We start from the raw sequence: 124,885 nt of genomic DNA, 5'->3' as shown, positions 1-124,885 counted from the left end.
GGGATGAAAACAAAGTGCAGAGCAGAACTGAGCTTTAAATCCCCTTTTACCTTCTGATGTGCTAAAATGCTGAGGGATATGAACTGTAAGCAAAACACTGATTTAAAAGAGTATTCCATATTAATGTAACTCAAGCTGGAAATTCCACGTAGTGCATTCCTGGCTGGGCAGAACTCTGGGGTAAATAGAGTGATGGGAATTTAATTGAAGATACTCACTGTAGCATCTCCACGCTGGAATAATCTGTGTTTCCACTAGAGGCACATCCCTGCACGCTGATGGATGTGTTGTTGGGCTTTGAAGGAAGATTTGTATTCAGAATAGGGGCTTAAAACTTCCCTGTGTGAGTGGAAAGCAGAGGAATGATTGACTTAGCACTGAGCTGATGCAGGTGGCTGAAGCAGGGAAGCAGCAGCGACTTCAGGGAGCCGAAATCCAGGGATGTGACTGCTGCTGCCATGGATACAGCCCTGCTTCCTGGAATTGGAGCTGTCAGAGCTGCTAATCATAACACAGCTGGCACTCGGCCCCACCTGAGGAGTGGAGAGGGGATGAATGATTTAATTCTCTTACCTCTAAACCGGGGTAATTTTAGTCCTCGGGACGAAATGTTATTTTTTTTTTTTTCCTCCGCAAAGATGAAGAGCCAGAACAATGCTCATTCTGTGAAGTGCTTTAGAATTAATGTGAGTTTATTATTAGCAAACCCTTAAGCCACGGGTCTGAAGTGGGATGTGAAGCCTCCCTGCTAATGAGTCCTGCAGCAGCATCACACTGGGTGTGTCAGTGGGACATTGGGCCCTTGGTCAGTCAGATCCAATTCCCCCCCTCCTGCAAATGCCTGGGTTGAAGTTGTTCTTGGAGGGTGTAGAGAGAGGATAAAACTGCTGAGCTTTCTGTGTTGGAGGCAGATCAGGATGTGGGACAGTGGCAGAAATGGGTTTTCTCTATAGCCAGGGTAAGGTTGGTTTGCATTTCACTTCTTCCCCTGTCCTACCTGACAACTGGTTCTCCCTGGGAAAATCCTGCAGTGAGTTTGGGCTTGAGGTGTCCAAGTTGCTTGGTTTTCTGGGTGCAAAATGCTCCCCAACTCTGACTGAGAACAAATCTTCACCTCTTAATTGTCACAGTGCAGAAATAATGTGACCTGAGGATGTTTCTGCTGCTTTGTTCTGATTGCACTAAGTGTGACTCCAGCTGTGCTCTGCCAGGAATGGAATCCTTAGGAGTTCTCCTGTAGCTTGATTATTGTTTTTTGTCTGTTTTTATTATGCCAAAAATCCGGTGCTAATGCATCTTTGTAATTCATTGAACAAAGTCCGAAGCCTTATTTTAAAATTATGGGGGTTTTTTATAAGCATCCTTGCAACAGGCAGAGTACAGAATGTCAGGCACGAGGAAACAGGGATAAAATCTCCTGAGATACTGCACTGAATAGGAACCTTCTCTTTTTCTCCTTTTAAAACATTCCCTGGTACAATCCCAGGCAGGTGATGTTCTTAACATGACCTGAGCCAGAGCACTGGGAGTCCCAGCGCTGTGTCTCTGCCCTGCTCTGCCTGCAGCCACCTTAGGCTGAGCTTAAGTGCTTAGATCTGCTTCAAAGGGGGGATTAATTTTGCCAAATCAAGTTGATCTGCTGATCTTTAAGCTTCTGTTTGAGCTGAGCCTCTTCCAGCCCTTCCTCTCCCTTCACCCGCCCGTGACTCTGAGACCTCCCAAACCAGATTTATCCTCAACCCCCTCCCCACCTCAGATTCTCTGGTTATTTTTGCAGCTTTAAGTGTTTTCTTCTGTCAAGATTTGATGTAAAATTTTTAACTGAGCAAAATATATAGTTAGGGCTTGGTCCTACGGGGTAATTCCAAAAGCAATGTGATTAATTTTTTGTCACAGTGATCACACTTCCTGTTTTCTTCTAAAACAACAGCAGAAAAATTGAAGTGTTAATATAGGAAGCAGGAAATGCTGAGACTCTCCAAAGGGACTTAATTCTTGTGAAATGTTTCTTCCAATGTTGTCAAGCAAAGGGACATAAAACACAGGCTTTTGGCAGTTAATTAAAGCCATTTTTGTTTGTTGTGTCAGTGCACAGCACGGCTGGAGACCCCTCAGGGGAAACTTCGTTAGTTCCTGGAAGGTTTTCCCTTACCCTCAGTACTGCCACGGTGTATATATATATATTTCTTTATTTATTTATGTATATATTTCTTCTTGATCCTTTACATCCTGCACAGAGACTGCTGTTGTGACCTACAAAGGACAAGCAGGGGCCAGGCACTCTCATGGCTAAAAATACTCTTTTTTACCTTAAATATTTGCAGTCTAATTTGGCAATCCTAGTCCAGAACTGGGAGAAAGTGGAGAGAATTGGGAAGAGCCAATGGAAGTGTCCAGGGCCAGGTTGGACAGGGATTGCAACAACTTGGTCTAGTGGAAGGTGTCCCTGCCCATGGCAGGGGGTGGAACTGGGTGATCTTTAAAGTCCCTTCCAGCCCAAACCATTTGAGGATTTAATGATAAGAAGGAGAACATTTCATTATTAAATGACAATCCTCTCTTTGTGTTGATTTTGCTGGCTGAATTTTTAAAATATCACGGAATGGTTTTAGAATCCCGTGATTCTAAAGAATGGCCTGTGATATTGGAAGAATTATGTGCTATTTGTGTTTTTTCTCAGTGTATATATGTCCCGGTTCCAACATGGACAGCTACTGTATTTTATGTGCTGCAGCTCAGTGAAGATAAATAAAAACTGCTCTGAACTGCAAAAATAAGAGATGAAAGACCTGCGAAAAACCAGCATTTGCAGAGCTGTGAAAAATCAGGAAGCAGTGGGAAAAAAAAACCCTGTGTGATTGTATAATATTTCACCAAGAGAGTAGATCTGAACTTAAATAATACCTTTATTTGTTTTGTCCCGTGGCCCCCCTGCAACCCTGTGCATCATCCAGGGTGGAGGCAGCCCCAGCATTTGACAAGTAAAGTGGGGTGAGGGAGGTTAAGTGAGAGAATAAGCACAGTAGCAGCCTTTTAGTTGGTTAGAACAGATTGCTCATTCAGCTGCATTTCCATTCCCCCCCTGGCTGCAGAGGGATGGGTGACAGCTCCTCTGATGGCTTCAAACATGCCAAACATTCAGCTGATTCCACGGGGGAACAATGGGAATTGCGCTGCAGACAGAGGATCACACAGGCGTTAAGGTTGGGAAAAAAAGACCTCCAAGATCAAGTCCAGCCTTTGTTGGACTGGAAAGATGGATGGGCTGAACTTCAGACTTGCCCAGAGAGATAAACCAGGACTTAACTCGTCCTTTAACTGTGAATTTCAGTGTCAACTTGTGTTCAGAATCAAGGGACATGAAGGTGCAATAAAAAAGATGTGAATTGTCTACTCATGATCCTTTTTTTTTCCCCCCCACCTTCCCAGAAAATGAAGGAGTACCTGGAAGGCAGGAACCTGATAACGAAGCTCCAAGCCAAGCATGACCTTCTCCAGAAGACCCTGGGAGAAAGTGAGTCTGGGACCCCCCTCCCTGCTCCCAGCCAGGCTGTTGCACTTATTGCATTAGTCAGCTGAGTGTGCCAGCCCTGGGTTAGTGCTGCAAAGTGGCCACACTCATGTTTTATGAATTTATTTCCCCTGATCTGTGTGATGGAGCAGCCCAGTGACCTGCGTGGCTGCTTGATTAATGGTGAACGCAAGGTGCTTAATGAATCACTAAAGTGCCTCACTGATGGTTGCAGCCAAGCGTGTGCCCCCTCCTCCATTCTCTCCCCATTCACACACCTCCTGCTCATCACTTAATGATCTGCACCGGGGCAAACCTTGGGATTTACAGTTTGCTGATGAAGTTGAGAAGTACTGACAGCCTGGTCTGAAGTTTCACTTCCGTGGTGGTTTTGCTGCTTCTCACCTCTGGGAGTTCAAACCAAACCCCAGTGTACGTGAGCCTGGGCTCTTATTGGGAGAATAACAAGCAAATTTCAGAGCATTTAAAATATGTTGCCTGTCAAGGGGCAGCAGCCAGAACTGAATATGCATTTGCTGTTGGTGTCAGAACAAAGGAAGATTTCTTTCCCTTCATGGTATGGGCAAATCCCGTTGGCCAAAAACACTTAAACTATGCATCCAAGTTTCCATAGAAACCTGACTGCCTTGTGTTTGCAGAGGAGAAGGTTTTAACAGTCTAAATGTCAGGTCAAAAAAAAAAATGGCTCAGCTCGTTGCTGGGTTCGTGTGCTGGAGCAGGGCTGGTGTTGTGATGTGTAACTGAGCTGGGCTCCCCACAGTTTATGGTGTGCAAATCTTGTGGATGAAAACTCAACCAGCATGTGGGCTTTGAAGTGCTTTGCTTTCAGTTTAAAAATGCACTATAAAACTAAAATACTTACTGCCACGGTAATTAAAGAGTTTCGTGTTTATCAGACCCAAACCACTGGAAGGCAAGAGAAGGATGTGCATTGGTTTGAGCTTTGCTGGTTGAAGTTGTTCATCTCTTCAGCTGTCCCAGAGAAGGGGTGGGTGAAGCCAAAGTTCTGTGTCCTTAGGGTATTTTTTTTCTGCCTCTAAATATCTCCAAGGGACACCCGTGCTGCCCCTGTGACTAATCACATTCCTGGATCATAGCTGACCTCTGCATTCCAAGACCTCTTTCCTCTTAACCTGCCTGCCCCCTGAACCCAGCTCAAGCTGTGGTGGGAGGGAAAAGGAGAGGAAATTAAATGTGATTTCTGTATTGCTACGTAGATTTAAAGGCTGCTTCTGTTTTCTTCATTTGCTTTGCAAACCAGAACTTTCTTAGTGTCTCTGTGAAGGGACCCAAAGAGTGTCAGGGGGAGATCCAGCAGCCCCTGAAAAAAAATCCTTCTGTCATCTGTGAGATCAAAAGGAGCTGAGAAAGGGAGGTGCATCTCATGTCCAAAACCACATGAGCAGGTTAATGGGACAAACTGGGGACTGTGCCTAGACTTACCCATAAAATGTCACTTAATTGGGAAATGGGCAAATAAAAATCCCTTTCACACGTCCCCAGAGCACGTTTAGAAGCTTTACTGAAAAAAAAATGTTCCTCCAGCTGCGTGTCTTCAGTGCCTGGAAAATTCAGGGGTTTGTTGTAATTTTTATTCTTCTTTGCCCCCATCCTCAGGTGACATTTATTAGTTGTCGTGCAAATTGCCTTAATCTAAAGATGACAAGTTCCAGCAATAAAAATAGCAGCAGTTTTCCTATCTCCAAGTAATTATGTCCCTGCCTACTGTACACATTTGTCACCCTAATGCAGGAGCCCCTTGATGTTGCCACAGCCGTGTAATTTCTATATATATGAATATTCTATGATGAAAACGGGACAGATGGCTGGAAATTCTGCTTCAGAATAACATTTTCATGTAAATTATGCACTGTTTTGGCTTTAAGTGGGGAGAGAGAAGTGGCTATCAAGATGTGTTCAGCTAATTGTCAGCCATCAGCAATTAGCTGTTTCCCTCCTTGGTTCTTCCATCTCCCCAGGAGCAGGAAGACAACTGGAGGGAAGGTGGATTTTCAGCTGTTGGGAATCAGTGTGGTTTCACTGCTGATAATCTAGACCAGCAAAGGATCTGGCCTGTGCAATTCCCAGCAGCACATCTTCGTTTTCCTCCTTGTTGTGATGTTTTAGATGATGCTGCATTAGCAAGTCCTGAGCCTTGGCTGCTTCCTTGCAAACTCACTGCAAGTTAATGGAATGTTTTTATAAATATGTTTGTGGAAAATACCATTAAACTGTCTGTCTCTCAAAATAGCTTAATGCCAGCACGTTCAGTCTGTGGACTAACAAATCTGGGAATGTTTTCAGTCTTCCTGAGGGGCTTTGTAAAGCAGGATCTCTTGCCCCACCAATTCCCCCTGGGAAGTGGGAGGGAGGGAGAGGTTGACAAGCCCAGTTTTTTGGGCAGAAATCAACAATTAGAATGCACAGGGAGCTGGTTTTCAAGAAGAATCCTTTGCAGAGACAGAGTCACTGGACAGCTGTGTCTCCTGGCCAGAGCTGTGCCAGCAGGGATGGGCTTTGGTGGTGTCCCCAGCAATGCTCCTGGGGGAGATCAGCCACTGTCCAGCTCCCAGAGCTGCCCCCTCTGTCACCAGTGGTTCCTCTCCTCCATCTCCTTCCCAAACTGGCTTTGCAGAGGTATTGAAAGCATTTTCTCATTCCTCTCTCCTAATGCTGGATTTCTTTGTCTTCCTCACAGGTCAGCGGACTGACTGCGCCCTAGCCAGGTAGGTGTGGCTCAGGGAATTATATTTTTAAGGAAAATCTGATGCAAATTGATCATTCTAGTTCAGTGACCAGCCCAGGATGTGCATCTGGTAGAAAATTATATCATACAGTCGAATCCCAGGACGGTTTGTGTTGGAAGGGACCTTAAAGATCATCTCATTCCATGTCCTGCCATGGGCAAGGACACCTCCTACTATCCCAGGTTACTCCAAGCCCTCTCCAGCCTTGAACAATTCCAGGGATGGGACATGGATTGAGCCAGCACAGAAGCAAATTCCTCTTCTTGCCCCGGTGCATTTAGTGCAGAACAATTGTGAGAACCCAGAGAATATTTTTGAGACGAAGATTTTTACAACCAAATTTCTGTTTCTTTAAGAGAGTTGGGCCCAGGGAGTCTTCAGGGGTTTATCCACATGGTTGGTGCCTGGAGTTGAGTAACATAAATTGGGAAACCCTTTATCCCCTTGACACTCTGCTGTGCCACGGAGCTGAATCCAACAGCACGGAGATGGTGGAGAATTAACTTTTCATTTGTAATTAGGACCAATTGCAGAACCATAACCAAGCTTCTGATGGGCTTTTTGTAAAACATAACAAATCTCCATCCCCAAATTGATGGATTCAGGGGGCTCTGCTGGGCATGAGGAGCTGGAGCAGGGGCTGTGCATCATCCTGCCTCGTTAACAAAAGGAAGGTGATTACTACCAGTGTGGAGCCATTACTACTGTTCACATTCCTCACAGCAAAGCAAAGCTGACAGGTCCTAATTAGACCCTGACATCTGTAATAATAAAATATTATTCATCATGAAACAATTTTAAATATCAAAGAACCATTCCTGCTAATAGTTTCAAATGGGCCTTGTTGTCTGTGACAGCCCGTGGAATCTGATTTTTATTTTTTTTTTTATTTTTCGTTCAGTGTTTTTGATTCTTTTATAGAAGGAATTTCCCTCAAATTAACACATTGCACAGTCTTTTTAAAAATCACACTTCTGATCCTCTTATTTATAATTCAGCAGCCATCTGCCCTGGCAGGGAATTGGCTGGAATGATCCATTAGGGCCTCTCTGCTATTATCTCTCTCGCTTCATTTTTACAAGAAACTAAAGGAATTTTAAACCCCAGTAATAAATTTTGAGGGGGGAGAAAATCCTGGCAAAGCAAGGCTTTTTCCCCTTTTTTTTTTCTACCATTAATGTCCCCCAACATCAATAAATGAGAGCAGACAGAAGAGGCTTAGCCTGGCTGGTGCGTGCCGGTGTTGGAGGGGGTTTGTGTTATTTATTTATTTGAAATCTTATCAAAACTGCAATAAAGTCTCCGCAGTGGCAGCTGTTAAAAGCACAGTGGGAACCAGGCTGCTCCCACCTGCTCTTCCAGGGAGCAGCTCAGTGCAATTTATATCAAACTTCATCTTCTCCGAGGAGCTCTGTGCCACAGAATCCCGGATGGTTGGAATTAAAACGTCAAGGGCAATCTTTTGTCGGAGCTCCCTGGCGGCTGTTTCGGGTTTTTTTAGTGATTTAAAGTCGCTTAAAATCTTCCTGGAGTTCCATAAATCGAACAAGACCCTCGTCGTTGGGATTGACTTGGATATCTGGCTCCTTCCCTGCTCCCGGGTGGTTGGGAATGTGAAAGGAATGAGCCGGTGATGGTGGGGGATTATCCTGATTGTTGTGTTCTGTTTTTCCCTCCTGCACCCCCCTGGGTGGTTCTGACCCATCAGTGGCAGGCGCAGCTCCACCGTGAGGAAGCAGGTAATTAATGTTTCCTTCAGTAACGAAGCAGGGCTCTGGGGGGGGGTGTTGGTGGAAAACAAATGTTTTCATCCCTCTCTCTCTTCCATGGACCTTTTCAGCCTTGTCCAGGTGGTGTCTGCACGTTCAGTGGCTGAAATCACTCAAAGCCTCGTTCATTTTCCCTGATAGAATATAAAATTAATTTTACTCCCCGTTCTGACAGACCTGGAACCAAAAACACCAAACAGCCCCGAGCTGTTTGGACAGCCATGGTTTATGGGATTCGTGCTGTTGTCTCTTTGTCCCCATTCTCTTTATTTTCCCTGGAATCCCACTGCAATGCCATTAAACCTGTAACTGCTCACTTGTTGTGCCTTCATGTAATAAAGACTTACAGGGGCAGGCTTTGTGTCCCTGGCTGGGGGGATAATCTGTTGCTTTTTGGTACCCAGTGAGCTCAAATGTGTTTCTTTGAGATAGGCAAAACTCAGAATTATCTCTTGTTGATACTGTGAAGTTAAAATTTGGCTTGGAGTTTCAGTTCACCCAGCCTGTCTTGGGGTGCTTATTTGTAGTTTTTAGGATCTTGGAAATCATATAACAGAGAGCCAGTTGTGGTGTCAGTGTGCAGAGTCAAACCTTTCTTAGTTTTTACTCTTTTTCTTTCTTCTTTTACCATCTGACTGCTCTTTAAATGTCTCTTTGGGCAGGATTCCTCCCAAGCCATTCCCTTGGTCGTGGAGAGCTGCATCCGATTCATCAGCAGACACGGTGAGTTTGGGGACTGAAGGTGTCCTGGGATATTCCTATAAAATGAAGGGATGTAGAAGCCTTATAAAAAAATGTTCAGAGCAGCTCAGGACGTGCTGCTTGTGCAGAGCAATCCCAGAGATTGCAACTTGAGGAAAATGGCTCTGACTCTCTGGCTGCATTGCTGGTTATTATGTGTACAATCACTTCTCTAAATAACTGACCTTGCAAATGTTGTTCTTCCCACAATATCCCTTTATTCCTTGCAAAAGAAGGTTCCCATCCACAGATACCACTCATTCCTCACCTCCACTCACCTCCCTTTGAGCCCTGAAGTGTGGCCTTCACCAAAAACAATCATCCCCTTCCCAGAGGAGGAGGAATACTCTGAGTATTTGAATGCAGGAGGTCAAGTGGGGAATTAATTGCCCACTTATTGCCACAGCGAGATGATTTATGCCTGTTTTGAAGGTTAACTTCACAGCCTTGAATGCTATACATTTATTGTAATTTGTTTTCATTTTTAATTGATATCATTTGTTAGTAGTGTGTGGAACAGCTGTTAATTAACAGATGTAGAAAGGGGTTGAATTTATCTTCATTACCCAAGATGCAGGGCCGGGTAGTAGGTCCTGTTTCATTTGCCTTGTTTCATCACCATTTTAGAAACTTATAATCTAGAGTCCCATTCTCATCATCACTTGGAAGATCATCTCAAGTGCTGTAATCCTTCTTTAAGGCCATACTTGGATATTTGGTGGGGAAAAAAAATCATTGAAACCACATTGCAGCAGGAACTGAGGCAGGATAAATCAGGGAGATGACACTTTTCAGACTCATATTGCTGGCTTAGCTTGGATTTTCCAAGAAACTCGATGTATTTCCGCACAGAATGTCAGGCCATGGTGTGAGGCACAGTTTGGAATTAGAAGGAATGTGTTTTATACAGCAAAGCCACGTGAGGCAGCAGAACTGGTGCGATTTCCTGACGCACTCACACGCAGGGATGGATTTGTTGGAGCTGGCCTGACATTTCCAAGTGTTTGGCTGTGTAGGTGTGGGATAAATGTGGTTTTCATTCTTTTTTTTCCTCTCCACACTGGGAATTGTTTCTTCCCTCTGTAGCTGTGGTGAGCCACACACTGCAATGGGATAAAACCCCTCGGAGGGGGGAGAGGGAGAGGCCACAGGTGCATCCAGGAGGGTTTATTATTGATGGCCATTATTATGGATTTGTGTGATGGGAAAGGGGCCATAGGAGGAGTGGCTGAGGTCCCTTGGCTTGTTCAGCTGGAGAAGAGGAGACTGAGGGGAGACTCATCAGGGATTGCAGCCCCTCATGAGGGGCAGCTCCAATCTCTGCTCCCTGTGAGCAGTGACAGAGCACAGCTGGAGCTGTGCCAGGGCAGGGTTATGTTGGATCTCAGGGAAAGGTTCTTCCCCCAGAGGGTGTCTGGGCACTGACCAGACTCCCCAGGGCAGTGGACACAGCCCCAAGGCTGCCAGAGCTCCAGGAGTGTTTGGACAACACTCTCAGGGACAGGGGGGGATTGTTGGGGTGTCTGTGCAGGGCCAGGAGTTGGACTGGATGATCCCTGTGGGTCCCTTCCAGCTCAGGCTGTTCCATGATTCTGTTATAAATAAAACAAAGACATTACAGCATTCCTGGTTTCAGAAAGTCCACAGTGGAAAGGCTGGAGGGAACAAGAGCTAATTTCTCTTGCTCATTTGATTTGTGGCAGTCGTTGCTCGTCGAACCAACAAAACTGTTATGATGGGAGTGTATTGGGATATCCCATATACTTGACAAAACAATGACATTCCTAATGCTCACTTTTTAGCAGGAATGTCTTTAAGCCTGTCCTAAGCCCGTGGGTCGTGCTGGGAGTAATTAAATGCTTCCGTTTCAAGTGGCTGATTTGCTCCGGGCCTTGGCGGAATTGCTCCTGCAAAATAAACGTTGTCCTCGTGGCATTGGCCATATTTTACTCCTGGCTGATACACCATTAGTTTATGACTTTCTCTGGGTTGTAAAATCCTTTGGGGATCCCCCCAGGATAAAAGATAACGTGGCTGTTATAGCCCAGTTACTGCAGTGGTTTAGGAAGAAGGGTTAATATTTGTTCTGTCTGTGCTGAGTTCTGGTTTTACATATTCTGTACATGCCTGGACAGAAGAGAGAAGTGGCTTTTAAATCAGCATCCTTCTGCCTCTGTTCTTGTCTTTCCTTTATTGTATGAGCTGTAGCTGCTGAAGGTGCCACCTTATCTAATCTATCTTATCTTGTTATCAGCATCTCTTGCTGTCTTACAGGTTTGCAGCATGAAGGAATATTCCGGGTGTCTGGGTCACAAGTTGAAGTGAATGACATAAAAAATGCATTTGAGAGAGGTAAGGAAGAACCATTCCAGTATCTCAGAAACTCTTGCCAAATGTATGCATTTCTTTAAATGCCCTGAAATGGCCTGTTTTGAATGCAACTCGCTCTATTTTATCCCTTTGATTTTTGTATATCCTAAATGAGTCTCCCAAACGCTTCCCTAGTGCTCATTAACCTTGAATTCTCAGTTGTTTGGTTTTATGCTTTGTACCTTGTAGAGTGTCTGTATAATAAATATTCTGAATTCAATCTTCTCTCATGTCTGATAGCTTATTGATCGTTTGTAACACTAAAGGACGAGGAGAATTTCATTATTAGGTGTAACTGCAATTTCCTCCCCTCTCCCCCCCAGCCCTTTCTGAATAGATTGGCTGCTAGAGGATGAAATTTTGTGTTTTCCACGTTGTTGAGGCACAGCTTGGCCACATTTATTTTAAATATCAGCGAGGGAGAGGATAAATTTCGAGGCGCCGTTAATTTGAAATAGCTTTTAATAGATTTGATTTTCTGTGGGAAAGAGCCATTCCTTACAAAGGCAGAGAGCAGTTGGGAGCCTCCTGACTCATCAGCTCCTTGCTGGGCTGTTCTCCCTGGCAGAGCAGGTTCAGAAGAGCTGCTTTTCAGGCAGTTCCTGCAGCTCATCTCCCCAGTCCTGCCTGGGTCACTGGGAACAACAGGCCTTGTGTTAATCCCCCGAATACATCACTCTGAAAGAACAGAGTCAGTGTGTTCCTGGGCTTGCTGGTGGGAGAGACAAGCAGTAATTAATTAAGCGTTGCAAGTTTATTCTGCTTTTGGGAAGAGAGATGTTTAGTGAACAGCATTTGTGAAATGTGGTGTGTGATGTCACCTGTCTTCACCTCCATGGATTAAAATCCTCGAGAACAGAGGAAGCAGAAATGTGTCATAGCAAGGAAAAGGCTTGATATCAGAATCAGTCCCTTTTTTATATAAAGAAATACCAATCAGCTTGGGAAAATAACCAAATAACCACTTGTTCCAGCGCTGACATGCAGAAGTAAAAAGGGATTTTTTTATTTTTTTTTTAGTTCATCTCACTTGTCTCTGTAAAGCAAATGATATACAGAACTGCCAAAGTTAACAATAACATTCCTGCATTTTATTACTTCATCCAGAGCCCTTGGTGGCAGTTAATATCAGGGATAATGCTCCAGTTTGGAGTGGCCCATTTATTATCCCGTGTGTTATTAAGATAATAGGCAAGCTTTGGTGATTTCAGTCACATAATGGATATATATAGCTTCAATTTGAGGATTGCCCCATCATTAAATCTAATTATGTCTGATAGGGAGTTTTCCCTAGGGGGCAACTCCTTAAGTGGGCATCTTTCCTTTGGTAATACAGACAAACTGTGGCATCTCTGCAGCAACAAATTATCCCAGAAATGTTCCCACCCCAGCTCCCCACGTCTGCATCCTGCTGAGCCAGGGCTGGGATGCTTCTTGTGCATCCCCTGCATCCACCTGAGCTGCAGTTGGGAGTTTTGCCTCGTGGAACATTTCACCTCCCTGGTGGGTGTGTGATGTTCCCACCCTTCCAAAATACCTGGAGTGTCACTATTGCTCCAGGACCTCCGGGGCCACACTGAAATCTGGCTGAGAGAAGCTGCCCCAGGTCTCCTGGGATTGCTGTCAGAGCTTCCCCATCTCTCTGCCTCGTGCTGGTTGTAGGTGGGATTAACATAAATCCTTTTCTCCTGCAGAGGTGCATCCTTCCAGTGTTCTGATGCTTTTCTCCAGTATTCTGATTTTATTTTTTCTTGCCTGCTTTTCTTTGCTTGTCACGAAGGGGAGGATCCCTTGGCTGGGGACCAGAATGACCACGACATGGATTCAATAGCAGGAGTCCTGAAGCTTTATTTTCGAGGGCTGGAGCACCCACTCTTCCCCAAGGATATCTTTCATGATCTGATTGCCTGTGTCAGTAAGTATATGAAGATCTGAAAAGAAATAGGGCTGATTTTTTTCTGATATCCCACTTTTCTTTCCTCCCTTCCCCTTTTTTTTCCTGACTCCAGAATAAGGGTTTTGTGGTTACTTTGGTTGTTCCACTGGCATCCTCTGTTAGGCAGCCTGGGCACTTACCTGGTCACAGCCATCCTTGCTCTGATCTGAATGAACAAGGAGATGGAAATGAGCAGATTTGAAGGTCTGTGTGATGGGTTTTTTGTGAGGCAGTGGCTTTGTGACGGGATTCTTTTAAAACAGAATAAAGCAAAACCCTTCACTCCTGTAAAATGATCTCTAAGATGTGTCACCAGGAGATGTCAGAAAGGCCCTGTCAGAGGCAGGGATCACCAGCAGGGCTTCCTGCCTTGTCTGCTTTCCCTGGATGTGCTGCCATGCTCCTGTGTGCTCTCCTTAGCTGACAAGGTACCACTTATATTCCTTTTAGCTTTGTAACCACCAGGGACCATCTTCTGACTCCTGTTAGAGAATATCAATCATCAGGGCAGTCACAGCCGAGCTTTTAAACATCTTTGGTGGTTTCTAAAGGTGGTTCTGGTAGGCAGAGAGTTGTTTGTGGGTTTTTCCTATGTGAAACAACCTCATCTGAAATGACCTGGCCCTTGCCACGTCCTCCAGAAAATTGAAGAATGATTCTATTGTCCAAGCAGAGGAATGGCCCTTGTGGTGGCAGCCTTTGAAGTGGAGCAGGAGATAACTACTGCTGAAATGGCTCGTGGTTCTCTGCTCCTGAGAAATGCATTTGCAGAGCCGAGTTCACATCATGGGGAAAAGTCAAATCCGCTTCCAAATAACTTCTCCCTTCTCAGATGATTTATGCTGCCCACTTATTTCTCAGCAGGCTGCTGCACACAGAAGCTTTTTGCCTCACCCTTTAACTATGTTAATTTTCCTTTTGAGCGTTACACAGTTTCTTTTTTAAAACACCCACCTTTCTAAGCAAGGCTTGAAGGAGCCATTGTGCCAGAACTATTGGAACAGATGACATCCAGGGCTCCCACGCTGGGAAGGAACTTGCAGTGAAGTTTCACGTGTTCAGGGACCTTCACTGTCAAAGGCTTTGCCAGCAGGTTCTGCAGCCTTTGCGTTCCCGTACCGGAGCATCCCGAAAAACGGGCAAAATTCCTTCCTCCTGCTGCTGCTCTGCTGCCCAAGGGAGCCATCACAGTGCCCTGGACCCAGTGGCAGGCTGTGGGTTTGGTGGGATGATGACTCTGGTGCTCTTTCTTCCTTTCAGCAATGGATAATTTACAGGAGAGAGCTCTGCACGTGCGGAAGGTGCTGCTGAACCTGCCGAAGACCACCCTGATTGTGATGAGATACCTCTTTGCATTCCTCAACCAGTGAGTGTCCTTGGGAGCACCAGGGCTCTGCTGCAGGACCTGCTGTAAACACAGAACCATTGAGGTTGGAGAAGACCTTAAAGATTATGGAGTCCAACCATTCCCCCAGCACTGCCATAACTGACCCGTGTCCCACATGGCTTTTAAATCCCTCCAGGGATGGGGACTCAAGATCATGGAATCACAGAATGGTTTGGGTTGGAGGGGACCTTAAAACCACAGGCAGGGACACCTTCCACTAGCCCAGGTTGCTCCAAGCCCCGTCCAACCTGGTCTTGGACACTTCCAGGGATGGGGCAGCCACAGCTTCTCTGGGCAACCTGTGCCAGGGCCTCCCCACCCTTCCAGGGAACAATTTCTTCCCAATATCCAGACTGAACCTACTCTCTTTCCATTTACATCCATGGCAGAGGGGATCTGTTGCTCTGATATTGAGTGTTGGGCTGCAAGTGGGCTCAGAACAGCAATAATAAAGGAATAAAGACAGAGATTAATGTGCTCCCCTTATAAAGTCAGCACTCAGTCCTTTTCACATAGTCTCGAGCTTTCAAGCTCCCTTGTGGTTTCTATTTAATTTCTCTGTAAATGCCATCAGTATCTCATTTTTTACCTGGATCCAGGGCATTCATGTCCCTGAATCAGCTAAAGCTCATCAGCTTTAGAGAGCAGAAAGCCCAAAGCAAACCTTCTGAGCTCAGCTGTGTGTTCTGCAGCAGAGGAGGATGATGATGATGTTTTCTGCTGTTCACCCTCCTTCCCACTTGTGTTTTTTTTGCAGTTTATCTCAGTTCAGTGAAGAAAACATGATGGATCCCTACAATTTAGCCATCTGCTTTGGGCCAACGCTGATGTCAGTGCCTGAAGGTCACGACCAAGTCTCTTGCCAGGCTCATGTCAATGAATTGATCAAAACCATCATCATCCAACATGAGAACATCTTCCCAGGCCCGAGGGAGCTGGAGGGTCCAGTCTATAGCAGAGGTGGAAGCACAGAGGATTACTGGTATGATGGGTACCACTGAGGAGGAGATGAATGGGTGGATGTTTATCTGTGGATTAGCATGTTACAGTCATGAGTTCTGCCTTCTCTAATTCAGGATTGCAGCATCTGGCCCAGCCTTTCAAAAATCTGTTTTATGGAAGAGAAGATGGCTCTGGGATCTCTGGAGAGCCATCGACTCAAAAGAAATAAGCTGGTATAAAGTAGCTATTCAGTTGTCAAACCCAGCTCACTTATCTTGAAGGGCAAGGTTGTGTAGGGATTTTCTTGGCTATTCTGGTTTGGTAGCTGCCAAAATCAATCTCTTTTTCAGTTGTTGTTTGGTTTTTTTCCTCTTCTTTTTTCTTTTTTTTTTTCCTCCTGCTTTTGCCTTTCCTTTCTGCCTTTGCTGCAGGCCCAGGGGTCACTGGCAGCTGAACCTCCAAGGCTGTGGCACTGGTATAGTTTTCAGGGCAGCGCTGCTTGGTGGGGGAGGAGAGAGGCAGGAATGCAAAATCACCATTTCCATGCAGCCCAAAAGCTCCAGAGGCCCGGCCTCGTGTTCAGTCTGAAGCCACATCTGGAAGCAATTCAGGCAGAGCGGCTCCTGTCATCTGGGGTGGAAGGTTGGGGAGTGGGGGAAGGAAAAGGAGGTGTTTTCTTTCCTACTGGCCAAGCTGATCTCTCCCTCTGAAGATGAGGAATGTTAAATTGTGTCCTGCTTCTCCCCCCCCGCTCCTTCTCTCCTTCGATGCCCCAGGAATGCAAATGATTATTTTCGTGTACTAAAATAAATACATTTTTTTAATGAAGTCGCTGTGGTGACAGAGCAAGCCTTGTTCCCCTGGCTTGTTTCAGAGTAGCTGTAGCTATCAGCTCACTCCTTGTACGTGTGGCAAGGAGAGGCTCCTCTCAACTAACTGCTGTGTGCAGAAGACTTGCCAAAACCTTTTGGAAATTCTCTTTAATTTCACCCTTCGCTCTGATGCTTTTAGCTGATGTTACACGTGAAAGAATTGTAAGGGGAAAAAAAAACCACCCCAACTTAGTAATATTTATGACCTTGAGGAAACACATCAGCTTTGACAGGAGGGAATAAAAATGTGCAGTGTTGAGTGCCCTCAGTTTGGGTGTCACTGCACAGGAGTGTGGGGGAGGCACAACAGCCTGGAAGGTGATATCAGCTTTAGGAAAGCATTTGGTTTTCCTTCCTTGCCCTTCTTAAGCACCCTGACCTGGGACCCTGTTAAGCAGAGAAAGGGGAGAAGCAAGCAGGGGAGGCTGCTGAAAGCCAGGAAGAAGCATCTGGTTCCCATTCCAGCTTTCTCATAGTCCTGGTATTTCCAGAGTTGTTCGTTGTCGCCCGTGGGCTCCTCACCCTGCAGGCAGCAGAGGGAATCCTTGGGGTTCAGCTGGTTCCTGCTGTGGCTGGGGCATCCTGGTGCCACTTCATGGGTCAAGCCCTCTGGGAGCTCCCAGAGGGTGTTTTGGTGTGGAATTGCTGGGGCTGAGCACCACGGCCCCTGCTCTGGGCTCCAGACCTGCACCCTGGCCTGGAGCTGGCAGAGCTGTGGAACAGCTTCCCCTGGGCACAGCAGGGTAGGGCAAGGTTCAGAGTTTGTCATCAGCTTTGAAATCCTGCCTGTGAGTCAAGCCTGGGCTGTGATGTGTCTGTCTGTCTGTCTGAGACTGCTCAGGGAGAGTCCAGGAGACCCACAAGTGAGGCCATGGGAATGGCAGGGAAGGAGAGTGTGGATGAATCATGGAATATCCTGAGTTGGGAGGGACCCGCAAGGATCATCCAGTCCAACCCCTGGTCCTGCACAGACACCCCGAAATCCCCCCCGTCCCTGAGAGTGTTGTCCAAACCCTCCTGGAGCTCTGGCAGCCTTGGTGCTGTGCCCACTGCCCTGGGGAGCCTGGTCAGTGCCCGACCACCCTCTGGGGGAAGAACCTTGTCCTGAGATCCAACCTGACCCTGCCCTGACACAGCTCCAAGTCCTGTCCCTGGTCACAGAGAGCTGAGATTGTTGCTGCCCCTCCACTGCCCCAAGTGACTCTGCTCTCACAGTGTTCCTCTGCCAGGATTTGTTGCTCTCACTTTGGGAGCCCTCAGGGTGAAACCCAGCAGCCCAGTGCTTCCCAGTGCAGCATCCCAGGGCTCTCACACCTCAGAGTGAGCAGTAAGGATGGTTTTTTTGGTGGAAAATGCTGCTGGAGGCTTGGAGAGGAGGAGGCACGTGGCCTTTGTGCAGCGTTTGGAGCTGTGTGCGACATGACTTCAGAGTCTGTGTGAAACCTTAGCCCTCAGTGCTGCCTTCCTTCCTCCTGGGGCCTCCATTTGGCTGCAGATTCTTCTCTAAACTTTATGAAGTAGCACAAAAGCTTTGCAAAGGATGGGAAAGGTTGATTCCAGAGGTGCTGGCTCAGGAGATGTTGGACAGCTTGGTGTCCTGTGGATTAAGCATAACGAGACACCAGAATTACTCAAACACTTTGCCCCTTCTCCTTTTTCTGTTTTTCTCCTCTTTTTAAAAGAGTGCAGAAGGGGGATTGCCAGGGGGGAGATCACTGTACATCCAGGGTCACTTATTTTAACCATTGCAAGACCAAAATGAGGGATGAAGTTATTCCTGTGTGAGGAGAATTAAAAATCACCTTTTAGGAGTTACGTTGTGAGAGGGCAGCAGACGAGTTTTCTTTAGCAACAGAGTCTGCTAAGATGAAGAGCAAGCACTATTTTTTTTATCCCTTTTTTTCCTCCTGAGAGGAGCAGGCAGGGCAGGCAGGCAGGGCTGCCAGCTGGCAGCAGCTCCACAGAGCTGCTTGGGAGAGGCAATGGATCCTCTTCCAGCTTCCTTTCTGCTCCTGTCCAGAGGGAACTGCTCGTGTAGCTTCTTACAAAAACATAACCTTTGGTTGCCACTTGTTGTCTATTGATCCTTCCAAAGCTTTTCTTCTTGCCAAACATAAGTGAGTCCTCTTGGTGGTTTAGGTGCTCTGGAATCTTTATTTACAGGCAATTAATCAGGCCACGGGAGTTGTTCAGTGAAATGAATGGAACAATTTAAAATGGTGATAAAAGGGATGGAGGGAGATGACAAACACAGACCTGGAAATATCATTATGAATCGAGAAATGATTTCCCCCAGGAAGTGGCAGCTTTCTCATCAGCCATCTAATGAGCTAATTAGAGCAGTGGAGAACAGAGCTGAGGGAATATAATCCTGGCATGGCAGAGAGGAGCTGGACCCAGCTTGCCCCTGCTGCCTGACTGCTTAGCACCTCCAGAGGTCCAGGTTGTAAGAGCTGAAGCTGGACTGCAGACAGCACACGAGAAGGGTAACCTGGATGTTTGGGTTGATTGATCAAATAAGAATTCAGCTTGATTTTCAGACACACTGGCTTCAGCACGTGCAGATGCACCGCAGAGCGTCGCAGTGGAGCCTAAATGTTGGCTCCCCACGTGGATGTTCCCAGTTATATCTGATGGCTGTGATGAGGAAACTCCATTTCCACCAGTGTAAAGCACTGTCCCTGTTTCCTTCTGTTGCAGTGAGAGTCCCCATGGAGAGAGAGCCTCCACAGAAGACTCGGTGCAGGACGTCACGGCCGAGCACCACACCAGTGATGATGGTATGCAAAACCTCTGAGCTGCTGGGATAACTGGTGCAGCCAGCCCTGGGGGAGGCAGGGAGGGAAGTGCCTTGGAATTGAAGTGTAAAGTCAGCTCCAGAGTGGGGTTTGAATCAGAACAGTCACTCGAAACATCACATTGGCAGCATTTGGTGTCAAGAAGTAAAAAGGTGTAGGGAGCTGTAGAAGTTACCTGAGTGTTTTGAAAGCATCCCTTCTTCTCAGGGGTTGTCTCTTCTTAGCAGCAGGCCTGGGCACACTCCAGGCTTGGGTTTGGAAGTCAGGGTGGAAGCACAGAGCCAAAGGCTGGATGTGTTTCATCATGCTCCCCCACTCCCTCTGCCTGTACCAGGCATTTCCCCTTTCTGTAGCTCTGGCAGGGGGGGTGTGAGTGCTCTGAGCCCCAGTGGTTCTGCTTTAAGGAAGGGAGCAAAACAAAGTCAAAACCTGTTTGTCTTCTACTCACAGCCAGGTTTTAGGGTAGGGAGTCCTGAGGGCCTCTCTCATTGATAATTTTTGGGTTTCCTTGGGGACCTCTGTGACATTTCTGGTCTGATCAGTGAAAAGAGGAGAGAACTTCACAGTATTTCCTAAGGGGAAGGTGACACTGCAGTTGTGAGTGCCTGTTGTTGATACTTCCCAAGCCTCACATCCTGTGAGCCCCATCCAGAGCAGAGGAAAGATTAAATTACTGGTGTGAAACAATGATGCCTGGAATACTGAGCAGCACAGAGAGCAGACTGACCCAACCAGCACAGAGTTTGATTTTGTTCTTGCATTTAGACCCTTTGCAATTGTGCGAGTTCTGTGATGGTTTTACTTGTGACCTCGGTTGTAAAGGTGGGAAATAGTTACCATTCCCTTCAAATCAGGTGTCATCCTTTTTTGAGCTGGTCAGGAATTTGCTCAGTAGCCCTGCCAGGTGCTCCTGTGCTCCCTCTCTGCTTCAGCAGTTGCCTAACAAACCCTTCCCAAGGCATCCCTGTGCTCCCACTGGTTTCATGGCTCGGTGATCTTAAAGGTCTTTTCCAACCTAAGTGGATCCTGTGATTCTCTGGTGTTCACACACCAGTGGTGAAGTAAAGGATGTTTAGAAATGCTGGGAAATCAGTTCTCCCTCAGCACAGTCAAGCACTGGCACAGTGATTCCTCACCAAGGCTGTTGGGAGGCAGCACAAAGCCTGTGGGAATGAAACATGAGCTTGCTCTCTGTCTTGAACAGAGTGTTCTGTCTGACAAGTGTTAGCTCTTAAAAATGCATGAAAATGTGTCCTTTTGGAGTTTGTATCTAAGAAAGAGCAATTTAATAGCTGTGAGGAAGGACAGGCCAACTCATCCCACATCTGCATAAAGCCTGGGGCTAAAGCCTGCAGGCTCCCACACTGGGGTGGGCACTGGGGCTGTTTCTGGAGGGGATTTTTAGGTCTCTTCTGTGACTGAAGGGGGGACAATAGTGAGAAATGAGCAGTTAGAGATGAGAGAAGGACACTGTTCTGCAGCCTCTGGAACTCGATCGCGTGGGGCCCCTGAGCAAGGTAAAACTGGGAGGTGTTTTGGATGGAGTTCTGCATCCTACATGGAATATTCCATAGGAAGCATTTGGGAGGGAGCCTTTGGCACTGAAGCAGAGGAGGGAGCTGGGGCTGTATCTCTTTGAGGGAGCTGCAGGGTCTGGTTAAGTGAGGAATCTCATGTCCCAACTGAGCTGTGCAGAGTCACACCTCGCTCATACCTGTCAGCAGTGCAGGTACAGCACCAGGACTCTGGGATGGATGTTCCTGGGTTTTTCTCCCTCCTTCAGTCTTTTAGATTCTTTAGCACTTGCTTCTTAAGCTCTTTTGTGAGCCTGGCACTAGTGTTCCCAAAGCAAAGCTGTCATCCCAGCCACCCTCACTGAAGGAAGGAATTTTGGGATGGGGGAAGAGGTGTTTTGAAGAGCATCCAAGCTGTTCTGCAGCCTCCCTGTACAAGTGAGAGGACACTCTGGTTTGAGACAGGTATAAGAGGTCAGAAATGCTGAAAAACAAGCAGATTATATGTTTGTTAAATTACATATATGAGTGGAAACATTTGAATCTGCTGCTTTCCTGCCCAGGCTCTCAGACTGGCAGAGGGAATTGTTTGGCTTAGCCTTATTGCTCTTTTATTCACACAGCTTTCTTGTCTGAAAGTGTAGTAGGAAAAAGCTACTGGAAATTAAAGTCTAAAATCAGTTCTCTGGAGAAGAGCCAGAGTCCTAAAAAGCAAATTGGAAACATAAGAAACCTGAGTGCTGCTCTCATCTGGAACAATAAACACTTCCTAATGAAACAGATGGAATGTACCAAACCACACTCCCATCCCTTTCCTAAATGCAGGGGGACACCAGAAAGCAGCATAATTGGGGTTTTTAGTGTTAGGAGGAAACTGGCTCCAGAGGCAAAACAAGCAAGAGGAAAGAAGGAGCCAAACATGGGTCACCACGTGCTTTGGGCAGCTGAGAGCTGCCAACGTGGGCCAGGCTTTTCCCACCCTTCCAAATCCCTGCCTGGTTGCTGAGGGCTGATAATGGGATTTTTTGTGAGGCTGACCCACAGGCTTACCTGAAATGTGTGGTTGAGAGAATTCTGAGCTGTTGGGTTTAGTAGTGGAGGAATTATTGTTGGGGGGTGGATCTGACTGATCCTGTTGCCATTTGCCCTCAGCCCTTGGTCACTTTGTGCTGGGTAACTCAGATGCTGGTGGGGCTTTTTGGGGTGAGATGCTTCTGCTCTGCTCCCTCAGCTTTGTTCCTGAGCTTCAGCCACATATTCACCATTTATTTGATCAAGCCTTGCCTGCCTGTGAGCGGCCACGGAGACCTAATTCTTGGGCATCTGCTTTCCCAAGGAATAACTGTGAAAGCTGTGGCTCATGTTTGGCCTTCCAGTGTTATTTGTCTGGCTCTTGCACTGTAGAAGCCTCCTGTGATGCAGGGGAGATCTCTGTATGGAATAGCAGATCTTTCCTTGTCCAGGAAGGGGAAGCACAAATCTCTTTCTCCAGGAAAGAACTCAAATTTCCATGGACTGCTTGGCTGTGTTAAAGCTCCTTTAAAGTAATGAAGCAAGTCCACTGAGGCTGTGTGGTTGAGCTCATACCCATTCCCCTGATTCCTGCCTAGAATTGGGAGCTGACTTAATATATATTTAGACTCAACCAGTGTCAGATTTTTTCGAAGTCTTAAAAATAATCCGCATGAATTTCATTTGATCTTCCTGAGTGTCTAAATGCCCTTATTGTCCCTCTGTATAATATCAGAGCCCTGCAGGGACCTGGATTAGGGGCTGGTTGCAGCCAGGGCATGGCTGGAGCTCTTGTGTGAGCTTTGCAGGCAGGTTTGGAGCACGTTGTGCAGCTCCAGGCGTGATCCCTGGAGCATCCCAGCTGGATGGGGCCGGGAAGCAGCTCAGCCTCCCCATCACTGCACAAAGCACAACAGTGGAGGCCCTGGATGTTTTCCTGAGCTTCCATGACAGTTGGATGAATAGCATGGCCTCCCACGGTGCCAGAATCCGGCCTCCTGGGTCAGGTGAACCTCGCAGGCAGCAGAGATTTCCCTCTGAATAGACGCTTTATTTCTGAAGCAGCTTGGAATGAGAGGATGTTTCCCTCCCCAAATGCTAATAACAACTCCTGCCTGCCTGGGAGGTTCAGTTTAGCTGCCTTGAAGGAAGGGTACCATAGGCAGATTGTTGTCTGGAACACACCTGGTTGCTACCCAGCTTTGAAATGCTTTTTGGTTCAAGGAGACACTAATTTTGCCGTTGCCACTTCCATCCTTGTAGGCTTGAATCGCTGTGAGTGGGTTTATGACTTGGAAAACATGGATGCAGAGATTAGGCAAATGCTAAAAGTGCAAAGTCCACAAGTTACAGGGGAGTTCCCCTCTGAATTTTGCTGCTTCAAAACACTGCAGCCTTAAGCAGCAACACTTCATCCTCTTCATGCTCTCGCCTACGGGTTTAAACAGCTGAACACTTAATAAGCCCAAATGTTTAGTGAACTGTTGTTTATTCCCTTCTGTCTCCTTAGAGTGTGAGCCCATAGAAGCAATAGCAAAGTTTGACTACCTTGGCAGGACAGCACGAGAGCTGTCCTTCAAAAAAGGAGCCTCCCTCCTGCTCTACCAGCGGGCCTCGGACGACTGGTGGGAGGGGCGGCACAACGGGATCGACGGCCTCATCCCCCACCAGTACATCGTCGTCCAGGACACGTATGTGACACCCTGGCCTTGCCCAAAACTCGGGTGTGGAGGGGACTGTTTGTGCCAAGGTGTTGGCACCAGGTGGGGGCAGTTCCTCCTTCGGCCTCCCCTGCGGGAAGGGGAACGAGCAGAGCTCGGGGAGGTGTCGGTGCCCGCAGGTGTGGAGGTGTGGTGTCAGAATGGTTCTGGTGCCTGTGAAAGATGCAGGTTGCTCACAGGAGTCAGGCTCTCAGGCTGGAGGGGGATTTTTCAAGGGGGAATGGCCTTAAGCTGCAGGAGGGCAGGTTTGGGTTGGATATCAAGAGAAAATGTGAGGATGGGGAGGCCCTGGCACAGGTTGCCCAGAGAAGCTGTGGCTGCCCCATCCCTGGAAGTGTCCAAGGCCAGGTTGGACAGGGCTTGGAGCAACCTGGGCTGGTGGAAGGTGTCCCTGCTCATGGCAGGGGGGGTGGAACTGGATAATCTTGAAGATCCCTTCCAGAAAACCATTCTATGATTTGAAAGATACCTAATGATTCTTAAGAGAAGGACACCAGCACTGTGCTGCTGTCCCGTGTGTGTGTTTTCATGCACAGTGCTGCATTTGAAATTCGGTGCTGTTGGTCCTGTTTTGGTTGTGATGTGCTTCCCTCCTCCTTCCTAGTGAGGATGGAGTCTCAGAAAGGTCCAGCCCGAAGTCTGAAATAGAAATAAACTCTGAGCCACCGGAAGAAAAAGTGACAGCCAGAGCTGGTGCCAGCTGCCCGAGCGGGGGGCACGTCGCAGATATTTACCTTGCAAACATCAACAAGTAAGAACAACAGCCTTGCATTGTTTTCCTGAACTGTAAAGAGCTTGGTGATGAGCCCAGTGAAATACTTCCTTCCCTGACAAAGGTTCATTAACCAGCACTGCCACCATTCTTCTCTGCTTCCCCCTCTTCTAACCCACTCACATTTTGCTGCCCGATCTCTGTCACCAGTGTGGCCAACGCTCATTTAAAACCCCACTGGCTGCTCTTCCCTATCCCCAAGGTGCCATCTGTTCCTGTTTTCCCAAATATGCCCTATTTTACGAGCTAAGCAGAGGAAGGGAGGGGAATGGTGGAATGAGATCTTGTACCGTGTGTCCCCATTCGTTGTTACGTTCTGTGCTCTGTCCTGTCTTGTCCACATTTAACATGTTTTGTTTGATGGGGTAAGGGGGACAGTTCCTTCAGAAACTGGTGTCCCATTTTGTGATAAATGCCATTCCTGAAGTCCCACCATCTGGCATTGCCTGTAACACTCTCTAGTTTCTCCAGCACTTCTCACCTCAGGTTACTAACCATATGCTTGCAGTGGAACAGCACAACCCCCTGTTGCTCTAACCTTACCTTCTCTACCAGAAATTGTTGCCTTAGCCAACACTCAACATAGTAAAAAAGCTGAAAAAAATCAAGCCAGTAACAGACTAAATTTCATGATCTGTTATTTCATTTTTCTGGAGTGAACTTATCTTTCTGATTATTTCCTTAGCATTAAAACCCCCACATCTCTATTGTGCAGTGAAGGTATTATGTGATAATTACAGTTTGATGGGAGGGGATAGTCTTAACCTTTAGTTAATTTAACAGAATGTAGTCTATAAAAGCATTAGCAGAAATGCATCCTTTTAAAAGGTTTGGACCTGCTTATGGCCTAGAGGGCCTGGTCCTTAGTTATGGGATTCAGCAGAGCTCCACTGATATCTTTGAAGCCATGTTAATCTGCATCAGCTTGGGATCTGGGCTTTCTTTTATGATATTTGTTGTCTGAGCCACTGAAGTAGCCATTCTGCCAGTTATGGAGAGATTTGTGTAATAACAGACCTATGTTGGAGCTTCACCATCTGCTGGCTTTGGTAGTGTTGTGTGTAGTGTTTTTAAGAAGCCTGGGTAATGTCCACTCCAGTTTTTTTTTTCCCTTTACTAGGGACCCTGATATTTAGCAACAGTAGCATAAGACTCATTTTGTTGTTTTTTCTTTAGGAATGAATCTTCTGACCTATGTGTGAACAGACTTGAGCAAAATTAAATCAGATGGTTTCGCAATGACAGTTGTGCCACCCACTGAATTATTATTTGGATGCCAAAATCCTACTGGAGTTAACACTTTCTTGCAGTTATTCATGGGGCTGGTGCTATATATAAATGGATCCTTCCCTGTATAATGGATGCCAAGCTTCAGACCTATGGCATAAAGTATTCTGCTGCATTGGCCTTCCTATGATTTGAGAGGAATCGTGCTGTCAGACCGCAAGGTGCTGGGGTAGAAACTAAATTCTTTGGAGCAGTTCATCCATTTGACATCATCTTTTGGTTTATCTGTAGCCCTGCATAGAAAAGTGCCTTGTGGTCCTGCCAGAGCCATGACAAAGAACCACCTCTTACCACCAGCAAATATTGGAAATGATCATTAACCCCAAACTGGGGTTCTTTGCTTGCTGATCTCTGAAAATAATAACTTGATGCCTTGGGCCAGGAGCTTAGTAGACTTATACTGTGTCCTCCAGTCAAAAATTGTAGCTCTGCTCTTCGAATGTAATAAAAACACATCATCAAAACCTGTTGAAGGCACAGAGGGTTTTTTTTGTCTTCAAATACAGATTCTTTTCCTCTTGACCAAGTTAATCACGTTCCATCCAAGTTTTCTGGTTTTGCTCTGAACGTGCACAGCTGCCAGAACTCAGCCTCGTTGTTAGAAGTGTTGAACTGGAACGATTGATAATTTCACTGTATCGCAACCACTCCTAAAATCCTGGGCGTGTTTGTAATCTGGGTTATCTTTTTATGTCTCTTCCCATTGTCCTCTGTGTTGTTTTTGGGGGGATATCTTCAAAAAAATGACAGCTGGTTGTTTGTGCCTGCTTGTATTGACTTGTTTTGCTTTTGTGACTGAAGGCAAAGAAAGAAACCAGAGTCAGGCAGCATCAGAAGAGCCTTCCGTCAAAGTGACAGCCATGGACTAGGTAGTTCACTGGCAGAACCAGCCTCCCCCGGAGCCATAGCCGGTTCCAGACCCTCATCTCAGCCCATTATGAGCCAAAGTCTTCCCAAGGAGGTTCCAGATAAATGCTCCATCAGTGGCCACGGCAGCCTCAATTCCATCAGCCGACACTCGTCGCTGAAGAACAGGATCGACAGCCCCCAGATCCGGAAAACTGTCACAGCAGGGAGGTCCAAGAGCTTCAACAACCACCGGCCCATGGACCCCGAGGTCATTGCACAGGTAAGGAGGAGGGTTTTGCCCTGAAGGCTTGGCTTGGAAATTTTGAAGGATGTTGTAATGAGGTGTTTTAGTGCAAAGTCTGGATTTAATCTCGTGTCTGTTCCCTTCTGGGGGATGGACCATCTCTGTCATGGTGAGAGACGGCAGGAGCTGGGCCTGGTTGGTCTGGAGAAGAGAAAACTGAGAGGAGATGTCATCAATCCATACAAATATCTCCAAGGGTTATCAGAGGATGGTGCCAGACTCTGTTCAGTGGTGCCCAGTGACAGGACAAGGAGCAACAGCCATAAACTAAAACACAAGTTCCACTTAAACTTGAGGCAGAACTTCTTTCCCTGGAGGTGGCAGAGCCCTGGAACAGCTGCCCAGAGAGGGTGTGGAGTCTCTCTCTCTCTGGAGACATCCCAAACCCCCCTGGATGTGTTCCTGTGTCACCTGCTCCAGGTGACCCTGCCTGGGCAGGGGGTTGGACTGGGTGATCTCCAGAAGTCCCTTCCAACCCCAACTACCTCGTGATTCTCTCAATGCAATATTAACTTACAACACAGCTTGAGTCTGCCCTTTCATCCTTGCTTTGTGCAAAGCACTGAGGCTGCTTTCATGAGGGAATATAAACAGTCACGTCCTTCCTCCATAAAAACTTGGCCCTGATCATTATTCAGAATTTAATTTCAACAATAAAAAGCGTCCGTTTCAGAAAGTGACACAGATTTCAAAGCTGTCAGCAAGGAATTAAACAATCACAACTCCAAAACCCGAGAAAAGCAAAGTATTTAGTGTCAACTTAACATTCTCCTGTCAGTGTGCAGACTTGCCTGTGGTGAGACATTGGAAGCACATGGAGCAGCACAGCCAAAATAAAAGCAGGCTGCTGACTCCTCCAGTGCTCCAGTGGCATCTTTATGTGCTCACAGGCTTCAGAAACCAACTTTGAACATAATCCTGCTGCTTTTCACGAGCTATTTATTCGGGCAAGTGCCTTGAAGTGAAGGGCAGGCTGCAAGAGATGTAAATGTTACGAATTTCCCTCTTCCATGAAGGATCTGCCCTGGTGGATGTGCCTGCACTTGCATGTTGCCCGTACCAACTGTTTGCAGTATGGGATGGATGCATCTATCTAAAGCCAAGGAATGCTCCAGGCTCAGATTACAAAGCCAGCCCTGGGAGACCTGACTGCTCTGCCTGGTTCAGGACTCTGGAGGTTTCTAAGGAGGGGAAAATATGTGGAAATTAAACGTAATTTTTATTGACAAAACAGCAACTCCAAATAATAAATAAATCCAAATTAAAACCTGATGGGTATTCTGATGGAAGGTTGTATTTTGCTGTTATGAGTGTCTTTAGCCCATTTGTTACAGTGGAATTATAATATACAGCTCCTGCTGCCTTCATATTTCCCTGTCCTTCCAAGGCTTTGGTTGATATAAATCAGATTCTTTGTTTTATCAATTAGGATCTCCTCTCCCTGCCAGAACATACACTCCATTGTTTCACTGGAGAAGAGTCTGGGGAGAAAAAGGAACGAGGAAGGGAAAACAAATAAAAAAAGAGGAGGGAGAAAAAATCAAACTGTGTTAAATCAATGTTTCTCTCTGCCCTGTGACATCTTTTCAAACACCATCTAATAACCCTTGTGCATCTTACACATTCCCCCAAACACATAACTGAAATCTGCCTGGCCTCAGGACAGACTGGGAGGTGTCAGATTACTGTCTCTGCTTTATTCCACCATTCCTTGACTGATTTACCTTCCCCACCCCCTGAAAAACCTCTGGAGGAAGCTGAAAAGCTGTGGCCAAAGTGTGAGTCAGAGCAGGGCTGAGCTCTCCTGCTCCCCAGGGAATTCTGTGCAATGGTGGGTTCACCAGTGTAGGTCCTGCTCCAGCTGAGACAAAAACCCCACGTTTTTATCTCAAACCTCTCTTTATATTTATTTGTTAATAACTGTGATATTTTATAAGAGGAAGGAGAAGTGCCAGCTTGAATTTCTGTGCATGTTTCTGGTATCTTCTGCGTTTCCTAAAATGCTAAAATGTTGAGTGCTCTGAAATACCTTTCTGGGAACAGCTCAGGCTGCAGGAAAACCAGTGAGGCTGCAAGAGCACAGGAGGATTTCAACATTCAGTGTGTGACCCATCAGCCAGTGTCAAAACCGTCAACCCTTCAGGAATTTACTCTCCTGAATCTCCTGTGCCAAATAAAGTGCCAGAGTGGGTGTTAATAGTTTGATTCCATTGGGTTTCTATTCATTGCTGCATTTGGGGATTTTATTCATCTTTAAAACCCAAGCAGCATCAGGAGCAGTAAAGGACCAGATCAGCATTGAGACATTGGCAATTATTTTCCTTCCTCTTGGTGGAAAAAAATTAGTGCTTATTGACTGCAGGATGTGATGCTGAACAGTTGGGCACAGGTTTCACTCTGACAGCTCAAGGTCCTTCACCCAGGGTCAATTTGAGTGTTGATGTTCACAGGCTGGAAACAAATATGTCATTCTCAAAGTCTTATATATATATCTATATTTATATGCTTTTAATATATACACATACATATATATATAATATATATTATAAATATATAAGTATTTATATATTTATATCTATTGATATCTCTACATATTATATATTTATATATTTATATACACATACATATCTATATATAATATATATTATGAATATATAAGTATTTATATCTATTGATATATCTATATATTATATATTTATTTAGATATATTTTATATAATTATTATTATACATTCCCTGTAGTATTTCTCATTTATTATATATTTCTTCTATATCGTATATTGTATTTAATATTTATTTTTAAGTAATAGTATATCTAGATTACATATAGATGTCTATATATCTATATTACATATAGATATATAGAGACATTTATATCTATATATTTTATCTGTATTTATATATTTATATCTATGTTTTATATATATTTGTATTCGTATATTTGTATGTATCTATTTATATTTGTATTTATATAGTTATACCTATATTGTATTTATATATTTATATCTATATTTTATATAGATATGTATTTATATATCTATATATTTGTATTTATATATTTCTATCTATAGTTTTATATTTATATAACATATATTTATAGATTTTATATATATTTCTATTTTTATATATTTCTTTATATTTTTATATATTTCTATTTTTATATATTTATATATTTATATTTTTATACTTTTATATATTTATATTTATATATTTATATTTTTATATATTTATATATATTTTTATATTTTTATACTTTTATATATTTATTTGTATTTATATATTTATATTTTATATATTTATATATATATTTATATATTTTTATACTTTTATATATTTATTTATATATATTTATATATTTATATATATTTTTATATTTTTATATTTTTATATATTAGTATTTCTGTGTCTGGGCTCTATTCACCGGGTTTCTCCTCTGTGTTTGCAGGACATTGAAGCCACAATGAACTCTGCTCTGAACGAGCTGCGGGAGCTGGAGAGGCAGAGCAGCGTCAAGCACACGCCGGACGTTGTCCTGGACACCCTGGAGCCCTTGAAAACGTCCCCCGTGGTGGCCCCCACCTCGGAACCCTCCAGCCCTCTGCACACCCAGCTCCTCAAGGACTCTGAGCCGCCCTTCCAGCGCAGTGCCAGCACGGCCGGGGACATTCCGTGCACCTTCCGGCCCGTCAAGTCCATCAAAATGGCCACGCAGGTGAAACCTCCGGCCACCCGCCCAAAACCCGCCGTCTTCCCCAAAACGAACGCCACGAGCCCCGGCGTGGCCTCCTCCGCGTCCCAGCAGCCCCCTGACAAGTCCTGTACTGTGTGATGAACTCGGTGCTGCTCCGTGGAGACGGCTCTTACCGCTTTCGGATGGAGAGACTCTGTTAAAAGACGTTAAAATTCCTATTTAAGTGATTTTTTTTTTTCGGACTGAAGGTTTAGTTGTGAGACTGCCGGGAGCTCTTCCCGGGAGCGAACTGAGTGGTAAGAACCTCGTCCCACGTCCCCACATGGCTGATGTGTTTGGGGCAAAGTGGTTCCTGCCACGCTCGGGGAAACCCGGAGTCGGGTCACTGTGAAGCTGAGCAGGAAAACACACACACAAGAGGGATGAGTTGGATCTTGGTTTCTTGGTTGATGCCTTGTCCAAGTGTTTGGCCACTGAAAGAAACACTCGGTGGCATCCTGTTTTTGGATACTGGTGTAGTGACTTATATATTCTGTGTTTCATTTATCACAGGGAAACAATAGGATAGATTTTAGTCTCTTGCATGTTTTGGTGCCACTGGTTACGTGGAGCTTGGACATGCCTGTTTCTTGTGCATTATTATTATTATTCTGTCGCCCACCGGTGCCACGGTGGTTTAAGGGTCTGTCTCGACTTCCATCACATCCTCTGGTTTTGTTTGTTTGCTCCCCCTTCCTTCCCCCTCCCCGGGGCCAAAGCCCTTGGCCATCCAGCCTCATGCTTTAGTTGACACTTGTCATGAAAAATAGTTTACTCTGGAACACTCTTAGATTTTTGTGGAGTTCTACGTAATGTGTGTCTGTGCAAATATAAACAAACATGCTCCTGAGGTTTAGGAGCATAACAAAGAGCCCAGTTGTTGCTTATGGACAATCGAGCTGGTTTTCCCCCCTTTGCTCTCCCCTATTTAAAAACAGCTTTATTGTTTCAGCGTGGTTTCCAGCCCGTGGGCTCTGATGTGGTGTGTGCTCTCGGGAGACTGAATGTAAAAAACAAGTTCATTTGGAAAACTTAAAGCGTCCTCTGATGGGAACCCACTTCCTAACGCACACAATCCTCGGTCTGATCACACATCAGGATGGATCCTCACCAAAATCCCGGTGACAAGCACTGTAAAAAAAAAAAACTTCAATCAGAAGTTTTCTCAAGCTTCCTCCCTTCTCCCTCTTTCTGGTTGCAAACGCTTCGGTCGGTGGCCGCTGTGACTCGATTTAGGGATCTCTGCTCTTATAGAGCAGGGCAGGAAACGCCGCTGGGGGACAGTGATGTGACAGCACACGTGGCTCCTGGAGTGGCTTCCCCGCGTGTCCCTTGGCGTGGCTCCTCCCTAGGACTCGGACGTGTGAATGGATTCGTTAGTATTTGTATTTATCTGTGGGCAGCAAATGCTCCAGCTGCCCCCAGGCTGCAAGGACTCTTTTGTACTCCTCTGGGAATTCTCCATGACGCTCACATTTATTTAATTTAATAATAATAATAATTAAAAAAACAAAAACAAAAACAAACAAAGGCATGTGCCACTTGCAGCGCTAAAGAAGATTCACAGTCCTGGCTGACCCTGGTTCTCCTTGTTCCTAAACTTTTCTGGGATGTTAAAACAAGCAGCACATCTTATGTGTTCATCAGACGAATTCAGGCAAGGGCAAGATAAGAAAAATCATTTTTCTTGCCTGTTTAGCTGAGTTTCTTTCCAGTTTGTCGGTTCCTCGTGACTGCAATGTCGGTTTAATTGGCACTTAGTAATTAAAAAAGAAGAAACAAAACGTGCTTTTCTGAGAAGGGTTGCTGAAATGGGTTTTTTCTCGTTAATTTAGGATGTTGCTTGGGAAAACGGAGCAGGGTTTTCCTGTGTCCCTGTCCGTCCCCAAACGCACACTCCCCCCTCTCTCTACAGAAGCAATCAATCCATATTAATGATGGCTTTTCAAAACACCGACTTCCTCTGTGCCCTAAATTAAGAAAATTGTGGAACACTGGGAAGATTTCAGTGAGAACACTCTTTGTTATCCATTTCTCCTCAGCTTTCCCTGGGGAAGCCCCGTGGTACGTGTGTGACTGTCACTGGACCTCACGGAAGATCCCAAGGGCGCGACCAGCGACCTTTGCTCTCAGGTTCTGATGGACTTCTACCACCAAGGAATCACTTGTTCTTTTGGGGAAAAATAGAATTAATTAAACTTGTAATTTTTTGCTCAGGCAGAACTTGCTGGCATTTCCTTTTAAGTAGGAATTTTTTTGGTTTTCTTTTTTTTTTGGTCGTAACCGACCAAAGTTAATCTGTGTCAGGAGCAGGATCTCTGTAAATCGACTTCAACTCATTTGTAATGCCTTATTTTCTTTCTATTTTTATGCCTAGCGTTCATGTTTCTAAGAATAAGTGTCCAGCCACGCACAGCACATTGGAGGAGATGCTCTTTTCTATCTTCCAGGTCTGAAGTGTGAAATTAGGAGATTTAAACAACAACAAAAAAAAAAGACTTCAGGTTACTGTAACAGCAACTGTCTGTATCTGAATTACTGTGCTTCTCTAGCATCCACAGCTCTGGGACAATCCTGCTTGGCAGGATAACCTGCATATGGAACAACTCAACTGGAATTCTGGTGTGCACTGTGATTGACACTTACATTTACAGCAAGCAATATGACAGGCTGAAGGTCATCCTTCCTCTCCCTCGTGCTCCGGGTCTGCCCAGCCGGCGGAAAACTCACACGCGCGCACACACACGGGGGGAATTAAACAACAAAGTCACAACCAAGAAAAGGAGGCTTTCGCCTTGCCTGCTTCACTCTGTGAACACACAAGGCCAAGAGAAGGTTTGCCACAAGGGTTTAATGCCCAGTCGCTGCCGGAGAGGTGGGAAGGAGGGACTGGAAGAGTCGGCGCCGCTCCCTGCGGAAGGAGAGACCGGCGTAGGGTGGACGAGGGCGACACAGTGGTTTGCTTGGGGAGGTATCAACGTCGCTTCATATCTTCATGTTCCGAAGAAATATTAGCTCTTCCGTAGGAATTCTCTTCTCATGACTTTTTTATGTAATGTTTGTGTCAAATATAAAAGACAAGAAGTGTTGGATAACTGGAATAAACGTCTGTCTGTTCGATAGTGCTTGGGATGAACAACGGGGCCTTGTTCATCGGGTGTTGGATTGAAATAATCCAAAGCGAAAACTTTTGAAATAAAACACGGTTTTAGGTGATCTGAACAGTTTCTGAAGCTCGAACCTTTTCTGGCTTATTTCCCTAGTTGGGAATGGAGCAGTGTGCTTTAACCAGTGCTAAATTTCTGCCTCTCGAGGGCATCCAAAGGCTTGCAGTTGATAAATTGTAAATTTGTCCTTCGTGTCAAAGCAGTGGGACACGATCAAACTCTCTCACTTTATCTGTACTGGATATTCTATTGCAATGAAAATGAGTAAATAATTAGAGTGCACTGTGACAGCAGAAAAAAAAAAATTGTTGTATATGTCTGTATTTTGATACCTGTTCGAAAGGAGTCTTTGGGTTTCCTGTGCTGAATACCTCATGTGTTGGGTTTTGGGAGTTTTCTTTGTTGATTTTTTTTTTTAAATGATTTTTCTTTTTTTTTTTTTTTAAAGGCAAGATTGTTCTTGCACAAAAGTAGGTTAAGATAACCGAGTTCTCATAAATTTATTTACGGAATCGAAACGCTTCAGTTTGGCAAGAAATTCCATCTGTTGCAGTTCCCCCACCTTGCACTCGGTACAAGGGGCGACCCGGCGCACTTGGAAGAGCTCCAGCAATACTGGGACGAGAGAAGTTCATTGCAGATGGAGTTTGCTGCCTTATTTCTCTTCTTCTGTGTGTCAAAAACCTCAAATTCAGTTGAACCTTGTATAGATTTGGGGGTTTATTGGGCTTTTGAGAGATGTTCTTCTGCAGAAATCGATGTCTCTAGTTGTTAGCACTTCAGATCCTTTCCAGACCTGTGGACCAGGTAGGGTGGAAACGCTCCATTGCTGATGGAATCCACGTTGAGGGAACACTTAAAATGAGATGGTGGTCTCAGTGGGGTGTAGGTTGTTAGTAAAGCAACAATAATGAGGGAAAAATCCCCAAAAATCCCCATTTGAGACAGTTTGACTCGGTAAGAGGTTGAGCTCTGGCCCCTGTCCTACACATCCGTGAGGACAGGTGGGAGTTGAAGGATGTGCCCCTGTCCCTTGGAGTTTGGTGGCCAGGGGAGGGGATACCTGTGCCTGGCAGGATCAAGCCCTGACTGTGCAGGGATGTGCTCCTAAGTATAAATATATTTACTTGCTGACCTGTGAACCTCAAGCAAGGAAAACTGCTTTCAAAAACAAAGAAACACAGGAGCACTGGGGCATTTCCCTCGCTTAGGAGCCTGTCTTGGGCTGAAAATGAGTTTAACAAGATGGGGGTTTATTTATTTTGAGATTTTTAGCTTTCACAAAAATAACAGGCCCTGCTGTGTGTTTATCTGGCCTTGGCTAACGCCCCTCAAATGCAGTTGGAGACATAAAGCTGTTTCTTTAGTGGCCTGGTAGCACAAGAGGCCTTGGTAGAAGAAAAGGATTGTTCTCTCTCTCATGGGGAACGTTGCTCCCAGCGCCAGCTCTGGGAAAACACCGAGCGCTTCATGGACTGAACTTTGGGGTCTGAGCTCTTTCCAGATCAGCTCTCTCTGCGTGTCTCTGTGTCCGTGTGACAACCTGGTACTTGAAAAAAAAAAAAAAAAGAAAATACAAATACTTGACCCTCTGCCTTGTGCCTGTGGGGCCGGGATGGCCCCGGCTGTGTCACGCACAAGCGGTTCCAGGCTCTGCCGCCGCCGCCTGAAGGCAGATGGATTCTTTTCCAGGCTCGGTTCTAGGAACAAACCGTCTATTTTGGTGGCTCTCCAGATGCCAAAACAGCAATTCAAGGCCTGGAAAATGTCAGGTTTGGTTGGTTGGTTTGTTTTGGTTTTTTTTTTTCCTGTTCTATTTTGTGCTTCCTATAACGTAGTTCGGGACAAAAGTGTTGCTTTTCAACGATGGGCCAAAAAGAGGCAAAGGTGGAGAGGGAGGGCAGCTCCCTGCTGTGCTAATACTTGATCTACCAAGCTTCATACAGGGTAAATATTTAGCAGTTTGCAGTGGAAATTGTAGATGGACCCGTCCTTTTCAAGGCACTGTAGTAACCTTACTCCTGAGGTGGACTTCACCAGCCTTTTCTCCAGGCAGAGCCCTGAGATGTGAATAAGCCAAGTTCAAAGGGACTGGACTCGTGAGTGTGCCAAACTGCTGGAGCAATACTTGTGAGCAGCAGGTTCTTCAAAAGACCAGCTCTATGTAGCCAAAGCGGGGGCAATTGCTGAAAACCATCTCTGATTTTAAGGGATCGCAGTGATGTGGTTCTGCTGTAACGTTGGAAAAGTTGGGGTTGCAAAGTCTAGAAATGTGTGTTTTCTGTCTGAACCTCGGTCCTGTGGTGGCTCGTACGGTGCGTTGGGTTTGGGGTTGTCGACAGCAGTTGTTTAATGGTGGGATGGAATGTTCTTGCTAAAAACAGTTTCCATTGTTTCATGTCTTCTACACCAATATATATACGGTGTATATATTAAACTGTGTAAAATTGTACTTTGTATATAGAACTCTGTACAATATGGAGGTACAGCCTTCTTTTTTTTTTTTCCCCCCTCCCCCTTTTGGTACAGTATTGTACAGTATTAGGAGTCGATGTGTTGGAAATGTTCAGTCCATACTGGGGCAACAAAATGTATCCATTGTCATTAGCAATAGTTTTGGAGAAATAAATGTTTTGGGTATGGTGGAAACACTGACCTGAGGGTGCCGGTGTGTGATGTCTGGAGCGAGTGTGGGTGCCTGGGTTTGAGTGGGAGAGAGGGTGAGCATGGCCTGTGGGGGCTTTTGGAATCCTCAGGATTGTTGCTACAGGCACTGGTAAGGAGGTGAGGAAGAATCTGCAGGATTCAGGAACACGCGGTGTCGTTCGTGGGCACTGGGACACTCGATCCCAGCAGGGAAGGAGCATCATTGTGGCCCAGGGATAAGGGGGATCCAAAGGTCAAGGGATTCACACAGGCAGGTAGTGACAGGACAAGGGAGAATGGCCTTAAACTGAAGGAAAGTAGGTTTAGATTAAGTTTTAGGAAGAAATTCTTCCCTGTTGAGGGTGGGGAGGCCCTGGCACAGGTTGGCCAGAGAAGCTGTGGCTGCTCCATCCCTGGAACTGCCCAAGGCCAGGTTGGACGGGGCTTGGAGCAACCTGGGCTAGTGGAAGGTGTCCCTGCCCATGGCAGGGGGCTGGAACTGGATGGTCTTTAAGGTCTCTTCCAATCCAAACCATTCTGGGATTCTGTGACTCCACTGTCCCCCCACCCCGGGCTTGCACGCACCAACCACCACCAGCAGGATTCCCCAGGGCAAACACTTCCCTTGCAATGACCTGATTTAAAAATGCTTAATCTTCCTCATTTTCCTGGAGAGGATGGACCCCCAACTGTCTCAGGAAAGAGGATTTAAGATTGAGATTATGGACTGGATCATTATTATTATTATTATTACCAGCTTTCCCCAGTCTTAGTAAGAGGCCTTTTTCAGAGCACGGAGGGGAAAACGTGGCAGGGCTGTGTCATTTTGGATTCCCTTTGTTTAGATATCAAGGAATTACCTATTTATGGTGAGGTTTGATGTTTAATCAAGACATTTTATGCTCAGCTGGGAGTGAGCTGTGGACAGCTGTCCCTGCTGTCCCTGGGGTGAGCTCCTGAGGGGATGGAGCATCCCTGTGCTCCCTGTCCTGCATCTCTTTTAGGGATTCAAGAGCTGGAAATTCAGGATGCTTTTACTTCTTAGATTAGTAGCCCAAATCACAGCAGCTTATGTGGTAATACCCTAAAGCAGGCTGGGCACAGTGGCATGTAGGTGGTGGTTTTTTGCTTTTTAGACAAGAAGTAGGAGTCAGAAAGGCAATGGGGTGACACAGATAACAAATGACTTTTGATTTTCTTTGGGTCCCCACTGTCCAGCAGTAGAGGACACTGTGATTCATCCCTTAAACCCTCTGATGGCATCAAACTGCCTGACCCTCCCTCACAAACCTCTCGTTATGGTGGTTTTTAACAAGGAAATGTGGTGGCGAGGGGAGGGTTTGGTGCTGAGTGAGGGGAGGGTTTGTTTGCTTGTGAAGGGTCAGTGGGGAAGGGGAACCTCTGGGAAGGACCACAGCACTTGGTGTGAAGAAATGGGACCATTGCAGCCTCTCATGAACGTTCCCCAGGAGCAGGTTTGTCCCAGGGACACCGTGGGGACATCACCGGGGTCGTGGGCTCGGGTTTTCTGTCCCAAGCCCCCAGAGACGAGGTCCCTGCTGCAGGCAGAGCTCACTGCTTGTCCTTTATTCTTTAGGCTTTGCTGCCACCAGCTGGAACAATTAATTTTTGTCACAAACTGGTTTCAAGGCCAGGTTTTTGCTCTCCCAGCCTGTGCCAGACTGGGCTCTCCCAGAGTTTATCCCTCACGAGCACGTCCAGTCCCAGTGGGACAGATGGGATTGGAGTGTCAAAACCTGCTGTTGGGGTACCCAGGGAGAGGAAATGAATTATTACATTTAAAATTATAGCAAAGGAAAGGATAAAGGGGTCTGAAAGGAACCAGGCAAACCTTGGGGGTGAGTTCCTGGCCTTGGGCTGGGATCTCTCTCCAAGACTGGACCTGACTGGGAGAGCTGCTGGGGTAACTGGGATATGCTGGAGTCCCTGGGCTCCAAGGGCTGGCACCACACTGGCATCAAGGTGTGCTGGTGTTGCCTGTCGAGAATGGACTGAAAAGACTGGCAGCACAACCTGAAAATAACCTTTTTGGGGTGCTATAAAATATTTTAATGATTTCCTTCCTGTCTGTCTTTACGCCCCACCAGCCCAGACCTGCTCACTCATCAGTGAAAGCTGAAGCAACACGGTCAGAAGTCTCAGAAAATGCCTGAGCCTGGGTTTTCTGTCTTAAAAAAAAATCTTTGTTTCACTTTCTGAGCTGAAACACAGGATGGGCCCTTTCCTCTCCTGATGCCCTGGATGGGCTCCTTGTGCTCCCAGGGCTGCAGTGCAGGAACTGAACTTGCAGAGCTGCAGAGGGTGCAGGACTGAGTGTGGGGTGCAGGATTAATCATCACTGTACCCACATGCCCACTCTGGGCCTTTGGGAAGGAACTCAGCTGGAATTCCCCTCCGGAGGTTTCGCTTTGCCCCTCTTCCTCGTGTTAACTGCTCTTCATCTGTGATTTCAGTGCTGAGAAATGACATGAGAAATGAGCTGCAGTTTTTTTGGCGCAGGGAAGGGCTTCTCAAGCATCTCCATCTCAGATTTGATGATCTTTTAGTCTGGTGAGCGAGAGGCACAGCACAGAAGCCCAGCCCAGCCCTCACTGCACCCACAGCCCAGGAGCTTGGCCAGCACCGTGGGGACAGATTGAAGGATTGTCCTGTTTGAAGGACACAGAAAATAAGACTAGGAATGATTTCAAGAAGTCACCCCAATGCTTTCTCTTCCTTTTAACTGGGCTGCAGCAGAACAACTTCAATCAAAGTGATTTGAAGCTTCTCATGGTTAAACTGACGTCACTGTGCTTCCGCTGCCACGGGCTCGTCACCCCACACCAACCCCTGCTGCCCCTTAGATAAGCTCAGGGCAAGGGCCAGTCTGTGCCCACAGTCTGGCAGCTTGGCAGCTCTCCAGAGGGTTTTCCAGGCACACTGGCACGTGGCTGGGAAATGAAGCTCAGCAGGAATTAAGGAACTAGTCCCGTGTGGAGTTTATGCGCAGGCTGGTGAGGTGTCGTGTTGGGTTCTGGATGTACCACACACTGGTGTGCTCACAGAGCATTGCAGGCTTTGTTTGTGAGGATGGGGCCTTCAGACACACGTCCACACCAGCCTGAAGTGATTCCTGACAGTGGGAGCTGGTGCTGATCAAGGTGAAGTGTGGGTGTCTGAGCCAGGGAGGGAGCAGGAACATGAGCAGCCCCACTCTGCCCTGTGCAGGCACTGGAGGGTATCCTGAGCACCCTGCATCCTGTATCCCACCCTGAATCCCACATCCCACCCTGCCTCCCATATCCTGTCCTGCATCCTGCATCCCATATGCCACCCTGCATCCCATCTTCTCACATCCTGCCCTGCATCCCACATCCCACCCTCTCCTACATTCCATGCTGCATCCTGCATCCCACATCCCACCCTGCACCCTGCTCTGCATCCCACATCCCATCCTGCATCCCATATCCTGCCTGCATCCTGCATCCCACATGCCACCCTGCATCCCATCTTTCTTCTCACATCCTGCCCTGTGTCCCACATCCCACCCTCTCCTACATTCCACGCTGTATCCTGCGTCGCACCCTATCCTGCATCCCATATCCCACCCTGCACCCTGCTCTGCATCCTGCATCCCCCCCTGCATCCCACATGCCTGCCAGGGCATCCCAAGAGGACAGTGACACACACATTCCACTGGGTGATGCTGTGTCCGTGCCAGGGCCGAGCTGGCACAGATAACAAAGGCTGGACTCTCACCCTGGACACGGATCCTGATCCCACTCTGCTTCCCAAATCCGATCGTGGCCGGTGCTCGGCACTTTTTGGCGTTCCCGGAGCCCATCCCGGCCCCATCTGCCCCCCGGAGGAGCCCAGCACGCCCGGGGATCGCTGCAACACTGGGAATTTTTTTTTCTCGAGCAGGAAGCTGAAGCATTTCCTCCTCCAGCGCTGCCGCCGGTTGCCGAGCGGGTTTTGCAATCCGTAGGTTTCAGTTCCCGGGGTGGGGAGGTGCCTCTCGCCGCCCCGCTCTTGTTTGCTCGTAATTTTTTTTTTTTTTTTTTCATCTGTCAGAGTTTCTTCTCGCTGCCAGCCCCGACAGGTCCCGGCCGGGGTGGTTTTTTGGCAGCGCTCGCGGCTCGGTCCATGCGCAGCCTTCGCGTGGTGCTGCCGGCGAGGTTGGAGCTGCCCAGGGGAACATCCTTGGCCGGCGTTTCCCTGCTCCTTGCCAGGCAAAGACGGATCAAAGGCTGGGATTTGGTGGCCAGCGGCCCCCGGGGTGACCCCTGTGCTTCCCGCTGGAGATGCAGAGCACCCCCAACTACCTCTGGAGCACCGAGGACCTCCTGGGCCAGGGAGCCACAGCCTGTGTCTACAAAGCTCGCAACAAGGTGAGCAGCGGTGGGGGCAGGAACCCCGAAGCCACGGAGCCCCCGTGCCCCCCATCCCTCCTTGCCCGTGGCACAGGGATGCCCCTGCTCCCCTCCGCTCGCCCTCCCGGCAGCTCCCCGGCTGGGCAGCAGCCCAGGGGCTGCTCTGGGTTTTGTTTTCATTTTCTATGTGGCTCCTTCCCCTGGCTGTGCGGGTGGAGGGCGGTTTTTGGGGTGCTCACAGCCGGGTCCTGCTCGCCGGCTGCCGGATCCCCGAGCAGCGCAAGGGGGAAGAAGCTGTTTTCCGGGGAATGCCCAGAGGTTTTGAAAACCCCATCCCCGGCTATTTGCATACTTCATGCAAACACTTGCCAGGCTTGGAACAGACTCTTCTCCTCACCAGCCTTTGAAGTTTATTGAGCAAACTGCAGGCGCAGAGCAGGAGAGGCGGCTGCGAGGCTGGGTTGGGAACATCCCCATCCCGTGCAGAGTTGACAGGGAGCTGCCAGCCCCGGCTCCAGCTGGGAACTTTTTATGGAGCTGAATAAACACGCTGACATGCAGCACGTGGGTGCAGGGACAGGAAGCAAAGGGAGGTGAATAACAGCAGTTTTCTTGTGCAGAGGAGAGTCGACGTCATTTGCATCCCAGGCGGGATGTGGGATCAGTAACGGAGCTCCTTTGAATGAGAATGGCATCACCTCTCGTGTCCTTTTTCTCTTTTTCCTCTTTTCCCAGAAATCAGGGGAGCTGGTTGCTGTGAAGGTGTTTAACAATGCCAGCTACCTCCGGCCCCAGGAGGTCCAGATGAGAGAGTTCGAGATGCTGCGGAAGCTGAACCACAAAAACATTGTCAAATTATTTGCCGTGGAGGAGACAGTAAGTGGGACCTCAGTCGGGAATCCCTCAGGTGGGAATCCCTCAGCTGGGAATCCTGCTGTGCCCACTGGGCCAGTGCCACAGTGTCTGAGCTGCAGGACAGCAGTGATGGTCCTGCCCTGCCACCTCTTCTCACCACCCTGTCTCAGCCAAACCATTCAGCACTGGGAGCACTGGTGGCACTGGGACACTGGGCTGGAGCACGGATGTGACCTGCTGTTGTCCCCTGGCCAGGCACTTGGCACGGTGGGGACATTCTCCAGCACTGGTTTGGCCAAGCAGGAGAAACCCAGGGATCCATCAGCCAAGGGAGGGGATCTGGTGCTGCCTGGAGGGGGGGGGATACAGGCCCACAGCTGGGACACAGGGCCAGCCGAGCCCTCACAGCATCTCCCACCACAGGGCAGCAGCAAGCAGAAGGTGCTGGTGATGGAGTACTGCTCCAGTGGCAGTTTGCTGAACGTGCTGGAGGACCCAGCGAACGCCTTCGGCTTGGCCGAGTCCGAGTTCCTCATCGTGCTGCAGTGTGTGGGTGAGTGGGAGGGTCCAGGACCACCAGCCCCCTGCCACCACCACCAGCCCCCCAGGACTGAGACCCTGCAGGCTGGGGACCTCGTGGTGCCGGTGGGACCCTGCGGGCACCAGCCATGGGGTTTGGAATGAGGGCTCAGGAATTGCACCTCTGAATGGGGTGGGGTTGAGCTCCGTGCCCACGGGGCTGAGGGTTTCTCCTTGCAGACCTGCTCTGGGAAGCAGCTGTGGGAACAGCTGTGCCCCATGATGGAGGGCACACCTCCTGTGCTCACACATCCTCTCCATCCCCACAGTCACACTGGCCCCCACTTCAGAGCAGCCACCCTGGGGTTTGTCCCCTTTCCAGCCCTTCTCACATTCCTAAATTTGAGCAAAGCCCGCTGGAGCCCAGTGCCCCAGCCCCACGCAGGAACTTCCCCGTGTGTGCCCAGTGGCAGGGATGAACCACCTCCGTGAGAACGGCGTTGTCCACAGAGACATCAAACCCGGGAACATCATGCGGCTGATGGGGGAGGACGGGCAGAGCGTCTACAAACTCACCGACTTTGGGGCCGCCCGAGAGCTGGAGGACGATGAAAAGTTTGTGTCTGTCTACGGGACGGAGGAATATCTCGTGAGTAGAGCATGTCCCAGTCTGGTGGCCCCGGGGGGAGGCTGATGCCCATCCCTCAATCTGGCAGCTTGTAGGGAGCAGCAGCGACGTGGAGAGCCTGATCTTAAAGGGTCCATATTTCATAGAATCATAGAATCTTCTCTGGACCTGCTCCAGGACCTCAATATCCTTCCTGAACTGAGGGGCCCAGAGCTGGACACAGCACTCCAGGGGTGGCCTCACCAGCGCTGAGTCCAGGGGAAGAATCACTTCCTTGGACCTGTTGGCCACACTGTTCCTGAGCCAGGCCAGGATCCATTGGCCTTCTTGGCCACCTGGCCACACTCTGGCTCCTGTTCAGCTTCCTGTCAATCCACACTCCCAGATCCCTTCCTGCCTGGCTGCTCTCCAGCCACTCTGTCCCAGCCCGTGGGGCTGCAGGGGGTTGTTGTGGCCAAAGTGCAGGACCCGGCACTTGGCCTTGTTGAACCTCATCCCGTTGGAATCAGCCCAACTCTCCAACCTGTCCAGGTCCCTCTGCAGAGCCCTCCTGCCTTCCAGCTGATCGACACTCCCCCCCAGCTTAGTGTCACCTGGAAATAATTTTTGAAAGAGGGGGAGGGCTCAGTTTTTTTGTTGCAGAGTTACAGGTGATGGTTTTTGGGGAGGGATCCAGTGCTGCTGTGCTTCCCCCCCCAGCACCCCGACATGTACGAGCGGGCCGTCCTGCGCAAGCCGCAGCAGAAGGCGTACGGGGTCACTGTGGACCTGTGGAGCATCGGTGTCACCTTCTACCACGCTGCCACCGGCAGCCTCCCCTTCGTCCCCTTCGGGGGGCCCCGCAGGAACAAGGAGATCATGTAGGTACCGTGCCTAGCTGCAGGGTGGGGAGGTGGGGCTGTGGCCGGTGGCCCTGGGGGCTGTGGCACTGTTCGGTTTTGTGATGCACTTTACTGCTTGTTTAATCCCATATGGCCTCAAAGCCCTGACATGTACCTGGCATTCACCTGTGAAGTGTGGGAAAGAATCTGTGCCGTGTTTGCCATGTTTTACCTCTGAATGGGATGGTTGGATGGGGCTCTGAGCAAACTGATCTAGTGGGTGGCATCTTGTGGGTTGGAACCAGATCGTCTTTTAAGTTCCCTTCCAATCCAAACCATGCTGTGACTCTATTATTCTATAGAATGCATTCCCATGACTTTGTGGCTAAACAGCTGGAAGAGGAGCCAGGGTTAATGTCTTCTTGAAAGTTTGTGACTGTTTCTTGCAGCATTTTCCCTCTGGGTATTTTTTTCTCTCTGTGAATTATCTCTTTCCCAGCTCATCCATGCTCTGCCCTTTCCCTACCCGAGGGACACCCAAACAGAGCTCACTTGGCTCGTTTCAGCAGCAATTCCCTTTCCACAGGTACAAAATCACCACTGAGAAGCCTCCTGGGGCCATTGCAGGGATCCAGAGGCAGGAGAACGGGAACATCGAGTGGAGTTATGAGCTGCCCATCACCTGCCGCCTCTCCGTGTGAGTGTCCCGTGCCAGGGTGGGATCCCACCACAGTTCCCACATGCTGGCAGCACCTCAGACAGCACAGGGGGGGTTTAACGAGGCAGATAAGCTTTTCATCTGAAAGTGTCACAGCTCTCAGACCAGGTTTTTACTTTACAGCCAGGAAAAGGGGGTGCAAGGCAGGGCAAGCTCAGCGCAGGATCTCCCGTCCCCGCGGCCGCCGCGTTCGTGGCTCAGGGTTACACCAGTCTGTGCAAACATCTCTTCTGCTGTTGCAGGGGGCTGAAGGACCAGCTGATCCCCATTTTGGCTAACATCCTGGAGGCTGATCAGGAGAAATGCTGGGGATTCGACCAGTTTTTTGCAGGGACCAATGACATTTTGCACAGGATCGTGGTGAACGTGTTCTCCCTGCAGCAAGCTACCTCCCACCGCATCTACATCCACTCCTACAACACGTAAGGCTGTGTTAAAAGCAAATTTGGGAATCAAGCTCCAGAGCCCCGGCCCCTCATTTCACTGGGTGAACCTTGGGGCAGCCCCTGTTCCCCTTGCACCACACCTAAGCCAGGTTAAAACAAACCAGGCTCAAAACAGCCTTTGCTGGGAGCACACTAACCGGGAGCTGTGGGCACACAGAGAACCCCAGGGAGGTGTCCAGGGCTCTGCTGACCTTGTGGGATATTTTGCTAAGAGAAAATATCAACATTTTGGTGTTTTGAGGGCAGCAGGCTGCTAAAGCCATGGAAATCTGAGCTTGTCCCCACCCTTTCATTCCTTTTCGATTTCAGTACCACCAAGTTTTTAGATGCTGTCTTCAAACAAACAAACATAGTCCCTCACCATCAAGAATACTTTTTTGAAGGACACCTGTACGAGCTGGATCCTAATCTCCAAGCTCACAATTTCTGCAAAACCACAGAGAGCAGCCCCCTGACCTTGCTGAGCACAGCTGAGCACCCCGAGGACGTGGTGGGGGTCCGGTACAGAGACCGTGAGTACCCGTGGTTGGAGATGCTCATGGCATGAGGGCAGGTGTTGTGAGAGGGATTTGCTTCAGTTTTTATCCCAAGAGCTTTCCCATTCCCATTCCCATTCCCATTCCCATTCCCATTCCCATTCCCATTCCCTATCTGGGTGATGGGCCCATGTCGTGGATGATCCCTGGTTTCGGTGCCTGAGCAATGTTGGACCCTGACCCCAGTTCCCAGCAGGGTTCCAAGTTCACCAGACTGGTCTCCAGGTCGTGGAGCAGTGCCAGCCAGTGCTGCTCCCATTTCCCACTTCCAGGTGGTGCCAGTCCCCATTCCCAGAACTGATCCCTGTTCCCAGCAGTGGGGAGCGCTGGTTCCCAGTGCTGGTTCCTATTCCTGTTGCCAGTTCCCATTCCTGTTGCCAGTTCCCATTCCCAGTGCCAAATCCAGCTCCCATTTCTGGTCCCTGGTGCAGGGCAGGAGGTGGAGGGATTGTGCTGCTGGAGCAGGATTAGGAGGTTTCAGGGTCAGTTTTCCCCTGCCATGTGCTGGTGCCTCACGCACCACACGGGGCTTTGCAGGCAACTCCTTGCCTTCATCCATGTTTCCTAAATATCTTGGAGGGCTGCACTGAGCCTCCAGCAACCCAGCAGCTCCTGTGCCCAAGCCCTGAGTGGCTGCAGGGTTTCTTGGTGGGTGTGAGATGTCCCAAAGGCGCTCCCCAAAGCCCCCTGACCCCCGTCTGTCTTTCCAGCGGCGCTTGAGTTCCCAAAGTTTGTCCCCAAGGTGGACGTGGTGGCCGACTGCAGCGCAGCCAAGGTAGGTGGCAGTGCCCAGGGGGCTCGGGGAGGGGCCCGTGGTGCAGCCTCAGGCCACGTTTTTGGTGCCCTTTGCTTCGCAGAGCGCGGTGGGCGCCGCACACCAGACCCTGCGCATCGGGCAGGCCCTGCGGCGCGGCCGGGAGCTGCTGGCCAGAGGCCTCCACTGGGTGATGTGAGTGACAGGGACACCCTGGGGGGAGTGGCAGAAGGTGGGACATGTCCTTTCCCAGGTGTTCAGTTAAACCACTTGGGGTTTCCCAGCCTCTTCAGCCAGTGCAGGACCACTGGGGATGGTGGGATGGGGTCCTGGGGTACCAGGAGGGAGCAGAACATAAAGATCAGGATGGACCCACACAGGGGATGCAAGTGCCAGGCTGTGAGGGGGCTGCCCTGTAGGAAAATACCCCTCAGTGTTGTGAGGGTGCTCCTGTCCCCACTTGTTAGTTTTGAGTCACTTTTTTTGGTTTAGGAGATGCTGAGGAAAAAGCATCGTTATTATCATCATCATTATTATTATTATCATTATTATTATTATCATCATAATTATCATTATTATTATTATAATCATCATTATTATTGCTATCATCATTATTATTACCATCATCATCATTGTGCATATCACTGTGGAAGGTGTATCTGCCCGTGGCAGGGGGTTGGAATGAGATGATCTTTAAGGTCCCTTCCAACCCAAACTGCTCCATGATCCCATGAGGATTTTCACTGTCCCACCCATTTCCTTCAGGGCAGGAGCCTCATGTGCAGTGGCAACACCAAAACCCAGGAGCTGCACCCAGTTTTAGGTGCATCCAGCCCCCCATTTCTGAAACAAGCCACCAGCTCCATCCTCCCCACCACTGCATGCAGCTGGCCCCAGGATGGAGTTCCTGATTCCAGGGAGCATGTGTTGGATGGGCTGTTTTCTCTCTTGGCAGAGGGGACCTGAAAACAGAGTGCTCGAGGATTTTGGAGCAGAGGAGGGGGGCTCTCTCAGTGCTCAGCTGCCTGCAGCTCACCGAGGTGAAGACCCGTGTGCTGTAAGTGTGGCCTTGCAGGTGCTGGGCTGTGGCAGAGAAGATTTGGGGCTCTCAAAGGTGAATTATCAGAAATCAGGACAATTCCAGGAATAACCTGGTATGTAGGAGGTAGGAGGCTTTTTCACTGTGTGTTGAGGCTGCAGGAAATGAGCCCCTCTGGCTGTTTGTCCCTCTTTGCTTCAGTTTTTAATGATCCCTGGTTTCACAGGAGCCCAGAGTTTAATCCTGGCTGTGGCTCCTGCTCCAGGGTTTTCCGACTGTTACAGCCCATGAGCTGCAGAGTAAGTGCAGGAATGGGACAAGGCTGCTGCTGCAGCTCGGGGCAGAGGGAAGAAGAGCTGAGTTAAAATAATGGGCAGGATGGCACCAGCTGCCAGGGCCCCTTGGGGGTCTGGCCCCTACCACCTCCCTGCAAACAGCCCTGGAGAGCTGGGCACGGGGAGCATCCAGCAGTGCTGGAATGGGTGGCAGCCCATGGTGCTGCATTCCCATGGATCCAGCATCCCTCCTCACACCATCCATGGTGAGATGTCTCCTTTCCATTCAAGAGTCTCCACTAATGGAGCTGAATTACAGAGGAACCCTGGGCTGCCCTTGACCTTTCTACTCTCCACTCCCCACATTCTCACCTGGCTGCCCCTGGGGGGAAGCTGAACCCATTTAAAAAGCAACCCAAGGATATTTAGCTCTTCTCTTTTGTTGTAGTTGTAGTGGAAAATTCTTTGCTGCTGGGTAGCTGTTCTTTTATTCTTTGCCATTTAGCAAGTCTCTTAATTTCCATTTAATCTAAAAAAAAAAAAATAAAAAATAGGGACACATGGTTCCCATTGAGTTCAGCGGGATTAGAGCAGGGCTGTAGTGCCAAGAGCAGTAATGCTGCAGCTGGATGCTCTGGCTCATCCATCCCTTCCAACATGCTCTGGATCAGGGATATTTCTGCTGACTTAGCCCTCCCGTGCCAGCTGCAGGGAGCCAGACGGCATCTGATCTGGCCTAAAGCCAGCGGGTATGAAACCAGCAATTTTTGGAACAAATTGGCCACAACGGGGTGAGTTTTTACCAGATCAGCACTTTGCATCTTGTGGCTGAGATCTGTTACCCCTTGGATGTAACTTTGGGTGAGTTATTGCCCGAGGAAACCACCTCCCAGCTCAGCAGGAATCCAGCGCTGGCTCCACCATGGGATGGGTTCTCCTTGCCCAGGTGATGCTGCCTCTGGCTCAGGTTCCACTTCAGGAATATTCATTTTCTGACTTTCCTCAGGTGCGAGGCTGTTCCTGCAGGCAGTGGGGTGCCAGCTGTGATGGACATGGCCATGGTGAAGACAAGGCTGCAGAGGGTGAGCCCCCCACCCCGGGGTGGAGGAGCATCCACAGCTTCCAGAGCTGCCGGTCCCAACCTCTCCTCCTCACCCACAGGTCGCAGAGGAGCTCTCTCAGTGCTCCCACAACATCTTTGACTTCCAAGGGGCGCTGGAGGGGATGTTGTCTGAGCTGGTAAAGGACAGGCAGCAAGTGCACGAAGACAAAAGGTTTGTGGTGAAATCCCTGATGACACTTTCCTGTTCCCCACTGGATGGAGCAGCTTTGCTGTGGGATCCATGCAGGGCCATGCACAGTGATGTCCCTGCACACAGACACGAGAAGCAGCAGTGACTTTGAGTTCAGATTTCACCCCAAAAGTGCTCATTTCACCCCAACCTCCCACCCTTCCTCTCGGGGGGCCTCACTCCTCCCTCCCTGTCCCATTCCAGCATCCAGCAGATCGAGTGCTGCCTGGAGAAGATGCAGCTCATCTACAAGCAGTTCAAGAAGGCCAGGACGTGTCTGAGTGAGTGATGGGGAGGGGGGACACGAGGTGTGGGGCTGCAACAGGAATGTCCCTGCGCTGGTGGAAAAATGGATGGTTTCAGTTTGCTGGGTTTAAGTTATTTTATAGAACCATCGAACCACAGACTAGGTTGGGGTGGAAGGGACTTTATAGATCATCTATTTCTGTGACATGACAGTGGCCCCAGGGGCTGATCCCTAAAAATCCCCTCAAGGGATTTCTGTGTGTTGTGAAATTGCCCATTTATTGGGGTGTGAACAGGAAAATATGTGGTGAGTGGTGACCTGTGTCTTTCCTCCCCAGGGCTGGGCTACAATGAGGAACAAATACACAAGCTGGATAAGTGAGTCCCAACCCTCTCCCCTTTCCAGGACCTGCCCCTTGCTGTGTCCAGGCCGGTGTTTGGTGGTTCTGGTTGAATCCTAAGGGGATATAAAATGTTCTCTGGTCACCAGTGTTGTCAGAGGGCACCTGTAAGTGGTTCCTGTGATGGTTCATCCATGCAGAGCCTTTCACAGGGAAGTTTTCAAGCTGTGAACTGTTTCAGATGAAGAAGTCAGAGAACCTTTGGGGACAGAGAGCTGCTGTTGGGCCAAATCCCTGTGTTGGATGTGGGGATAAGCACATTCCAGCCTATTGCTCACACAGGGCTTAGTTTGGGGCTATTTAATACTGAGATGCTGATTTAGGAAGTGTCCCTGCTTTCATATCTGCTTAACTTCCACTGGGAGTGAAGTGCCTGATGGTGTTTGTACCTTTAAAAATCCTCCTTTCTGTTTCCACTGAAATCAGGGAAATTTAACACAGGCAAGAAATAAAAATGTCCACTTCAATGTATATTAGGAAGAGTGAAATTTCACAGGCAGCTCCTTTAACTCAATTGATCTTCAGTCTAACACTGAACATTTGCCTTTAAATTCCAAGGCAAAGACTACTCAGAAGTGCCCTGGAGGGGATGACAGCCCACCTGAGCATCCCCCCCAAAACCTTCTGCTCCTCTTCATCACAATTAGGGCTTGTTTCCTCTGTAATACTGATCCAAAATTCATTACTGAGCATCCAGCCCCTCTTTCTCTATTCAGCAGCCAGCTTTAGGTCTCTGGCCACGTGAGCTGTGATGTTCATTTTCATGCACATAAGGAAGTAACAGTGTTCTCTCTTTTTTTTTCCTGGTTTTAGGATGAATTTAGGGAACCTGGCCAGGAAGGTTCTGTCGATTTTCCAGAATGACTGTGTCAAGCGGTACCAGGATGCCCTGGCCCTCCACAGCAGCAGGATGAGGTACCAGCCCTCTCTGGGGGTTTGGGAGCTCTGGATTTGAGACCCTGGTGTGGGTGGGAGAGGGAACTTTTCAGTAACCCAGGACTTCTGAGGGCTCTTTGCTGTGGATCAAGTGCTGAGATGGGGATGGAGATGATGATGTTGGGAACTGCTGAGGGACTGCAAAGGGGCAACAAGCCCTCAAAGCACCTGGAAACCCCACTCTGTGGGATGGCTCATGGCCCATGCCATGTATTCTGCCTTGTTATTTAAAGTTTATTTTTAAAAAAAGCCCCTAAACCTGCAGCTCGAGTCCAAGCAGCTCTTTCCTCTCTCTCTGGGTGGGGAGAGGTTATTTCATCAGGACAAAATTGATATTGAGACAAAGAGATCTACTTACAGGGAATGATCGTCTGTTGAATGGTGCTTGGGGAATAATGCAAAGAGCAAATTAGCCTGTGGTGATGGAGAGCAATCCACAGGCAGGGGCAGCAACAAAGAGCAGGGAGGGGGAGGCAGCTGGGAAGAGGATGGGGCAAGAAATGGATTTTCATTGCTTTTAGAGAGGGACATCACTGCCCTGGGCTGCCAGTGTGGGCAGAGGGAGTTTATGGAATTCCTTAGAATTAAACCCAGCTTTTGACCTGGTCCTGTTTTGGATGGGGAGTAGCCCCGTGTAGGATTTGCCAGTGGGGGGGATTTTTAGGCTGGAAGTTTGTCTCGGGTGCTCAGAAATGCTCCAGGAGCCACAGGCAGGGTCTGCCCTGTCCTGTCCTGTCCTCTCCCTGCCTTCTCCCTGCCTCCTTTCCTGCCTTATCCCAGTCTTTTCCCAGCCTTCTCCCATTCCCAGCTTCTGCCACCGGGGGTTCCCACACTGCAAACCCTCACTCAGGGACAGGTTTCACTCTGGGGACAGGAGCTCTGTCCCACACACCCCCACCACCACATCCCATCCCAAGGCAGTGAAACCTCCCTTGGCTTCACTGGGAATTTTGTCTTGGGGTGAGATTCCTCTGGATGTGGAGCTCCACAAAATCCATGCAGCACAGGAGCCTCGTCTGCACTAAAGCAGGGTTTTACCTCTGCTCATAGGGAGGAAAAAAAGCTTCTTCATGTTTTCCTGGAGTATTTTTGTACCTGTTTTTCTGTCCTTAGGGAGAAAGCATCGTGAGTCACAACTGGGATATTTTTAATTTATTGCTACTTCAGTTCTAATTGTCCTGGTTTGGGTTGTTTCCTGCCAGGGTTTGCGGTGTGGTGGCTGGGGTTTTTTTGGGGGGACTGGAGGTGGATCATCCGCCTGAAATATTCTTTCCTTTGTTTTTTTAAAGCCAAAACAATTTTTTTAATTATTTTTTTTTAATACACAACTCACAATGTGCCTGTTGGGTGTTGGGTGCAGGACTAGGGAGCTTTTTTGGGTAGATTCTCAGCCCTCCACGGGACACAGAGGACCAGCCTGTGCAGAGCTGCTGGCAAAAGTGATGGGCCTGAGCTGTCTCTCTTACAGGCAGCACTTTCCCTAATTAATTTGCTATTAGTGCTGTTTGGATAACGTGGCTGTGGTGGCTGTTAACAAAGCTACAACTGTAATTACAACACTGCCCTGACTCGCTTTCCTTCAGGATTTTAACTTGGATCCAGAAAGGTCTGCAGAAAGCAGTGCAGAGTTAAAACACATAAAAAAATTAACGATCCCCACCGATGCCAAACACTGACTGGGAATTTTGTTGTCGTTTTTTTTCCTTCCTAGGAAAGTTTGTGAGATAAAGAAGCACCTGAAGAGGCTCAGCAACCGCATCAGCACCTGCAGTGTGGAGATGATGGAGTGCCAGGACAGCCTGCAGGGTGTAGGTGTCCGGGGGGGTCCTGCCAGGGATGCAGCTCCACAGTCTCTCCCTGCTCCCTGACGATGCTCCTGCTCCCCTCTCCCAGCTCCCACCGGCTGCAGGAGCACCTGGGATAAGTAGGGAAACCCTGGAGTGTTTTTAAACAACTTGCTGCAGTTCTTTGTGGCTGATCCCACACTGGAGATCTTGTTTTGGTCCCATGGTGTGAGCAGGGAATGGGGAAACCTTTGGCAGGGGAACCCCAGGTCTCCAGGATTGCCTGGCACAGGGGAGCTGTCCCCAACAAATGGGAGTTGCAGTAGTAGAAAAATGATGCTTCACCTCCAGCTGCCACGATGAACTGGCTGATCAGCTGGGACACAACTTCCTGGGAGGTGTCCTGGTCCTTTGGTTGTTTTGTTTTGTTTGTCCTGGAGAAGTGGATGTGCTGGGTGTGCTGTCGCTTCCTGGGGGTTTACCCGGGCAGGCACTGCATCCCCCTGGGGTCAGACCCCCAGACAGCCCCTGCTGTGGGGGCTGCCAGCTCTCTCCATCTCTGCAGGCTCTGGACAGGTTTCTCCAGATGGAGAAATGGAGTTTGGCCCCAGTTCCTCCCGTGCCTTCCCCCGTCCATCTGAGCCAGCCATGCAAGGAGATGGCTCTTCGGTGAGTCTTTTGGAAGAGGGTTTTGGGGACAGCCCAGCTCCTTGGGGAGGAGCAGAACCTCCTGCTGCTCATCCCCTGCAATGGGGCGAGGGCTCTGTGTCCACAGGGCTGGAAAACTCTGTGCCAAGCCCTTCACTGTGGCCCTGCCAGGCGTGATCCCTGCTCTGTGACCCCTGGGACATCCCAGCCCTTCTCCCGTGGGAAGCAGGGGCTGAGCAGCACAGGAATAAGGGGCTGGTTGTGTCCCTGCAGGATGCAGGAGCTGCTGGAGCAGATGAGGTCAGTAAGTTGTGATCTCCAGTTCAACAACAGCATCATCGAGCGGTGAGTGAGAGCACCCAGAGCTGCTGCTCCAGGTGGGAATTCCTGTTCCTTGCACTGGGAATTCCTGCTCCTTGTACCAGGAGATGTGGGCACACCCCTGGGAAGGGGGTGGAGGGTCTGGGTGGGCTCCCTGGGAGCTCCAGTGTGGGAGCTGTGCCTGGTGCTGAGCACAACCACAGTCACCCACGAGCTGGTTCAGTGGGGGCTTTAATGTCACCAAATTTACACCACGGTCTGGCAGAAGAAGAGTTTATCTTTCTTGGGGGTTTAGCCATGATCCTCAGCAAAGCTCTGTCATCTCTACACCCTCTTTCCAGCCTTTTCCCTGTGCTGCCCAGCTGCTGACTGCCACAGAGAAGTGGATGCTTTCTCCTTCTGTATAAAACTCTGTGTAAACCCAGCATGTACTGCTGAAAAAACCCTGATTTTCCTCCTCTGCCACCTTTTTTGAGGCTCTTGGTGCAAATCGAGAGTAAGAACATGCAGATCAGAATGTCAGAGAGTTTAAAAAAGCAAAAAAGAAATTGCAAATTCACCCCAGCCCTGTTTTTATAGGACCAAGTGAGGTGTTGCAGCACATCCACTGGGAATAAGGGGGTAAGAAAGGGGGTCGTGTTTGCTTTCTCTGTGAAGAGCTCATCCCAAAAGACACGGGAACAGGTCCAAAGATTAGTGCCTGGCTAGAACTGTAGTTTGGGATTGCACAGTGCCCAGGTGACCCCTCTCTCTAGCCTAAAGCCTTTGGTTTTGTCCCTGCAGGTTGGGAGGGGCTGCTCCCACCCCTGGAGTTTGAGGGACGTGGTGAATGTGCAGCTGCTGAAGCAAAACCACTTCCCAGCACGGGGAAACCCCAGCCCTTGGGGAGCCATCGGGCACTGGTGTTGGAGGAGCTCTCTGTGTCCTACCTCTCTGCCCCAGCACTTTTGCACGTTCACCAGCATTAGCTCTGAGTGCCTTCAGCCTCTGGAAGTTTGACCAGAACATTGAGTGGGGTTTCATTTTTCTTTATTTTTAAAAAGTGCTTGAAGGACTCTGTGGTTTTCTGGCTTCTCTGTATCACTCTGTCAGATGAAGAAGAGGCTAGACCTTTTGTCTTCTTACTTATTTAGGGATTATTCCCACTTTTAACCTACTTCTTCTCCCTGGGGCTTCATGGAGTGGGGCAGGAGGGATTGCTGATGGATGAGAGACTGGATCCAGCCCAGGAGGTGATGGCAGAGGGAATGTGGGAGTCACAAACCTCTGCCCCTGGGCTCTGCAGCTTCTACTCCTGCTGCAGGGCTTCTCCTCAGCCCAGCCCCTGGGCTGCTGAGGGCTGTGGGAGGGGGAAGCCAAGGGAGGCTTCTCCTTTTTGGTACATTTCTATAAATATAATCTCATCCTGTGGATGCACGTGGGGGTTGTGCCTTCTCCAAACAACCCTGGACTCAAAACGTGGCTCCAGCCACCGAATCCAGGGGTGCTGCTGAATGCCAAGGCAAAATCTCAGATGAAAGGCCTCCCACGAGCCCTCTCCAGCCACACCACTGCAGGAGAAAGCAGGGATATTCCTTTTTCTTTTAGATAAAAGACGGAAAGAAATCCCAAGCAGCCCCCCCTGCCTTTGACATGAAGGGTGTGTTAACCCGTGGGGGTGGCAGAGCAGGGATGGGACAGGAGGGACTCGAGCAGGTGCTCTGTGGGGGTGGCTGTGAGCACCTGGAGCTGCCTTGGGAATGGCATTCCCAACATTTCACTCCAGAGAAATGAGGCTGGAGAGGAAACACGTTACCCCCGTCCTTGTTGTCCCTCAGGGCAGCACACAGAGAACTGTGGGAGGACTCTGGTGTCAGGGCTGTCCCAGCTTTTCCTGCTGGTTTGTGACCTTGGGTTTGATGAGGAGCTGTAATCCCCTGGATATCAGCCAGCAGCAGCATGAGGAGCAGTGATATGGGATGCCTGGGATCTCGGGAGCATTAGATGGTATCAGGGAGATATTTGTGGGAAGGATCAGTCACATCTCCCCCCATCCACCTCTCTCTGCCCATCCCCAGCATGATTTATGGGCTGTCACCCCAATCCCACCCCCCACATCCCATCCTGCAGCAGAGGGGAGCAGCATTCCAGCTGCATCCAAAGCTGGGCACAAGGACAGCTCCCATCCCACTGGGATCAGACATAGGGATTTACACCTGGGGGGCTCCTGGCACATCAGTAGGCACATTGCCTTGGCTCTTCCCACCCCTCCCTGGCACACACCAGTGCAAAGACACAACAATCCCTGCCCTGGGCTCCCTGGGAAGCCCTGGCCCCCCAAATCCTCCTGCTGGGGAAGGGGCTGCATTGCTGGGGCTCACAGTGGCAGCAAAGAGGCCTTGGTTGCATTGGTGGGGGGTGTTAAAAGATGTTGGGATTCATTCCTGTTCCCTGCACAAAGCCCTTCCCTTTGTGGTTACTCCAGGGGGCAAACTGGGACTGGCTGCTGGGGATAAAGGAGGCTGGAGGAGGGACTGGGGATCCAGGACTTTGGGAGCATCAGCACCAGCAAAGTCCGAGGGTGGGGGACCCTCTGCAGCTCCCAGGGACTGACTGTGCATCTGGAAGGAGAGGCTGGGCCATCAGCTGGGCAAGCAAACGTGTCAGAGTCAGCAGTGGGGATGCTCAGAGGGCCTGCCTGGACCTGCCCTCCAGGGAAAACACAGCACCCGGCTCAGCCCTTCGCCTTTCCTCCAGTTCCCTCCCCAGCACCTCTTCTGGAGGTGACACCTGAGCCAAACCAAAAACCTCCAGCTGAGTCTGGGCCTGATGTGGCTGTTCTGGCTGCCCAAGGGTTGCCCCCAGCCCGAGAACCAGGACTCAGGTTATCTGGCAGTGCCCAGGGGCTGAGAGACAGCGAAGACAGGGCAAGGAGCTGCCTGCTGTGGATGCTCCTGGGATGGACCCAGAAGCGACTCTTTCTGATCTCTGCTGGGAGACAGAATCGTGGGATGGTTTGGGTTGGAAGGGATCTTAAACACCATCTCATTCCAAACTCCCTGCCACGGGCAAGGACACCTTCCACTAGCCCAGGTTGCTCCAAGCCCCCTCCAACCTGGCCTTGGATATTCCCAGGGATGGGGCAGCCACAGCTTCTCTGGGCAACCTGTGCCAGGGCCTCCCCACCCTCACAGGGAGGAATTTCTTCCTGATTTCCTAAATAATAATATATGGGACACAAGGCAAAACAGTGCATCCCTGGAGCTGAACATCCTGCTGCCCTGAGTCTCAGCAAGGGAACAAAGGGAACAAGGAGCAGCAGCTGCAGGGCTGTGCCCGGCTTGACTTTCTTGTAGGAACATGCCAAGGGTGCCCAGGAGCTCCCCCCGCCCAGGAAACCTTCCCCAGTGGTATTTGGCACCAAACCTTCCCATTTGTTTTAATTATAAAGACCAACATCCTGAATGTCAAACCCATCTATTTACTGTGGAGAGGTGGAACTGAGCCATCGCTTAAAAGCTTTTCTCCTACAAATTATTTTCCAGGATCCTCCTGGTTTTCTAATGAACGTGATTTTTAATCCAGCTCGAATTTGCTGATATTCCCTGTAGGAACAGGGCAGGGAGCCCAGGCAGGGTCTCCTCCTGCACTTCCTTGGATTCAGTGGAGCTGCACTGACTCGCACCAGCTGAGAGTTTGACCTGGAACATGTTTGGCTTCCACAGAAAGGGATTTATTTCTTGGCAAAAAGAAAAAAGAGTTTTTGCTAATAGCCCTTGTCATGCTTAAACTGCCGTAACACAGCAGCTGCAAAGGGGACTCCTGGAATCCAAATGAAATGGGAATTTTCCTGCCAGTGTTAATTAGTTGGATGGGTTTTTTCCCCCCTAATATTTTAACCCATGGCCTAAAAGAGTTTCATGTGCTGTCAGCCCTGAATTCCTGCAGAGACAGATGAGAAGGATAAAGACTATGACAGGTCTCTTGTGCAGGTTTGAGCCAGATCTTCCTATGGGAGTGGAAAATATTACATTTATTTAGTATTTACGTGCCCTGATGCTGCAGAATGGAGACTGAAACTGTGTCCTGGGATGGCACTGGGAAAATAAAAGTCCAGAATGGTTTTAACAGGTTCCCAGCCCTCAGAAAGGTTGTTTCCTTTCTTGGAGGTGATTCCTGATACAATTAACAGTCTGAGGAGAACACAGGATAAAACTCCAGGTTTTTGTGAAACAATTTACTGAGGAATAAATCTGCTGCTGTTCTCTGGTACGAGCAGGAGGCATGAAAGTGAATCAGGATCCTGAATGAGGAAGAAAAAACCTTCCAAAAATTAATCTTCCTGCTTAGCACAGAATAAAGCTGCAATTTTTCAAGCTGCATTATTCCTCCTTCAGTTTGAAGCTCTTATTAGGGGCTGCTTATGGCACTAGTCTGCTGTAATTCAGAGCCAGTGTTTTAATCCATCCTTTAAATTAGAATCCTTGAAAAGGATTTAGATATCCTTGGCTTATCCTGTCCTCAGGAGTGCATAGGAGACGCTAAATTCAGCTTCCCATGAGCCCAGGAACCAGGATTCACCCAGCCCAGCTCTGCACTCACTGCAGCCACTTCTCACCTGGAAACCAAAGAAATTTGGGGGCAATTCTGGCTGAATTAATGTATTTCAAACCAACACGAGTGAGAGCAGCAGAGAAGGGCCAGCTTTGTCCTGCACCACTCGGGGTGATGTGTACTCCGGGCTCCACCCAGACGCGGGAAGGGGTTATGGTGACAGGGACCTTCGCATCATCTGGGACATCCAGCCCTGCTGCTCAAAGGGGGGAGTCACTTGGAGTGACCCCAGGTCCAGCCGCCCTCATTTGTGCCCCTCAAACCCTCCTTTGCCCAGGGTGGGGCTGTGCCAGCAGCTCCCCAGGCACCGCTGTCCTCTGAGCCGGAGCCGCTTCAAAATTTTGGCCACAGCGTTTTCCCTTTCGCATTTCCCACCACCACAGGAGCCTCAGCTGGGGGAGATGATTCCCCCCGCGTCGCGCCGGAGCCCGGCTGTCCCTGCAGCGGGGAGAGGGGATCCAGCTGCGCTTCCACTCGTGATCCGCCGTATCCCGTGGGGACAAAGCCCGGGACGCGGCTGGGAAGTGGCTGCGCTCCGCCAGCAGCGCTGGGGAAAGCCCCCGACTCCGCTTCGCGCTGCGGGCCCTCCCCGGGTGGGGATGCACAGAACTCCCCCCCCCGGGGCATCCCAGACCCGTCCAGTGGGGAGAGGTCCCCTGGGAGCGGGGATTCCCACGGGGGGAGAGGCTATTGCGGGGAGATTCCCGCGGGGAGGGGAATCCCACGGCGAGGAGCGTTCCCACGAGGAAGCATCGCACAGAGGGGTCCCGGGGCGAAACCTCGGGGGGGATGGGTCCCCACGGCCCCGAGGGGCCGATCCCGGTCCCCACCCCCGCCGCTCCCCCCCCCGCCGTGTCTCCTCCCTCCCTCCCGGCCGGTCCCAGGCGCCTGCGCTGCCCCGCTCCCGCCGCTCCGAGCCCATGGCATCGCCGGCCGTGGGGCCGTGCCCCCGCCCGCTGCCGCCCCCCGTGCCCACCTCGATGCTCCGGGGCCCCGCCGCGCCCACCCCGGGCAGCCCCTGCGGGGCGCGGGGGGCGCGGCGGCTGCGGCGGCGGCGCGGGGGAGCCCCGCGGCTCTTGCCCGACGTGCGGAGCATCTTCGCGGCGCCGCGGGAACCCCCCGAGCGAGACCGCGGCCACCGCTTCGCCCCCCGGCTCCCGCGCCGCGGATGGTGCGACCTGTGCGGGGAGGCGGTGCGGGAGCGCGCCCTGCGCTGCGACTGTGAGTGTTGGAGCCTTGCTTGAGCCCTGCCCGCGCCCTGCCTGTCCCCTGCCTTCACCCGGCCTTCGCCTGGCTGTCCCGCACCCCTGCCCTGCCCGCATCTCCGCCCGGTGCTGCCGTCCCGCATCCCTCGCTCTGCCCGCGTTCCTGTCCCGACTCTGCCCCCCGGACCTTCTCGCTCCCCTTCTCCCAGCTCTGCACCCCCCAGACTCCCTCTCCGGGTCCCTCCACCTTCCCCGGGTGGGTCCGGTCTCCGGGAGGGACCGAGTGGGGGTCTCCGGGTGCGGGCGGTGGGCGCGGAGCCGCCGGGCGGGTTTGGGAAGTGAAGCTTTTCCAGGAAAGAGGAGATGGTCAGCTCATGGGCGGGGTTGGCATCGCGGCGAACAGGGAGGGTTGGCGTTTTTAAAAGCTTTATGGTGAGGGGTAAAGTCCTCTGGAATTACTAAATTTGCCTGAGGCTTTGCCCAAACTCCAGGGGAAAGAGTGTTCCTGCCAGTGGGGTGCCTGTCTGGTGTGAGATACGTGCTGTGCTGGTGCTCGTGTTAGACAGGAGAGATTCATCTTTCCATCGTGTGGGAAGGGACACGGAGGGCCCGAACGAGGTGACTCAGCCGGGGCTGTGTCCCGTGTCCCATGTCCCGGGGTGCTGCTCTGGTTCCCTGGAAAGGTGTGACCCGTGTTAGTTGTGGCAGGGGGGGAAAAAGGAGGAGGTTTGAGCAGCCCCGTGCCAGGGATAACTCGTAGCGTGTGCTGTGCTCTCTGCTGGCCGTGGAACTGCTCCTCTCCAGCTCGGTCCCTCCCTCTGGGGGAAACTTCTCTTTCAGGACAGAGCTGAAGTGCTGCACTTGGCCTTGAGGGACTCGAAAATTTGCTGGTGGGGGTCAGCTGAGCCTCTTGATTTTTGGCAGAAGTTGTTAGTGCTGATGCCATTCACACAAAACCACCTGTACCTGGGTGAGGATACCCTGAAATGTCGGCGTGGAGGGCAAGTAGTTGGTGCTGGTGGTAATTTGGGAACGATCCGTGTCCCACCGTGAGCTCAGGGCTGGCTGGAGGAGGCGTCGTTGCTCATTTTTGGGTTTGTTTGGGGCGGGGGGGGGTTTATGCCGGGCACGTGCTGCAGCGCCAGCCTCACCGGGGCAATTAGTGCCTCGCTCAGCCAGTTCTGGTCCTTACGCTTGGCTTTCCTTAGATTACGAATCAATTAAATGTTTCTGGTGGTGATTTGCATGGCGCGGGGCGAGCGGGGCTCTCGCAGATGCCTCCTGGTGCCGTTTGGAGCGAAGGGCAATTGGGAGCGACAGTCGCACCATATGGCCCTGCTGCATCGCATTAAGGGCTTAGCCCTGACTGCTGTTAATTAAATGTAACCCAGCCGTCCCCACAACGTGACACGGGGACACGCCGGGGGCCGGGGAACTCGCTGCGTGGGGCGTTGTTTGAGTGAGGACGATGTAAATCGGTTTTCTGGGGTGCACCTTTGCTTTCCGCCTGCTGTTCCTGATTAACTCCCTCAAAACCTGGTAAGGGCCGGATTATCCCCCTGGGGGCGGCAGCTCAGCCGTGTCTGGTGCACTGGAGCAAACGTGTGAATGACTGTGCTTAAAGAAATGGCACGTTTAATAAAAATAAGGTTTATTGGAAGGCAAACAAACTTTGTCGGGGCTTTTGTCTTTCCTGGAGACCTGTTCCAGGGTTCAGGTGCAAGACGAGGTACTGGGCTGTGTGCTTTGAAACCCTGACCTAAAGTACAAATTCACAGAATTTTGTGGTGTTGTGAAACACTGTAAATAGTCGTTTTGAGGGACTTCTCCTCTGGCAGGATGTTTTCCATAGTTATATTGAAACAGATCTTAAATAGTTCTATTTCCCTTTTCATTTCAGAGAATTATTCAGACCGTGGGAGTAGTTCTGCCTCAAAAAAAACTCCCTAAACAACCAGGATGGGGGAGAGGGACACTCATAACATCATCTGCATTCCCTGTCATCCCAATAGTGATTCCCATTAAAAATGCCTGAGAGCTGCAGACGGGGTGTGCTCTCCTCCCTTGGTGAATATTTCTTTTTCTTCTGATGCAGAGTTGCTGCTTGTTTGCTTTTGACTTGCAGCCTGAGGATACTCGGGGTTTTGTTTGTACAGTTCTGGCCTATTTTTATTTCTATCAGATCTGGTTGTATTTAGTAAAATGGGAAAGCGGTATTTATTTATTTATTGTCGTTTATTATTATTTATTGTTCAAGTTGGAGAATGAGAGGCTCAGGGGGGACCTTCTTTATCTCTACAACTCCCTGTCAGGAGGGTGATGCAGATATCTGAGATATGGGAGCCTTTTCCCTGCTTTTAGTGGGAGTGTCTAAGTCTGTCCCATGTGTGACAGACATCCAGCACGCTGCTCCCACTGGCATCAACGTGAAGGGGTGGGGAACTGGGAGCTTCCTGAGCCATCCTGCTGGCATTCCTTAAAAATCCTTGTTTCCAGTCTTGGAGGGAATGCACTTGGGCAGGAGGAGTAGCTGTGCCATTTTTTCATGCTGTGCCTTGAGTATCTCCTATCTGATGTTATGTGGCTTTGTGCTGCTGGCACCTTTCAAAGCCTGAGTCAGTATTAAAGTAAATAATCTCAGTGTCGGAGCCTAAATGTGTCTGTCCCGCTGCCAGCAGCTTTTCCTGGCAGAGGAGCAGTTGGGAGAAGGGGGCTGGATGGGCAGGTTGCAGAGGTGCATCTTTGCCAGGGGGGTTTTTGGTGTGTTCTGGTGGGGCGGGTGCAGTTGGGTGTCGTGGTGACTAACGCGGCTTCAAAGCCCTCAGTGTGTTTTATTGGGCTTTGGGGCAGCAGAGAAACCAGGCTGGGCTTGGCACTGAAGCAGCTTCCTGATGGGAAGGGTGGACACTGGTGGGCAGTGATGGGTCAGGTTTGGGAGGTGGCTCAAGTGCTTCCCTGGCTCTCAATGTCTCTGATGATCAGGGTGTTACCAAAATAGGGCGTTATGGGCTGAAGTGCTTCTTTGCAAGAAATCCACTGCAGGTCTCGCTGCTTCCCTGTGGGAAGGCTGGATGTGAGGCACTGCCTCGAGGGAAACCTTGGAGCACGTCCAGCACCTGATGTTCTCAGTGGCAAGTGCAGTTGCACCTGAAGCAGCTTTTGATCTGTAGGTCTTGCGACACGATCTGGTTCAGTGAAGCACCTCAGAGTCCAGCTGGGTTTATGCCTCTGGTCTGATGCCACCCTTATCTCCCAGAGCAGCTCCTTCTGTGTTCAGGCTCTGGGCTGAATCAGTCCCTATTTCCTTAAGAAGGGAGTTGGTAAAACTCCATTTCTCTTTCTAATTTGTAGAGCAAACTACAGTTCCAATGTTATTTGTTCCCAAGTATGTTTGCTTAAGATAACAAGTTCTTTAACGAGCCCAGGGTGGCTGGGACGAGGTTCTGCTCACACCACTGGAGCTCTGCAGGACACGGTGGTTTTTCATGTCTCTTCTTCCACCACGTCCTCCCACACTCAGTCGTGTCTCTGGTCTTGCCACTGTAAATAATAATTGCTAACAGCACAGGACCCACAGTACTTTGCATTTCTGCTCCATTTAGCTGATCCAGACAGATTCCTGAGGCTTGTCCTGCTGCCAGGTGACTCGGGCAGGTGGGGATGGCGTTTGCCAGGTTGGGTGAGGGTGGGGTGGGGTGCTGGGGTGGCTCCCCCAGCTTCCCTGGGAGGAGATGGAGGTGTGGGATGGGATGGTGACCTGCCCAGAGCTGTGTGGCAGGATCCTGGGGTAGCTCAGGTCCTTTAGGGTCATGTTCCATGCTGCAATCCAGTCCAGTGCCTTAGGAAGGATTTATGGAGAGACGCACCGGCCGGGGCTCCCGCTCTCGCCTTGCAGGTTAGTTTTTGGGCTGTCTCTTTTCTCCCTCTGCTTCATCCCTGGCCCAATGTGTGTAGCTGAGTTCACTGGTCTCCACGTGGGAAGGAGGGATCTGTGTAGCTGCAGAGGTGCTGTCTGGGTGAATAAGAGAGCCCTCTGTGATAACTCACTGCTTGTGCTGCTTGGTGTGATTTCTAGGATTAGTTAAATTCCATCTTTGTTATTCCCTGTGCAAAAGCCAGAGTGTGTTGTGCAGGGAGCTGGAAACTGGACACTGATCTGCTCGTGAGAGGAGCCCTGAGCAGAGAGGGGACGGTCATGGTGTAGTGGGTACAAAGTAGCAGATTTCAAGTGTTAAACTGATGTTTATGTCTCACCCCATCGTTTGACACATGATATTGTTGTAACTGATACATCACAGAATGCTTTGGGTTGGAAAGGACCTTAAAGACCACCCAGTTCCACCCCCTGCCATGGGCAGGGACACCTTCCACTAGCCCAGGTTGCTCCAAGCCCCGTCCAACCTGGCCTTGGACACTTCCAGGGATGGGGCAGCCACAGCTTCTCTGGGCAACCTGTGCCAGGGCCTCCCCACCCTCACAGGGAACAATTTCTTCCTAATATCTAATCTAAATCTCCCTTCTTTTAGTTTAAAACCACTTCCCTTGTCCTAGCACTGTCTGTCTGTGTAAAGGGTCACACTCCCTCCTTTTTATAATGCTGTGCCTTTCCTCGTTGCTCTGAAAGAATCTATAAACCCTTGCTATGTGCAGAGTTTAAATCGATGTTATAAATACAGTTTCAGCCCTATAAATTTAGTTCATCTCAGTGTATTTCTTTTATTTAACCTCTGTTTAAACATTGGGGACTTTTTCCCCCCCTAAACTTTAAAAGACTGCAGGGAAAAGCAGCAAAGCAAAGGGAGGATGCCGGGAAGAGACCTCCCAGCGCACGGCCGGGTCCTGCGCTTTCTCTCTCTAATCTCTCCCGTTGGGTTATTTTATCTTATCAAGCAAAAAGCCCCAGAAATAGAAAGTTTTCCATGGCTTACGGGACGGGCCCAGAGATGCACAAGCTCTGAGCTGCCTCATTGCTCAGAAAAATAAATAAATAACCCCGTCGAGCGGCGGCAGGTTGTGAATGGGCAATGTCAGGGTTTTATCTCCGTGGGAGAAAAGGCCTCTCGTGGAAGCAGCACGCTCTCTGTGCGCCTGGAGAGCTCTGGATCTCCTCTCCCGAGGATGACAGACGGCAAAGCAGGAGCAGCCACTTGCTTTGGGCTCGTAACAAAGAGAATCCGCAAAATCTTCCGGCAGTTCCCCAAGTCCAAGCCTTGGTCCAAGGGGCTGCGGCCGCCCAGGAGGCAGAGCAGGGAGGTCTTGCTGCTCAGAGGTAGGTGGTGGTGTGAGTTTGGGGTGGATTTGGCTGTGTGCAGGTTTTCTGCTGCTCTTTGGGGTGCTCTTAGGGTTTCCTGTGGCACTGCAGAGCTGCAGGGACCCTGCCTGGCAGGTAGCGGGGCTGGCACGGGGCTGGCATGATCTCCTGCCACCACATCTGTGACACCAGGAGGCTTCAACCTCTGCTCTGGCTCCTTTTTCAACCCTGCTCTGGCAGGAGCACAGAGTGCTGCTCCACTGTAAAGGAAAATCTGCCTTTTAGTAAAAAAAGGCTCAAGAGCATCTGCCAGCAGCTGGGTTTGTGCTCCAGATGCTGCAGTGGTGCAGGGACCTCACAGAGGGGTGCCTGTCACCCAGGGGGCCTTGGCTGCTCTGGGCAAACAGAAACACCCCCTTGGGGCTTTGCCTGTGTTTGCCAACAAATGAACCCAAACCATCTGGTTTAGACCTAAACCCGAGGAGACAAAGGGGGCTGCAGAGACGGGGCTGGGTCAGCGCCGGGGGGGTGTCGGGACGTGCCTTGCAGGAGAACTGAGCCCCTACCCTGCGCCTGCTCTGGGGGTGCTGAGGGTTGTGGTGGTGCCACAGGTCCTGCCCTGTCCCCTCACAGCAGGAGGAGCCACCTGACACCACTGTCTGGTGTCACAGGGCCACATCCTGCTGCTGTCACTGAGGTCACCCCGCTGACGTGGGGTGTGGGCAGAGGCACCCAGCAAAATCCAGCCTCGGGTGCAGCCTGCACTGGAAGGTGTGTGTGATGTGTGAGAGCCCCTGAAGGATTCCGGAGTCTGAATGGAAGAAATCTCCCGTTCTGCCACATTTTTCCCTTCCAGCAGAGCCTCCCTTCTCCTTTTGTTTCCATCTCCACATGGGATGGGTCAAATTGAAAGGTGCCCCAGGGGGTCTGTGGTATCCTGGAGGTGGGGGTGGGAGGATGGGGCCGGGCAGGATGACTGGAGAAATTGTTCCCTGTGAGGGAGGGGAGGCCCTGGCACAGGTTGCCCAGAGAAACTGTGGCTGCCCCATCCCTGGAAGTGTCCAAGGCCAGGTTGGATGGGGCTTGGAGCAACCTGGGCTAGTGGAAGGTGTCCCTGCCCATGTCAGGGGGTGGAACTGGGTGGTTTTTAAGGTCCCTTCCAACCCAAACCATTCTATGACTGGAGCCCTGTGTTTAGGCATTGAAATGGTATTGGACTGGTTTACTCTATCCAACTTAATCCCCCTGAGAGACTTTAATCTTTGCAGAAAGGAAAATTCCCTTCAACTACCCAAGTTTTTCACAGTATCACGATCAGACTAATTTTTTTCTTTTTAAAGAAACTACATTTCCAAGCGTTCCTTTGTTTGACTGGAATGGAAATTATCTCGAAGTATAAGTGGAGGCATCCTGCTCTTCTTGGCTAACCTGTCACGTGGCTGCTTCCTAAAGCTGTGCAGGGTTTCTAAAATTAGTGTTTCCCTGCCGGATACAGGATGATTAGGTATGTTAATAGGTGATGGTGACTAAGGAGGTGTCACACTTTAATCCCCTGCAGAAATGCCTGGCCACAATGGGCCTGATCCAGAGGTGTGCCTGGGAACTGGCATTTCTGTGGTCCAGCTTACATGGGTCACACCTCTGGTTGCCTTTACCCCAGGTGCTGGGAGGGCTCTTCCCTCTCCAGGAGGTCTGAAAGAGCAGGAGGCAGCTGCCCAAATGTGAAAATCTGGGGCCACACAGGCAGAAGGGACGTTCTGGTGCCAGATGCTCAGGTGAACCCGCAGCTGGAGCGTTCTCCAATTGGCACCTCCAGCAAAGACTTGGCAAATGTCCCCTATTAAAAGGCTGTTCCAGTTGCTCAAAAGGTCATGCATTAAATTACTGTGTGACTGCAGCTTATCTCTAATTAAAAAAAAAAAAAAAGGCAAGATTCCCTGCTTTTCCCCCAGGCTGACTTGAGACAACTGGTTTGGAATAGGAGAATGATAGACAGCTCACGCCAGATGAATGTTAAATGATAAATGATTTCCCTCTTTCCCCTGGAGATTGATGCTTCCCCCCTCAGGCACCAGCTCCCAGCAGTGCTTCAGCTCCTCTCACTCATTCTGGGGCATTGGAGTATTCACCAGAGCTGAGCAGAAATCACTGTTTCCACAGCAAACATGGGATATTCCTTCGCTTTCCTGCAAGCCCCAGAGATATTCAAAACCAATGACCCAAATGCTAAAGAAAAAGGGAAAAAAGGAAAAAAAAAAAAAAGAAAAGCGAAAAGAAGGGTATTTGAAATAAAAGCTTGGTGGTTCAGAGTGGGGTCACAGGGCAGGTGGAGGGACAGGCACTCCACTCTGTGGGGTGAACCCTCTTGCCTTGGTTTGGGGATTTTTTTTTAATTTTTTTTTTTCAGGTTGGTGACCTCTCTGGAATTTTGGATAGTGTAAAAGTAAATTTAATGCTGTTTGAACGGCAGTTAAAAATTAAAAGGCTCAGATGGGCCATTAAAGTGGAAGGAGGTTGTTTGCTGCAGTCAGGTGGGTTTGGAGGAGTTGGGGCTTGGAGGGAGAGGGCTGTGGGAGTGATGGCCATGAGTGTGGGATAACTGGCAGAGGGAGGGAGCTCTCTGTGCCAAATGCTGCCCCTCTGGAGCCGTGGGCAAGCAGGACCCTGTGCCCGAAGGGGTTAAAGCTGGGCTCAGCAGTGTCTGTGCAATTCCTTCCTTGAGCTAGTTAATGTCTGACATTGGGTCAGCAGCCAAAAAACCACTGTGCAAAGGCATTACTGCACCTGGGACAGGAGGTCATGGCCCCTGCTCTGGCTGGGATGTGTCCCTGCCCTGTTCAGGGGTGGATTTCTGGCAGCCTGGAGGTGGATCTGTGCCTTAATCACTGTTAACTGGCCCTTGCAGTGTTCATATTTAGGAACTGGCACGGGTTGCCCAGAGAAGCTGTGGCTGCCCCATCCCTGGAAGTGTCCAAGGTCAGGTTGGAAGGGGCTTGGAGCAACCTGGGCTAGTGGAAGGTGTCCCTGCCCATGGCAGGGGGTTCAACAACATGATCTTTAAGGTCCCTTCCAACCCAAACCATGCTATGATTCTGTGATATTTAGTGACCCTAAATACTTTGACTTCCATCTAATACAAAGATGTTTCTTCCCTCCTGGTGGTGAAAGGTGAAGGATCCTTTGCAGTGGTCAAGCTTTTGGTCCAGGTGTTTTGCAGGTGACACCTCCCAGGAGCAGAGCTGGGGAGTGGGTACCCCGTGGTTTGGTGGGGTCGGGGCATTTTCCATACTTTGTGTGTCAGTGTGCCAGCAGGTCTGGGGAAAGGCAATGGGATGTGTGGCAGGAATGTGGCTGGGGAGAGGGCAGGGGAGCAGTGTTTGCTCTGGATGAGGTATTTTGGTACCTCTCCCCCCTGAGCGGGGACACTGAACGGGCTGTGCTGGTGCCCACGGGCATCTGTCTGCCCTCCAGCTGGAATCCAGTCCCTTCCTGGGGTTCCCCCACCACGCCTGCAGGTCTGGGCTCCTCACCTTCTCCTTCTCTCCCTGCAGACTGCAGATACACGTGTCACCAGGAGTGCCGCAGCCTCATCCAGCTGGATTGCCGCCGGCCGGGGCCGTGCCAGGGCCAGCTGTCCCCAGAGAGCACCCTGCTGCCACCCTGTAGCCAGGTACCACGGGGAGGGGGCTCTGGGAGGGGGGGCACAGCCTCGTGGTGACCGGTGGCATCTCCTCCAGAGACCTGATGTCTTGCTCCCAAAGGGTTTTCCAGGAGGGAGGGCTTGTCGGAGCTCAAACCCAGGCAGCATCACTGATGGACTGTAAACACCATGCCCAGCTGCCCTGCCTGGGTGGGTGTGAGATCTGGTGGATTGGAGGTTGGGCATGTGGGCATCTCCCTCCCTGTAGAGGTGTGTGTGTCTGGAGCTTTGTTGTGTTTAAAATGCTCCCATTCCAGAGTGGATGTGAGAGGAGCGGTGCCATGCAGGAATGTTGGTCCTTGTTCTTCAGCCTGGCCATGTCCCAGTGCCCTAAGGAGTCAGTCCCAGTGCCCTGAGGGGTCATCAGCTCCCTCATCACATGGTTCATGTCCCTGTGCCTGCAAGGGAGCACCGACACTGGCATTAAATTTTGTCATTAAATTGAGCAAAGCGCTTGAAAATCAGCAGCAAAGGTGCTTTTCCTGCGTCGCGGCAGAGCACGAGTGCAGATTCCACCAGGAGTTCTGGCTAATGGCCTTGTTTTAAGAGTTTCAGTAGTCCCAGGGGATCAAGACTCTTCAATCTGTGTTAGGCATGTGCAGTAATCCCAGGGGTTGCTCCGGAAGGTTTAACTGTTGGCTTAATCCCCCCAGGGTCCCGCGGTGTCTGTGCCACAGTGTCCTGCGAGCCAGCGTGGGTGGGACAGGCTGCAGGGTGCAGAGATTCCCATCAGGCCACGTGGGATGTAAGATACTTAATGCTGGAAGCTTAAGGCACTGCTTAGAAACCTGCCTGGAGTGGATTTGACTTGAAAACGGAACCTTTTCAGTCTCTGTGTGTTCTTTTTAAAGTGTTTGGAACAGCTCCCCGGGGAAGCGGTGGAGTCGCCATCCCTGGAAGTGTTCAAAAAATGAGTAGATGTGGCACTTCATTATATGGTTTAGTGGGCATGAGGGTACTTGGCTGAAGGTTGGACTGGATGATCTTGGAAGTCTTTTGGTACCTTAATGGTTCTGTGATTCTGTGTTTTCACCTTTGTTATAATGCTGTGTTTATATCCCTCTTTGTGGAGGGCCTCGATGTTCTCGTGCAGAACTGGGGATGGAAACATGGACTTGTCCAAAGGCAACACGGGGTTTCTGTTGGATGTGCGGGGTTTGGTTGTCATCCATCCTTTGCTATGCAAGGTCTGCTGAGCTTGGTCTGGCTGACACGTGGCTGGGCAGGTGCTGCTCAGAATAAACTGGCCAGGAGGGATCTGAAGTGCGACGGGATTTATCTTCCAAGTTACGTGTTACAAAGGGGCTCAGAGTGGGTTCCCCACTGAGCCTTGAGGTGTTTATATAAGGATGTGAAGCCAGATTTGTGGGGGGTGTTGTTGGGCTTCCCCCAGCAGCATGGGAAAAGCCTGGCTCTTAGGAAAACGAGGAAGGCTCGTTTCATCTTCGGGGCGATAACACCAGCCGGGGTTATTGATGGGCCTAATAACAAACACGGAGCCCGTGCTCAGTGGCAATCCATCACTCTGACAAGGCTCTGCTGGGATCCCAGGGAGGGGAGGGGGAGGCATTTTGTGCCCAGGAAACAGAAGTGTCTCTCCAATTCCAGCAGCAGCAAACAGAAATCCATAAACCCAATCCCAAGGCCCTGGTCAGGGATGGAACCTCGAAACCCTTTGTACTGCAAAGTGCTGGATGGAGCCTTGTTGCCTGTGCTGGGGGGAGCTGGAGGTGTGGGGGGTGGTTTGAGGGTTAATGAGGGTAAATCACTGCAATAAAGCTTCCTTCTCCTTTATGGATACTGGATAATCAGGGGAAAATCATGTTTACTTGATCTGAGCCCGTAAAGCTGAGCACACAGCCACGTTCCTGGAGCGTTTCTGTTGGCCAAGCAGGTTTTGCTGCTGGAAAGGAGGAGGATGGAGGGAAAGCAGTGTCAGTGTTGCAGCAGGAGGCTAACAGGATGTCTGAATATGCTGGCAGGAGGGGAAGGGGATTGCACACTGGAAACATAGGAAGAATTAATAGCTGGCAGAGTTGGAAGTCATTAAATAGTATTATCAAAATTAGGCAAGCTGGAAGCATCGGAGAAATAACTACTTTGATATCACATATTTAATGCTGTTACCTTGTAATACCAGGCATTAATAATTTGGGCTTTGATCCAGTAAAGTACTTAAGAGTGTGTTACATTTGGGTCCCAGATCAGCCTGCCCAGCTGAAATCCAGACTCAGCTGGCAAAAACCTCAGCTGGTGTTGGCAGCACCAGGAGGTTGGTCCCTGGATTTGTCAGAACTGGTCATGTACCTCCCACCTGAAAACTGGTGCAGGTCACCAGTGGGTGGGTTTTTGGGGGGGCTGATGTGCAGGTAACCATTAAGTAGAGCTGCTGCTGGACCAACAGGCCAAAATTACTTGGGTTTATTTGCCTTGGTTGTTTTTTTATTTTTTTATGGAGCTGATCTCCCACGCAGGTGCCCTGCAACGGAAAAGTGAGGGTTTCTTGGAGAATCCCATGGAGCAATGCAGAGGGAGAGCACCCAGCTTCACATGGGGCTGCACCCTGGTTCCCCCGTGACACTCCTGGGGCTGAGGCTTCATAGGAGACACCAGTGCTGATCATCAGCCCAACACACTCACTTTCTGCTTGTGTTGCACATGCTCAATTTAAGCCTCTTTCTCCTCTAAATATATCCCTGTGGAGCAGGGGGGGTTGTGCTGCTGCAGGAGGACTCTGCTGCTGAGAGCATGGCTTATTTATTCCACACTGTTACCAGTTGCTTTGCAAATAAGCCACTTGGATTCTTACCTTCCTCTTTTTGACATGCAGATGTTGCCTCCTCCCTCCAGTCTTTCACCATGTACATCTCAGTTTGTATTCCTGGGATGCTGCTGGCAGTGGGGCACAGAGCTGTCAAAGGCTTGGAGTAATTAAAGTCCTTCAACTAACAGATACAGATTTGGAGCACCATCTGCAGCCTGTCAAGAGGGGAAGAGTTTTTTGTGCTGGGTGGTGGCTGTGAAGGCCTTGGAGCCCTTTTGGACCAATTGGAGGAGCAAGTTTAGCTCAGGTACTGGGAAGGAATTCTTCCCTGTGAGGGTGGTGGAGCAATGACACAGGTTGCCCAGAAAAGTTGTGGATTCCTTATCCCTGGAAGTGTTCAAGGCCAGGGCTCAGAGCAGCCTGGGCTAGTGGAAGGTGTCCCTGCCCATGGCAGGGGGTGGAACGAGATGAGCTTTAAGGTCCCTTCCAAACCAAACCTTTCTGTGCTCTCAGGCCTCGTTCCCTCCTCCGTTTCTGAAGTGTGGTGAAGAATTCTTAGCACGTACATTAATACTGCATTGCCTAAGCAGGGTCTTTCATAACACAGCATGTCAGGCTTTTCTTCAGTCCCCTCTACTTGCTCACAAATATGTGTTTTCAGGTGGCTGTGGATGGGCTGGGATGTGCTCCCCATGGATGCACAGCCCCTCACGGGAGCCCCCACTGAGGGAGGAGGAAAAGCCTGTGGGGAGCAGAGCTCTTCCCCTGCCTGGCTCCAGAAATACCTGTGATCTTCACCAAGCAGGAAGGTCACAGCTGCTTTAAAAGCTGCTGGGTAAATCACAGGGATGGTGGCAGCTCTGGAGGGGATGGAGCAGGCAGTGCTGGGGTGGGTCAGTGCTGAGCTGGGTCCCTGCAGGGCTGGGGGGAGAAGGGAGCAGGAATGATGCTGTTGTTCTGAGCCTCTTTCCAAGGCCAACACAGCATTTTCATGAGCCTGGAGCTTCTTGCAAACAGGACCCAGGAGCTGAAAGGCTTTTTCCTGGGCTGCAGTTGAAGCTGCCTCATCTGGGTGCCAGTGCTGCTGAAATTGCTCCTGCTGCTCTAAAATTATCTGCAGAGCAGAGAGGCACCCAGTGCCTCCTGCAGTGTGGTGGCCAGGGGTCTCTGGGACCCTTAGGAGGGTCTCAAGCTGCATCTTCACCAGCCCCCTCCCTGCCTTCCCCACCACCTTTTGGTCCAGCCTGGCCTTGATTCCCAAAACCAGGCGATGCCCCGGCAGCTGACAAGGACGGAGCAGCATCCGATGTGTTTTGGGTCACCGAGGTGGTGCCGGGGGTCCCCGGGGTGGGGGGCCGGGCAGTGGCTGCGAGCGGGGGGTGAGAAATTCTGCAAGAGGAAGTGGCCGGGGCCGCGCCGAGCGAGGCGAGGGCAGGAAGGGGAGGCGAAGGCGAGGGCGATGCTGCGCGGGCACCCGCGGGACCAGCCCCGCGGGCAGCGAGCGGAGCCGGGCTCCGGCAGCGGGAGCGAACCTGCGGCTCTGCCCCTTCCATGCTGCCCCGGCGCCGCTGCGCGGGGAGGCGGGTGGAGGAGGAGAGGGAAGGGAAGGGTTACCCGGCACGGCTGCCTGTTAAAGAGGAGTAGCTCGGCTGGCTCCGGAGGATGAGCAGAAGGAGCTGCTGCCGCAGATAAGCGCCGGCGAGCCGAGGATGTGAGCGCGGGCTCGCAGCGGGGACCCCGATGGTCGCCGGCCCCCCGAGCCCCCCGGCGACCCCCGAGCGCCCTCAGCCTCTCGCCTCTGCCGGGCTTCGATGACCATCGGCAGCAGCATGAGCAGCGGGTACTGCAGTTTGGATGAAGACCTCGAGGATTGCTTTTTCACGGCAAAAACCTCTTTTTTCCGCAGCGCGCAGAGCAAGGTCCCTGCCAAGGTAACGGCTCCGAACTAGTGAGGAGGGATGTGCTGGGAAGCGGGGGGGGTACCGGGTGAGGGGGATGCCGGTGTTCCCGCACGTTTGGCTGCGGGTGCTGCCAAAATGAGCTCGTGCTGGAGTCAGGGCAGAGCTGCCGGAGGGCTCTTCCCTCTCCTGTGCAGGGGGGTCTGCGGTGCTGCAGGTTTTCCTCAGCCATCTCAACCTTTACACGCCGGGTTTCCCCCTTCCCCGGGGGGGATTCACGCTGGAGGAGCCGGCTCTAAATGTGATTTTTTTTTTTTTTTTAATCAGCGTTAGGTGAAATCCTGTAGCAACCCTGCCAGCTGTCATCCACGGGTCAGGCTCCCAGCCAGGGACCTGTGGTTTGGCCTCGCAAAAAATCTGTAGCATTGCTGAAAAATTGCGGGTGGGGAGATGGGAAAGTTCAGGGCTAAATTAATCTGTGAGCTTATTAACACAGTGATGAATGTGGTCCTTCTCTGGGTGCCTTGGGCCATGTGCACCGGCCTTGGAGAAGGAAGAGAGGGTTTGGCTGGGCAGTGTTTCACCCCAGGATGAGATTTCTGCCTCAGTAACATTGACAAGGCTGCTTCGTGGGTTTTAAGCCTTTATTTAAATAAAATTAAAAATCCCTGTCATAAACTTTAGGGCCCCAAACGGAGCTGAGCATAAAAGGAGAAGGCACTGCTGCGGAAGTGGGGGTTTCACATCATAACCAGAGCCCTGCAGCACCCAGAGGTCAAATCTGGCCCAGGGAGCAGCTTTTTTCACTTAAACCCCCCCTATAAACCATCAACACTGGCACACTCCTGTTCAGGCTCTGCTGCATTTGCACCTGAGGCTGCAGAGCAGCAATCCTGAGGAGGTGCTTTGGGGTTCACCCTCCTGCAGCCCAAGAGCTCTCCCCTGCTCTCCCTGGGAAGGTGGGGCTGCTCTGGGGGAGAACTTCAGTCTACTGGGAATTTTAATTTCTCTGAGGAAACACTCCCTTGGGTTTAAGGTGGGATATTCCCTGCTGGCCAGCAGCTCCCTTTCACTATGATTAACCGACACTTGCTGTTGGTTTTTAAATGTCATTTGATGATTCATTTGTGTAGGAGACGTACGAGATCAGGGTGTTGGTGCTGCTCTGTTTGAGCCAGAGCGCTGCAGATCCTTGGGTACCTTTTGGAAACCAGCCTGGTGCTGTTGGTGCTTAGGAGCTCTCCCTCACAGAGGGATTTGGAGCTGCTGCAGCCCCTTTTTCCCAGCTCCCTGCCTGGATGTGACCGGCGTGGGCGGCAGAGCTCGCAGAGCTGCCGGAGAAGATGGAGCCTTTCAGGGGTTTGGTGTTATGGGGAGGAAATGGTTCCTGTGAGTGCAAAGGAAAAAAAAAACCCACACAAAATGTGCTGCTTAAAACCAACTGATGTTGTGTAACGTGTGGGGACGGGTCCTCGTGTGCCTCAGGCTGGATGGAGGTGGAAACCACTGTCAGGCCTCGGGGGAAGAAGGTTTTGGGGGGTTCGTGGCATCCTGGGGGTCAGTGGTGCTGCAGATCCTGCAGGAGGAGCAGGTGGTGGACATCTCATTGGGTTTTGCTCACTTCCTGTCCCCCCTTTTCACCTTGGCACCTTAATTAAGTGATATTATTGAATGTGGAACCTACCCACCAATACAAGAGCTGCTTGTGGCAACAACTTTGTTTTTCCCCAAGTATGGTCCCTGCTCCTGGCCACGGCCAGAGAACATCAGCCTAGACCCAAAAGTGAGTTAACCTGATGGGTGTGTTTGGGAATGGTGATGTTTGTCCATCTTCAGATGCCCAGGAATGATTCCTGAATCCAGGATGCACAGTGTGGCACCCATCAACCCATGGGCATGCCCTGCACTGGGCAGGAGGAAGCTAAATATGGATAACTTAGGGATACAGGTCTTGAAAGACATAGGAAACATCTCTGTAGAGGAAATATGGAGGATAGGAGGAGACATACAGGTCTCCAATCACTTAAAACAGTGAAATTTGAGTGGAATTTGTTCTCTATGATTACAGAAATGGTTTTTCTGATTGAAATAACTGTATTAACCTGAAGAACCTCTTTCCAGGATTGCTGTAATTCCTTTTTATTTTCAGAACCATCACTGCAATCACTCTTCATTAGCAAAGAACCGTTTTAGATCTCACATGTGACCTCATCCCTGGAGATCCATTACTTGGCATTTTCAGGCCTCTCCAGCTGAATGGCTTCAGTGGCTTCTGCCTGAAGCCTGATTGCTTAAAACTCTGCAAAATTGCTCTTGGAGTCCTGCATCAGTGGCTGCTGGGAGAGCTGGCTCAGACAGGGGGAGAGAGAGGGGCAAGTGTCTGTCCAGGAATAGAAAACACAGGAGGGACAGAAGCTGAGCAGGGGCTGGATGAGATGGGTTGTGGGGGTGCAGGAACCAGCCCAGGGACTAGTTCAGGGTCCTCTCTTTGTCCCCTTGTCCCTGTCCTGCAGAGCACAGAGTGATTCCCAGGGGATAGGCAGGTACAGTCTTCCTGCAGGGGTGGCCCTGGGGCACCTCTTTGGGGAGGGAGGGGGGGAAGAAGCTTTTTTGGCCCTGCAAGGCTGTGACCAGTTCCCAGTGTCTGCTCCTGAGGATCAGCAGATCCCTCTGATCCACAATCTGGGCTAGGGTCTCTGTGCACACAGACACTGGTGTGGTTGTGTCCTGTCCAGCCCAGACCCCCCCTGAGATGCAGCTCCTCGTGAGGACCCTCTCAGCTCTCACTGCTGAGCAGAGATGTGGCAGGAAAAACGGTTTCTAAGTGAAATCTCCATGGCAATCAAAACACCGAGCCCATCTTCACTTGCTCTAACCTCTCTGAAACGCAGCAACCATCCCTCTCCCCTCCTCTAGACATGCACAGCTCTCTTATCTTCTGCCTTTTCCTCTGAACCCCAAAGTAAACCACAGCTTCTCGTCTGAATTTCCTAAAGGGAGTGAAATGTTTGGGGTATTTAGGGGGGGGTTTGGGGTGATTTTTGGTCTAAATCTGTTGTATGATTCTCTCCCCTGCCTGTCTGTGCTGGAGCAGTGGATCCTTTCCCAGCACAGCGCTGTGAACCGTGGGAGTGGGTGGTGAAGGGGAAGTGTTGGGTGTTGAGCAGTGATGGAGAGCTCTGGGAGAGCAGAGATGTCCCAGCTCTGGTGACTGCCTTGGCCCTGATGTCCCCCAGCTGCCACCACTCCCTGCTGCAGCTGGATTTACGGTTCTGAGCTGCTGCTTCTCCTGTTTCTGGCTCAGATTTGAAGCATTTTCACTTCTATTTCCAGTCCTTTGTGCTGTGGTGTGATAGTGGGTACAGGACATGAGCTGGTGATGCTTCTCTGAACTGTGGCCCAGACGTGCTCTCCAGGCTTTGCTTTCTCATATTTTAGGACAAATCTTTCCATAATAAGCAGGAGAAGTGAGGGTTGATGCCCTGAGTTGTATAATCCCTTCAGAAGAGGTCTTTGAAATACTCTTGCTGTCTGAACACAGAAACCAAAGGGAGAGCTCGGGCTGTGTTTTTGGGAGTGCAAGTTGTCCCAGAGTGGCTGATGTAAATGGTGATGGAGCTGTGTCTGAGCACCCCAGGGAGGACTTGGCCACTCCTGCCTCAAGATAAGACAGTCAATGCCAGGAATGTGGTGATGTTGGGCCAGATCCATCTCTTCAAATTCATTAACTAAATAGCTGGTGAGGAGAATTGGCTGGGAGTGAGGGACCAGGGATGGTGTCCCTGAGGCTGGTTTGGGGCTTGTGGCCCTTGCTCCAAGGAGTGTCCCAGGGAAGGGCACGCACAGACTTTCTACCTACTGTGCCTTCCCATGTCTGGTTTGGTGGTGAAGCTCATGGCAAAGGCCAACATAACGAACTGCTGTCTTCCACCTCTTGGGCTGTGCATCCAAATTGTAACCACGGCTCCTTTGTGCCAGCTGGGGCTGTGGTGGAGCCATGGGAGAGGGCACCATCCACCCACACTGCTGAAGTGGCACCAGAAAGCTCCTGGGTCCCACCTAGAGCTGTTATTCCCAACATGGTGCAGAACTGCTGCCTTTGCTTGCTTTAAAAAGGTTTTTCAGTTGGGGGTTGACTTTGGGCAGGTGAGAGGCTGTAGGGAGGATGCCCTTTGGCTGGATGGGGAGAGTGTTTCTCCTCGTGAACCGATAAATGGAAATATCTGTCGCGGAGGCTTCGTTGTTGCCTCTCTTGGCTCAGAATTCTTTTGAGAGCGTGTCACCACTATCACCAGGGCCTGTGGGGTTTCCATAATAGCCTGTCACAGGCTCACGGCTCATTAGCTGAGTGGTGGGTTGCAAAGAGGGGGTTGCTGTGGGGAACTCGTGGGGACAGTGGCTGCCCGAGCCCCGGGCCATGGGCTTTGTGCACCAGGAGCTGGGCAGCCTTTATCCCACTGAGCTTCAGCCCAAGTGCCAGATGAGGCTCGAGTCATTTCTTACAGCTGGTATTTCTTACAACAGAGGGATAATGTAGGGTATGGAAGGGAGCCTGTGTGCAGGGGGAGGACGTGGGCAAGGTCCTGTGCAGTCTGTGGGTGCCTGTGTCACCGCAGCTCTGTGAGTTATTTTATGGCAGCATCACACAGGCTGGCAAACCCCTCACCTGCTGAGTTTAAACACTGCCAGCGAGCTGACAGCCTGTTTAACCTCTGGCATCCGCAGCCATGCCATGTTCTGCATCAGGTTTTTAGTGGAGCAGGTGTGGAATCACCCTGGCAGCTCCAGCCTTGCCGGTGCTTTCCTGCCGGTCACGCAGGAGGGTGGCACGATGGAACGTGCTGGTTGGGCAGGCTGGCACGTGGGTGTCCTGTTGTGAGGCCAGGAGGTGATCCCCAGGGATGGCTGGGGTTGCTCTTCCCCGTTTTCCACCCAGGAAAGCTGCAGTGCCTGCCAGGGCTCAGGTGCAGGCAGAGGTGCCGAGCTGTTGTTTTGTTCACAGCTCGTTTCCTCCCGTCCCGGTGCAACAGGAAATGTGGCAACGGTTTATGGTTAAAGCTTCTGTTTTTTCTTCCTTTAGCCAGAATTGCAGATTCTGTACCAGAAACTTTGCACAACCGGAGGTCAGGGTGGGTTTGTGAAGAGCAAAGAAGTGGCTGATCTGATCACACACAGGAGGAAGGAGCAGCACTTCTCCTCCCAGGCCCCTTCCCAGGGCTCCCCCACTGTGGGGCTGGTGCTGCTGGGCTGCTTTGGGTCTCACTCACAGGCGGGTTTTGGTCCATAGGAGAGAAAAGCAGAGTCTCCAGCCATGGGAAGTGAGGGTTGGGATGGATGGGTGGTCCCTGCTGGGGCTCACGGCATAGCCAGGCCTGAGCATCACTGAAGGGTTGAGCCCTTGGAGCCCCAGTGCCCTTTATAGTCCCACAGAGCTCCCTAAATAGCTGCTGGAGCTGGGATGGCCCTGCTCTGGATCCTGTGGGACAGCTTTTCTCCCATGTCCTCATTGCTTGGCCGTGGATGGAACGTGTGCCCCGGCTTTCACCCGGACACCTCCCGTGCCTGTGCTGGGATGGCTGCATGGAAGGAGATTGTTACAACTTCCTTTCCCTTCAGTGGGAGGGTGCAGGAGGAAGGTGAGCTGGCAGGGGGCTGAGCAAGCCATGAGAGCAGCAGGTCCATCTGATCTGCCCTGCTGAGTGTCTGGGGTAGGCAGGACGCCCGAGGCTGGGCAGTGGTTTGTTGAAGCAGCTGTGTGGTGACATGGTGTGAGACCTGTGACGTGCCCCGAGCCAGGCTTCCTCCTGCTGTTCTTGGAACCCACTGCCATGACCACCTGCCTTGTGCCTGCTGTGGATCCCTGGGGCCCAGCACTGCTCCAGGCTCTCGTGTTCCCGGGTGCTCCGTGTGTCCTCCATGGAAACCGGGCGGCATCGTCGGCGCACGAGCTGCTCCCAGGGCTCTTAATTGCTGGCACACGCCGTGTCCCTCAGCTGGAAACATCCCAGGAGGGGAAGAGGCAGTGACAGGGACAGGCTGAGCTGCTGTGTTTGCTTTTTCCACGTGTGTCTGGGTGGAGGGGTGGATGGATGGTTGTGTTTGTGCCACGGATGACGTGTGGTGAACGTGCACAGGCTCAACCCTCAGCTCTGCTGTGCAGCTACAACCCTCTGTGCATGTCAGGGGGGATGGTCCTGGGGGTCCCCTGGGCTCTCTCCCTGCGTGGTTGGGGTGGGGGTCAGTCCTGGGGAGGCTGTGCCTGTCTCAGCGCTGTGAAATGGGTGACATGAGGAAGTGCAGGGTTTCTGACAGCTCCTCCTCTGTTCACTTAAAGGGAAGGGGTTTCGTTTGTTTGTTTGTTTGTTTTTCTCTTTATTTTTTTCCCTTTTCCCCAGTGCTACTTTTGAAAATCTCAACCCTTGGCATTGTTTTTTTAAAGGCTCCCCTGCCAGCCCAGCACCTGTGTGCAGTTGATGTATCACAGTGCAGCACGTGCTGAAGGAACTTTGACAAACTGTGGAGTGGAAAATGCCATAATGATCAGTGGATGTTTATGTGAGATTCTTAAATACCCCAGGAATACTTGTCATTTATTTTCATAGAAGCACAGACTGATTTGGGTGGGAAGGGACCTTAAAGATCATCTCGTGCCATGGGCAGGGACACCTCCCACTATCCCAGGTTGCTCCAAGCCCTGTCCAACCTGGCCTTGGACACTTCCAGGGATGGGGCAACCACAGCTTCTCTGAGCAACCTGTGCCAGGGCCTCCCCACCCTCCCAGGGAAGAATTCCTTCCAATATCCCATCTAAATCTCCCCTTTTCTAGTTTAAAGCCATCACCCCCCCTTGTCCTGTCACTCCGTGCCTGTTTCCAAAGTCCCTCTCCAGCTCTCTTGGAGCCCCAAGGAAGGCACTGGATGAGGAGACTGCAGCACAATGTCAGTGTTCTCCCTGGGGTTGCTGCTCCAGGTCGGTGTTTTGAGAGATCTCGTGCTGTTTGTTTGTTCGTCTCGAGCGGAAATTGTGAAATTTGTGACCTGTCACTTGGGGTTTGCTTGAATGAATTTGAGGCTCTCGAGTCCCAGGACTGCAGCTGTCTCACCAGATTGCAACCAGGGTCTCAGTTTGTCCTGTGCTTGATTCTCCTCCTAAAAGAAATATCATGGGTAGCCTTGGGCAATATTGGCTTATTTACAGCTTGCTGCATCCTTGTCTTGTGTGCTCTGGAGCTGCCTGGGAAGAGACAAGCTTTGTTCCCAAAGCTGCCTTTTTTCCCCCTTTCTTTTCATTGTCAAAGGTTGCAGTTTTTATTCTGAGCCTTCCTGGCCTTGATGGCACATCCCTTCACGCTTTCTGCTCTCTGCTAATGCCAACTTCTGAGCAAGCCCACAGAAAATCTGGGAGCGCCGAGCACAGTTCCAGGCAGTGCTGGCAAAACGCATTCACAGGCTGTCTCCAGGGAAGGTGGTGAGTTCTGGGAAGGCAGCAGAGCTCTGTGCTGGGAGATCCAGCCCACTGAGCATTGCCCAAGACACACACAGGCTTGTTTGCAGCAGATTTAGCAGATAAAGCAGGCGGGGCTCGAGAGGAGACCTGCTCTCCTGGCTGGAGGGAAACCAGGGGAGGTTTAGAGTGGATACTAGGAAAAAAATCCTTCATTGAAGGGATTGGAACAGGCTGCCCAGGGAGGTGGTGGAATCACCATCCCTGAAGGTGTTCAGAAGACCTGTGGATGTGGCACTTGGGGCTGTGGTTTAGGGTGAGCACGGCAGTGCTGTGCCAACAGCTGGACTCGCTCTTAGAGGTCTTTTCAAACCTTGACGATTCTGTGATGATTCATCAGTGACATTTCCATGGGTGGCCTTCAGGTGAAGCCCACCTACGTGCCAGATCTGTTGGTTTTGCCTCCCAAGAGGAAATTCCCCCAAAACCCAGACAAGCAGCGGCCACCGTCACCCTCCCTGTGAACCCACGTGTGGGCAGCCGGTCTCTGACACGGGCTGGGGATGCTTTGACTGGCTTTGCAGTGACTGATTTATTAGTCATGCAGCAGTCTTGCTGCCTGTGTGGTATTATTGCTCTGAGCTATAATTTCCGCAGCTTTGGACGAGAGCAGTGAGAGATTTAACTTCAGGTTCTGCTTGGGTGAACCCGCCGGGAGCTGCTTGATGAGCACCCTGGGTTTTGGGGGAGGCAGAGCCATGAATATTGGAGATGGGACGTGATTTTTTTCCAAACTGCATCGCAAGAAGTAACTTAAGTGCTCACAGGTGCAGGTGGCTTTGCTTTGAAAGTGAGTTTTAAAGGCTGGATTTTTTTGCCCTGGTTTGTACTGGGGTGTTTTACTGCTCCATGTCACTAACTGGTGAGTTTTGTGTTGCCCTCCACTGCCTGTTCCTGGTGTACAGGGGTGGTTTGAGGGCAGGGATGTGGCACCCTGCACATTTGGCCTCCTGGCTTGCAGGGACCATCCCCACCTGCGTCATCACTGCGAGCGTGAGCTCAGGATCTGCGCAGGGTCTGCTCCTGCTTTCCCAGGGAAAAGCAGAGCTGAGCAGATGGAGTGTTACCCAACACATAAAGCAGCTAAACCCCTCTCTTCTGATTGCAGAATGTAACACAAACAGTAGAAGAAGAAAAGCCCGAGCCTCCGACCGTCCAGGAGATCAAACAGAGAATTGAGAAGTACAACGCCAAGGTCACAAACTGCCTGTTGATGAAGCTGGTACGTGCTGAGCTGGTTTTGTCTCATCCACAGAGGCTGGGGCTGTGAACTGAGCCAGCCTGGGGGAAGGAGTCACTGGGGCAACGGGGCTTGTGGCTGTTGAGCTGCTTTTCACCCTGCTTGGCTTTCCCTAGTGACCAATGCTGCAGATAACCCTTCCCTGCCTCCATCCCTCCTGGCTGGCACAGTAATCTCTGGCCAGCCTGTGCTGGCAATGACTTGCCACAAATAGATGAGCCCACGTCGTTCTGGCGGGGATGAGTCAGGCTGGGACTGGGGCTGTGACGCTGCAGTTCAGAAACGTAAGGAGTATTTAAAAACACAAAAATCTTTCTAGAAAGAGATGCTTCTCCCCTCTCCACTACCAGACTTGCTTAAACAGAGGTCTGAGAAGCTTTGTGTTTTGAAGCTTTCATTGCAAACTTGCTTATTGCCACCTTTAAGTGAAGCCTTGATGATATGTGGTGTGAGAAAACAAGGAAATCCCCTCTTTTGCACACTATGGTAACACAAAGGTACAAACTTACAGGATCTTACAGAGAGGGGGCAGAGCTTCTTAAAGAGTTAAATAATTAAATTGTAGACCTTCCAAGAATAGCAGCTACGTAACTCCCTGGTTCTTGACGACATCTGAAAGTAAACCTGAAATTTATTTAAAACAGTAGCTGTTACAACAGTTGCCTCAGTGGAGGCTGCACAGTAACTCTGCTGGAATGTCATCCCATTGATCTTGATCACCCCTTGACTTACAGGAGTCAGTTGGGACCCAAATGTTTATTCTTGAGATGCTTTGCTTGGAGTTTAGCAAAGACACAGTGTTGGGAATTGATCTGGCCCTGGAGCTCAGCTGGGCTCAGCTGCTGGTGGTGGGACCACAGCAGGAACCCAGCTGGTTCCTGCCTGGCACCCACAGATGGATTGTGCAGAACCAGGCTTTTCTCCTGATTTCTGCATTTTTGCAGAGCTGAGGGCAGGGTAAGGGACCTGTGAGGAGACAGGCTGATCTCCAGTGGTGATTGGTGACATGGTGATGTGAGAACCCAGAATAAAACATGAGGAATATGGCTGGGAGATCCTGCTGAACACGAGGGCACAGCCCTTCCCAGGGGTTTCAAATCCTCACTTAAATGCAACTACAAATTCCGTGTAATGGTTTCCATAACTGACTCGTAGCAGTGCTGGTTTGAAGTAAACCAAGATCACACAGGGGAAGGGCTGAGTCATTGCTGAGGGGAAGGAACAGGAGAAAATCAGCAGCAACTGACCCGAAATTACCGGTTACTTTTTACATGATTAATAAGAAACCCCCAGAGGCACTGGGGGGGGGGCAGGCACGTCCTGCAGACCAGAAAGGTCTGAGGGGCTGAGGAAGGACTGGAAAGACTCCCTGGAGCCTGACCTGCCTCTCCTGTGCTTCAGAACGAGGATGGGACGTACACAGGTTTCATCAAAGTGCACTTGAAGCTGCGCCGGCCCGTGACGGTGCCGGCCGGGATCCGGCCCCAGTCCATCTACGATGCCCTCAAGGAGGTGAACCTGGCTGACATGACGGACAAGAGAACCTCCTTCTACCTGCCCCTGGACGCCATCAAGCAGCTCCACATCAGCAGCACGACCACAGTGAGCGAGGTGATCCAGGGGCTGCTGAAGAAGTTCATGGTGGTGGACAACCCCCAGAAGTTTGCACTTTTCAAGGAGGTGCGGAAGGACGGGCAAGGTGAGTTCAGGCCCTCAGACCCGCCAGCTTGGCTGTGGCTGGTGGGTTTTGCTTCTGTTTTGTGTTGCAGAAATGCACCCAAAGTCTTGTAGGAGTCAGTGGGGTGTCAGGCAGGCAAAGTCTAAATCCAGGTGAATAAATGGACAGACCTCCCCAGGAGGGGATGCTGCTTAAGTTAACGGGGAATTACGTTTTCAAAAGGAGCCGAAACCACCTTATAAAAATCATTATGGATCTGTGTTAGAGACTCAGCCCCTTTCCCCCTGATCCTGAGCAGCATGAACCCCTTTTACACGCTCCAGTTGACCTCCTGAGCTTCCCCCTGCCCTGGCAGCCACGACCTCACTGTGGATGTTTGCTATGCCCTTGCAGTGCTCTTCCAGAAGCTCCCTCTCACCGAGTACCCTCTGTACCTCCGGCTGCTGGCAGGCCCTGACACAGACGTGCTGAGTTTTGTGCTGAAGGAAAACGAAACAGGGGAAGTTGAGGTATGTGGGGGCCTCTTTGCCTTGGTTTTCACATGAACGTTGTGGAGCACGTGGCAGAGCTGGGAGGTGTGTGGCAGAGGCAGCACGGGTGAAGTGGTGCCACGCCAGAAAGGCTGTTTCCTTTTATTTGGGGCTGGGTTGGCTATTTATTGCTCCTAAATTATCTGGATTTTTAAAACAATTTAAACTCGTTCTGTGAAAATGCTGAGGCCAGTTTTGATGGCCACCCCATAATCTGTTTATGGAACCCAGCAGTGCCACCCCAGAGTTAATCCTCACTAATTAGATTAGCTGAACACTGTCATAAATAACCCACGTGTTTAAGTGGAAGCCAGGGACGCTCAGGTAATAAATTCACATCAGTTTTTGGTTGCAAATCTTGCTCCTCGCCACAGTGAAGGGAAATGTTGGGAGCTGCTGCATCCCGTGGGATTCTTCCTCATGTGCTGTGGGGTGGCTGGGACGTGCTGTGCTGACAGAGGAGCAGGACTGGGGTTGGGAAGGATGCCATGGGAATGCTGGATTCCCGTGGCAGTGCTGAGCAGGCACACAGCAGTATTTATTAAGTGATCAGAGCCATCAGCCTGTGTCCTGCCTCTCCCTTGCTGTCAGGTGACAGCTGAGCAGCCTGTGTGTGCCAAGGGCTTTACTGAGGCTCAAACAGTTTTGATAACTGCAATAAAATCAGGAGAATTGGCTCCTCTGGGCAGAGTCACCACTGGGACCTCGCTCCCCTTGTACCAACAAGTGTGGGTGGATGTCACAGCCAGTACTCCCGCATGGATTTCAGTTCCTTGGGGAATTGTGGCATCTCCTGCAGTGGGAGCTTTAATTCACCTGAGTAAAGATGATTTTTATTGTTTCTACAGTCTCAGGTGCTCAGTGCTGGGATGGTCCTTCATGCTGCAGCCCCTTATCCCATCTCTCTCACAATATGAGGTTAAGCTCCCTGGAGATCAGATATGGTTAAATATCTTTTATTGTTCCCCTTCACAGATTGAGGGGGGAAAATAACCCACAAAAGCCATAAGGTGAACAGGGTGTGCTCACTTTGTTTCTGTTGGTTTTGCAGTGGGACGCCTTCTCCATCCCAGAGCTTCAGAACTTCCTGATGATCCTGGACAAAGAAGAAAAGGACAAAATCCAGCAAGTGCACAGGAAGTACGAGAGGTTTAAACAGAGACTGCAGCAGACCCTGAAAGAAGCCAGAGGCAAACCTGGATAACCTTCAGGAGGCACCAGGCATCGGACTAAGCTAGATACTGTTTTTAAATGAAAAGACACTTCTCAGGACACCTTAGTCACTCTCCCTCTTCATCCTTCCATTGAGGACTTGGCTCCCAGCACCCCTAAAATGATCCTATTGCATTTTCTTCTTCTGAAACCTCTTTATCCCAGGACCAGAGCCAGTCCAAGAACGGGAAGCCTGTTTTAAAACAGGACAACAAACCAAACACAGCTGCTGGTTGGCTTTTCAGCTGCACCATCCGATGGAGAGGCTCCGTGGAAAATCCTCACTGTTGAACCCAACAGGAACATCTCCTGGCCAAGTGTTTTGAGCAGGGCAGCACTTGCTGTTCGTGCTCCTCCCTCAGCTTGGCTCGTTCCTGTTCAGAGGTGCTCCAGCCCACGTGGCCCAGTTCTGGTTTTGCAAGGAGAGCACAGGAAGCAGCAGAGAAAGGGGAGGAGGTTGTTGCACCAAACCACGTGGGTGTTGCAGCTGTAACCAGTGCTGGACAGACTTGTTCAGGGCTAAGGTAGCCAGGGAAGTGCCAAGTTATGACACCAAGGCAGCTGCAACACCCAAGCAGGCTGTTGATAAGTATTATTGAAACTTGGTAATATTAATTCCGGGAAAAGTCGTTCGTTTTGGTTCTGTTTGACTTCTACTTTTGCAAAGGTGAATTAAAGCAAATACCCCTGATGCTTAGCTGAGTTAAGCCAGTGTTTTATGAGTTTCCTGCTCTGTAGGAATTGGGACCTGTGTTTTAGGAAATTCTGTTTGAAAAGTGTAAAGATGACGGTTGGGGCATAGGCTGATGGTTCAGTATTGAATGTTTAGCAATACATCTCCAACAGACTAACCCAGGAAAGCTCAAAACCCCTTCACAAATCAGACTGATTCTGAGCTGTGAACAGGTCTGGCACCGAGGGAGAGGAGCTCCAACCAGGGCTGGGATGTGGAGGTGGCACCAGGAGAGTGTGAGAAAGCCTTAAGACCAGGAGTAAGGGAACTATTGACCTTGGATGCTTTCTGCTCCCCCCCATCCTGTCCTTCCTCCTGCCATCCCTCCTTGCACTGCTGTCCACGACACCCCATCCCTGTGCCACTCTGGGTCCTGTTCTCAGCCGGTGCTCACCCAGGGAGGTTCCCAGGTCCTGCTCTCTCCGTGGAGTTAGGAGAGGACAGCAGGTCTCTCTCCCTATCTCAGGGCTCCCACTGGATGCACACACTGAGCATCCCTCGGAAAACTCCTCGAGCTGGAGCCTCAGTTCCTGCCCTCACTCTGACCAGAGTCCTGCTGGTGCTGGTGCCACGGCCGGGCAGGGGAGGCTCCAGGGATTCCAGTGGGACAGGATGGGCCCCACGTTTACTCTGTGCTTCCTACCAAGCACGTTGCACACAGCCAGGGCCAGCCCTGCCTCTGTTTACACAGGACACCACGACAAGGCTTAGGGAAAAGGGAATTTTAGTGTTGCTGGATTGGGATGGAGCATGGGAAAGGGTTTCCTGTTGACTTGATGAGAAAAGTGTCCCTTTGAGCTCGTGGGCTGCTGTGATCCCACCTGCATCAAGTGGGAGGGGAGGCAACAGGTTATTGGGAAACGTGGAGGAGTCTAAAATTTACCTCAGTGCCTTTTTTTTTTTCCCTTAAGTGTGAAAACTTTGCATTTGGGCTAAGGAGGAACCTGGAAAGGGCTTCTGTCAAGAGGCCTCGATGCTCCTGCCCCCCCAGATTCCCAAAGTACTGGTGTGATGAGGCTGATTTTGTCTGTAGAGGGACGAGGAACCGTTTTGTTTCTTTCTGGGAGGTGACTGCTTGGGATTTTGGTTTTTTTCCAGATTTAGAGAGCATGTTTGTTTGTAAACCATATGAGAGTAAACTGAGAGTAACTGCATCTCTTCAAGCCACTTTCTGCAGCTCCTGTTTTGGTCAGTAGTGAGAGGGTTTTGCTCCCAGGGCAGGAAGGGCCTCCAGCTGTACTGTACTCTACACCCAATGACCTTTAACAACGTGGTGGCAGCCACAGAGCAGCAATTTCCATGCTCTGGGGCTGTTTGTCCAGTTACAAGAAGACTTATTACTTCACTATTCACTCGTGAAGCAATTTAAATAACATTTTATCTAGTGCTTCGAGTCTTGAAAGCACCATATAAATACTTCTGTTCCATCGAGGGGAAAAACACTGTAAAAAAAAAACAACTGCCATTGGTTCTGAGAAGTAAGATCCACACGCTTGGATTTAAAACCATTTTAAATCCCTTTTCTTTCTGGCTGAAAGTTGTGCAGATTTCTTCCTTTTTTTTTTTTCTTTTCTTTCTTTTTTTTGGTTGTTGTTGTTGTTGTTTTTCTCCCAGTTTTGGTGACTGTCCCCCTCTCCCTCCCTGGCCCCCAGCATGTCTTTGACAGTCTGTAGAAGGCATGGCTTCTTATGCAATCACTGTGGATGCTGCTGAAAAACCTCCTGCCAAGAGGAGGGATCTTTCTTTTGGTTCTTTTTTTTTTTTTCCAAGATAAAGGGGCGTTTGAAGAATAGTTGGGTGTTGAAACTCCAATTCTCATAGGTCACTTGAGCTGGTTTTAGAAGTATTTGCCCCTTCTTTACGCAAAATACTGTTGGCAGTGCCTTTGGTTAGTAATTGTCTTGCCTAGGTCGTGTGAGTTTATTTTTCATGTCTACTGTAAAACATGTAAAATACTGTGTATAGGATGGAATAGCAAAGCTTCTATGGCAAAGTGAAATGCATTTTTTGCAATGCTGTAATTTATTTTTACTACTCCCTAGTAATTCTATGGCATTTTTAAAAAATGTCTCACTTTCAGCTTTTTTTGAAGGTTCTGAAACTACTTGTTCATATGCAGACAGTGTAAGAGACAATGATAATAAAACTGTCAGTGATTAAAGAAATCTCTTTACTTTCTTTTTCTGGCGCCCTCCTATGGAACTTCCATATATTAAGTCTAAAGGGGGAAACAGGAATCCTCCCTAGAAGTGAATTTCTATTTTCTAACCCTACTGTAAAGTGTTTAAGAGCTACAGAACATCTGTGGAACCTGACCCAAGTGTTCCATTAATCTTTCTTAATATTTCAGCTGGGTTTGACAGAACTGTTACCTGTGATAAATTACAGCTAATGTCATACATTAAAATGTATTTATATATATATAAATAACATAAACCATAAAAGTCCAGCTAATAGAGTCCATTCTCAGTGCTGAAATGTCTGTATTATTACCTGGAAACATTTAAAAGGCTAAAATCTAAAGGCAAATGGGTTTTACTTCTGACAAACATAATTATGGCAGAGCACTGGGGCTGTCCCAGGATGATGTGTTGCAATGCATTTTGCTCACATTTTATCACATGCCCTTAATCAAAAACACAAAGCAAGAATGTTAAACTACCCAAAAGCCACTGCAGCCAAAAAATCAGTGCATCAGTAGGAACTCCTACAAAATATCACAGAAGGACAATGCCAGGGGTTTTATTCAGCTTTTTATTTTTATGAAAAATGAACAATATCATTATTTGGGTGAATTCCAGACCTTGTAAACATCCAGGACTCGTTTTTGAACGGACAGGGCCTGCACATGATCCTTGATTTGTTGGCAGAAAACACTTCTAATAAACAGTGAGACCTGAGCAATCCCCACAGCAGATTTTTCTCCTACTTCTTCCGGCCGAGCTTTGGAGCCTTCTCCAGGCCTCGGATGTACTTCCGAGGGAGCTGATACTCCTCTGCAACACAAGCAAGAGTTCACTCACGTCAGGTGAACAAGATCAAGAACTAAAATCTCATTCTCACAGCAACCAGCCCCAGCCCAGCTCCAGAATCCACTCACCCAGCAGAATCTTGGCCAGATGATGGATTTGGTTCCCTTGGATCTGGACCTGAACTTTGTCTTTTGCTCCTGGTACGGGGTTGAGGGTGGCACTGGCTTGTGCTTTCTGTTGCAGGGTGTTGGCCACACACTGTGGGTCCAGACCATACGGCTCCAGGTTCTTGACAATTGTCACCTGTGGGTTTAATGAGGATTGCAAACATCCCTGCTGGAGGAATCAGCAAATCACGGCTCCCTCGGCCCAGAAAAAGGAGCTGCCAAAGCTGCTCTTGGGATCTGGGCTTCTGCTCAAACGCCCTAATTTCAGTTCTCTTTTTACCTTCTTATTTGATGATCTCTGGGCTATGGTGATGTCGATGCGTGCGATGTATCCTTTCCTCACAACAGGTTCTTGTCCAAAAAATGTCACCTGGTGAAAGGGCTGCAGTCGTTCGAGGCACCTGAATAAAGTTCAGACACCCAATTACTCAGTACAGCAGTTAATTGTGCAGCCTCTCACAGGTTTTTGGAAGTACAAGAAAGCCAAGACTGTACATGGAATAAGAATTTGTATCTTAAGAGGATAATGAAAGATGGTCTCCTGAAAAGATTTGCATCCCAGCTATGATTTAAAGAAAGGGAGTGACTAAAAAGAAAGCAAGTCTACTGACTCACAAAAATTATAGCTTAGATGATAAAGTTTTACCAGGTACAAATTAGTTCTTGCAGAGGAAAAACCTTCTTTCGTTTTGCCTTTAAGCTGTTTTTCACAGACTGGTGAAGCAACTTCAGTTTAAAATTCAGCATAAACTGTGTTCCTGACCCACGAGCAAAGCTGGGTTCAGAAACAAAGGAAGCAGCTGGAGGAGCCTCAGAAACATGGTGTGATAAAGAAGCTCAAGATAATAAAGACACTGGATATATTTAGGCAAAATATATGGAAATGATCTTGTGTCAGATACTTGGGGCTCTTAGATCTAAAAGGTGGAGTTAGGTTATAAATGCAGAAGTTGTCTAGAAGCTGAAAGAGGATATTGGGAAGGAATTCTTCCCTGTGAGGGTGGGGAGGCCCTGGCACAGGTTGCCCAGAGAAGCTGTGGCTGCCCCATCCCTGGAAGTGTCCAAGGCCAGGGTGGAGCAACCTGGGATGGTGGAAGGTGTCCCTTCCATGGCAGGGGGTGGAATAAGATGATCCTTAAGATCCCTTCCAACCCAAACCATCCTGGGAGTCTCTGAAGTTGTGCTGCACAGAGGAGCAGGCTGACTACCTACAAAGGGCATGTTCAGTTATCTACTGCAAAGATGACTTTATAAATATGTACACATGGATTACACACAGAACCAGGCACTGTTTGTTTAGGAAGTGTTCCTTGATAAGTGGTTACCAGGTAAACAAAAAAACCCTACAACAGTAGTTAATTGTATCTACTCATTAAATAAAGAATGAGATCGTTTAAGTGGAGGTCTCTGGCTACTTTTGTTGTATTACCAGCAGGAAGTTAAAACTGAAGCAGCTCCTAACATGTGGCTTTGAGCTGCACACAATAAACCTGTGTAATTCTGAAAACTGGGAAAACACTGGGAAAACAATCACCTGCTCAAGAGGTCATCCCATGTAAGGTGTGAGATCTCATCTTGTTCTGATTTTTCTAACAAGCAGTCACACAGAATGGCATTCACCTTCACAAGGCTACAAAAACAAAAACATGCATTAGAAGCAAATCACTTTTGTCCTCTAATTTCAGCATTTCCCGTGGAAGCAGGGCAAGAAAACTCACTTTTTGTTTGATTCATGCACCAACTCGTTAGTCTTCACATAGTTAATGATGATGTCTCTCACCTCATTGCTTGAGAGGACGCTGCCTTTTCTAAACAGAAAGAACATTTGGAACTTACTACTTTAATTATTTGAATGCTGGGTTCTGGCACTATGTCATAAACAGCAACTACCCTGATTGCATTCAGTAGCAACAGCAAAATACTGACATTTATCTGCTAAAAAGTGGTTTCTTGCTACACCTCAGTTACTGTACTGAGATTAAAGGCTCAGAGCAGTAATTACAGAGACTCTAAACTTGTTTTGGGAGCCTAGTTTGGGGGAATGACTCTAATGTACACAAAGTCTCAGCTGAGGAAAGACTGAGCACAATCTAAACTACACCAAACCAGGCAAGGTAAGGGCACAAGGAAGCAAGTGAGTTCTTTAAATTCCCTCTTTTAAGTAAACCACATGTGGGTGGGCAGGATATGCCTCATCCAATGGGAAATTAAGACAATCCAAGTAAAATGTATGAATTTTGACACTTGAGCTATCACCTTCTCAGCTGTGGGAGAAGTGATGTACTTGCTGAAAGCAGCTGTCACAGCCTCTCATCTTTCTTCCCTTTTTGAAGCAATGAATCTCTTCCTGAGTGCCATCACAGCCTGGCAGGGCCCTCCCCAGGAGGGCAGACAAATGGTATCAGGTTTGTTAGTCCCTCTCTTCATGTAACAATGGCTTTGTTGTATTTCTCTAGTGCTTACCCGTGTCCAGACTCCTGGAAGAGTGGGACCATTTGGGTTGAGACCCCATAAAGAGGAATGATTTCAGGAGCATGGTATGGTTGTTCCCCATCTTCATTCTTGCTGTCTTGGGCAGCAGAGGCTGAAGAAAATCCTCCAGGGACTGCAAATGCTTTAATGCTGAAACAAGGATTGTTTGGTGTGAGTGAGAGGGATTGAAAGTTCTCACTTCCATTGCACTGGGAGTACAGTTAACCTGGAAGAACTTTACAAGAGCAGGAAACATAAGAAATTATGTACAGAAAGAGGGTATAAAACCCCTCTAGAGCATATTAAAATCAGGAAATGAGGGCTCTACAGTTATTCAGGAATTCAAGTAGAGTATAGGAAATAGAGCTGGAAGCAGCAGGTTCCACTCCCTTATTTCAGAGATTGCCAACTTGTTTAAAGACTGGGATATTCTACGTACTCTGGGTGTTTCCAGTCCACTTCCACAATGCTCTCCACACCTTTGTTCAGCTCCTTCACTTGTAAGATCTTCTGGTTCTGCATGGATTGCAGGAATTTAGAGAACTGAAGGAAGCAACCATCAGAAATGTGGAGTCAAGCATTTTAAATTGCTGTTCATGTGTTTCTGACTACCCTAAACTTACTGGCTAAATCAGAAAAACTTCTTTTAAAGAAAAAAAACCCCACATCCCACACCTTTGCTTCTCTAAACAGGAGCAGTGAGTGCCTCTGTAAAACAGAGTAAAATGTTCCTTTGGTAGGTCTCAGTACATGGTGGCAGCATTAGCTGCATTCCAAGCAGATCCATGCTCATGCCTTCAGGATAATTACTTTTCCCCCTGGATCCCACAGGAGCAGAGAGCTGAGAAAAAGAACCTGGCTTTTAAGAACAGCTTCTAGGTTTTTTTGGTTTGTGTGTTTTACTAACACTTGAACAATTCTGACTTCAAACTTTTTCTTTCCTTCTGTTTCTTATTTAAATTATTGAGAAAAAAATAAACCCACCAGAAGAATCTCACCTTCTTATAGCTTGATTTCTTTATGTCCAGTTGTTGTCCAGCAGGGCTACAAATGGATTTTTTAAAAGTTCTTTAGTTATAAGTCACCCTTCATTTCTTCTTAAATCTTGCTACTTAGGCTAGAAGTTTCTTAACAGTGGAAATACAAATCACACAGAGAAAGAATGACTTAAGAAGCTAATAAATAGAACATGATGAGTGAAACTAGTGCTGATGTTCTTGAGGACAGGCAAACAGCCATTCAGGTGAATAAATCATCCTGAAACAAGTGTCAGCCAGCTCAAGCTGGCTACCAAGTGCAAATCCAGGTCTGGACAATCCTTACATCCAAGTATTTGATGTCAGGATTATATTTGATCAAAGCATTCGATGTCACAAGTGAGCATAATCTTAGATCATCGTAGATAAGGACTGGATTCTACTTTTGAGTCAAAAATTTCATCCTAAATATCAACTTCCACGTTTTAAAGCCCAAATCCCAGCATGCAAATCCCAAGGCAATCCTGGTACCACGTACCAGCAGGAGAACATGTGGCTTCGCAGGAACGTGCTGGTGAGCAGAGGGAGATCTGACTTCTTCACTTTGCATTTTAAGGCATGAAAAAAGCACTGATTAAATAAAGCATCCATTTGCTCTGCAGGGGAAAAAAAAAAAGGACAAGTAGGCTGTGAGTTGTTTGTGGGCTTCCGCAAACCAAAGGGGCACAGTTTGGTTTCATTTGGGTGCAAAAATACCTTGTGGAGTCCTGCTGTCTTCAGGTTGCTGCTGATCCTCTGTGCTGGCATTTTCAGCTGGTTCTGCAGCTCTGTCCTCATGGAATTCCTCCTTTCCCAGCAGTTCTGCACAACTGTCTTGCTCCTTCAGGCTCAAATCCCCCATGTCCACGTGCTGCACTGGGTCAGGGGGGAAGCTGCTGACAGGCTCTTTCCCCTCCTGCTCTTCCTCGTCTCCAGCACAATCTGGGACCAAGGGAGCTAAGGTAGGAGGATAAGATTTGTCACCATATTCCCTATGAAAGGAAGAAAAAGCATAACACAGCTTTGAAACCCACAGGGCAATGAACAAATGTCACCCTGAGAAAACAAGGCACTGGCAGCCACACAGGTATTTTTCTGCATTCTCAAAAATATAAAATTTAATTTTAACTCATCTTCCTCCATAAACTCTTATGTTCCCCCGTCAATCTTAATTTAAAACTGGGCAGACCAGTTGAATCTAAATGCAGAGCAATTCATTTATTTGGTTGAGATTGGCACAGTTGACTGTTTATAAGCAAAAATTATTGTCATTTCAGTCACAGAATGATCTGGGTTGGAAGGGACCTTAAAGCTCATCTCATTCCACCCCCTGCCATGGGCAGGGACACTTTCCACTAGCCCAGGTTGCTCCAAGCCCAGACCAACCAGGCCTTGGACACTTCCATTGGCTTTCCCCAATTTTATCTGCTTTCATCCAGTTCTGTTCTAGGATTGCCAAATTAGACAGCAAATCCTCACTAGACCAGGTTTCTCAGGGCCCTGGCATTGAACAAGATTTTCTAAAATAAGGGTAGCAGGATTGCTCTAACTTCATTTCTATAATAATTACACTCAGGCTGAAGGAACTGAATCAAGTGAATAATTTTATATATCTATTTCCAATATATATAAAGGATGGATGCCAGGACAGGCACCTACTTCTGTCAGAAAACTGTGGTCAGTCAAATCAAGCAGCTGAAACCTTAATAATGGTCATATCTAAGCTGTACCCAAATAACTCAATAAGTTGACCTGACCAGTCTTACTGGGGCACAGATTTTGATTTTAGTGAACAGTGAGACTTGTTACCCATTCTCCCAAAGGCCTGGCAAGGTACCCACCAGAGGTGATCCAGGTGAGTGTGCAGCACAGTAAAACCTTTCCCTTTCATTCCAGCAGCCAGCATTTGTGCAGTGGACATGGTGGCAACTGCAACTGCCACTGGAGCTCTGGGAAAAGAAGGGAGTGTTAGAGCAGGACCACAAACACTGTGCTGTTGGACAGGCTGTGCCACTGGGATACACTGAATTTCTTTTACAACATCCTTGCTCTTTAGAACCTGTTTTTTTTTAAGCATCTGTGTGGTTTATGGTTATCTTTCTGCTGTGCAAGGTCTTCCAAAGAATCCCAAGGATACGTGCAGCTGGGATGAAGTGAAGGTTGTGCAGTCACAGATTTTAATAAATTACCAGAAGTGCATGCACTGCCAAAAGAGATTAGCAGTGAGGGGAAAAACAACAGCTTTAGCACTGCTCCCTCACTCAGAATTTCCTCACAGACAAAAAGAAAACTGTGTAGAATGGAATCTTTTGTTAAAAAAATTGCTCTGTTTCAAAACAAATCTACCAGTTGTGCCCTCACAAGTTCAAAAGAACCAATTTACAAAGCTGTCCACCTCAGCTCAAACATATCCTAACTCAAAAAAATAAGTGGATTTTTTTTCCTGCTGTATTTTCCATTTTTTAAGTCCACAGTGCATCAAATGCACGGGAACAATTCTGCTTTGATTTCCTCAAAAACCCCAGAGACTTCCTGTTTTAAAAAAAAAAATAAAAATTGATTTCTTTCATTTTTGCTTTCTAAAAAGGATGAGAAATAAAGAATCCTCTGTACCTGTTTCCCAGGAGGGTGACAGCACAGAGTGTGCCCTGCTCCACTTGAGGGAAGCCAGAAGATGGCACCACAACTCCTGGCAGCATCAGATCTGAGGGAAGAGTGAAGAGCATCCATTTCTCAATGAAAGGCTCAGCCCCCACCTCCTCCACCCCCTCCCTCCTGTTACTCAGCAGAAACACAAGCCTGCTCTCAGCTGAGCACATGGCAGAGAAAACCTCATTCTCCAGTTCTGCTAGTAAGGCAGCACTTCTTCCCTGTGGAGTAAGGGATCCAGTTCATAAGGGTGCTGGGCACATCCCAAAAAATTGCAGAGCTTGCTCAGGCCTGAGGGACTGTTTTGAACAGACAGGTACGAGCCCCCAGCCTAGAGAGCATCACTCCTTATTAATGACATGAAAAGAGAAAGGAACAAGGAGATGTGTCTGGAACTATTTCCTCTCCCCTGTGCCAGGGGCAGGTTACCCCAGCAGCTCTCTCCCTGAAGAGAAAATTGCCTAAGATTTGCCACTGGTGCCTCCCCAGCCCTCCTGGATCTGACACAACAGCTGCACTCAGCTGTGCACTCTCAGGAAGATGCCTTCACCATCTCCTCCCTGATCTGGACAGAAACTGTACCCCTGCCTCCTTCAGCTTTCCATCCCTGGGATGTGAGTAAAGGACAGTTTTCTGTGCTGCAGGCATGGCATGATGCCATCCCCAAACTGTGTAAAGGGCACCTGCTCTCCCCCACAGCAGCTCTTTGCACTGACCTGTGTTCCATGGTCTGCTTTTGAAGGTATCTCACCCATTTTTCCTCAGCATCCCACATTTAATGTGTATGCTGAAGAAGCCAATAAGGTTTTCCCCCCTCTTCACTCTCACAAATACTTTCAGCAAATCTAAAATGAACTCTGCAACTGCAACCAAAGCTCCACACTGCTGAGGACAGAAACCACATAAAGACCTCAATGGGACCAGGTAAGTAGCATTAAATTATGTCAATAACCAGGGCAGATGAGAGATACTGGAATTCATGGAAGAGATATCAGGAAAAGCACTAATATGCTTCTCTTTGTAACTGAATGCTCCCCAAATCTGCTCCCCCCACTCCACGTCTGCAGAACTGCTCATGCCTTTCCCCTCCCTTCTGAAAAGTGGCTCTACCTCTCCCGCTGCCTTTGTGGCCATTGTCTCCTGGGCAGCTTCTTATCTTTGGATCCTACCCAGAGGTAGCCTGGTTGCCATGGGCGATGAATGACCCACAGCCCTTTCATCAACGTCCTTCCCCCATTAGTAGGGCTTTATTTTTTTCCCCCCAGAAACTGGGTCATTACAAGTCAGCAGCCAGGCTTGCTCAGATGTCTATCACAGCCACACATTCAAGCACTTTATTTTCCCAAAAGCAAACAAAGGGACCCGAGTTGTACTTTAGACACTGTGTAATGGAAAAAGACATCTCTTCCTACGTGAACACTGCCAGGTACAGAACAAGGCTGCAGCAGCTACAATTTAATCTTTTTCTGCTTGAGCAGTTCAGCAATTTAAAGTTTATAATGACCTGATTCTCCTGAGGCTGAACTGCATCCAAAGCAGGTTCCAGAAAATAGACTCCTTTCTTGTTAGTCTTGATCCATAATGAGGTGGTAGAGCCAGTAGCCCAGGAATTCAACTCAAACCTCACCTGCACAATCCACAATTTACCTGACAGTGCTTGCAACTGCAGGTTCCAATATAAACTCACCTCTGTGAGTTTATCCACAGGATAAGTTAGTTCAACTCAGAACTAACACAGGAAGCAGGGTGGGAGCAAAGGAACTCAGCTGCTCAAGGGAAGTTATAAAAGAGACAGACCAATGGCACAGGCAGCTGTGTCCCAGTTCAGAGCTGCTCATCACCCTGAGAAGTATTTCCAAAACTGAGACTCCCACATGGAACAGGTTACTGCATTTAAACAGCTTAACCTACTTTGTTTCATTCATAAATCTTTTTTTTACAGCTATTTTATTTTTCTTTTTAGCACACCACCACAAATTACCTTTGATACTTAATTCTTTATACTTGTTTCAGGTACATTTTTTCCACTGGGAAAGATAAGACCAAAAAAAAAAAACACCTGAAGGCAACTCCTTTTTGCAGTGCAAAGTCACAAAGTTCTGGTTCTCTTACCTGCTCCTCCTGCAAGTTTCTGTAGCACAGGGGGCCATGTTGAAAAGGCAGGGAGAAGATCTGGGTAGGCCCACAGAGTGTACACTGTCCCAAAACAGAACCAAATTTCAAAAAAAATCAAGAAATCTGAAGTTAGAATAATCCTACAATAATTGTTAGATGTGATGGAGAAAAGCAAACTGCTAATTAATTCAAGTTCTTATGAATTATTATAAAGATTATAGGTAAATTTTTGCATTATTTTCCTTCAATCACAGACACTTTGAGCTAAAATGACACTGCAACAGGTAAGACTGCATATGAGAAAAATAAAAGCATAGAATACTAGAGTAATTCACTGCCCAATTCCAGGGTTGCCTGAGAGTGGATATCATGCTTCTTGGAATTACACCTTCCAGCAGACAAGGAAGAAAAGGGGCTAAGAAGCTAAATTATGGCTTAAAAGATTTGTTTCCTGGTTTCCAACCTCTGAGCACATCCATTTCCTTTTTATGGCAAGAATCCAGGATTTTGCAAAGATGTTGGTAGAATAAATGCACTAAAGATTATGAAGTGTACAGACACAACAGTGATAACTACTTAAGGAAATATTTTGGAGAAAGCTAAATAAAGAGGGAGGATTATTTCAGTTCCCTCCCCATACCTGTTGGATACAGAGCTTTCTCCACTTCAAACAGTATTGGGTTCCTCTGATTCATGTAAACAGTGACGGCCTCCCCTTTGTGACAGTATATTTTGATGACATTGAGCTCTTGCTTGTATGGAATAAACTCAGCCAGTTGTTCAGCACTAAAGTTGGGAAAAGCTGCTGCAACATCATTTCGTAGCTTTCTCCTGCAATGATGAAACCACAAATGTGTTACAAAGCTGTTCTAGACTGTCAAATAATTCCCAGATCAGTAGTTATTGTTTGCTGGTTGTTCCTGAGATTCCCACCTTTTCACAGATGATAATTTGAGGCATTTGTGCCCAGGTTTACAAATGAGGTAGCTGCATGGTGGAGGAATACTGAAAAAAGGCCCAATATACTTGCCTTGCTCATATCTTCCCTAAACATCTGCTTACAGCTTCTGCTTGCTGCCTCTGCCTCTGTTTTGTGCTGTGATTTCATTACTCTGAGCTCCTGAGCACAAACCCTGGGAGTGTCCCATGGCCACAGGGGGAGCAGGGGGCAGCCAGATTTCCCCGTCTCCCAGTTTTAATTGGTGTTTAATTGGATTTTAAGGCTACATGACCGGCACAGAGTAGGTTTGTGTGGCCACTCACAGAACTGTCAAGTGAATCTGAGCCATCAGTAAGTCAGCCCAGCATCGCTGCTCAGGAACGTAAAGCAGAATTATAGAATCCTGGAATGGTTTGGGTGGGAAGGGACCTTAAAGACCATCTGGTTCCAGCTCCTGCCATGGGCAGGGACACCTTCCACTAGCCCAGGTTGCTCCAAGCTCCATCCAACCTGGCCTTGGACACTTCCAGGGATGGGGCAGCCACAGCTTCTCTGGGCAACCTGTGCCAGGGCCTCCCCACCCTCATAGGGAAGGAATTTCTTCCCAATATCCCATCTAAATCTTCAGCTCTCCTTCAGCTTACATTCCCCCTTGTCCCGTCACTCTATGCCCTCACCCAAAGCCCCTCTCCACCTCGCTTGCAGCCCCTTTATGTACAAGAACCCAGCACAAACAAGCACAGAAGCCTCATCCAGCCGTAACAACTCAATTAAACCTGCTTTAATTACGGCACCACCTTCATGCGAAACGCACCATCCCCGGCCGGGAGTTTAACCACGAGCAAGGAGGTGAAAGCGGCGACTCCCTGGGGCAGCGCCGCCCGCAGCTCCCGAGCCCCCCCAGCCCGGGCCCGCTCCCTGCGCGTCCCCCGGAGGGTCCCGGCGGGGTCCCGGCGCGGCACTCACCGGTCGGAGCCCTTGATGGCGGTGTTGGCCCTCACGCGGAACGCCCTGGCGAACATGGCGGGCCCGTCCCCCTCAGCCCGCGGCGGCCGCCATGGCGCCGTCCGCGCCCACAAACCGTCCGGCTGGAAACGGCTCCGAACTCCCGAGCGGCCCCCGCCGGGCCCTCCCGGCTCCCCCGGCCACCGTGAGGGGGTCCCGGTGCCCCGTCCCCCCGCGGAGCCCCCCACACGAAGGGAGGAAGGGGGTGATGCGAGCCCCACGTCCCGAGCCCGCGGCGATGCGGAGGCTGCTCGGAGATTCGTGGGGGTTTTGTTTTGTTCTGAAACTTCCGAGCTGTTTTCTGGCTAAGGTGCTCTTAACAGTTGGGCCGTTCTCGCTGCGATTTGCTGGGCTCTTAGTGAGTGATTGATTGATTGATTGATTGATTGATTGATTTCTAGCGCGAGGTTAAGGAGCGTCGAGTGGGTAGGAGGGATACAGTGCTACAGCCTTCACGGGATCACAGGGGCACCGGAGGTTGGAAAAGATCTCAAAGATCACCGAGCCCACCCTGTGCCCGGTGCCCACCTTGTCCCCCAGCCCAGAGCACTCAGTGCCACGTCCAGTCCTGCCTTGGACACCTCCAGGGATGGGGACTCCACCACTGCCCTGGGCAGCCCCTCCCAAGGCCTGACCACCCTTTCCAGGGAGAATTTTTCCCAAGTATCCAACCTAAACCTCCCCTGGCACAGCTTGAGGGTCTTTCCTCCTGTCCCTTTTTCCCTGGGAGCAGAGCCCGATCCCCTCCGGCTTCCCCCTCCTGTCAGGGAGTTGTAGAGAGTGGGAAGGTCACACACACCACTTTACTATGATTTTTTCTATTATTTTAATAAAGGTTTGGTGAACTGTATACACTCCATACATATACACACTTGTAAGAGAGCCCTGATGTTGCAACACGCCACTGCTACCTCCCAGTTCTGTAACTCCCATGGGAAACACAGGATTCCCATTCCGCACCGTGTGTGAAACCCGCGGCTCCTCAGAGCCGCCGCGGATTAAGCAAACATCGCCCTTGACTCACAGGGGGAGCGGTGACTTTAACCCAAATAAACTCTCGCAAGAATCCCTCGTACGAGAGACCCCCACAGCGCAGCACTTGGAACCTCACCCGCCAGCATCCGCCCCGGCGCAACCAAACCACCCCCGGGGGCTTGCTGCGCATCTTACACCAGGGAAGCTTTAAGGGGTTGGGAGAGGGAGAGGGGAGAGAGAAGGAAGAGCCGAAACTCGGCAGATTTGGGTGCGAGTCAAACCCGCCCCGGGCCGCGCTGCGCAGGCGCGGGCGGGCGGCGGGCGGGGGCCGTTCCCGGGGCAACGGCCGGGGCCGGGGCCGGGGCGGCGGCGCTGGGCAGCGGGACCCGCCGGGGATGGGGCCGGGGCCGGGGTCCCCCGGACACGATGCTGCTCGGCAGGAAGCTGGAGGGGCCGCTCGGAGCGGGTGAGGCGGCGGGAAGGGGGTCCCGCGGCTCGGGGGAGGGGGGCACTGCGGGCCGGAGGGACCCCGCGTGGTTCCGCCCGTTCGCCTTCTCCTCCTTCCCCCCCCCTCCCCAAGTGTAATTCGCACATCTCGTTTTTTTCTTTTTAAAAAGGATAACCTGCTTTAAAGGATAGCCCGCTATCAAGTGGTTTTAAGTGGTTTTCTGCTCGTTTGGGATTACCCTGCTTAAAATGGGCAAAACGCGGAGCGTGGTGGTTTTAGTGTTTCTGAAGGCAGCGTGGTGGTTTTAATGTCTCTGCAGGCAGCGTGGTGCTTTCAGGGCTTCTCAAGGATGCGTTCGCAGTGCAGAACTTGATTAACAAAAGAGGAGCTCTGAATTGAAAAGTGTCTGTCGCACATCGAGATTCCCCAAGAGCTTCTCGCTCTGTCGTGGTATTAAAATAGAGTTAAATTTGGAGGATCGTTTAATGAATGAATGAGAATCGATGATTTTACAGATTAAAAGGTGGTAAGGGAGGTAAATGTCAGCGTTTTGACTCTGTCTCTTATCAATGTGAGTGGTTGTGACTAACTGGTTTGTGTATGGGACATTTCCAGGCAGGTTTGGAGATGGATTATATGATTCCTATATGAGGATAGATGATTTAAGATACCAAGAGCCTTCAAATGAAGAACGCAGCGCCTCTGGACCTTCTGCCCTTCCAAGACCTCAAGTGAGTATTTCAAAGTCATCTTTGTCTTCACGTTGTGTTGTGTGGCAGTGAGAACTATCCAGGAGTGAGATATCTCCCTATAGACAAAAAAAAGTGGAATTTTGCAGCTTTGTAGTAGTTTATTAACGTTATTGTGTTCACTAAGCATAAAAAGGATGTGCTGTGTTCGCTGTAGAACTTGCTGGCAGCCTCAGGAATCCCATCTGAGTGTCCTCAGCTTGTGTTTTAATCAAAAAAGTCACTTTACAAAGGGTTGAAGTGTTCTGCCGTGTCACCTTGTACTGATAAGTAAATCCACACACACTTTGCTTTACCTCCTGCACGTTTCCATTTTAGTTTCCTTCATAAAAATTCCAACGGATAAGTACTTAGGAACAGCAGAAGGAGCAGTGTGGGTTTGCATGGCTGCCAACCATCTCACAAAAGTATCTTTCTCCTCTGAAAACTTGGGCATTATCTGTCACTTCGTCTGCTACCAAAATAGCTCTTTATGGACTGAAGGTGTTAACAGGCTGCTTCACAAGGGCTGTGTTCCCTCAGCAGTTGTGGAGTTGGGAGATCTTTCCTTGAATTGATTCAGCTGAGCACTAGTGGTCATGTTTAGCTGTACTTTTGTACACTGATCTGTCTTTTAGATGGGTTTTTAATGTGTTTTGGCTCTTGTTCAGTTCTGGCAGAAGGGAAGGAGCTTGAGCTTAAAAAAGTCTCACTCTCTGAAAAGTGAAAATAGACATGTCCCTGAGTAAGATGCATTTGGAAATCATCACCTTGTGGGATTTTATGGTAACAGGTATTAGTCATTAATTTGGTCTGTGCAAACTCAGGCATGGGTCTGTGTCTTCCCTTTTGGCAATGTTGAGGGAGAGCAGAAGAAATTTAGAGTTTTGTTGAGCAGGAAAGTTTGAAGAGTAGTTGGTTGGGTTTTTTTTGTTTGCAGGGGTATGGAAACATTGCAGTGTTTTAAGTTGTAGTGTAACTTCAGTTGTTCATTACTGAACAAAAGTCAATAGAATGGAACTCTCCAGTTAAATACAAGTATAACTCCAGGAGTAGTTTGGTTGACTGGTGTTTCTTATCTTCATCTATATTTTGACCCTGAAGCCTATTAACTTCCCAAGGCAAGATTAAGGATTATAACATGCCCAATTTTGCATGATGATACATAAATAAAATACAACCTCAGTGGTATCATGCAAGCAGGAACTGAGGCACAGCATGCAAGGGTGATACTCAATTTTAATGGGGAAGCATCTGGATTTAAGTGATATTTAGTTTCCTGGCAAGATTTTTCTGTTAGGATGTAATGTTACATGAGAATTGAGTCCTGGTGACTGCAGCTGCCCATTCCTTCAGCTGAGCTGTAGGAGAACATAAGTCTCTCTGCTTGGAGAATACATGGGTTGAATTCAGCCTGTTTAATTCAGTGTTCAGAAAATATCTGATGCACTTTTGCAAAGCCAGTTGTGTAGGAATTGGGCTGTTTCCTTGTCAATGAAAATGAAGTTTTGTAAGTGAGAGTTTGAGTTGTTGTCAGCCTTATTTCTTGCCTGCTGGTAGTGCTTTACCAATAAAACAAAAGCTGTGGTTTGTAAAATAAAGCTGGTGTTGCCCAGAAGTCGTGTGACTTTGAGTGCAGCTCTTCTGAGTTCAAGTGAAGATGGATCTATATTTGTGTCTCACCATCACGTGGCAAATGATTTTGGGAGTCCTCTAAGAATGAAAATTGAGACCTTACTACTGTTGAGTCAGGTTTGAAATCCAAAGCCAAGGTTCCTTCATTAAGAAATCGTTCCAGGATAAATGGAATAATGAATTCCTTGGTTATTTAGGGATTCAAAGGTACGGAATGTTTCCTATGAACAGCAGCATGAGCAGAGTTGCTGTTGCTCCTGAACGGAGAATATTAAAACAAATGTGAACCTAATTCTGTGTTTATATTTTCTGTTTATTTGTAAACTTACTGTTTGGGTCTGCTGGACTGGATAGTCTTTTAGCCAGCTCTGAAAAAAAATGTCATTCTTATCTCAGAGGTTCAGCCAGGCTCCAAGAAAAAGGCGTTTATTTGGAGTTACCAGGGCTGGGCTTTGTTGTTTTTGCTTCAGACTCTCTGCAAAGGCGTGTCTCTCCCAGTACACTGCATTTTTGGGTTGATAGGACCCAGAGGACTGGAACTGAGTAGGATATATCCAATGGCCCCTCCTCACCATCGATAAGCACTGACTTCTGCAGGAAATGCCCATTTTTGGGGGCTGGTGAGCAAGAATTAACATTTGAAGGCAGCACCAACAAACAGACCCTTTTAAGAGATGTGTGTAGTTGTTTTTGGCGAGAACATTCACTTCCCTTATTTACTGACCAAGCCAAGATGTTGGACTGGATGTAACTAAAAAGGAATTTGGTTTTATTGCTGTGGGGCTACAGGTTTATTTATATTTTTTGTTTGATTCCTGTATAGTTATTTTGGTTTTCAGGGATTCGGTTTGGCATGTGTCTGAGATCTTTATTTTTAGATTAAAGGACAAAATGGAAAACAGATGTTGCCACTGCAAGTCAGGGCTTCCTCAGGGCTGCATGGGATGAGACAACACCTCTGTGCTGTCCATCAGCATGGGGTGTCAGTGAGCAGAAAAGGGAATAACTGCTGTGCTAGTAGGGAACTGACCTCTGGGGAGTGCAGCATTTACTAAACTGCAAAAATGACAAACTTGAAACATTTCACAGTGTTTTTCTCACCTTCTGTGGGTTCGTTTCACATGTAAATATTTTAGTGAGAGGCAGTGGTTAGGGCCTGCTGTCAGCTGAGTGGGAGTAGGAGATATTCTCAAAGCTTCTAAGTCTGTCTTAAGATAGTTGTGCAGCTCTCTCTTCTCTGTGGTGACCAGACAGGACCCAAGGGAGCGGCTGGAGCTGTGTCAGGGCAGGGTTAGGTTGGATCTCAGGAAAAGGTTCTTCCCCCAGAGGGTGGTTGGGCACTAACCAGGCTCCCCAGGGCAGTGGGCACAGCCCCAAGGCTGCCAGAGCTCAAGGAGGGTTTGGACAACGCTCTCAGGCACAGGGTGGGATTTTGGGGTGTCTGTGCAGGGCCAGGGGTTGGACTGGATGATCCCTGTGGGTCCCTTCCAGCTCAGGATTTTTATGATTCTGCCATACAATGGATACAACAATGTTTTGCCCTTCAAAGAAAAAACATGTTTGTTAGTTGTTTTTTTTTTAAGGATGGTTTACCTTGTCTTGCCCTGTCATCCTTCTGCTCCTCTCCCAGCTGGGGCACACCAGCCATATGTCACCTGCTGGGGGTTTCTTTGTCTTCCTTTGGCAACTTGTCTGTGTGATATTCCTGCCACTTCTCGGCACGTTCACGTTACGTTGCGTGTTCCAGACAGGTGCAAGTTGCATCTGTCGTTGGTTGTGTTGCTGCACCCACGTTTAAAGCTAAACATAGCTGCTCCCTGGCAGTTTGCTGACTAGAGATAGGTATTGTGTCCTTTTTGAGTGTTTGGCTCTCTAGGGTTTCCCTTTATGGATTTAAAAGCACGTTGCGTCCGTGCAAGTGCTGTTTCAGTGAGTTGCTTTCTCTTTGTGTACCTTTTTATAACTCTACTTGTAATGTAATTTAATCCAGCATTTTATATTTGTTCCTAATAAATGCCAAAGCCGTTGGTGTTAGTGATTTTGTTTTATGTTGGTATTGCTTTCATTCTTAGTCTGTGCTTTAAAAGATAAACTAAAGTCCTTTTTTTCTTCTGTGTGTAGGTTTCCATCAACAAACTCATGATGAAGGATCAGTCTCTGCCTGGAAATCAGGTCAAAGTGGAGCAGTTATTTGAGGACTCTGGCAACAAAAGGAACAGTTCTCTTCAGTGTGCAGGAGTTTCTGGTTTAGAAAGACCTCTCCCTTCCTTGTCAAAAGATAAAATCGTAGACAACGTAAGCTCTTCTAGAACTGGTGGCAGAGCACTGAGATGTCTTTCCCAAGCTCCAGAGCAGGCTGTCAAACAGTACAGGCACCAGTTATCTGCTTATGAGCAGCAAGAGATATTTAATTTTTCTGAGATTTACTTTGTGGGTCCAGCTGCAAAAAAGAGACAAGGAGTCATCGGCGGCCCCAACAACGGTGGCTATGACGACGACCAAGGCAGCTACATCCACGTGCCCCATGACCACCTTGCCTACAGGTATGAAGTGCTCAAAATCATTGGCAAGGGCAGTTTTGGACAAGTTGCCAAAGTCTACGATCACAAACTCCACCAACACTTGGCCTTAAAGATGGTTCGCAACGAGAAGAGGTTCCATCGCCAAGCGGCGGAGGAAATCCGGATCCTGGAGCACCTGAAGAAGCAGGATAAAACAGACACTATGAATGTCATTCACATGCTGGAAAGCTTCACCTTTAGGAACCACATCTGTATGACCTTCGAGCTCTTGAGTGTGAACCTGTATGAGCTGATTAAAAAGAATAAGTTTCAGGGCTTCGGTCTCCAGCTGGTGCGGAAGTTCGCTCACTCGATCCTGCAGTGTTTGGCTGCTCTTTATAGGAACAGAATCATCCACTGTGACTTGAAGCCAGAAAACATCCTCCTAAAACAGTACGGGAGGAGTGCAATCAAGGTTATAGATTTTGGGTCCAGCTGTTTTGAGCACCAAAGAGTCTACACGTACATCCAGTCTCGATTCTATCGGGCGCCAGAGGTGATCCTGGGAAGCCGCTATGGGTTGCCCATAGACATGTGGAGTTTTGGCTGTATCCTGGTGGAGCTTTTGACTGGGTACCCTCTTTTTCCTGGAGAGGACGAGGCAGACCAGCTGGCCTGCATGATGGAACTTCTTGGAATGCCACCCCAGAAGCTTTTGGATCAGTCCAAGCGAGCCAAGAACTTCATCAACTCCAAGGGTCACCCTCGCTACTGCACCGTGACGACGCACGCGGACGGCAAAGTGACCCTGAACGGGAGCCGCTCACGCCGGGGGAAAGTTCGGGAAGCTCCAGGGAACAAGGACTGGGTGACAGCCCTGAAGGGCTGTGATGACCCCTTGTTTATAGACTTCCTGAAGGAATGCCTCAGCTGGGATCCTGCCGCACGCATGACTCCCGGCCAGGCCCTGCGGCACCCTTGGATTTGTAAACGAGTGCCCAAACCGCCCCCTTTGGATAGAACCACCAGCAGAAGGATCCCCAGCTACACAAGTTCTTTCCAAGGGACGGGTTCCAGGCTGCCTTCTGTGGTGGCAGGAGCCAACAAGCTGAGGGCTAACTTAGGATCTGACTCTGGTAGCAATATTCCTCTCTGTTCCGTGCTCCCCAAACTGGTCAGCTAGTGGGGAATGCTGGATTTCCGGAACACGCCCCTCGTGTTCTAAACTGTCTGTTCACGATGTGCAAGGAAATTAAATGCAGAGGTTTTTAATGGAGTTACTTTTTGTTAGAGGCTACATCTTGAATTTTCAGAGATCAGTCAAAATGTTCACATTTCAAGGGCTAACTTTTATCCAGTTGCTTCACTCACACCGTGGGGGTTTTCCATTCCTGGGGAGGTCAGCTCAGCTGGTGGGTACAAGGACAACGTGGCAGATGTGCTGTTTAAAAATGTTGTTTTAGAAATCAAACTATTTCTTATCATGGTTTAACAGACTCTTTTGCTTAAGACAGAAGGGGAACTTGATTTCAAATACGTATTTTCAGTTATCTCCAACTGAACTCTTTTTATTCTGGGGGAAGTTTTTACATCTCTTGTCAAAAGCACAAGTGCATTAATGCAATGCATTAGGAACTTGCAAATTGCTTAAGTTTTAAGGATTTTATTTCTCTGCACTGTTTTTCCCTTATCTATCCTGAGATTTTAAAAAAAATGCCGTGGGATGTAGATACCAAAAAAGGAATTTGTTGTTGGAAAAGAAAACACTTAGATGATAAAATTTCAAAGGAGCCTAGAAATGCCACGAAACACAAGATATAGCTAAATAAAACTATGAATTTCTGTAACACTTGCCATTTCCCATAAAAGTCTGTGGGAATTGTAGGGGAATTCGAGGTCAGGCCTGGTCCATCACAAGAATTCCAGATCAGGCCTGGTCCCTCACAAGTGTGAGCCAGTTTGTTCAGGGCTAATGATGCAATTATGTTTCTTTGGAGCTCAAATTTCAATCATCAGTTCTGCCAGGTGTGTGTCTTCATTTTTCCTGTGTTGTTCCTAAAACAAAAATGTTGAACTTTTAAGAGCTGGTTTATATAGATGTTTGAAATTTTGGTCATTTTAAAAAAAAGTTATCTTTTTTGTGTAGAGTGAATTCCATTGAATTACGTGAAGCTCTTTTAATAAAATGCAAACATGCCACTCCTGTCAGACAAGTAAAAGTTTTTAAGGCCTGGGATTGTGACTAGAAAATGAGGGGGTGGGGGAAAACACCAATGTAAAAATTGGAAGTGTGCTCTGAAATCTAAAAAAAAAAAAAAATCTGTGAAAACATAACCAGGAAAGACTGATAAGGTGCAAGAACTGGTGGATCCAAATGAAAATATTTTATGGGGAGAGCTGTGTTATTTTTAATTGTGTTCCTTCAGGCCTTTGGGTGCCTACACATTTTCTCTTTCTTGAAATCCATGAGCTTGTATTTCTTCTGCCTTTATCTTCCAAGAACATGACAGGGTGGTGTGACCTGTCATGACAACGGCACAGCTTGTTGGGGTGGTTCATTCTTGCAGCCTCATGGCCCGAGTCCATTTCCAAAATCATCTGATCCCTTGCCAGGTGTGTGAACACAATTTTAAATGCAGTTCAGAGCTTTTATGAACAGGAGGTTTTAAACTGAATGGCTTTTCTCTGTAGCAGGTTTTGAATGTTAAAACAAGGAGACTCTGAGAATGCAATCAGAGGAGTTGTCAGGGTGATTTTTAAGATGTCCAGGAGGAGACCTTCCCTCTCTGAGGAGATGGGGCTGCATTCTGTCCTCTCTGGGGTTAATTTAGCACTGGGGAAATGCTGGGTGGAGGCCTTTAGAAAAAAAAGGCAAAAAGACAGAGCCAAAGCTCCAAACTTCCCAGGGCTTTAAACTGAGGTTCCCAGGAGTTGAAATTGAGGTTCTTGTGTACGTAGCTTTTCTGAGATGTTTTGTTTCCCAAGTGTCAATTCAATAAGCTTAGTAATAACATTAAAATAACAGTCTAGCTTTTATCTGTGCAGCTACCAGCATGTATGGCATGTTCATGGGTCACTTCCTCATAACACATGGCTGGTATTTTTTATTTTGCTTGGCTGAGTGAAGTTTTATTTGAATGGAGAACCAGGGAAGTGGGTTTTGTGGGGAAGTGGCAGAAGACACCATCGATTTTTAGTAGAATCTCTAATAGATTTTGGCACATTTTCAGAAACCAGAAATATTATTCTTCTTCCTCTGCCCTTTTTTTTTTTTTTTACACAAAATATACCTGGTGGGTGAGGAGAAATGAACCTTTCAGGAGCAAAACTTGGTAGGAAAGATGCCTAAAAGCAGTTTATATAGAGGCCAGGAGGGGATGGTGGTGATGGAGCCTGGCAGAAGGAGCAGGGTGTTGGTGTGCTGGGAGCTGTACAATCAGATCTCTTAGGAACACACAGCAGTGTCCTGCTTCTAAACCATTTTGTCTATAAAATGCCACATGCAGAGTAATAATTCTCCTGTGACTTCTGGGAAGAAGTGACTCTGAGGTAACCCCTAACGTGGCAGCTCTGTGCACACACAGTAATCTTGCTTAAGACTGGTGCTGTAAAGCTGCAGATAAAGTAATTAGCTGGCAAAACCATGGCTTTTTATCTAGAAATTGTGCTCAGCACGCCCTGACTGCACGAGGTGCCTGTTGTGGGTTGTGTTTAAGACTGAGTCTCACTTACTTGGGACTACTATATTTGAAAATCAGACACATGGTTCAGTGTCTTGTCTATACAGGTGAGAAGGAAGAGGAAGCAGCCTCAGCAGATATTTGCTGGGTTGGAAAGGGCTTTTTCCTAACCCAGGGAACATAGCTGAGAATACTGGGGTCTTGTTTCCAATTCCTAATCCCCACTTCCTTCATAAAGCACTTGCTTTCACTGAATTGTGTGCCACTATTCCAAACTGGGAGAGCCCTCTAGGTGAGCTAATAATTTGGGAGAGAGGTGAGGAATTGTCCCTGTGATACTGGACTTGTTGAATTCCCTGTGAGTTGGTGGAGGGTGGGACCACAGGCTGTGTCACTGGGCTGTCATTTATCAAGGATGACCACAGTCACAGTGTCTGTGCTCACCAGATATGGTCAAACCTCAAAGTCACACTTGTTTTTTTGGAGAGCTAAACGTTGGTGAGGTCTAAAATCACCAGTGTCCGTCATTTTCATGAGCTGTGCTACTGCTAAGAGTGTTGAAAGTGGTCTAAAATTAAACTTGTCAAAATAGATTAAGAGAACAACTATTATTTTTGTGGTAGCTTTGCTTTGCAGGTTTGTTGATGTGCCAGCACTGGAATTTCAGTCATGTTCTTCTTGGAAGTTAGCACAAAACATGCAGACTGTCTGAGTTTGCAGCAAAACAGGCATTGCATTTCTAAAAGTCACCCAAATTTGTTTTCAGATGTTGCTTATAAAGTTTTACTGCCCCGTTAGCCTCTGTGGTGTGAATAACACACTGGTTTTTGTCTGCAGTTTGAGCTGTTTGGCTTAGGAATATTTTTATATAAAAGAGAGACAGGGCATGAGCATCACATCTGACAGATACACAGGGTCCAAATAGTACCTGCCTGTCCACATGGCCAGGGAGAGGCCTGTTTTTATTGGAATTCAGTGGGGACAGTGAGGAATTCTTCCTGTGGAACACCCACCCAGGCTGGGTTTAGTTCTTTGCAGGCTTGGTCTCAGTCACAGCAGCTGCTCAATGTGGGGTTTGTTTGACAGCAGTGACCCGATTCTAGAGATCTTCTGGGTACAACAGACACTCCTCACTGGTGGTTTTTATCCTTCCCAGCCAGCTTGAATGGGAATCCTGGTTGTCCAGGGACCTAAAAATTCACAGCAGACTAATTGTGAAGATTTAATGTGACTTTTGTGAAGGAGTGAGTGTGTTGCTTACAATCTTTTTTTTACCTGTTAGGATTTAATGCAGCTGAAAACTTCTCAAGCAGCAGTTTATCAGTAGAGGTTCTTTGCAGTTATCAGCCTCTTTAAAACCACCTCTGAAACAAACCCAGGGTCTTTTTTAAAGGGTTGTTCACTGCAGGCTGCAGCTCTTCTTGTTGTTTTTTGGTTTTTTTTTTTTCTTGTTTAATGGTAATAGCTGTTCTGGCTGTGAAACCTATACATGATGATCTCAGCAATGTCTTGCTAATCCCAGGCACACAAGCAAAAGGCTGATGCTGCACCCAGAGATCTCTGCTGAAATGATTGATACAAATCCCCTGCCTGCTGAAGTTTAATGCCCTTGTGGAAGTGGAGAGGCAAAATAATATGGAAAGATCTGTGGGACTTGTGTGCAGCACCCAGCTGAGGTTCAAAACAAACTGGGCTCAGAGACTTCAATGAAAAAACCTGTGGCTTTTGCACGTGTTGAGCACTTGGGAGTGTGGCTACCTGGCAGTTTGGGAAATTGGGCTTTGTGTTTTTATCCTGATGCTTCACAGAGTCACAGGATCATTTGGGTTGGAAAAGACTTCCAAGGTCATCGAGCCCACCCTGTGCCCCATCCCCACCTTGTCCCCCAGCCCAGAGCACTGAGGGCCACGTCCAGGCCTTCCTTGGACACCTCCAGGGGTGGGGACTCCAAACCTCCCTGGGCAGCCCCTTCCAAGGCCTGACCACCCTTTCCATGAAGAAATTCCTCCTGATGTCCAACCTGACCCTCCCCTGGCACAGTTTGAGGCCGTTCCCTCTCCTCCTGTCCCTTGTTCCCTGGGAGCAGAGCCCGACCCTCCCCGGGTTCCCCGTCCTGTCGGGGAGTTGTGAGAGCCAGAAGGTCGCAGACACCACCTGATCAATACTTTTTTATTAATTTAACAAAGGTTTTGGGAAATGTGTACACTTCCTACATCCCACTAGAGAGCCCTGATGTTCTGAAATGCCACTGGTCCCTTCCAGCAACTCCCAGTGTCCTGTGTGAAACCCGTGGCTCCCCAGAGCAGCCGTGGGGAGGCGAAAATTGTCCTGGACTCAGAGGGAGCAGGGACTTTAATCCAAATAAATCCTTGCAGAGGGGCTCAGTGGGTTGTACAAGAGACCCCTACACACAGCTCTGTGCCTTAGGACTTTACCAGCCAACATCTGTCTCCATCAAATGACCATCCAGGGTTTCTTATGCGTTGCAGATGTTCACACTAAATGTCTACAGAATTCACAGGTTAGCCTTTTTATTATAAATACTGTGATGAGGTGTAAGATGGTGGGGAATGTTGGAAAGCATTGAAGGTGCACGTGAGTATAACATTTTGGAAGTAAGTCAGTCTCAAACCATGTATCTCAATGTAACATTGATTTCCTAAAGTTGTATTTCGGGTCGTTTTTAGAAGAAAATAAATCCGTAATTTTCTTTAGCGACAGAGTGTGCAAATTCCTAAAAGTCCTTGATTAAAAAGAGGGGGGAAAAAAGGTATTAATGATTTCCAGCTGGTGGGACTTACCTTGTGCTGCCAGACACCACCTCCTGTGGCATCTGGACTAGAGAGGAGAGAAAATTTTCACTCTGTGAGTAGATGCTTTCAGCGTGTCTGTGCTAAACGTGACGAGTGCCCTGGTGTGACAAATGTTCCTCTCGTTAACGGGGCTTTAATTAGAACCCACCAGAGTTTTGCCATGACATTCTCCAGTGTCACACTTTCTTATTCAGCCCACTGGAGAGCTTTTTAAAGCCCAGAATCCCGCTTATCCCCCGGGCTGAAAGGAGAAATCCAGTAATAGCCACTTAGGGAAGATTTGCTTTTATTAGAAACCTATAAATGGGTAACCTACTGTACACAAGTGGATATTGGGATGGTTTGAAGATGAAATCATGCTGCAGTAAAAAGGTCTGGAGCTACGACCTGTGTGATTAAACGATGTGTGTTACACACAGAGAGTTTGCAGACAGCACCGAGTGATTTTTTTTTTTAACTTGTTTTAATATGAGTGAATGGAAAGCATCTGATTTTTAAAATGTTTGCAACCTGAAAACAGTATATATATATATGTTATATATATATATATGTATGCAGACATTTAGATGTTTATGCAAAATACTTGATTTTTAAAAAGTTTGCTACCTGAAAACAGTAGAAATGTATATATATGCAAACATTTAGATTTTTATGGAAAATACTTAATTTTTAAAAAGTTTGCAACCTGAAAACAATATATATATATATATATGTATGCAGACATTTAGATGTTTATGGAAAATACTTGATTTTTAAAAAGTTTGCAACCTGAAAACAGTAAATATATATATATATATATATATATATATCTGTATGCAGACATTTAGATGTTTATGGTTTATATATATATATATGTGTGTGTGTGTAGCTCTGTGTTCAGTCTGAGCCCATGGGACAGTCAGTGTCACTTTGCATGACTGAGTGCCATTTTCTCAGGCACAGCACCTCAGTTTAAAAAAATAAGCTTATCTCCCATGCTGTAATGCTTGTTGATGTAACATGATAAGGTATTGTATCCCAAATTCTGCTGTCTGAGCTGCACAGTGCCCTGGGAGGGGAAATACTCTTTGGTGCCAGCTAAGGAGCCGGGAATCCGATCCCAAAGCTGTGTTCACATCGTTCTGCCTGGTTAAATTCTGCTGGGATGTTGATGTAAAAACATCCAGCACAAAGATCCAGAGCGTGGGGCAGAAGCCTGGAATCTGGCCTGTTGTCACTTGTGGTGTATTCCAACTGTTATTATAGTGGCAGGACAAGGGGGAGTGGCTTCAAACTGAAAAAGGGGAAAGTTAGATGGGATATTGGGAAGAAATTCCTTCCCTGTGAGGGTGGAGAGGCCCTGGCACAGGTTGCCCAGAGAAGTTGTGGCTGCCCCATCCCTGGAAGTGTCCAAGGCCAGGTTGGAGCAACCTGGGCTAGTGGAAGGTGTCCCTGCCCATGGCAGGGGGTGGAATGAGATGAGCTTTAAGATCCTTTCCAACCCAAACCATTCTCTGGTTAATTAATGTGATTTCTTGATGGAAAAATTAATCAGGAGACTCTTGAATCATTTTGACAGGCAGAAGAAGAAGAGATTTACTTGCATTTAGCAATATTCCTTTGGTTCATTGGGTTTAACTTTTGCCTGCTGAGAGGCTGATGCTGTTCCAGACTCATTTAGCACAAAGTGCTTTAAAAAGCAGCCACATCAGTCCAGCGAGTTGTTGCATAGCACAAATTTGTCCCATTTAATTTTTTCCTCCTTCAAGACACGGACTGAGGGCTTTTTTTTTAAGCTGCCTATGTAGTTAGTACCTGGATGCCAAGACTCTTCAGTGGTGTCTTGTTTGGGAGCTTCAGATTTGGGGTTTTCTGCTTCATATGTTTTCAAAGGGAGCTGATTTTTCTGAAAGTAAGGGCCAGGAGGTTCCTGAGGCCATTCCAAAGGGCCTCAAAATTACCAGGCTGAAAACTTTGCATGTATCTTCTAGTAACTAATGGTATAAAGGACTGCTGGTGCCTGGACTCACCCCATGCAGGGTGTTGCCAGAGGAGACCTTAGTGTGGGTCAGTGTGTGGCTCGAGGCTGTGTGAACCAAAGGGGTGAATTTTGCCTGTAATTCCTTTTTCTTTAAGCATCAGCAAGCAAACTAGTAGTGCCAGTCTTGGTATGATTCATCTAATCCTTTTTATAAACTCAGTTCTTTGTGGCACAGGCGATGAGTGAGTGGTAGGCAGCTTTGGGGTTGTTTTCTTTCCTCTTGTCAAATTAGCCTTAATGGGCTTTCCAAACACTTTTAGGACAGCACAGATGCTCAGGGATGCCTTTTCCTCTGAAAGATTGCTCTCTCTTCCCTTGAATTTTGAGTGTGAGATCCTTGAGCAAAGCACACGTGATGTGCCCCAAATGTTTTTTTTCCGCGGTCCCAATTCCTCCCTCCCCGTTTATTCAGGAATGATGGATGTGCAGGGATCCACTGGGTGCAGATGCAGACAGCTGTGCTCCGAGGCACCTCTGAACACTGAACTTATAAGGAGTCCGAGGAGAGTTTGGGATCGGGCTCTCAGGAGCTGCAGGGACACGGGATTGCTGGCAGGAGCGCTCCGCAGCTCTTCCCTCAGCTCTCGCAAGGGGGATTTAAATAATTGCTCCTTAAGTGGCCTTCGGCTTGTTCCCTTTGTCTGCGGGGCTGGAATAGTTGCCCGAATTAAGTCTGTCCATTCTTCACCGCTGAGAGGAGCTTTCTAAAGATGAGGAGAGGCAGCCCCGGGCTCTCTGAGCAGAGGAGCCATGTAAGGGGTTGCATTCCTCCCGCTGGGAAGCTCTGGAATTTGGCTTTACAAGCAGAGAGGCCTATTGGAGAAGACTGTTTTCCTGGGCAAGTGGGTTGTAGGTAGGAAGGCAGAGACCATGATTATTATAATTAAGTGTAATTAAGCATAGCTGAGAAGGGATTGAAAGCAATAAACCCCATGCCTGATTAGCCCACAGAATGCACTGTTGGAGGCTCTTGTACAGACTAGTGACATAAACCAGGTTGGATTTAATATGAATTTCTTCACAGTTCCGATTGCATTGTGAGAACACGTTGGATGTGGTGTGTTAGGGAAGGGGACTGTGAGCAAGGGGATCTCCAGATGAGAAATAATGCAGCCAGGTCTTGCCCTGGGTGGTTTTTTGGCTGCTGTGGATGTGGAAATGCAAATCATCATAACCAAGAAGTTGCTGGGAGAGTGGAGTTCAGCTGGTGGCCTTCAAGGGCAGCCGTGTGGAGGGTGATCTTGTAGGGCAAGAAAAAGAGCTGGAAAAATTATTTCCACCTTGCCACGCTCAGCAGGAGCCTGAGAGCTCATTCTGACGTGGGTGAAGGATGAGAAGGGGAGGACAACAGGAGGATTTTACTCCATATTATCACAGGTCTGACTGATAATGCCCAAGGCCCTCATCCATGTGCTGCCCAGGGCTGTGAGTGCAGTGATCCCTCCCCAGCCCATGCTCTGTCCTGCCACTGTCACAGCCCTGGGTGACAGCAGCACCAGTAACGTCACTGATAAGAGCTGCCAGTCTCCCCAGCAGGTGTTAATGATGGATGGCATAAATGAAATTACGTCTGAGGTGTGTGCAGCCAGCTGTAAAGTCATCAAACAGGAAAGGTCGTGCGAGTAATTCACACCAGATCTCCTCTCTCAAAGCCACGAGCACAGAATAAATGTGTGCAGGCGAGCAGAGAGGGGTAATTTGTTTTGTCTGAGGCTGAATCTCTGAGACATGAGCTGCAGATCCCCTGTACATCCCCTGCACAATTCCCTTCACTGCTGTTCCCTGTGCAGAGCTCAGCCTTTGGCACTGTTTGATCTCAGTGCTGCCGGCCCCTGCCTGACCTGGGACAGAAAGGAGCTGGAGGTGGGCAGCCCTCAGGGCTCCTGCAGCTCCTTGGCCTTCAGAAGGTGCCTGAAGAAATGTGCTGCCCACCTTTTTATGCTCTATTTCTTCTTTAGATGGAGATACACGTGGAAACAACGGGGGTGGTATAAGATGATTTTGTCTCTTTGCTGGAGATGTCTCGCAGCACCTCACAGGCTCTGCCTGGCACCCCGGGCACTGGGAGGGGGCAGCTGTGTTTTCCAACCCTTTCCAGACATGTATACCCTGGTAATCTTCAGAAATGCCCCTTTGTAGGTCATTTGTAGGGGCACAGAGAGGGTGAGGGAGGACGTGGCTGTGGCTCCCGCTGGTCACTGATTGCTGGGGAAGGTGGGAGTGTTTGTGGCTGGGAGGGGGGTGAGTGTAGGGAAGCTGCTGGTTATTTTGGGAGGTGCAAGAGGGGAGCAAACAGCCCAGCTTTTATTTTCCAGCCAGCTGGTGCTGATTCAGGATGTTTTTGCAGCGACAGTTGTGTGGAGCTGAGCTGCCACCGAGGGCTCAGTGACACTCTCCGGCTGCAGTTCCATGTGCTGCAGCATTTTACCTCCCTCATCATCTTGTTTCCCACTCCTGGGGCACTGGTGGTGCCTTTAGGAGAAGGAATAAGGTGGCAGGGGGTGTAAGAGAAAGCCAGGACCTCCAGGCTGGATTTTCTTCTTCTTTTCCCTGGTCTAGTGGATCATGTGCTTTGCTATAACTATTTCCAGACCCCTCTTCAGCACTTGCAGGACTAAGCATGATCCTTTGACACATCCCCATGTGATGGGAAACGCACAAGAATGACACAAACCTTTATAAATATTCTTTGATGATTTTTTTTCCCTATTAAATTAAACCCAGAGCTCCCTGCATCATCCACACCGTTGGGTCCAGTTACACACAGAGGATAAATTTGCCTTTATGAGCTGCTTTCTCAGGTTCTGATCTCGTTCCATGGCCCTTTCTATGAACTGGCAGCGTTACAGGAAGATGTTTTACCTCCCCACAGGGCCACAACAAATGCAGCTTTTGGTGGGCCCCATTTCAGGCGTGTCCCCCTCGTCCTTTCCCTGTCTCTGTCCTTCCTGATGCCATTTGCAGAGTTCTTCCTACGTGGCACTGCTGAGGGATTAAGCACTGCCAGCAGGAGGGATGGCAGGCGTGGCAGGTGGGAGGTTTGTCCTTGCTCTGGCACAGCCATGGGGTGACCTTGTCCTTTCCTCTATAATTACAGGACAGTTCTTTTTCTTATTTTCTCTATAACTTGTTTGGACTCATTTATCAGGCCATTCTCCTTATTTTCTGTCTGCCAGCCCTGGAGCTTCCTCTGTTCACCCAGATCCTGCCTCTGCAGGGGTGTGTTGGCACAGTCCTGAATCCCGAGCCTGAGTCCATGTGAAGAACCCCAAGTCGTTTCTAACTCCCTTTTCTGATCCATAAGGTGCAATAACAGCTGGAAAGGGACTACAAGGAGATGTCTTCTGAATATTGGGATACACCAGGTTCAAGCTTGTACCTGCATTCTGCTATGTCCATTTTGTGTTGCATCCAGCATTTCTCCGTGCACACCAGCATCCAAAAGCCTGTGGTACATGAAAGGGCAATGAAGATGCTGCTGGTGCCAAGGAGTCCCAGACCTGCATGGGAACATCCTGCAGCCACGGGGAGCTCACATCCCAAGCAAAAACCCCTTTAAAGGGTGAACACATCTCTTCCTACCAAACACAAAAAAAAAAAAAAGAAAGAAGAAAAAAGAAGAAGGAAAAAAAAGAGAGTTACATCTCACCTAGCTGCTGTTGCTGTGTTTTCAGTTGCTACACAAACAGTTTTATTTCTGGCTCGCTCCACATGCCAGCCCCCAGCCTGCTGCAATGTAATCTCGTGTTGTCGCTCCGAGCACGTCGGGGCGGATGCGGCGGGGTGGGAGCACAGCCCTCCCGGCACGGCCCCGGCAGCTGCTCGCCCTGACCCGGCCACTTTTAGCCTGTTGCTCGGTGGCCCGAGTGTTTTTCCAGCACGCTCAGAAGCCCCGATAAAGCCCTGCCAGCCCCCACGTGTGCGGGGAGGGGAGGGCTGTGCCCCTGGGGAGTCACTGCCACTCTGGTCTTGCCCTCCAGCCCCTGACCCAAAGCAGGGGCTGTGGGGGTCCCCTGTGCCCCAACTGTGGCTCTTCACACCGGTGCTGACCCTCAGCCTGAGCAGCCCTTGGGTCACTCTGTGCCCTACTCTGAGACATCAGCAATGGGACACGGGGGAATGGATTTAAACTGGAAGAGAGAAGGTTCAGAGTGGATATTGGGAAGGAATTCTTCCCTGTGAGGGTGGGGAGGCCGTGGCACAGGTTGCCCAGAGAAGCTGTGGCTGCCCCATCCCTGGAAGTGTCCAAGGCCAGGTTGGAGCAACCTGGGATAGTGGGAAGTGTCCCTGCCCATGGCAGGGGATTGGAACGAGATGAGCTTTAAAGTCCCTTCCAACTCAAACCACTCTGTGATTCTATGATCACTCCCAACCTTTCTCAGCCACCTTCTCATGGGATTCAAGAGATCACACAATTTTTATCTTCTCATGGATCTCACCCCCTTTCCCCCTTCCTTGCAGGCAGCCTCCTTGCTCACACACCTGAGTGCCTGGGGGTCAGTGAGGCCTGACTGAGGCCAATTAACAGCATTAATTGCCACGGAAGAAGTTCTCCTCCAGCAGTGCTGGTCCTCCCTCCCAGCTGGGAGTAGCTGTGCTGTTGTGGAGGGTGAGGATGATCTCTGCTTGTTCCACAGCCGATCCCACGAGCCCTGCAGAGCTTTGCTTTGGGCTCTGCTCGTGGCTAAGTTGGGCTCCCAACAGCAAGACTCCTGCGGGTGAAAGTCAAGCAGTGAGGTGTGTAAAGATGTTCATTTGGGGTGTGGAACTGCCCAGGATTATTTGGAGAACTGCAGGGAGCAGTTGCTGCCATGTATGTGGGCGTTTTTAGGTTACAGATCGCTGGCACTGCCTCTGTTTGCTGTACAGAGCACCTGGAAAGGCTGTGTCAAAAAAAATACAGAGGGCAAACTCTGCCCTGAGGACCCTGTGCTTGTGTTAGCTGCCTCTCAGCCCAGTGAGGGAGCAGAAAGACCCATCCCAGCGTGGCCATCCCATTAGCAGGGGCTGGGCTGGGAGGATTTGTGGGGTCCCTGCTGGCACACAGTGCCCACCCTGACATAGAGACACTGAAAATCGTCTCCTCCAGCTCAAGTGGAGGACAGCCAGGGAAGCAGCAGTGCATGGGCTGCATATGTCCCTCTGGATTAGGGCCAGCCCAGGAGCTGCTTATGCTGAGTGAGCTAATCTCCATAATCTTGTCACACAAATGCCTCCTCTCTGCTGGCAGAGCAGCAGGGATTTGGGTTATATGTGGATGCCAGCAGATAGAAGTGCCCTGGGAGGTGGCACAGAGAGGAGGCACATCTGGGGCTCCTGGGGGGCACTGCCAGGTTGGGTTCAGCTGGGGCTGGTGTGAAGATTCCTCTCCTGTGTCCTGCTCTCACAGTGTGGGTGAGCTGCTGTCCAGGGACAGTGTGTCTCAGGGTGCTGCCTTTAAAAGCAAATATCTTTGCCCCAGCCTGGTGCCTGTAAGCCCTGGGTGCTCCTTTGCCAGTTTATGGCCTGCTTTTCACCCTTCCTGCTGTACCTCCAGGTGTCTGCATCATCCTGCAGCATTTCCTCCTGTGGCTCAGCCACCCTTGGCTGATGAGTTGGGACAAGGCTGGGGGAGACTGTCTGTCCATCTGTGGGTCTGGTTTAGCTTATTTCCTTGTGTTGGGCCTATGACAACCTTTTCAGATCATCAGTATCTCTGGCTGGGCACCTCTGAGGGGTCTCTGCTGTGCAGGAGCACATGGTCCCTCTGACCTGAGCAGCCTGATCCGGTCCAATGCCACCTCTTGCTGCTGGAGGAGCTGAGTCTGTTCAAGTTCATTTGAGTTATTTTGCACTCAGAGAAAAGCCTCTGGGCTCCCCATCTCTGCTCCAGAGCTGCCTGCTCAATCCCATGGAGCTATGAGTGATGTGGAAGCAGGAGACAGGATCTGCCTCCCCCGCCTGTCATTGAGGTGCCATGCAGGGAATCCACAGCTCCATCCCACAAAACATGACAGGCCTGGCTGGAGACCCCCAGGGACCACGGTGGCAGTGTGTGGACCCAGGAGCTGTGGAGCACTGGGTGCCTCTTCAACAAGATGCCTGGTGCACGAGGGACACGTGTTTATTCCAAAGATGGGAGGCTCTTTGATTCCTGAGCTGTAGTGGCTTTGCTGGGGATTTTTGGTTTTTTCTTTTTTAGAAAATACATGAAACAAACCTGCATTCAAGAAAAAGAGATGTGAGGGCTGGATATGAGGTGCTGATCACCCCTTGCTCTGAAGCCACAGGGCTGCTCTGCTGTTCAGGTGTTCCTTAGGTTTTCCCTGGTGTGGGATCTGAGGTTTTGCTTGTCAGCTGAAATCCATCCCTCTCAAAGCAAATTATTTCAGAACTGATGTATTTCTGTCTTTCTGAGTAGTGGCTTTTGTGACTGTGAGTTAGGGAAGCACATTTGGCATCATCTTGTGGGCAATGAATCAGGATCCAGTTTCCGGGCGGAAAAATCACCGTGCTGAGAAAAGCAGAGTAACGGGTCAGTGCTGGAGGGTTTTGTGTGCTTTTAGTGTTCTCTTTCCTTGTGCTAAACGCTCCCTGATATGGGGGGAGACACTGCCTGAGGTGGGCACACGTAAGATGCACCCAGGACACGCTGGTTTGTCCCTCATGTCTTGCTGAGCCCAGTGACTGAGGTGTGTGTCCCCTCCCCTGCCCTGTGTGCAGGAAACGGGGAGGAAAATCCTTATCCCCATCAGCCAGACAGATATAATCCTGACCAGCATTTCCTGACGTGTCCTGCAATTATGGGCTCTGTGTGTCAGCTCGAGTATGTCCAGCGGGAAGGGTTTGGGGAGCCGTCCCCGCTCGGGTATGCGAGCAACGCCGGGGCCCTCCGGGTGCTAATCTGCCGACGGGAAGCCCAGCCCTGGAGCTGCTGCCTCTCCCCACCGTGTGCCAAGGGGCATTGCTCCATCTCCTTCTGCCGCAGAAGGGTGGTGCCAGTGGGGAATATCCCTGGCAACGGGCTGATATTGCCAGTCAGCAACATCCCGTGCTCCAAAAGGGCTGGGAGAGAGGGTCTCCATAAAAACGCTGCTGCTCAGACTTGCACTGAGACAGGAGACTGAAGGGCGAAGTGGAGAAAATTTGTGGTTAAGTTTTTGGGAAATAAGTCCAAGTTAGAATAGCTCCTTTCATCCTGAAGGATCCCACAGCGCTTTATAAATAGATTTGCAAACCATGCACGAGGATCACTTCCAAGCACTGAGGCGCAGCCGCTTCCTGGGAGAGCCGAGAGCAGCTGGTGGGAGCAGAGCTGGAGCTCCCAGAGCAGTGGAAAAAACCCTCAGTGCTAGACTTCCAGAGCTACCTCCTGTCCTTATTCCAATCCTTCTGTTGCTTTACAAGTGGCCTTAATAGCTATAATGGTGATTAACAACATCTTTTCAATTCTATTACCCCTCTCCTAAAAGCACGCGGGATTATTTAAAGGTATTATCATTTTTTATGGGGGATAGCTTTTCACCAGCCTTGCACTTCCACAAATCCACCCAGGGAGAAGAACAGGATGCACACAGCCTTAATGATCATTACCCTAATCTTCATAGTCTATTTTTCCTGGTAACTCTGCTATAATCAAATAACAATCTGGTTTATGGAGAGCGTGTTCGCAGATCAGCCGCTTGTGTCATGGAGATGCAAAGGCTGAGCCTGCTGCCATCCCTAATGGAAATGGGAGAGGAAGGAGGGAAAAATCGGTTCCCATTCACATCCGGATGAATTGTCTCATGGCTGAGCAGTGGAGGTCGCACAGGACAGCCCCCAAATCCCACCCTGTCCCTGAGAGCGTTGTCCAAACGCTCCTTGAGCTCTGGCAGCCTTGGGGCTGTGCCCACTGCCCTGGGGAGCCTGTTCAGTGCCCGACCACCCTCTGGGGGGAAGAACCTTTTCCCGAGATCCAACCTGAACCTTCTTTGACGCAGCTTCCTACCATTCCCTCGGGAACGTGCGATGCGGGGAGAGCTACCAGCCACCGGGATGGTTCCCTTTTGGGGGGGAAGGGGCACATCTGGGTGCCACCCTGCCCAGGGCTGGGGAGGGCTGGGGACCCCAGACCCGCCGTCCGGCCCCCGGGAGCCGCGGGGCTCTGTCCCGCAGCCACGCGCGGTGCGGGGGCTCGGCGGTCCCGCGGGGCCCGGGGGCCACCTCGTGGCGGCTCGGGGCGATGAGCTCTGCGGCGACCCGGGACCTGACAACCCCGTAATCAGGGACCCGGCACCCCTCTATCCCATCTTGAGGATAAATTGGATAATTTCGGAGAAATCGCCACAACCAGGTGCTTCTGCCTCGCCGAGGCTCCACGAGCTTTTACTGTTCAGGTTTGCTGTAAGAAGCACAGAACTGTAAATCAAGTATTTATGGTCATGCTGGGCCGTCTCTTGCCTTCCCCTCCCTGATTATTTCTTTAATAAATTATTTTATTTCTTAATAAATTTACACCGAAGGGCCCATTGCTTCCTGAGGACTTCAGGTGGAAGATTCTGCTGTTGCACTTAGCTGGAAAAAGGTGTAATGACATGTTACTTGGACAGAAGACATCTGTCTGCACAAACTGGATTTTCTAAGAGAAGGCTTTACTTTATCAACAAGCAAGACACAGAAGAGTGCAAGTATGAACTCCCTACAAGCAAGGGAGAATGATTTTAAACTGAGAGACTGAGGTTAATGTTAGGGGGAAATCCTTCCCTATGGAGGGTGGGGAGACCCTGGCACAGGTTGCCCAGAGAAGCTGTGGCTGCCCCATCCCTGGAAGTGTCCAAGGCCAGGTTGGACAGGGCTTGGAGCAAACCCATGGCAGGGGGTGGAACGGGATGATCTTTAAGGTCCCTTCCAACCCAAACCATTCCATGATTAATTCATAATCAACATGCCGACTACAACAGGAAACCCCTGTCCCTGAGTCAGCCCCCAAGGCTTGAAGGCAGAGGGAAGTGGGGGCTTTGGTGTCCCAGCTATGGGGGGGCCCAGGCTGTCCTTGCCTGTGATGGAAGAGCCAGCACAGCCCTTGCCTCGGGTGAGTAACCAAGGAGTAATTCCATGGGAAACGCAGGACCCGAGGCTCCCAAACTGTGCCTCCTCTGTCCTGGTGTTTATCTTTGAAATAGCTGAAGGGTCGGGTTACAAAGCAAATATGAATGAAACGAAAGGAAACACAGCAACAAAGTGGGTCAATCATTTTCCTTTGACCAGATTCCTCTGTGGAGAAAAACTTGGCTTAAAGGCTCCTTTCCCCAGACGTGCTGAGACGAGCCCAAGTGAGGGGAAGCCAATGCTGGGAAAACCCCACAGAGCAGCAGCTTTGAAGCATCTTTGATCTGTTGCTACAGGGTTACATCGGATCTTACTCTGACCCTCAAAACTCCTCGTTAACTGGGGTGAAGGACACAGGATCAGATTCTGGGAGATGCTGCAAGTCCCGTAACAGATCCGTTTTTCCCAGCAGGAAATTTTCTTGCTGCAAAACGCTCAGCCCGCGATGGGCCGGGAGCGGGCAAAGGCCTCCACTGCTCCCTGGGTTTCACAGGGAAATTCAGGACTCGTGGTGGGAGGCACTCGACAAGAGTTTTATTTATAAAGCTGCCAGCGCCTGGTGTAGGTTTACTCACTCTCCCATCTGGTGGCTGTCACTGCCACCTCCTGACAGACGCTCTGTCTCTCTTGCTGCTAATGACGTGCTTTGATTAGCTGGATCCGCTGCTTCACCCACCTATTGATCGGTCATGGGTTAATAACTGGCTGTGCAAACGTGGGAGCAGCTTTATTGGGCTGATTAAAAGAAATAACGGGAGGATCTTATTGACCACAGAAGGTGCTGGGGTGGCAGGGGTGGACCAGATGCCTCCTGCTCCTGGGTGGCCTCGCTGTGTGTAGGGATACAGAGGTCACAGCTTGCCCTTCTCTGTCCTGCCCTTCACTATCCTCTCCCTTTCAGGCTCTGGATTCTTCTTTCTTCTGGTGGCAGCTGCTTGTTGAGGACTTGGTGTGGGTTTTGTGCACTGTGAGCTTGGTGTTCCCTCTCCTGAACTCATTTGATTTTGCTATTGCTCTCCTTTATTTGAAACAGAAGAGGAGCCACTTCCGTGGCTCGCTCTGTCTTTGTGGTCCCAGTGAAACTGCTGACACCAGTGCAGAGGGAGAGAGTGGTTTCACCATCAGTGCATCTCTGAGGGGCTTCCAGAGCCCCTCATGGTTTACAGCGAGATTGGTGGCTTGAGGCTGGGGCTGTTTGTCACATCCCAGCCCCGTGGACACACTCCAGGGCCTGGGAGTGAGTCCCCCACGCTGTCCTGGTGGCATGTCAGTCCCTTGGCAGTGCCACACAGGATGGGCTTCTGTCTGTGGCTGCCCAAAAGCAGTGACTGGGCCTTGGGAGATCGCTCCAGGCTCTGCCGTTGGCTCCTGGAATGGCTCTGGGCATGTTCCTTCATCTCTTCCCCAGGGCACACTCCCTGCTTTTTGTGGGACAGCTGGGTAAGAGGGATGGATGTCAAAAAACACGTGTTCTTTACTTAGAAAACAGGGATTATCAGTGGAGAGCAGGCTGTGCTTTTTATGTCCATGAATTAAATGTCTTGATTTCCTGCTGTGCTCCAGCTGAAGGAATGTTCATTGGATTTTGATGGATGCTGGGCAGCTCAAGAGTGGATCTCTGTTAGCCTTGTTTCTATTGGATTCTGGAATGAACATGGAAATAGGAGTTAATTTGTTACCATCAGGATGACCTCTACTCTTTTTAGACTGGTTTCCCATCCCCTGATGCTCTGTGTGCTGTGGCAGTGGTTACATCTGTCATTTTCCTGGGATGTGGTTGTAGATGGAGGTGCTGGGGCACCAGCAGTTGCCCACTTGTTGTAGTGGCCCTTTGTCACCTCAGGAATGCTTTTGGGATAGCGGGAAGACAGGGACACCTTCCACTAGCCCAGGTTGCTCCAAGCCCTGTCCAACCTGGCCTTGGACACTTCCAGGGATGGGGCAGCCACAGCTTCTCTGGGCAACCTGTGCCACGGCCTCCACACCCTCAGAGAGGAGAATTGCTTCCTAAAATCCAATCTAAACCTACTCATCTTTCCTCACCTTGAATACTGTGGCAGTTTTGGCCATAATATAAGAAAGATATTAAGCTCTTAGAGAGTGTCCAAAGAAGGGCAACAAAGATGGTGAAGGGCCTTGAGGAGCAGCTGAGGGCACTTGGTGTGTCCAGCTGGAGGAGACTGAGGGGAGACCTCATTGCAGTTCCAGCTTCCTTGGGAGGGGCAGAGGAGGGCAGGCACTGAGCTCTGCTCTCTGGGGACCAGGGACAGGACCGAGAGAATGGCCTGAACTTGTGTCAGGGGAGGTTTAGGTTGGATATCAGGAAAAAGTTCTTCCCCTAGAGGGTGGTTGGGCACTGACCAGGCTCCCCAGGGCAGTGGTCACAGCACCAAGGCTGCCAGAGCCCAAGGAGCCTTTGGATGGTCTTCTCGGACACATGGTGTGACCCTTGGGGATGGTCCTGTGCAGGGCTGAGAGCTGGGCTCGATGATCCTTGTGAGTCCCTTCCAACTCGGCATATTCTGCGATTCCTGTTGTCACTGGTGGGGGGAAGACCGGGAACACCGCGACCTGTTGCCATCCCACCGCGGGCTCCGGTGGAGCGGGAGCACAAGCGGCGGCGGGGCCGGGGGGGGGGGTCTCCCGTACCCTCGGAACAATCCCCATCCCGGAGCGCCCCGCGGGC

The 124,885-nt window shown here is 49.3% G+C and overlaps 6 protein-coding genes across 12 annotated transcripts in view; 5 read left to right on the top strand and 1 right to left on the bottom strand.

Annotated features, from left to right (window-relative positions):
* SRGAP2 (SLIT-ROBO Rho GTPase activating protein 2) overlaps positions 1-36,103 on the top strand; it is a 91,834-nt gene extending 55,731 nt beyond the window's left edge. Inside the window, exons 7-19 of the mRNA XM_027695038.1 lie at positions 3,430-3,514; positions 6,231-6,258; positions 7,988-8,018; positions 8,711-8,771; positions 11,064-11,141; positions 12,940-13,074; positions 14,356-14,461; positions 15,240-15,464; positions 18,997-19,076; positions 23,130-23,310; positions 23,945-24,091; positions 26,201-26,528; positions 29,997-36,103. Coding sequence (XP_027550839.1) covers positions 3,430-3,514; positions 6,231-6,258; positions 7,988-8,018; positions 8,711-8,771; positions 11,064-11,141; positions 12,940-13,074; positions 14,356-14,461; positions 15,240-15,464; positions 18,997-19,076; positions 23,130-23,310; positions 23,945-24,091; positions 26,201-26,528; positions 29,997-30,380 — 1,869 coding nt within the window. The 3' untranslated portion in view covers positions 30,381-36,103. The remainder of the gene's footprint in view (positions 1-3,429; positions 3,515-6,230; positions 6,259-7,987; positions 8,019-8,710; positions 8,772-11,063; positions 11,142-12,939; positions 13,075-14,355; positions 14,462-15,239; positions 15,465-18,996; positions 19,077-23,129; positions 23,311-23,944; positions 24,092-26,200; positions 26,529-29,996) is intronic.
* Positions 36,104-40,301: 4,198 nt separating this feature from the next.
* Positions 40,302-54,098, top strand: IKBKE (inhibitor of nuclear factor kappa B kinase subunit epsilon). The gene is made up of 20 exons (XM_027695385.1): positions 40,302-40,485; positions 41,203-41,343; positions 41,746-41,875; positions 42,309-42,490; positions 43,169-43,329; positions 43,877-43,987; positions 44,251-44,430; positions 44,764-44,966; positions 45,701-45,765; positions 45,848-45,939; positions 46,700-46,801; positions 48,065-48,140; positions 48,220-48,332; positions 48,555-48,631; positions 48,935-48,974; positions 49,811-49,912; positions 51,645-51,741; positions 52,283-52,386; positions 52,639-52,710; positions 53,470-54,098. The coding sequence occupies exons 1-20, from the start codon at positions 40,399-40,401 to the stop codon at positions 53,501-53,503; spliced, it is 2,169 nt and encodes a 722-aa protein (XP_027551186.1). The 5' UTR covers positions 40,302-40,398; the 3' UTR covers positions 53,504-54,098.
* Positions 54,099-58,483: 4,385 nt separating this feature from the next.
* Positions 58,484-87,159, top strand: RASSF5 (Ras association domain family member 5). Of its 7 annotated transcripts, XM_027695072.1 has the most exons (8): positions 58,484-58,500; positions 65,396-65,510; positions 66,143-66,266; positions 67,287-67,405; positions 80,710-80,823; positions 82,243-82,540; positions 82,913-83,028; positions 84,101-87,159. In XM_027695072.1, exons 3-8 carry the CDS (start codon positions 66,188-66,190, stop codon positions 84,251-84,253), a joined length of 879 nt encoding a protein of 292 aa, XP_027550873.1. In that variant the 5' UTR covers positions 58,484-58,500; positions 65,396-65,510; positions 66,143-66,187; the 3' UTR covers positions 84,254-87,159. The 7 variants fall into 7 exon arrangements, with proteins under 7 accessions (XP_027550873.1, XP_027550876.1, XP_027550872.1 ...); XM_027695074.1 differs by lacking the exons at positions 58,484-58,500; positions 65,396-65,510 and adding an exon at positions 63,664-63,753; XM_027695070.1 differs by lacking the exon at positions 58,484-58,500 and having other exon boundaries at positions 65,305-65,510.
* A 564-nt stretch (positions 87,160-87,723) lies between these two features.
* On the bottom strand, positions 87,724-98,420 carry EIF2D (eukaryotic translation initiation factor 2D). The gene is made up of 15 exons (XM_027695069.1): positions 98,292-98,420; positions 97,026-97,216; positions 96,383-96,466; positions 94,235-94,325; positions 93,463-93,570; positions 92,339-92,613; positions 92,121-92,238; positions 91,604-91,649; positions 91,045-91,148; positions 90,597-90,755; positions 89,852-89,941; positions 89,668-89,763; positions 88,414-88,534; positions 88,095-88,269; positions 87,724-87,990 (listed from the first exon to the last, which is right to left on the bottom strand). Exons 1-15 carry the CDS (start codon positions 98,345-98,347, stop codon positions 87,920-87,922), a joined length of 1,785 nt encoding a protein of 594 aa, XP_027550870.1. The 5' UTR covers positions 98,348-98,420; the 3' UTR covers positions 87,724-87,919.
* Positions 98,421-99,661: 1,241 nt separating this feature from the next.
* On the top strand, positions 99,662-107,000 carry DYRK3 (dual specificity tyrosine phosphorylation regulated kinase 3). The gene is made up of 3 exons (XM_027695324.1): positions 99,662-99,771; positions 100,369-100,484; positions 104,238-107,000. Exons 1-3 carry the CDS (start codon positions 99,732-99,734, stop codon positions 105,798-105,800), a joined length of 1,719 nt encoding a protein of 572 aa, XP_027551125.1. The 5' UTR covers positions 99,662-99,731; the 3' UTR covers positions 105,801-107,000.
* Positions 107,001-121,333: 14,333 nt separating this feature from the next.
* The window catches only part of MAPKAPK2 (mitogen-activated protein kinase-activated protein kinase 2), a 34,573-nt gene continuing 31,021 nt past the window's right edge, over positions 121,334-124,885 (top strand). Inside the window, exon 1 of the mRNA XM_027695037.1 lies at positions 121,334-121,368. Coding sequence (XP_027550838.1) covers positions 121,334-121,368 — 35 coding nt within the window. The remainder of the gene's footprint in view (positions 121,369-124,885) is intronic.

This window comes from Neopelma chrysocephalum, unplaced genomic scaffold (assembly GCF_003984885.1).
Source record: "Neopelma chrysocephalum unplaced genomic scaffold, ASM398488v2 Primary Assembly neopelma1_100, whole genome shotgun sequence".
Taxonomy (NCBI): Eukaryota; Metazoa; Chordata; class Aves; order Passeriformes; family Pipridae; genus Neopelma; species Neopelma chrysocephalum.
This window is presented reverse-complemented; position numbering and strand designations above follow the sequence as displayed.

What these genes read in the sequence shown, in the direction of transcription:
- IKBKE (XM_027695385.1), top strand. Translation starts at nt 40,399, where the DNA reads ATGCAGAGCACCCCCAACTACCTCTGGAGCACCGAGGACCTCCTGGGC. An exon ending in TCTACAAAGCTCGCAACAAG is followed by an intron (nt 40,486 to 41,202) that starts GTGAGCAGCGGT and finishes CTCTTTTCCCAG; the next exon opens with AAATCAGGGGAGCTGGTTGC. An exon ending in GCCAGGACAGCCTGCAGGGT is followed by an intron (nt 51,742 to 52,282) that starts GTAGGTGTCCGG and finishes CCATCTCTGCAG; the next exon opens with GCTCTGGACAGGTTTCTCCA.
- RASSF5 (XM_027695070.1), top strand. Translation starts at nt 65,364, where the DNA reads ATGGGTCACACCTCTGGTTGCCTTTACCCCAGGTGCTGGGAGGGCTCT. An exon ending in ACTGCCTGTTGATGAAGCTG is followed by an intron (nt 80,824 to 82,242) that starts GTACGTGCTGAG and finishes CCTGTGCTTCAG; the next exon opens with AACGAGGATGGGACGTACAC. An exon ending in GGTGCGGAAGGACGGGCAAG is followed by an intron (nt 82,541 to 82,912) that starts GTGAGTTCAGGC and finishes ATGCCCTTGCAG; the next exon opens with TGCTCTTCCAGAAGCTCCCT.
- EIF2D (XM_027695069.1), bottom strand. Translation starts at nt 98,347, where the DNA reads ATGTTCGCCAGGGCGTTCCGCGTGAGGGCCAACACCGCCATCAAGGGC. An exon ending in GAAACTTGCAGGAGGAGCAG is followed by an intron (nt 94,326 to 96,382) that starts GTAAGAGAACCA and finishes CTCTTCCCTCAG; the next exon opens with ATCTGATGCTGCCAGGAGTT. An exon ending in AGAGATCATCAAATAAGAAG is followed by an intron (nt 88,270 to 88,413) that starts GTAAAAAGAGAA and finishes TTAAACCCACAG; the next exon opens with GTGACAATTGTCAAGAACCT.
- DYRK3 (XM_027695324.1), top strand. Translation starts at nt 99,732, where the DNA reads ATGCTGCTCGGCAGGAAGCTGGAGGGGCCGCTCGGAGCGG. An exon ending in GGAGGGGCCGCTCGGAGCGG is followed by an intron (nt 99,772 to 100,368) that starts GTGAGGCGGCGG and finishes GGACATTTCCAG; the next exon opens with GCAGGTTTGGAGATGGATTA. An exon ending in CTGCCCTTCCAAGACCTCAA is followed by an intron (nt 100,485 to 104,237) that starts GTGAGTATTTCA and finishes TTCTGTGTGTAG; the next exon opens with GTTTCCATCAACAAACTCAT.